Raw genomic sequence first — 141102 nt, 5'->3', positions numbered from 1 at the left:
TGGCCTTTTAAAGCACTTTTAGGCGATTCTGAGCTCAATTTGGGATCATTTTCTATTTTGGCCTTTTCTGGCCTTCAGAAGCACTTTTCGGCGATTCTGAGCTCTATTTGGGATCATTTTCTATTTTGGCCTTTTCTGGCCTTCAGAAGCACTTTTAGGCGATTCTGAGCTCAATTTGGGATCATTTTCTATTTTGGCCTTTTCTGGCCTTCAGAAGCACTTTTAGGCGATTCTGAGCTCAATTTGGGATCATTTTCTATTTTGGCCTTTTCTGGCCTTTTAAAGCACTTTTAGGCGATTCTGAGCTCAATTTGGGATCATTTTCTATTTTGGCCTTTTCTGGCCTTCAGAAGCACTTTTCGGCGATTCTGAGCTCTATTTGGGATCATTTTCTATTTTGGCCTTTTCTGGCCTTTAGAAGCACTTTTAGGCGATTCTGAGCTCAATTTGGGATCATTTTCTATTTTGGATTTTTCTGGCCTTTAGAAGCACTTTTAGGCGATTCTGAGCTCAATTTGGGATCATTTTCTATTTTGGCCTTTTCTGGCCTTCAGAAGCACTTTTCGGCGATTCTGAGCTCTATTTGGGATCATTTTCTATTTTGGCCTTTTCTGGCCTTTAGAAGCACTTTTAGGCGATTCTGAGCTCAATTTGGGATCATTTTCTATTTTGGCCTTTTCTGGCCTTCAGAAGCACTTTTAGGCGATTCTGAGCTCAATTTGGGATCATTTTCTATTTTGGCCTTTTCTGGCCTTTTAAAGCACTTTTAGGCGATTCTGAGCTCAATTTGGGATCATTTTCTATTTTGGCCTTTTCTGGCCTTCAGAAGCACTTTTCGGCGATTCTGAGCTCTATTTGGGATCATTTTCTATTTTGGCCTTTTCTGGCCTTTAGAAGCACTTTTAGGCGATTCTGAGCTCAATTTGGGATCATTTTCTATTTTGGATTTTTCTGGCCTTTAGAAGCACTTTTAGGCGATTCTGAGCTCAATTTGGGATCATTTTCTATTTTGGCCTTTTCTGGCCTTCAGAAGCACTTTTCGGCGATTCTGAGCTCTATTTGGGATCATTTACTATTTTGGCCTTTTCTGGCCTTTAGAAGCACTTTTAGGCGATTCTGAGCTCAATTTGGGATCATTTTCTATTTTGGCCTTTTCTGGCCTTCAGAAGCACTTTTCGGCGATTCTGAGCTCTATTTGGGATCATTTACTATTTTGGCCTTTTCTGGCCTTTAGAAGCACTTTTAGGCGATTCTGAGCTCAATTTGGGATCATTTTCTATTTTGGCCTTTTCTGGCCTTCAGAAGCACTTTAAGGCGATTCTGAGCTCAATTTGGGATCATTTTCTATTTTGGCCTTTTCTGGCCTTCAGAAGCACTTTAAGGCGATTCTGAGCTCAATTTGGGATCATTTTCTATTTTGGCCTTTTCTGGCCTTTAGAAGCACTTTTAGGCGATTCTGAGCTCAATTTGGGATCATTTTATATTTTGGCTTTTTCTGGCCTTTAGAAGCACTTTTAGGCGATTCTGAGCTCAATTTGGGATCATTTTCTATTATGGCCTTTTCTGGCCTTTAGAAGCACTTTTAGGCGATTCTGAGCTCAATTTGGGATCATTTTCTATTTTGGCTTTTTCTGGCCTTTAGAAGCACTTTTAGGCGATTCTGAGCTCAATTTGAGATCATTTTCTATTTTGGCTTTTTCTGGCCTTTAGAAGCACTTTTTGGCGATTCTGAGCTCAATTTGGGATCATTTTCTATTTTGGCTTTTTCTGGCCTTTAGAAGCACTTTTCGGCGATTCTGAGCTCAATTTGGGATCATTTTCTATTTTGGCCTTTTCTGGCCTTCAGAAGCACTTTAAGGCGATTCTGAGCTCAATTTGGGATCATTTTCTATTTTGGCCTTTTCGATTCTGTGCTCTATTTGGGATCATTTACTATTTTGGCCTTTTCTGGCCTTTAGAAGCACTTTTAGGCGATTCTGAGCTCAATTTGGGATCATTTTCTATTTTGGCCTTTTCTGGCCTTCAGAAGCACTTTTCGGCGATTCTGAGCTCAATTTGGGATCATTTACTATTTTGGCCTTTTCTGGCCTTTAGAAGCACTTTTAGGCGATTCTGAGCTCAATTTGGGATCATTTTCTATTTTGGCCTTTTCTGGCCTTCAGAAGCACTTTAAGGCGATTCTGAGCTCAATTTGGGATCATTTTCTATTTTGGCCTTTTCTGGCCTTCAGAAGCACTTTAAGGCGATTCTGAGATCATTTACTATTTTGGCCTTTTCTGGCCTTTAGAAGCACTTTTAGGCGATTCTGAGCTCAATTTGGGATCATTTTCTATTTTGGCCTTTTCTGGCCTTCAGAAGCACTTTAAGGCGATTCTGAGCTCAATTTGGGATCATTTTCTATTTTGGCCTTTTCTGGCCTTCAGAAGCACTTTAAGGCGATTCTGAGCTCAATTTGGGATCATTTTCTATTTTGGCCTTTTCTGGCCTTTAGAAGCACTTTTAGGCGATTCTGAGCTCAATTTGGGATCATTTTATATTTTGGCTTTTTCTGGCCTTTAGAAGCACTTTTAGGCGATTCTGAGCTCAATTTGGGATCATTTTCTATTTTGGCCTTTTCTGGCCTTTAGAAGCACTTTTAGGCGATTCTGAGCTCAATTTGGGATCATTTTCTATTTTGGCTTTTTCTGGCCTTTAGAAGCACTTTTAGGCGATTCTGAGCTCAATTTGAGATCATTTTCTATTTTGGCTTTTTCTGGCCTTTAGAAGCACTTTTTGGCGATTCTGAGCTCAATTTGGGATCATTTTCTATTTTGGCTTTTTCTGGCCTTTAGAAGCACTTTTCGGCGATTCTGAGCTCAATTTGGGATCATTTTCTATTTTGGCCTTTTCTGGCCTTCAGAAGCACTTTAAGGCGATTCTGAGCTCAATTTGGGATCATTTTCTATTTTGGCCTTTTCTGGCCTTCAGAAGCACTTTTCGACGATTCTGAGCTCTATTTGGGATCATTTTCTATTTTGGCTTTTTCTGGCCTTTAGAAGCACTTTTAGGCGATTCTGAGCTCAATTTGGGATTATTTTCTATTTTGGCCTTTTCTGGCCTTTAGAAGCACTTTTAGGCGATTCTGAGCTCAATTTGGGATCATTTTCTATTATGGCCTTTTCTAGCCTTTAGAAGCACTTTTAGGCGATTCTGAGCTCAATTTGGGATCATTTTCTATTTTGGCCTTTTCTGGCCTTCAGAAGCACTTTTAGGCGATTCTGAGCTCAATTTGGGATCATTTTCTATTTTGGCCTTTTCTGGCCTTCAGAAGCACTTTTCGACGATTCTGAGCTCAATTTGGGATCATTTAATATTTTGGCTTTTTCTGGCCTTTAGAAGCACTTTTAGGCGATTCTGAGCTCAATTTGGGATCATTTTCTGTTTTGGCCTTTTCTGGCCTTCAGAAGCACTTTTCGGCGATTCTGAGCTCTATTTGGGATCATTTTCTATTTTGGCCTTTTCTGGCCTTTAGAAGCACTTTTAGGCGATTCTGAGCTCAATTTGGGATCATTTTCTATTTTGGATTTTTCTGGCCTTTAGAAGCACTTTTAGGCGATTCTGAGCTCAATTTGGGATCATTTTCTATTTTGGCCTTTTCTGGCCTTCAGAAGCACTTTTCGGCGATTCTGTGCTCTATTTGGGATCATTTACTATTTTGGCCTTTTCTGGCCTTTAGAAGCACTTTTAGGCGATTCTGAGCTCAATTTGGGATCATTTTCTATTTTGGCCTTTTCTGGCCTTCAGAAGCACTTTTCGGCGATTCTGAGCTCTATTTGGGATCATTTACTATTTTGGCCTTTTCTGGCCTTTAGAAGCACTTTTAGGCGATTCTGAGCTCAATTTGGGATCATTTTCTATTTTGGCCTTTTCTGGCCTTCAGAAGCACTTTAAGGCGATTCTGAGCTCAATTTGGGATCATTTTCTATTTTGGCCTTTTCTGGCCTTCAGAAGCACTTTAAGGCGATTCTGAGCTCAATTTGGGATCATTTTCTATTTTGGCCTTTTCTGGCCTTTAGAAGCACTTTTAGGCGATTCTGAGCTCAATTTGGGATCATTTTATATTTTGGCTTTTTCTGGCCTTTAGAAGCACTTTTAGGCGATTCTGAGCTCAATTTGGGATCATTTTCTATTTTGGCCTTTTCTGGCCTTTAGAAGCACTTTTAGGCGATTCTGAGCTCAATTTGGGATCATTTTCTATTTTGGCTTTTTCTGGCCTTTAGAAGCACTTTTAGGCGATTCTGAGCTCAATTTGAGATCATTTTCTATTTTGGCTTTTTCTGGCCTTTAGAAGCACTTTTTGGCGATTCTGAGCTCAATTTGGGATCATTTTCTATTTTGGCTTTTTCTGGCCTTTAGAAGCACTTTTCGGCGATTCTGAGCTCAATTTGGGATCATTTTCTATTTTGGCCTTTTCTGGCCTTCAGAAGCACTTTAAGGCGATTCTGAGCTCAATTTGGGATCATTTTCTATTTTGGCCTTTTCTGGCCTTCAGAAGCACTTTTCGACGATTCTGAGCTCTATTTGGGATCATTTTCTATTTTGGCTTTTTCTGGCCTTTAGAAGCACTTTTAGGCGATTCTGAGCTCAATTTGGGATTATTTTCTATTTTGGCCTTTTCTGGCCTTTAGAAGCACTTTTAGGCGATTCTGAGCTCAATTTGGGATCATTTTCTATTATGGCCTTTTCTAGCCTTTAGAAGCACTTTTAGGCGATTCTGAGCTCAATTTGGGATCATTTTCTATTTTGGCCTTTTCTGGCCTTCAGAAGCACTTTTAGGCGATTCTGAGCTCAATTTGGGATCATTTTCTATTTTGGCCTTTTCTGGCCTTCAGAAGCACTTTTCGACGATTCTGAGCTCAATTTGGGATCATTTAATATTTTGGCTTTTTCTGGCCTTTAGAAGCACTTTTAGGCGATTCTGAGCTCAATTTGGGATCATTTTCTATTTTGGCCTTTTCTGGCCTTTAGAAGCACTTTTAGGCGATTCTGAGCTCAATTTGGGATCATTTTCTATTTTGGCTTTTTCTGGCCTTTAGAAGCACTTTAAGGCGATTCTGAGCTCAATTTGAGATCATTTTCTATTTTGGCCTTTTCTGGCCTTCAGAAGCACTTTAAGGCGATTCTGAGCTCAATTTGGGATCATTTTCTATTTTGGCCTTTTCTGGCCTTCAGAAGCACTTTAAGGCGATTCTGAGCTCAATTTGGGATCATTTTCTATTTTGGCCTTTTCTGGCCTTCAGAAGCACTTTAAGGCGATTCTGAGCTCAATTTGGGATCATTTTCTATTTTGGCCTTTTCTGGCCTTCAGAAGCACTTTTCGACGATTCTGAGCTCTATTTGGGATCATTTACTATTTTGGCTTTTTCTGGCCTTTAGAAGCACTTTTAGGCGATTCTGAGCTCAATTTGGGATCATTTTATATTTTGGCCTTTTCTGGCCTTTAGCAGCACTTTTAGGCGATTCTGAGCTCAATTTGGGATCATTTTCTATTTTGGCCTTTTCTGGCCTTTAGAAGCACTCTTAGGCGATTCTGAGCTCAATTTGGGATCATTTTCTATTTTGGCCTTTTCTGGCCTTCAGAAGCACTTTAAGGCGATTCTGAGCTCAATTTGGGATCATTTTCTATTTTGGCCTTTTCTGGCCTTCAGAAGCACTTTAAGGCGATTCTGAGCTCAATTTGGGATCATTTTCTATTTTGGCCTTTTCTGGCCTTTAAAAGCACTTCTAGGCGATTCTGAGCTCAATTTGGGATCATTTTCTGTTTTGGCCTTTTCTGGCCTTCAGAAGCACTTTTCGGCGATTCTGAGCTCTATTTGGGATCATTTACTATTTTGGCCTTTTCTGGCCTTTAGAAGCACTTTTAGGCGATTCTGAGCTCAATTTGGGATCATTTTCTATTTTGGCCTTTTCTGGCCTTTAGAAGCACTTTTAGGCGATTCTGAGCTCAATTTGGGATCATTTTCTATTTTGGCCTTTTCTGGCCTTCAGAAGCACTTTTCGGCGATTCTGAGCTCTATTTGGGATCATTTACTATTTTGGCCTTTTCTGGCCTTTAGAAGCACTTTAAGGCGATTCTGAGCTCAATTTGGGATCATTTTCTATTTTGGCTTTTTCTGGCCTTTAGAAGCCTTTTTAGGCGATTCTGAGCTCAATTTGGGATCATTTTCTATTTTGGCCTTTTCTGGCCTTTAGAAGCACTTTTCGGCGATTCTGAGCTCAATTTGGGATCATTTTCTATTTTGGCCTTTTCTGGCCTTTAGAAGCACTTTTAGGCGATTCTGAGCTCAATTTGGGATCATTTTCTATTTTGGCCTTTTCTGGCCTTTAGAAGCACTTTTAGGCGATTCTGAGCTCAATTTGGGATCATTTTCTATTTTGGCTTTTTCTGGCCTTTAGAAGCACTTTTAGGCGATTCTGAGCTCAATTTGAGATCATTTTCTTTTTGGCTTTTTCTGGCCTTTAGAAGCACTTTTTGGCGATTCTGAGCTCAATTTGGGATCATTTTCTATTTTGGCTTTTTCTGGCCTTTAGAAGCACTTTTCGGCGATTCTGAGCTCAATTTGGGATCATTTTCTATTTTGGCCTTTTCTGGCCTTTAGAAGCACTTTTAGGCGATTCTGAGCTCAATTTGGGATCATTTTCTATTTTGGCTTTTTCTGGCCTTTAGAAGCACTTTTAGGCGATTCTGAGCTCAATTTGGGATCATTTTCTATTTTGGCCTTTTCTGGCCTTTAGAAGCACTTTTTGGCGATTCTGAGCTCAATTTGGGATCATTTTCTATTTTGGCTTTTTCTGGCCTTTAGAAGCACTTTTCGGCGATTCTGAGCTCAATTTGGGATCATTTTCTATTTTGGCCTTTTCTGGCCTTTAGAAGCACTTTTCGGCGATTCTGAGCTCAATTTGGGATCATTTTCTATTTTGGCTTTTTCTGGCCTTTAGAAGCCTTTTTAGGCGATTCTGAGCTCAATTTGGGATCATTTTCTATTTTGGCCTTTTCTGGCCTTTAGAAGCACTTTTCGGCGATTCTGAGCTCAATTTGGGATCATTTTCTATTTTGGCCTTTTCTGGCCTTTAGAAGCACTTTTAGGCGATTCTGAGCTCAATTTGGGATCATTTTCTATTTTGGCTTTTTCTGGCCTTTAGAAGCACTTTTAGGCGATTCTGAGCTCAATTTGGGATCATTTTCTATTTTGGCCTTTAGAAGCACTTTTTGGCGATTCTGAGCTCAATTTGGGATCATTTTCTATTTTGGCTTTTTCTGGCCTTTAGAAGCACTTTTCGGCGATTCTGAGCTCAATTTGGGATCATTTTCTATTTTGGCCTTTTCTGGCCTTTAGAAGCACTTTTAGGCGATTCTGAGCTCAATTTGGGATCATTTTCTATTTTGGCCTTTTCTGGCCTTTAGCAGCACTTTTAGGCGATTCTGAGCTCAATTTTGGATCATTTTCTATTTTGGCCTTTTCTGGCCTTCAGAAGCATTTTTAGGTGATTCTGAGCTCAATTTGAGATCATTTTCTATTTTGGCCTTTTCTGGCCTTTAGAAGCACTTTTAGGCGATTCTGAGCTCAATTTGGGATCTTTTTATATTCTTAGCTCAATTTGAGATCATTTTCTATTTTGGCCTTTTCTGGCCTTTAGAAGCACTTTTTGGCGATTCTGAGCTCAATTTGGGATCATTTTCTATTTTGGCTTTTTCTGGCCTTTAGAAGCACTTTTCGGCGATTCTGAGCTCAATTTGGGATCATTTTCTATTTTGGCCTTTTCTGGCCTTTAGCAGCACTTTTAGGCGATTCTGAGCTCAATTTGGGATCATTTTCTATTTTGGCCTTTTCTGGCCTTCAGAAGCATTTTTAGGTGATTCTGAGCTCAATTTGAGATCATTTTCTATTTTGGCCTTTTCTGGCCTTTAGAAGCACTTTTAGGCGATTCTGAGCTCAATTTGGGATCTTTTAATATTCTTAGCTCAATTTGAGATCGTTTTCTATTTTGGCCTTTTCTGGCCTTTAGAAGCACTTTTAGGCGATTCTGAGCTCAATTTGGGATCATTTTCTATTATGGCCTTTTCTGGCCTTTAGAAGCACTTTTAGGCGATTCTGAGCTCAATTTGGGATCATTTACTATTTTGGCTTTTTCTGGCCTTTAGAAGCACTTTGAGGCGATTCTGAGCTCAATTTGGCCTTTAGAAGCACTTTTTGGCGATTCTGAGCTCAATTTGGGATCATTTTCTATTTTGGCTTTTTCTGGCCTTTAGAAGCACTTTTCGGCGATTCTGAGCTCAATTTGGGATCATTTTCTATTTTGGCCTTTTCTGGCCTTTAGAAGCACTTTTAGGCGATTCTGAGCTCAATTTGGGATCATTTTCTATTTTGGCTTGTTCTGGCCTTTAGAAGCACTTTTAGGCGATTCTGAGCTCAATTTGGGATCATTTTCTATTTGGATTTTTCTGGCCTTTAGAAGCACTTTTTGGCGATTCTGAGCTCAATTTGGGATCATTTTCTATTTTGGCTTTTTCTGGCCTTTAGAAGCACTTTTCGGCGATTCTGAGCTCAATTTGGGATCATTTTCTATTTTGGCCTTTTCTGGCCTTTAGAAGCACTTTTAGGCGATTCTGAGCTCAATTTGGGATCATTTTCTATTTTGGCCTTTTCTGGCCTTTAGAAGCACTTTTTGGCGATTCTGAGCTCAATTTGGGATCATTTTCTATTTTGGCTTTTTCTGGCCTTTAGAAGCACTTTTCGGCGATTCTGAGCTCAATTTGGGATCATTTTCTATTTTGGCCTTTTCTGGCCTTTAGCAGCACTTTTAGGCGATTCTGAGCTCAATTTGGGATCATTTTCTATTTTGGCCTTTTCTGGCCTTCAGAAGCATTTTTAGGTGATTCTGAGCTCAATTTGAGATCATTTTCTATTTTGGCCTTTTCTGGCCTTTAGAAGCACTTTTAGGCGATTCTGAGCTCAATTTGGGATCTTTTAATATTCTTAGCTCAATTTGAGATCGTTTTCTATTTTGGCCTTTTCTGGCCTTTAGAAGCACTTTTAGGCGATTCTGAGCTCAATTTGGGATCATTCTCTATTTTGGACTTTTCTGGCCTTTAGAAGCACTTAATGGGCGATTCTGAGCTCAATTTGGGATCATTTACTATTTTGGCTTTTTCTGGCCTTTAGAAGCACTTTTCGGCGATTCTGAGCTCAATTTGGGATCATTTTCTATTTTGGCTTTTTCTGGCCTTTAGAAGCAGTTTTAGGCGATTCTGAGCTCAATTTGGGATCATTTTCTATTTTGGCCTTTTCTGGCCTTTAGAAGCACTTTTGGCGATTCTGAGCTCAATTTGGGATCATTTTCTATTTTGGCTTTTTCTGGCCTTTAGAAGCACTTTTCGGCGATTCTGAGCTCAATTTGGGATCATTTTCTATTTTGGCCTTTTCTGGCCTTCAGAAGCATTTTTAGGTGATTCTGAGCTCAATTTGAGATCATTTTCTATTTTGGCCTTTTCTGGCCTTTAGAAGCACTTTTAGGCGATTCTGAGCTCAATTTGGGATCATTTTATATTCTTAGCTCAATTTGAGATCGTTTTCTATTTTGGCCTTTTCTGGCCTTTAGAAGCACTTTTAGGCGATTCTGAGCTCAATTTGGGATCATTTTCTATTATGGCCTTTTCTGGCCTTTAGAAGCACTTTTAGGCGATTCTGAGCTCAATTTGGGATCATTTACTATTTTGGCTTTTTCTGGCCTTTAGAAGCACTTTTAGGCGATTCTGAGCTCAATTTGGGATCATTTTCTTTTTGGCTTTTTCTGGCCTTTAGAAGCACTTTTAGGCGATTCTGAGCTCAATTTGGGATCATTTTCTATTTTGGCCTTTTCTGGCCTTTAGCAGCACTTTTAGGCGATTCTGAGCTCAATTTGGGGTCATTTTCTATTTTGGCCTTTTCTGGCCTTTAGCAGCACTTTTAGGCGATTCTGAGCTCAATTTGGGATCATTTTCTATTTTGGCCTTTTCTGGCCTTTAGAAGCACTTTTAGGCGATTCTGAGCTCAATTTGGGATCATTTTCTATTTTGGCCTTTTCTGGCCTTCAGAAGCACTTTAAGGCGATTCTGAGCTCAATTTGGGATCATTTTCTATTTTGGCCTTTTCTGGCCTTCAGAAGCACTTTTCGGCGATTCTGAGCTCAATTTGGGATCATTTTCTATTTTGGCCTTTTCTGGCCTTCAGAAGCACTTTTCGACGATTCTGAGCTCTATTTGGGATCATTTACTATTTTGGCCTTATCTGGAAGCACTTTTAGGCGATTCTGAGCTCAATTTGGGATCATTTTCTATTATGGCCTTTTCTGGCCTTTAGAAGCACTTTTAGGCGATTCTGAGCTCAATTTGGGATCATTTTCTATTTTGGCCTTTTCTGGCCTTCAGAAGCACTTTTAGGCGATTCTGAGCTCAATTTGGGATCATTTTCTATTTTGGCCTTTTCTGGCCTTTAGAAGCACTTTTAGGCGATTCTGAGCTCAATTTGGGATCATTTTCTATTTTGGCCTTTTCTGGCCTTCAGAAGCACTTTAAGGCGATTCTGAGCTCAATTTGGGATCATTTACTATTTTGGCCTTTTCTGGCCTTCAGAAGCACTTTTAGGCGATTCTGAGCTCAATTTGGGATCATTTTCTATTTTGGCCTTTTCTGGCCTTCAGAAGCACTTTTAGGCGATTCTGAGCTCAATTTGGGATCATTTTCTATTTAGGCCTTTTCCGGCCTTTAGAAGCACTTTCAGGCGATTCTGAGCTCAATTTGGGATCATTTTCTATTTAGGCCTTTTCCGGCCTTTAGAAGCACTTTTAGGCGATTCTGAGCTCAATTTGGGATCATTTTCTATTGTGGCCTTTTCTGGCCTTTAGAAGCACTCTTAGGCGATTCTGAGCTCAATTTGGGATCATTTTCTATTTTGGCTTTTTCTGGCCTTTAGAGGCACTTTTAGGCGATTCTGAGCTCAATTTGGGATCATTTTCTATTTAGGCCTTTTCCGGCCTTTAGAAGCACTTTTAGGCGATTCTGAGCTCAATTTGGGATCATTTACTATTTTGGCCTTTTCTGGCCTTTAGAAGCACTTTTAGGCGATTCTGAGCTCAATTTGGGATCATTTTCTATTTTGGCTTTTTCTGGCCTTTAGAAGCACTTTTTGGCGATTCTGAGCTCAATTTGGGATCATTTTCTATTTTGGCCTTTTCTGGCCTTTAGACGCATTTTTCGACGATTCGGAGCTCAATTTGAGATCATTTTCTATTTTGGCCTTTTCTGGCCTTTAGAAGCACTTTTCGACGATTCTGAGCTCGATTTGGGATCATTTTCTATTTTGGCCTTTTCTGGCCTTTAGCAGCACTTTTCTGCGATTCTGAGCTCAATTTGGGATCATTTTCTATTTTGGCCTCTTCTGGCCTTTAGAAGCACTTTTCGACGATTCTGAGCTCAATTTGGGATCATTTTCTATTTTGACCTTTAGAAGCACGTTTCGGCGATTCTGAGCTCAATTTGGGATCATTTTCTATTTTGGCCTTTTCTGGCCTTTAGAAGCACTTTTCTGCGATTCTGAGCTCAATTTGGGATCATTTTCTATTTTGGCCTCTTCTAGCCTTTGGAAGCACTTTGAAGCGATTCTGAGATCAATTTGGGATCATTTTCTATTTTGGCCCTTTCTGGCCTTTAGAAGTACTTTTAGGCGATTCTGAGCTCAATTTGGAATCATTTTCTATTTTTGCCTTTAGAAGCACGTTTCGGCGATTCTGAGCTCAATTTGGGAACATTTTCTATTTTGGCCTTTTCTGGCCTTTAGAAGCACTTTAAGGCGATTCTGAGCTCAATTTGGGATCATTTTCTGTTTTGGCCTTTTCTGGCCTTTCGAAGCACTTTTCGGCGATTCTGAGCTCAATTTGGGATCATTTTCTATTTTGGCCTTTTCTGGCCTTTAGAAGCACTTTTCGACGATTCTGAGCTCAATTTGGGATCATTTTCTATTCTGGTCTTTAGAAACACTTTTTGGCATGTGCACGGCAATTTTAAACGGACAAAGAAAATATTAGAATAGGAGGAGGAATTGATAATGATTACCGTGGTCCTCGAAAACGAACCTTGAAAAAGGAACGATGGGTTTGGCTTCACGAGACATGGCTAAAAGGAGAAACTGAGGGTAAATTTTATACGCTATACAAGAAGCTGGTGATTGACGCGGAACCATTCTAGCAATACTTCCAGATGTCGGAAGCCTGCTTCGATTTTCTGGTTAAGAAGATCAGTCCCCGTATAATAAAGCAGAATACTAACTTCCGGGAGGCTGTAACATTGAGGTTTTTGGCTACTGGCGATGCTCAAAAGACGATCTCGTTTAGCTACCGTTTAGGAGGAAGCACCGTGCACTATCCACGAGGCGTGCCGTGCCATTGTCGACATATTGATGCCAGAATTTATGGCGACACCCACCAAAGAAAAATGGCTGAAATTTGCGGATGATTTTATTACTAAGTGGAATTTCTACAACTGCGTGTCCGCTATAGATGGGAAGCACCTCACCATCCAGAATCCACCAAAAAGCGGGAGCTAGTACTACAACTATAAGAAAACTTGTTCTGTTGTACTACTTGCCATGGTCGATGCCCAAGGTAATTTCCTAGCTGTTGATGTGGGAAGCTATGGAAAGGAGAACGATGGTGGTATTTTTGCGAGCTCCAATATGGGCACAAGGTTCCGAAATGAAACTTTTTCTATACCTGAGGATTCACACTTGCCCGGAAATAAACAATCTGCACCATTTGTCGTCATCAGTGATGAGGCATTCCCATTCAAAATGTATCTCATGCAACCATCTCCGGGTCAAAACATTGATGACGCCAAACGTATTTACAACTACCTATGTTTGGAGTAATGTAGACTACATTTTTGATGTCTGTGTTAGGGAAATGAGCCAACCGTTTGAAAGCCAAAAGAGGATATTCAATCTTGAAACTTTCACCACGTTTAAATTTAAAAAAAAAGGTGAGGTGATAATCTAGAAATACAAAATATGAAAAGTTAGTGAAGAAAGACGGAATCGACGGAATTAAAAAATTCTTTTTCGATTAATTGGTAAATACGGATTGTCTTATTCAAGGAAACAATCAAGCAGAGATATGTTTAGTAGCAAACCACCAGCGGTGCTTCACAGTCCTTCAAAAAAATCGCTCCTGGCTAGGGGGTCATTAAATAAAACTTCAAACGATTGCAATAACTAAACGAAGTGTAAGAATCGTCATCAGCATCAGCATTTTATTTCAAATATTATAAACTTACGCAGTAAAATATTTACTCAACCTACGGCAATATGGTTCTGTTTGAACAGTATACTATAGTGTATGTGTGAGATGCTTCTTACTTAACTCGCTACAGTACTAAAGTAACAATTACAATACGAGGAAAAAAAATCAAAGACAAAACGCTTAACGACAGAGGAACTGTTGATTGCTTATGTTATACGCTCGGTACGATTATAAAGCTAATATAAAATGGTGATAGATAAATTTAAAAGCTACTCAACTGTGAAGCATACTATTGTGAGGTTACAGGATACAATCAAAATGGCAAACGTATGTTTTTTTTATTGATCCGCTAACAATAACACCTTTTTCGATCATGGTTGGGTTTAATCTAGAAGAGCGCGCGCGCGCAAGAGAGAGAGAACTAGAGCGTGTCACGGAGTCAAGAATGAAAGAGAAGTCTTATGAGCGCGGTTTGATCGTCTTGGAAGCCGGCGGTGGAATCTTGCTGAATCCAGCGGCGTCGAACACTGGGAGCAGCTCACGGACACGCCCTGGTATGCTACCGTCAATCATACGGCTGAAAGAGTAATGGTTTTATTACTTTTAGCACGCACAATTAGCGGGAGTCTTGTACCTTCCTTTCTTGGTGGCAATTTTGGCAGCCTGGGCCGGAAGCGTTGGCTCAGTTGGGAAGAATGTTGCGCCGTAAAAATCGAGACCATTCTGGAGCAGATGATGATACTCATCGATAGAGGCCAGCGTAATCCGGATGGGCGGTGGCGGAGATTCACGCTGCAAACCCACGTCTTGTTCGTCAATCGGTTTCGCCGTTGACAGTTTAGGTAGCTGGGGTTTCGGTGTGGCCGTACCTGCAGAGAGATCATACACTTCGAAAAAGTTTCAGTTTCGAACCGGCGAAGAAGTACTTCACTCACCCGATGGCATCTGTTCGGATTCCTGCGAGTTCTGGTTGGATGATTTCTGGTAATGCACCACTAGACGGACAACTTCCACCACCGAATTGAATCGGTACAGCGAGTGGCGGATGTCGTCCACAGGTACGTCCTCCGGAACGTCGAATACGTAGAGCATGAAAGTTTTCTGGGGTCTACAAGGAATGGCGACCTTTTTGTAAAATCGGGCCCCGGTTACCTTGTGGAAGCCCTTCTTGAAGACGGCCTGGTAGTCCTCTGGATTAGAAAATTTGAACAGTATTCCAGTGGCCGTTTTCGTTAGACTAAAGCAACCTTTGAAGTTCATCTTTTCGCAAATCAGAGCCGCTCGATCCATCGAGAGCTCGTGCGATGGTGTCAGCAGGAAGGCACCCTTGGCCAGGAAGTTTTCACTGTCCGACACCTCCGAGTCATCGTCGTCGGTTTGGTTGGCCCGTTTGTCGTTCCACAGCACATCGGAGAGCTTCGGACTGCGTCCGGACTTTGAGCTTTCCTGCATTAGATTGCTGGAGCTGCGTTGTCGCCGATATTCGGTCAAATTTTTCTCCTGCTCTACATCCGAAGCGTTTCCGATGTACGACATGATGCGTGGTGTGCAATTCCTTTCGCAGTGTTACACGAGATCAAAAGTACAGGCGTTGTCCTCACACTAAACTACCGGTTTTTTGTTCGTCTTCCTACTTGCTGCACATGTCACTGCATTTCTTCACTGTTTCGCAGACTACGCAGTAGTCCTTGGTCTTCTTATAATTTCACTTAACACACACACGCGCACACGCGTCGTACGTTCGATTAGCGAACTACCGATCCGGTTTCCGTTGCACACGGTAATGAACATTCCGATGGCATCGGTGATACTTTTATAGCCTACCGGTAATTCTGTTCGAGACAGTTTGTCGCGATTCAGTGATTCGCCAAACCCATCTTAATCGATGGCATTCGCCACCCGTCGTCGTTGTCACCGTCATCATCGTCGTCGCCAATTCATCGTTATTATCGATTATGATGGGCAGGCATGGAAAATTGGAGTAAAATTTTGGACTCTTTTCCACAATAAGTTAAATAGCACAGTTTTCATTTGAGGATTCTTGTTGTAAGTCCAACTAAAATGAATTACATTTTTACCATTGTATGAACTAAGATTTTTTTTTACTTTATAGTAAATTAATCAGATTAATTAAACCTGAAATCGACGAGTTAAAGGTTTCAACAGAACCAATTTGATAACTAGTTTCGCATAATGTAAGACAACAGTATTCAGTAAAGAAAAGAACAAAATCGCTTAAACTGCGCTATGTTGTACATGGTAGGGTGTCCCAAAAAAATCGATGTTGGAAAAGTCGAGGTGCTTAGCCTTAAATTGAAAGGAAATGTTAGTTATAGCATTTTTGTAGAACATTTCGACTTTCTAAAAAATTGTTTCCAGGTTACCCAAACGTGATTTATGAAAAATGACTTTTCTAAGCTACAAATCTACTCTTTTGCACTGTTTTCAATTCTGTTCGATTCCTACATTTTTCCATATATTTTTTTTATTTTTGTGGGGTTGTTTTTGAATATTTTGCATGGTTCAGCATTGCATCCAGTTATGTTTTTAGAAAGTCGTATTGTTCTACAAAAATGCTATAAATAACATTATCTCTCAATTTAGGGCTGAGCACCTTGACTTTTTGAACATCGATTTCTTTTTGGACAGCCTAGTGACCATTTATGCCCAGATAAAAATTAGGATGCTTGTTTCGTATCGTGAAATAATTTTTCGTTCAGTTTTGATTTCTATTTTCTTTTTCTATTCGCATTTAATATCGTTGTTTTTTTTTATCTTTCGTCGATCTTTGAAATCGATGCTTTCTTTTCACTCAGTTCTTGCTTTAGTAAAATTTATTTTAGTTCAGTGTTAAATTTGTTGTTTATATCTTTATTTTTTCCGTCAATTCCCTCTGTTGTTTTTTTTCTCTGACAAATCTTTGGCCCCCTTTTTCTTCTTTTTCTTGTTACTTTCATTTCCTTGCCATTTTTTTCAATTCTTCATAAAATAATTTTTTTCTCCTGCGGTCTTTCAATCGGACCGATTAGAAAAATGAGCTATTGGACCGATTGAAGAATGAGTTACTAGTAGACCGGATCGATAGACGATTGAACGAAAGGATTATGTGTTGGCCATGACGGCCTGTGCGCACCTTTCATAAGAAAAATAGGTCGTAAAACAAAAATATGACATGGCAAAAGAATGACAAGTTTGTCAAACGACATCAAGACTAGAAGGGGGACGATAATCATTTTCCATGCGATCAATTAAATAATCATTTGTAGTTTTATCTCTTACTATCTATTATATTCACTTAGTCAATACTTAGTCAAGTGAAGTTTGGTGAAGGAACTTCTCCTTCACCAAACTTCACTTGACTAAGTATTGACTAAGTGAATATAATAGATCTTAGATTTACAATTAACAAGTAAGCTTAAATCTAAATTAAAATCTAAAACTGCAATCTTAAGAGCAATTATAAAATTAGGTTACACGCAAAACTTTTCCTTATTACTCTAGAAGCAATAGCGCAAAATTGCCTTTTGGGTAACAAACCTATTACTTTAAAGGCAATAAAATTCTACCCCAGTCAAGTAACAACACATACTGACATAAATTTAGCACGTGTTACGGGAGTACGACTATCTAATAATGGTCGTTTCAACCACATGCAAGATTTTTCCTGTCGAAAACTGCTTACTTTCCATCTCAAGCAAAAAAAATCACACACCGTCGCATATGTTGCACATGTTACAAGTTTCTTCAATCTCCAATTCATCCGGTGTGCGTGTATTAGTTCGCATACGGAGTAGAGAAAAAATATGACAAGAGCTGCCAGCATTTCCCCGTCATAGAGTATGCAAACGTTGATGATTTCAAAGACTTGAAATGCGTCTTTAAATGACATCACGATCTGTAAACTGCGTTAGAGAAAAACAAAAACATTCGCTTTCCTGCAAGATATCTAAAACACATACTCATTGGTTCATGGAAACTCATTTGCACCTGTTTGAAAATACATTACTCGTGCCTATCCAGACAATATTCGCAACTTCGGCAACTCTGGTCAGACAGTATTACATATTTCCATTTCATGTAAACACTGGGGGACGAAACGAAAGTGTTTCTAATTAGACATTTGAGGTTGACGGGTGAGATTCCCATTATGTGTGGATGAAGGGAAGCAAAAATGAATCTGATCGTTGCATCAATACAAATGCAGCGAGTGTAGTCTTGCTAACACATGCATTGCGGTGGGTGCTTGGCTGTATGTTCTCCTCCAGAAACACATACAAGCGTGTGGCCGTCATAATTTTTATTACTTTTTGTTTGTTACTATTTTTGTATAATGCGCAGTCATAAGACACAATAAGTAATAAAAAATTGCCCTAAAGTAATAAAATGTTCCCCGTTTGCGTTGGGTGTAGCATCACATTCTCTCAGCCTTCTGCTTTGGCGTTAATTATTTTAGATAAAGCACCTTACAGTTGGTAAGTCCACATTTTAGATTGTGTTTAGTTCTTAAATTTAGCCTAAACTAAATCATTCTAGCAAATATTTCTGGAATCAATACGAGAGAAGACAAAACGTGAGTAATTAAGCATATAAGAGTTAACCTGCATAAAAGTAAATTGCTCTGTAATGTGATGATCCAACATATATATTTTAGGAAAATTAGTCGCATATAACCGGAGACAGCGTTTTATTCACTACCGGCTTGGAATATAATTTTGGAAGTTGCTCTTTTAACCATGGGCGCAACTAAGGAAAATTTCTAGGGGGGGCTAGTTTTCATGTATGTCATTTTAAAAAAGAGAAAAAAGAGTTTGAATATGCTTTTTTAATGACGTTAAAAATAGTATCGTAAAAGCAGAAAAAATCACTTCGGGATAGAATCTCCGAAGATGTACTGAATATCTTGAACACATCGTCAACGCCAAGCTCTTTCAGCAACAATGATTCGATATTGAGGAGAGCTAGATTTGGTAAACGGCTGGGCAGTGCTTTTTAACAGTTCACCCGTACTAGTTAGAATAAAATAGACCCCAGTGTGGTTCAAGGCTTAATGCCCTATTCCTACCTCCACGTGGTACTGACTGGGATACGAGTAACCAACGAAAAACCGGTGAACCGGTGGGGTAGTTGTTCTCCTTAGAGAGCAGGTTGTCTGCGCGCCTACCCCACAGGCTAGGGGCGGCTCAAACAGCGACCGATCCGGACCGGACGGTTGAACTATGAAATGCGGTGTCTCGCCAGCTACATCCATGGCGGCAGCTCCGTCGCAAGACTAGGCATCGCAGCCCTAGTAAGGCAGCATACTAAAATAAACATACTACGGAGAATCAAGAATTCAAAACGAACCGGAACAATCAGCAATGACTCAGCCGACGAAATAAGGACGACGATTAGAAGCTCAGTACATGTAACAGTAGATCGCTTAATGACCCGGATGTCGACCGGATTCTGCTGGATCAGCTAGAACCCCGCCACTTCGACATCGTTGCGCTCCAGGAGCTTTGCCTAAAAGGAGAGAAGGTACGGTGGATTTGTGGCCGCAAGGCACAGTACCACCAAAGCGGCAGGCAATCAGCGACAGGTTGTGTTTGTTGAGAATTAAAGGCCGGTTCCACAACTACACTATTCCCAATGTGCACTGCCCTCACGAAGGAAGACCTGATACAGGGAAAGAAGCGTTCTACGCACAGCTGGAGAAACTCTACGATAGCTGCTCGCGTAGAGATATCAAGATCGTCGTTGGGGACATGAACGGAAGGATAGACTTATATAAGCCGGTTATCAACCCGCACAGCCTGCTATGCACCAACTTCGCAGCTTCCCGCGGATTAGCAGTCCAAAGTCCCTTCTTACCTCGACCAACGTACAGCAAAACAAATTGACCACGTTCTCAACGACGGCCCGTTCTTCTCAGACATTACAAACGTACGCACCAATCACGGTGATGATCGGACATGATCACTTCGATACAAAAAACTACAAAACCCTGATAACCGGTAGTCCTCTAGTCCTTTTGATATTTTCGAACAGAAGGTGCCTATCGGCGAACAGAAGGTGACTATCTACGGTGGAGCACAAGCGGACGACGGATAATGGCTACAGCGCATGAACCATGAGCTACAAGCGCTGCTTGGAGAGAACCCCATTGCACACCTGGCGAAAGACATTAGGTTGCGGTGGGCCGGTCACATCGTAAGAATGCCGGACGACAACCATGTGAAATCACTTCTCTTCAGCAACCCTACCGGCACAAGAAATTAAGGGGCGCAGCGTGCATGATGGCTCGACCAGATCGAAAGAGACTTGCGAGTGACGTCTGGGGAACTGGTGAAACACAGCCCAAAACCGAGTAAACTGGCGACTACTTGATACAGCACGAGTTACTACAGCTCTCGTCTGACTGGTAAGGTGAGTAAGAGAGCAAGGGTTGAGAATCGATCCTGGGTGCAAAACTAGTTCTTAGCCAATGAATGACGACATCTCAATTTGTGTTGATTTTGATGCTCTGATAAGTAGTATGGAATGTATATATATTGAATACAATCATTCTCTGGGAAATTCTAGGGGGGGCTAAACACGTTCCAGGGGGGGCTTCAGCCCCCCCCGTAGTTGCGCCCATGCTTTTAACATTATGTATCATAATTGTATGATCGAAAGTATGATTGGATTTTTTTCTGTTACATACTTTCTAAATTTACTATCCCTTCAACAAAAGAGAAAAGCATGAGTTTTGGTTTTATTTTTATTCGTTGGAAAGCTGAGAAAATTTCGTAATCAATAGTGTTTCAAAAACGACGAATTAGAGAAAATAAGAAGCACTTAGAAAAGAACAAATGTGAAAGCCAATGTTTTTTGAGAAATGAACTGTAATTTTCTTCCTGAAACGTGTAATAAAAATTAAACATTGAAGTCTACAAGCAGCAGTTGCAATGGTGTGCGTAATACCAGAGGTAACTGTCACTTTTGTTTTGGTCATTATCGCCATTGTCTTTTTTCGCATTTGTGCTACTGTACGAAAAATTTGCCAATCTACTGAAAAATGACAAAATAACAAAATAAAATAAATAAAATTCAACCTGATGTTTGACACGCGAAGAACGATATCAAAGCAAACCGATTTTGACACATTTTTGTTTTGTTTTTTTGACACATACTTGTGAATGTGTTGTTGTCTTCAAAACTGCACTCTGTTTCTTGCGCGGACTGTCCGGGACAGAAAAAGGGTAGTCCGGAAAATGTAAAAAAAAAACAGTGATAGGACAAAGTGTAGTCCGCGGGGTAGCTACACCGCAAAAACGAAAACGACATAAATGAAGGCGCAGCTTATTGCTTTTGAAGTAAAATAGCAGCTATCACACTTCTTGTGCTAGACCTCATTAAAGGCAAACCGAAAACTGTAAAAAGTGAATAGAAGAAGACCTAGGCAAACAAAGAAGGATAACGATTGGAAATTCAGCACTTGAAATGTTAGGACTCTGCTCGAACTGGCACGCGCGGGCATCTTTGCCAGAGAGCTACAGAAGGTACTTTTGCCTTCTAGATAGCAGCCACACAAGGTGCGTTGGCCTGGAACCGGAGGACGTGGATTCCGGGCGGTTGATCCGACCGCGGGCACTTCTTTCAAGTACCACATCTACTATACTGACAGCGACAGAGCGGAACGGGACGTCGGTTTCGTGAGGATTAAGGATCTAGGGCAGATTCTTCAATTACAGCCTTATGTACGCGCCGACAAACTATAAAACCGATGACATAAAAGGGGAGTTCTATGAGAGTGCCCATAACACTACATAAAGATCGTCATCGGAGATATGAGGGCACAAGTCGGATGAGAGGAGTTCTTCCGTCCCGTTATTGGTGGGGAAAGTCTTCACTGTACCACCAACGACAACGGCTTGAGGTTGGTGAACTTCGCTGCGGGCAGGGGAATGGCCATCTGTAGCATCCATTTTGCCTGTCTGAACATTCGGAAGCAGACCTGCAGACACCCCAATGCACACTGTTTCCAAAGCTGCAAAAACGTGATCGAAACTATTTAGACCCAAAAACATTGATTTTAGAGCCGTAATATCTTCATTGTTTGTTTCATTATTCAATTTTTCTCCATGTTATAGAAGTTACAATTCCATGATTAATCCACTCAACAGTAAGAAACGAGTTTTTCTTTTCACATTTTGCAATATAAAAATCCACTTTGTTCAGCAAAGTTGTAGCAAATTTGAAAAGAAATAACTTTGTTGAAGTTATCATACTTCTATCTATTTATTTAAATGGACTTTTGTGGAGTTTTCTATAGATTGCTATTAAAAATCTTTTTTTTTTGCTGTTCAACTTTTTATAATTATTTTCTACAATTTTCGAATGTTCTACAAAATTGTTTGCTACAACGAAACAAACAATATCTCCAAAAAAAAATTATTTTTATCTCACGTATATATTTGGTTGTTGACGATTTTTACTAGAATAATGCGCTAATTTACACTAATTACTCTTAACTCAAAAAACAATGATTTTGGAGTAATAGTGTCTTGAGTAAAGTTGTTCTATTAATTATTCTCCATTTTGTAGAGGTCAGAATTTTGTGATTAATCTACCTAAAAGTGAGAAGTGAGTTTTATTTTTCTCGTTTTAGCATATAAAAATCCACTTTTCTGTGTGAAGTTTTAGCACATTTCTTAAGAAACAACTTTGTCGAAGAAAGGTCATTTAAATGAACTATTGTGAAGTTTTCTCTAGAATGCCCCTTAAAATCATTTTTTTGATATAACTTTTCATAGTGATTTTCTAAAATTTTCCAATGTTCTACAATGTTGTTAACTACAATAAAACACACAAGTTCACCGAAGAAAATTTATTTTTATCTCCCAAGTTTATTTAGTTAATAAAGATTTATATTAAAATAATGCACTTATTTATTTACAAATATCTGCACAGGGGACAGCGGGACACAATATAGGAAATATGGGAAAGGTTTAGTCTGCAGATATTTGCAGATTTTAAAGTAGTAAATTGTTAGTAAATTAGTGGATTGTATCAATAAAAATTGTCAAATACCGATGAAATATGAGAGATAAAAATAAACTTTCTTCGATGAAATTGTGTATTTTGTGCTAGTAAACAACAATGTAGAACATTGGAAAATTGTGGAAAATCACCACTAAATGTTATATTTAAAAAAATGATTTTTAGTGGCCATCTGTAGAAACCTCCACGACAGTCCATTTAAAAAGGCAGATAGAAGTATGATACCTTTAAGAAAGTTGTTTCTTATAAAATGTCAAAGATGACTAGAACAAGATACCTGACTCTTGCAGAATTCATCGGACATGATTGTCGCTGCGCGTGAGCAAAAGTCGAACTAATTTATACACTGTTAATTTGATGTAGACTTGACGTCAAAATCAACTGACGACAAGGCCACGACATGACTGCTGAAAGGTGAAATATTTTTTTTTAAATATCCATGTGAACGACTATACGGTGCTGCTATCTTAAAAATGATAATAATGTGTACAAATGTTTAGTTCTCAAACATGAAACTTTCCAGAAGAATCAAGTATCGGCGCATCAATTACGCTCAGAACTTCCTGATAACCACTATCAGCACACTCTACAGCCAAGTTTTCCACTCTTGCCGAGGTTAATAAAGTTAATAATTAACGATAAAGCGTCTACAAATATTTCCACCAAAAACCAAACGCGAAATTCCTAGGTTGATATGGCAATCATAATAATAACAATAAAACCGCTCTAGAAGCACTTGGAAATTGTCTCATATTCTATTGGGACATGGCATTACTTCTCTAAGAGCGACATCAAGTCATTGAGCTCAGCTACTAGAAACAATAAATTCAATTTAACTTATCATTGCTTAACAGCAACCAGATTAGCTAAAGTTTATTGTGCTACTTTACACAAACCGTAACATTTGCTTCATATTTATATGAATATGTACCGGGTTTGTATATTCTGTTCTTTTTAACAACAACTAAAAATGTGAGAAAATTATATGTTTATATATGACAAAATAGCGTTGACGAGAGTGTTGTACATAATTTATGTCCTCGCTACTTTCGGAAGTATCTTCTACACTACGTTAGATTACAATTTACCAGGGGCATTTTTTGTGATATATGAAGACACTCGAGAATTATGAACGCGACTCCCATGTTACCTAGCTTGCGACATATCGAAATTAAAGTTTTGGTAGAACGAGACCTGAAAATAAATATAACCCCTCAATATAAACTCCACTCTGACGAGCTGACCAAACTGCTACACCTTTTTCATATACAATCTTGAACAGCTCAACGATCGATGACGGACTATGCACGGTAAATCGGTTTTGCTACTAGTGTCAATTTTATAAGAATTTAAGTCATCAGATGGCAGCACTAACTATCGGAAAGTGGTCGTGTTCAAAATGTATGAAAAATCTGGAAGTTAGGTATCTTGTTCTAGTTATCTTTGAAAATCTGCAACAACTTTGCCGAACAATGTGAATTTGTATATGCAAAAAAGAAAAAAGTAAAATTCTCTTCTCACTGTTAAGTGAATTTATCACAAAATTGCAACTTCCATAAAATGGAGAATAATTAATGGATCAACTTTCCTGGAGGCAGTTTTTTGGGTAGAAATAATTTCGATCACGTTTTTGCCGCTTGGAAAACAGTGTGCAATAGAGAGAGACCTGCTACCAGACATGCTGGTCGCCGGCACTCTTCAGACGTCATAGATGTGCGGCCAAACATTGACATGGATCACTATCTCGTGGTAGACAAGATTCGCACCTGGCTGTCCAAAGTATTTAAATTGAGATCAGCGAGGAAGTCGTCTGGACATCCAGAGGTTATTAGCGGAAGGAGTTGCCTCAGAGTGTGGTGACCGACGAGGGACACGATAGTAGTGTCATCGTCCATCACCCCCGAGCGTGGTAGTCGTAGACTGCCGGCCACATCATCTTCTGCTTTCTTTCCGCAGCCATAACCTCCGCGGTCCGTTTGATACCCGGAGTGACAAAAACCGCCTTCTTCTGAAGACAGTTCTCCAAAACCGGCCGATTTGTTTTTAGTAGTCTTCCTGCTGCCTTCCGCTCCGTGTTAAAAATGAACTTTCTGTACTATCTGTATGTGTAATGACAAGGAGGGGAACCTGATTACCGATAAATCGCAGGTGGTCAGGCGTTGGAAGTAACATTTTGAAGTGATTTTGAACGGTGAGGAAGGTAGAAGAGTCGTCGAGGGGAACAGGATAGAAATTGGGGAGGACGGACAAGCTGTGGATTCACCAACATTGGACGAGGTGAAGAATGCTTGCAAAGAGCTAAGGAACGGCAAAGCCGCTGGGAAGGACTGCTTACCGGTCGAACTTTTCAAAGTTCACTCGTTCCCAACTCGCTGTGTAGTGCAATTCACCAGATTATCCTAAGGGTATTGTCTGACGAACAACTACCTACGGACTGGTTGAAAGGACTCATATTTTCTATCTACAAGAGAAGACATCGACTTGACTGTAGTAATTGTTTCAGCGACTGAGACTGTGCAGGAAGCCTTTGTTTGAGAATATTCGCTTACTTTACTTTACTTTGTTGGCTAACGGACCGTTCACCGGTCTAGGGCCGAACGAATTAGAGATGTCCAGCTTCTTCTGTCTTGGGCAGCCGGTCTCCAGTCTCCTCGTACATCAGCAGGTCGTGCATCTTCTTCCACCGCGTGCGAGGCCTACCACGGAGTCGACGGACTTTTCCTGGTTTCTACCGAAGATAGTTTTGGCGGCTCTCTCGTCAGACATTCTGGCTACATGTCCAGCCAACTGAAGCCTACCCCGCACTATATCAGCATGTTTGTATACCTGGTACAACTCGTGGTTCATGCGTCTGCGCAACACTCCATCTTCCAATTTACCGCCGAGTATCGATCGCAGAACTTTACGCTCAAAAACCCCGAGCACTCGTCGATCAGCATCCTTCAGAGTCCATGCTTCATGTACGTGGAGGGCCACCGGGAATATCAGCGTCCTATACAGCGCTAGTTTTGTGCGTGTTTGCAAACTACGGTACCTTAGCTGGTTACGTAGTCCGTAGAAGGCCCTGTTCGCAGCTGCAACTCGTCGTTTCACATGTCACAAGCGTAGCAAGATAAACGAATTCGTCAACTACTTCAAATCGTTCTCCATCTATCTCCACCTCATCACCAACACCACGGGAACTCTCACACTCCCTGTCGGCTACCATGTACTTCGTTTTGGCAGGATTAATAACAAGTCCCAATCTCGCTGCTTCCCTCTTAAAAGGACGAAGGCCTCCTCCACGGCCCTACGGTTTTTTTTTTCATCTATAGTTTATTTGACACGGCACAAATACAATTCAATGTTTAACGGCGCCAATTATATCTGGTAGCTTACTTTCTAAAGTATCTTAATAACTAAAAGCAAATTTTTTATCCTCGCTACCGACTACGAGCTGAAACTAAATCTAACTTAAAGCTAGAATATTTTGCATTAAAAGCACAGGTTTGCTGTTTGATGGTTTTCATTGCCATAGGTAAGCAGCATATTAAATTTAATCGTGCAGGTCTGATTGCTGTTTTCGGATCCGGGGTCTTAACGTGTTCTTGTCGTTTGGTTGGATGTAGGCGGAAGGGGATAGGACTAAACTGGGGCGTGGATGGATTTCAGGAAAACGTATATAAGGGACATGTAGGATAGGTCACGGCTCGCCAAGACATCACGAACAGGAACAGCCGACTGCCTACCTTCGGCCTGCAGGGAAGCTATTAATCTAGACCTGGCGCCACGGTGTACAGGGCATGACCAAACAACGTGCTCTATGTCGTGATAACCTTCACCACAGGCACAGATACCACTCTCCCCGAGCCCAACACGACGGAGATGCGCGTCAAATCTATAGTGATTGGACATAAGCCGGGACATCACGCAAATGAAATCCCGACCTACATCCAACCCCTTGAACCACGGGTTCGTCGATACCTTGGGGATTATGGAATGTAACCACCTTCCCAGTTCCCCCTTGGTCCAAGAATTTTGCCAACTGATGATCGTATTCTGACGTACAAATGCGAAAAATTCATTAAAGGCAATTGGTCTTACATAAATATCACCGTTTGTTGCGCCCACCTTAGCCAAAGAGTCCGCTTTCTCATTACCCGGTATCGAGCAGTGAGAAGGGACCCACGCTAAGATAATCTGAGTAGATTTTTCGGATAAAGCACTCAGATGTTCCCGTATTTTCCCCAGGAAATACGGAGAGTGCTTAACATCTTTCATCGATCGGAGAGCCTCAATTGAACTGAGACTGTCCGTAAAGATGAAATCCTATCTCAGTCTCAGAGATGAAATACTATCTCAGTCTTCTCCGGAGAGAATTCGATACCTAGCTTTAAAGCCCAAGCAGACAAATTGTCCAAGGTATCTTGCAATGGTCCTTGCAAATCGGCAGCTTTGGCTCCTGTAACAGAGATTACACTGTCGTCTGCAAGTTGTCTTATCGTGCATGAGTTTGCCAGACATTCGTCGATGTCATTTACATAAAAGTTGTAAAGGAGGGGGCTTAAACATGAGCCCTGGGGAAGACCCATGTAGCTAATGCGAAAAGTTGCCAAATCGCCGTGCGTAAAATGCATGTGCTTTTCGGACAACAAATTGTGCAAAAAATTGTTCAGAATTGGAGTAAATCCTTGTCGGTGAAGTTTACCCGAAAGAATGTCAATAGAAACGGAATCAAAAGCCCCCTTAATGTCCAAGAACGCAGACGCCATTTGTTCTTTGCGAGCATACGCCAGCTGAATATCTGTTGAAAGCAACGCAAGACAATCATTCGTCCCTTTGGCGCCGCGGAAGCCAAATTGAGTATCTGATAGTAGACCATTTGATTCGACCCAATGGTCTAAACGACGGAGTATCTTTTTTTCCATCAATTTCCGGATACAGGATAGCATTGCAATCGGCCTATAAGAGTTGTGATCAGAAGCTGGTTTCCCTGGTTTTCCAATCCTGCGGTACAATGTTTTGCTCCAGGAACTTATTGAACAAGTTCAACAAGCGCCTCTTGGCATTGCCGGGTAGATTCTTCAACAAGTTGAATTTGATTCTATCTAACCCAGGCGCGTTATTGTTACAGGACAGGAGGGCAACTGAAAATTCTGCCATCGTAAAAGGTGATTCTATCGCGTCGTGGCCCGGAGACGCATCGCGAACAATGTTTTGCTCAGGAACAGAGTCCGGACATACTTTCCTGGCAAAATCAAATATCCACCGACTTGAAGACTCCTCGCTTTCGTTGACCGTTACGTGATTCCGCATTCTTCGGGCTGTGTTCCAAAGAGTGCTCATCGATGTCTCCCTCGACGTCTCGTTCACGAACCGACGCCAATATCCGCGTTTCTTTGCTTTAGCCAAACTTTTAAGCTTGGTATTAAGCTCCGAATACCGTAAATAGTCGCCAGGTATACCTCCCTTCTGGTAGGCCTTAAACGCGTCGGATCTTTGCGTGTAGACATCGGAGCACTCTTGGTCCCACCACGGAGTGGGAGGCCGTTCTTTGATCGTTACGCCGGGATATTTCTTCGTTTGGGCTTGCAACGCGGCGTCGAGAATCAAGCCCGCGAGGAGGTTGTATTCTTCAAGTGGTGGATGATGTTGAATCGACTCGACCGCTTTTGAAATCATTTCCTCGTATAACTTCCAATCGACATTCCGTGTGAGGTCATACGGAATGTCAATTGGTCGCATGCGAGTCGACCCGTTATTAATTGAAATAAGAATAGGCAAATGGTCGCTACCGTGAGGATCGAGGATTACCTTCCATGTGCAATCCAACCGTAGCGACGTCGAACATAAGGATAGATCCAAAGCGCTTGGGCGCGCTGGAGGTTTCGGGATACGTGTCATTTCGCCGTTGTTTAAAATAGTCATGTCGAAGTCATCGCAAAGGTTATAGATTAAAGAGGAGCGGTTATCATTGTAAGGGGAACCCCAAGCCACGCCATGAGAGTTGAAGTCTCCCAAAATCAAACGTGGCGAGGGAAGATGTTCTATTAAATCAAAGAGCAGCCGTTGCCCAACCTGTGCTCTGGGAGGAATATATATTGAGGCAATACAAAGCTCTTTACCTTGTATTGTCATTTGACATGCGACAACTTCGATGCCTGGAATCGAGGGGAGGTTAATACGATAGAAAGAATAGCACTTTTTAATCCCTCAAAGTACTCCTCCATATGGGGTGTCTCGATCAAGGCGAATAATATTAAAATCATGGAAGTTGAGATCAATATTTGAAGTAAGCCAAGTTTCACAAAGGGAAAATGCATCGCATTTGTTTTTATTTATCAAAACTTTAAACGAATCAATTTTTGGTAAAATACTTCTACAATTCCACTGTAAGACAGAGATAGAATCCTTCATATACGCAGTTGAATTAGGCATCGAAGGATACAATCGCTGCAAGGAGGGGCCATTGGGCAGTCAACTGCTTCAAAAATGATCTAACTGTTGGGAGGAATGCTGTAAGAAAAATTTTAATTGGATCGGGTATATTGAAATTTTCAAAAATCCAGTCCACAATGTCAGAAAATTTCACTAATCCAGAGTTTGTTTCATCAACTGGATGTGCAAAAGGAACAACTGGGGTTTTAGATGTTCCTGGCAGTGCTGGGAACTCCTTCTGGGACTTTAAATTTGCAAGCCCAGGAGGAGTTTGCTTCGGTTTTTCCGCAGCACTGTTTGGTTTGTTCGTACTTTTCATTACACTTTGGGAAATCTTAGGACCTTTACGGGGAAGTTTAGGAGAAGAAACATTTTTCCTCTTCCTAGACTCCCCAGGATTGGCATAAGATGTTCCCGCTGATGAATCGTCAGAATCGGTTTCATCGGAGGGCAACAGATCAAAAGGGTTCGATGTTATGGTAGAAGTGGTCACGGTCTTCTTCAGCATCTCAGCGTAAGAACGCTTTGAACGCTCCTTAAGTGACCGCTTGATTTTATCTCTGCGCTGCATGTACACCGGGCATGTGGAGAGCTCATGCTGGTTTTCCCCACAGTGAATACATTTTTCAGCATTAACACTGCAAGAATCTTCCGCATGAGTCTCCCCACACTTGCTACATCGTGCCTTATTGCAGCAGTAGGCGGCTGTGTGGCCTAGCTGCTTGCAATTGGTGCAATTCATAACACGGGGTACATACAATCGCACAGGCAGACGAACCCGGTCTATCGAGACGTGGCTAGGGAGTGCAGATCCGGCAAACGTAACGCGAAACGAGTCTGACGGAGTGTAAACTTTTTTACCGCCGACGAGAGACATGGACCGCAATTGCTTACAATCCAAAATCTTCGCCTGTGTTTCGGTATTTTTGAAGCAACCGGTTGCGCTTTTTAGGATACACTCGACAGACAGACTCGAATCGGTTATGACACCGTCGATCTCCACGTCTCGTGCGGGTATGTAAACGCGATACTCGCGTGTGAAGAGCTCAGAGCAAGCGATAGCATTGGCCTGTGCCAGATCACTGACCACGACACGGAGCTTGTTAGGTCGGACCTTGGAAATTTCGGTCACGGCCTTGTACCCCTTCGTCAGGTCTTTAGAAATTTGCAGTATGTTTAATCGCTTTGAATTCACTCCTGCCTTTGGACGAAAATAAACGGTATAGCTGCCCTGTTGAGATCCGTCCGGGTAAAGCCTGGGGCGAGGGGGGACTGGATAATGAACAGGGGAGGGGGTAACAGAAGGGTCAGGGTCAGGGGGGTTCGGGGATGGTGGCACGGGAGGCGAGGGATCTATATCCATCGCGCTAAATGTAGCGCACTAGCGCTGACAAGAACACGTACCTCTTTACTTCTTCCTTCCAGCAGTGGTTGTCCGATCGTTCGAAGCTGCACCCAAAGCAGCCAGCAGCACCAGTACAGCAGCACCAATACAGTCACCAGCAGTGAGCCGGGTGTAAGATCACTCAGCACAGCGACACGGACTCGACTGTCAACTGATGGCCTTGAATAATACACTCTTTTGTTTGGCTATTCGTACACACGGACCGGATTGTAATAGAACGACCACTTTGCACGTCCGTTTTTGTCGAGTGTTCGACGCGGAATGGGCCCTACGGTTGATACCGATGATATCGATGTCGTCCGCAAAACCAAGAAGCATGTGAGATTTCGTACCGTTTCTTTCCACGTTTGTTCTTCGTACTGCACCTTCAAGAGCGATGTTGAACAGTAAGTTAGAGAGCGCATCCCCCTGCTTCAGGCCATCTAACGCTATGAACGCGGCTGATGTCTCACCAGCTATCCGCACGCATGATTTCGATCCCTCCGCCGTCATACGACTCAGCTTAACTAGTTTCGTCGGAAAACCGTGTTCCAGCATGATCTGCCACAGCTCGTTTCTTTCCACTGAGTCGTATGCCACCTTGAAGTCCACAAACAGATGGTGAGTCGGTAAGTTGTACTCCCAGAACTTATCGAGGATCTGTCGCAGGGTGAAGATTTGATCCGTCGTATTTGCCAACAAAGGATTCCGTTAACGATCTCAATCTGAAGGACATGACCACCTCTCTCGCAGTCGTTTCGATGGCGTCGTGGATTCTGCTCCACAGCCCATTTATGTCTTCCACTCCTTCCTTCTGCTGTTCTGCGATCCGTTAATCTAGCTCTCTGGTGTATTCTGCTGCCACGCCATCAGCTTTCAACCGCTGAATGTCTCTGTGCGAGATTTCAGCACGTTCGACAACCGTGCGCGGATCTTACAAACGACGAGATAATGGTCAGAGTCAATGTTTGGTCCCCGAAAAGACCTAACATCAGTAACATTCGAAAAGCGCCGACCGTCAATCAGTACGTGATCGATCTGGGAGCAGGCTTCTTCATTTGGATGCCTCCAGGTGTGTTTCCGAATATTCAAACGTGGAAAATAGGAGCTACATATGGCCATTCCTATGGCCACGGCAGTTTATCAGCCTCAGGCCGTTTTCATTGGTGGACGAGTGGATGCTATGCCTTCCAATGACCGGGTGGAAGAATTCCTCCCTGCCACCCAGTGCGTTTGCGTCTCCGATGACGGCTTTTACGTCGTGTTTTGGGCACTCGTCATAGATTCGATCAAGCTTGTCATAGAACTCATCTTTGACTTCATCGGATTTGTCGTTTGTCGGTGCGTAGGTGTTGATTAAACTGTAGTTGAAGAATTTGCTCTTAATCCTCAACACGCATATACGGTCACCTACGGGCCTCCACCGGATGACTCTTGTTTGCTGATTTCCCAGCACTACGAAACCGGCGACCCGTTCCGCTGCTTTGCCGCCACTGTAGTAGATGTGGTACTTGAAAGAAATGTGTGCAATAGGGTCTACCGCACGGAGTTCCCTTTCCCAGGAATTTGTCCACCGAACCTCCTGAACCGCTGCGATTTCGACTCCCTGCCGCAATAGTTCTCGAGCAAGCAAGCCAGCCCGCGCCGGTTCATTGAGACGTTCGGAGATGCGTGAGAATACTTGTGACAACGAAGTGAGCCGCGGGGTGAAGAGACGGATTGTGACAGTGAATGGGGCTTATTACGGATCGCGTAGCCAGCTAAGGTCCCATAGCCTACAAATCCATACGAAATTTGCACTCTACAATAATCCTCCCGTTGGCGCTCTACTGACATGAATCTACGGACATGATCGAAGAGCGTTTGGGGTCTTCACTAGAGTACAAGGTGTGACGAGGGCGCATTAACCACTGTACTCACTAGTAGAGAGCCGGAGAGAGGCCGACGACTTCGAGGTAGACCTCGCACGTGCTGAATGTGTGCTGTCGACGAGGATGCCAGAGCAGCGGGTGTAAGGGGCGACTAGAAAAGAGCGCCCCAAGACCGAGTTTTGTGGTGGCGTATTCTGGACTCGGCGTAGGATCTCAATGATCTGTCACCATAAAATTCGAATCCCGCAAAGGACTTCGGCAAGGTGAGAGATCTCTTGCCTGCTGTTCAATATTGCACTAGAAGGTGTTATGCGACGAGTGCGACAGGGTCCGCTTAGATAGTAATGTGACAATCGCGGCGGTGAGCTCGCGGTGGTCGACGGATTCGTCTACCTTGTCTCACTGATAACCTCGGACAACAATACCAATCGTGACATCCGAAGACATATTATCTACGGAAGTTATACACGAGCTTCACAAGCATCTGCGGTCGTACAGATTCTTTACTTAGAAAATAGCGAAAACTAATACTTGAAACTGGGGGCCAGCACGATTCAAACGGGAACTACCAGATTCTGTAATTATTTGTCATTAAACAAATTCAATTTAGGCTAGATTAGCTGCAGTCCTACATGTAATTTCACACCATTGAAAAACGAAATTGTTTCAAAAATTGTTAAAACATAGCACAGATTGAAACACGCTTTTACTCGAAGGAACAAATAACACTGTATTTCTAATGAACTTATAATAGAATGGAATACGAACAAAGTATATCAACGGAAATGTATTTTATCTTCTTCATGTTGGTATAGCCCGAACATTCTGGAATCGCCGCTACTTCACTGTATATCAGGGGTGTGTCAATGCCCGTTGTTCATTTCATCACTCCTCCTCAACGAGCATCGTTACATCTCACCTCCGAATTCAGGCCCAATCTACCACACAATTGATACAACTTCATGACACCAAGTGGTTTGGTCATGATATCTGCTACATTTTCTTCTGATGGACAGTATTTTAGTTGTATTTCACCTTTTTCATACAGATCTTTAACGAAAAAACGCCTGGTCTCAATATGTTTCGATCTTCTAGAGCACCGCTCTGCACTCACAGAACTGATACACCCTTGGTTGTCCTCGTTTATCACTGTTGCTTCTTCTGGTTTCTCACCAAAATCACATAAAAGCTGACGTAACCACGCTACCTCCTGACAAGCCTCACTAAGAGATATATATTCTGCCTCCATCGAAGATAAAGAAACACAGTTTTGTTTACGACTACACCACGAAATCAATCCATCTCCATAGAAAAATGCAAATCCACTGGTAGACTTACGTGTCGCTGTATCACCCGCCCAGTCAGCATCTACATAACCAAGTAGGCGGGCATTTTTTCCACCGAATGACAGCTTCCAGTTTCGAGTGGTGTACAAAAACTTTAGTACTCGTTTAGCTGCTGACCAGTCCGCTTCTGTTGGATTCGAAACCTTCTGCCCAAGAATAGACATACATATAGAAATGTCCGAACGACCGTTTACAGCAACATATAGAAGCGCACCCACGATACTCCTGTATTTGCCGTCATCTTCAAGTAGTTTACTTTTTCCGGGTTCCTTGTAATATCCAATATCCATCGGAGTTTTGACCGGTTTCGAATCTAGAAGTCCATACCTTTCCATCAGACAAGTAATGTATCCTTGTAAGCTAATTGAGTAAACTCCTTTGTCACAACCGATTTCTATTTCCAGAAAGCTCTTCAAATCACCAAGCTCGGTGATTTCGAAATTCTTTTTCAGTACGCAGTGTACATCAACAATTAAGGAATCATCTTCAGCAGCAACTGAAATGTCATCGACGTATATCACTACATAGGCCGACTTAGCACCGTGCATCTTACTGTATAAACACGGATCAGCTTCACCTTGTTGAAACCCAGCATCAAGAAGCACTTTGTGCAGTCGTTGATTCCAACAACGAGCTGACTGCTTCAAGCCGTATATACTTTTCCGTAATCGACAAACAAAATTTTCTCTACCTGCGACAACAAAACCTGGTGGCTGTCTCATATAAATCTCTTCATTCAAGCTACCAAAAAGATATGCTGTTTTGACATCGAAATGTTTCAATAACATGCCCTTGCGGCTTGCAACAGCAAGAAGGACTCGTAGGGTGGTATGCCGTACCACAGGAGAATATGATTCATTGTAATCTAAACCAAACCGTTGAGTATAGCCTTGCGCCACAAGCCTAGCTTTGTATCTAACAATCTTTCCCTCAGAATTGCGCTTGAGTTTATAGACCCATTTACAGCCTATAACCTTCCGGTTCGGCGGAGGTTTTACTAATTCCCACGTACCGTTGACTTTATGCGACTCAATTTCATCTTCCATTGCAGATGTCCAATCCTCTTTATCAGACCTGTTTTGCACTTCCTGAAGACAAGTAGGCTCGGCTTCAATGCTTTCCATTATACGTACCTCCTCGGAAAAGCGTTTTGGGGGTACACCTTTGTTATGGCGCGACGATCTTCGTGGAAATCCGATGAACAACTCCTCCTCGCTTGATGTATCATCGTAGTATGAAGATTCCTCCTGCTCTGGTACAAGCTGCTCTACCGATTTATCTGAATTCATCGAAACTACGCCAGATTCATCTTTTTCAGGCTCGAACTCTACTTCCGAAAAACTCGGATCCATATGTTGCTTTGGAACTATTTCTTGAGAAGTATCGTTCTCACAAAATTTAGCATCTCTACTCACCACAATTGTATTTTTAGCAGTATTAAGAAAACGATATCCTTTCCGATTTTCATCGTAGCCGACGAATATCATCTTAACTGCTCTCATATCGCATTTTTGTCGCTTTTCTTTCGGAATATGAACGAATGCCTCACTACCAAAAATATGAAGATTTTTGAAACAAGGTCGCTTACCTATCCATATTTCGTATGGTATTTTACTCGTTGATGCCGTTGGTAGGCGATTTTGTAAAAAATTCGCAGTCATTATCGCTTCACCCCAATATCGTTTATTTATTCTAGCCTCTGCAAGCAAACACCGCATCATTTCCGTTAAACTGCGATTTTTGCGTTCAGCTATTCCATTTTGCTGGGGACTATAAGGAACTGTCTGTTGCAAAATGATACCATTTTTCCGTAGAAACTGCTGCAGCGAATTTCCAGAATATTCGCCTCCGCCATCAGCACGAATAATTTTTGGTTTCTTCCCAAACTGATTTCGAACTAACTCCACATACTCTACGATCTTCTTCTCGGCCTCGCTTTTGTGTCTCAATAAGTAAAGCATTGTATAACGGGAATAATCATCAATCATTGACATAACATATCTGTTACCTCTTGGAGTGGGTACCTCCATTGGCCCACACAAATCCGTATGAACCAAATTCAGTATTGCTTTACTTTTCGTTTCAGATGGTGTAAACGGCATCCTAGTCATTTTTGATTCCAAACAGATTTGGCACACTGATCGTATTCCGCAGTCTACAACATGAATATCACTAGCCAACTCTCACGCACAACTCGTTCGATAGCACTTGGGTCCCCATGACCAAGTTTTCGATGCCATTCATGTTGGCAGTTCGGCTTATGCTGAGAATTAGCTAATAGAGCAACCTGGTACTCTTCCAGGTGATAGAGTCCGCCACTCCGTACACCAATGGCTATTATCCTGCTATTCTTTGTCACCTTACAACCCGTCTTATCGAATGTGACAACACAGCCCTCATCAGCTATTTTGCTAACAGAGAGCAAATTTCCACTCAAATTCGGAACATGCAAAACACCTTTAGCCGTAATATTACTTGGTTTTCCATCAGCATCGATGGCTACCAGTCGCACGATTCCGGATCCACAAGAATCAACATTACTGCCATCAGCCAATTTTATGCTTACAGTCCCTGAACTTAACGATTCAAGTTTCGAATTGTCTCCGCACATCCGAGTCAAAACACCATGACACTTCACCGCAAACTTTATTAGCATTAACTGTAAAGCATATTTCTTCTTCCTCCTCTTTTACAACTTTTACCTTCTCTTCTCTTTGATTCCGATCATACATAAGTTTTCGACAATCTCTTCGAAAGTGTCCTTCTTTCTTACAATAGTGACACGTTTTTCTTGACATTTCTGCATTTTTTCTCTCGAAATTCACTTTCAACGCTTGGTCACAACTAACCACACCTTCTTCACGACGTCGCCATTAATCCAATAACTTTCCTTTTACATACTCAAGATCCAATTCGTTATCCTTCCGGCTCTCCAAAGCGACAATCAATACATCATACGACGGCGGTAAACTAGATAACAAAATTGCCGCTTGCCAGAAGTCATTCAGTGAATCCCCCATGCCGTCTAGCCGCTGTGAAAGCTCTACCACTTTAGCAATATGATCGGGCATACTACCTCCCTCAGCCAACCTGAGGAGCTGTCGCAGCGTGTGTATTTTATTCACTAAAGAACTTCGATGATGGTAGCTTCTCAAAGCTGCCCACATCTCCGCTGCAGTTGCTGCCCTCATGACATGTGCTAGTTGACTATTTTCTAAAGACAACTCAACAATTGCCCGAGCCTTTGCCAACCACGAAGCATCTGGTTGTTCTGGTTTTCGGCAAGATATCATTTCAAATAACTCCTCTTCAATTAATATCAACTCCATGCGGAACTTCCATGTTGCATAATTGGCGTCCCCCAATCTTTCCACAACAAACTTTGCATCCGCCATGTTGATTTCTTCTCGAAATAATATCACACTAGTCTGAGCAAAAATAGTTTTTTTATACAATGTTATTTATATTGTAAACAACAATTTAATAAAAAACACGACCTTATCTGGCTGGGCACATAACCTGTTAAAACATAGCACAGATTGAAACACGCTTTTACTCGAAGGAACAAATAACACTGTATTTCTAATGAACTTATAATAGAATGGAATACGAACAAAGTATATCAACGGAAATGTATTTTATCTTCTTCATGTTGGTATAGCCCGAACATTCTGGAATCGCCGCTGCTTCACTGTATATCAGGGGTGTGTCAATGCCCGTTGTTCATTTCATCAAAAATAACTCATTTTATCACTGTTTGCAACGGTTGGCGACTAGCAGAAAAATAATAACTACTTTAGTGAAATGATTTTGGGGCGCTAAAAAGTGCCATTGGTTCGTCACGATAGTAACACCCGGCATTTTTCTTAATTGCTCGTCACTGCGGATTTCCTTGCTATCACGGCAGCATATTCAGTACTTAAGAAGGTGGATACTCCAGCACCAACCAATCGCAATCTTACGCATTTTGGAAGACAAGTCACATATTCAATTTCCCAATAGACTGCTACAAGAATGAAGGGAATCCGTTGAAAAATGTCTGAGTTTCAAGTGTTTAAAAGGGGACGGGTTTCGTGACGCTCACAATGTTTTCGGTTTTAGGTCACCCTATTGCATCGCAACTGCGTGTAATACAGCCTCGCAAGTTTTCATTCCTCGCGTGTACGACTACAAAGTATAGTAAAGCATTAATCAACCCGAAACCTTCGGTCGGGATGCATGAGTTGAACGTAAGAGTCCAAAACGACGTGAAATATCATACTGCGTACAGCAGAATGTGTATCGATAACACTGTGCTTCTACCAGGGCCGGCATCTGTTACGCTCCAGCGCACAGCGACATCCATATGACAACCGGTTGAAGGTAGAATTGAAAGAAGAAGGAAAAAAGATCAAACCAGAACAAACGAAACTCCGTTGAACCGGAACTGATCTTTCCGATGTAGGCAGCATATTACATATCTATTAGTATTATTCTTGCTCACGTCGGAGAATTCAATTTTCTCGCGCTTCAATTTTCTACACTGCTTGATCGTGTTTTACCATATCAGGTCAAAGATGGTTCCTTTTCAGATGTATTCTATTCGTTACTACTGTAGTCGTAAACTTTTATTGCTTGATCTATTGGTAACAGTACTATAGCCACTAGCAGATTTCCTCCTGGGTTAATCGCTTCGTTAGTTTCAGTTCCGGCAATAGTTTCTTTCTGCTGATCGTAGCTTTTCCCCGCATAAACCTCCGTAGCGGTTCCGGCACAGTAACGGTGTAGTTCTGATTTTGGAAGTTTTCCAGCAGAGCAATCAGCATCCGGGGAATGGCACAAGCCGTTCCGTTTACTGTTTGCGCGTAGCGCAATTCACCACCAGCGCTTGATCGGAAACGGATGCCTACGAAGGAACAAACTTATATTTTAGATTTTAGACTCTCATCACTTCAAGTACACTTACCCAATCGCCTTGCCTGATAATCGGTGCAATCGCTACAACTGGAGATTTCCCCGTACATCTGCCGACCTGGCATCCACGCCTCAATATCATACTTGCGGTAAGCTGGGGCACCTAGCTCACAAGCAGGCATATCCAGCAGTTGAAAGTGCAACCCGAGTTCGTCGAACAACCCCACCTCGATATTACGAAATTCCTCCAGCATCTCACCGGACTGATCCGGGTGACAAACGGCAAACATTTCCACCTTCGTAAACTGATGCACCCGATATATGCCTTTCTCTTCCTGCAAACCGGAAGTCTCCGCCCGAAAGCAACGGCTGACGGCGGTCAACTTCAGGGGTAACTCTGCTTCGGCTGTTTCTGTGCCAGCGAAATAACCGGCTAATGCCATTTCTGAAGTTCCCGACAAGCACAGCGTTGCACCCGGATAGTTTAGTTTGTAAACCTGGTTCCGTTCCCCATGGGTGTTCATGCCACAGCTTTCGATTATTCGTGCTGGTAAAATATCCGGCACGCTTATAAGCTTAAACCCGTTTGCGAGCAATTTCGCAACGGCATACTGAATAAGTGCCTGCTCTAGTTCGGCCAGCTCCGCTGTCAGGTAGTACGATTTGTGACCGGTAAAATTACTCAACTTTTCCGTTCGGAAAATGTTCATCTTCTTGGCTATTTCGGCAAACTCGAAAATTTTTGCCCCACCAAAGGTGGGTTTCTCGTTATAGTACCGAACTAGTTTGGGTTCGGTGCCATAGTGCAACACTTCCGGGTGGGTTCGGTTTGGAATGTTTCGCAGCTCCGCCTGCAGTTGCGTGGTTAGCCGGTTTCGCTCCGTTTCATTGCCGGCTGGAAGCGTTTGAAGTTGGGTGTTTAGCTCGTGGACTAGCTGGATGTTACCGACGCCTTTCCGGTGTTCGATGTTGTGCTGAATTTCCGCTATGTTCGTCGGGTTTAGAAGATAATCGGTATCGTAGGTTGGTTGGCGGAGATTAAACTTGTGATGAACGAATCTCGCCCATGACGTTCTGAACTGTTTAAATTTCACTAAACTAAGGCAGTTTTTTGGTGTGAACATTCTGAGATAATTTTTCTTTTATGTCTGCGTTAAAAGTTTACGCACAACATGGGAACGAAATCTTAAAATTATTCTAAGAACATGTTTCGCGTAACGCGCGAATGTAATCTTGCGTAAATATGTAAACAAAGCAGTGACTGCCAGCGCGATGTTTTTCTTTCATTCAACAGTGTTTTCGTCGCAAGCAAGGAGTCGATGTTTGAGCATCACGATTTGGGGGCTTGGACTCTGACATCGAAAAATTTTCTACCGTTCACGTTTATTGGGTTTCGTTCTCTCTATTGTACATTTTTAGGGTTTCGTGGAGAAAAAATTCAAATCACTTTAAAATTGAACAATTATTCCTAGACGTTGAATCTACCTATTCTCCAATTTATTTGAGTCGATTTTCTAGAAATCCCGGCCACCGCTATTAACAGGAACAAGAGTGAATGAAGAATTCTGTATTTTTTTTTTCAAAAATCCGTAATATTCATATTTTCAGCATTGCAATTGTTTATTGACTATATTCTTTTCGAGTAGGGTAATATCAACAATGTTTAATTTAATTTTTTTAAGGTTTCGCGGGGAGAAATTCTAAATCACTTTAAAATTAAACATATGTAATATTCTTCATACAGTTCAGAATCGATATTTTATTCCACGACCGCCATTAACAACAACAAGGAATAACGCAGAATTTTAAATTTCGCAATAGTCCGTAATATTTCCATTTCTGGGATTAAAGTTGTTTAATCGATATATTCTATTCTAGTAGGGTAATGTCACCAATGTTCTATTTTTGTTATTTGTTGAATTTCACATCATCTGACACATAGGTAGTCTTAATGATAAACTAAATCTAGGATGTACACGTAATAAAAATCCCTTTTGGAGAATATTTATGCTTGTCGACTACGGAGAAGTTGCTTGAACATATTTACCGACATGTTAAAGTCAAATGAGGCTGCAACGGTGTTGAAGCTTGCTGACATAAAGCGAATGGGATCATGTTGTCCATATGATGCATTACGCTGGGGTAGAGAAAGAAAATTTCTTCGTCTTAATGATCATTCTGGAGCATATAAATCTAATAACTGTAAAATTCTTGGGGCGTCAATCTCACCAGCAAGAATTTTGAATACGAAGGTAGCCTGTGCATCCAAACGTCTTTTATGCAGTGTTCCCATGCCTAAAAGTCGGCAACGATCAGAATACTCCGGTAGCTGCTGCGGATCTTGCCATGGTAGAAAACGTAGGGCGTAACGTACGAACTTCCGTTGCACCGCTTCAATTTTTGTTACCCAATTTGCGTTGAATGGACACCACACTACGGAATTCGTTTCAAGAACAGAACGGACCAGGGAGATGTACAGTGATCGAAGGCACAACGAATCGCGGAATTCCGATGCTATCTTAAAGATAAATCCAAGTTGTCGATTCGCCTTTGCAATAATCTCGTTTTAGTGCGCCCTGAATGATAGCGTTGCGTCTAAAGTAACACCCAAGTCTCGAACCTGATTAACTTTCGTTAATGTTTGGTCAAACAAGGTGTAGCTGAACGTTATAGGATCATTTTTTCTATGGAAAGAGATTACGCAACATTTCTGGACACTAATTGTTAGCAGGTTGTTGGTACACCACTTATAAAAATGTTGATAAGCCGCTGGAGTTCATGACAGTCAGCGATACTTCGTTTAATCCGCATCAATTTGACATCGTCCGCAAAAAACATTCGGCTTGGCATTAATAAGGATGCGTCATTTATGAACAGTGCAAAGAGCAGTGGTCCTAAATTACTGCCCTGCGGAACGCCGGATAGATTCAAAAAGTGTAGAATGTTGTGATTCGATTTTAACGTACAGCGTTCGATTTACCAAATAGGATCTTAGCCATTGTACGAGGGCAGAAGCAACTCCTAATTTTTCCAACTTGGCGAGCAGGCATGGTCAACGCGATCGAACGCAGCTTTTAAATCTGTATAAACTACGTCGATTTGGGCACCTTCAGTCATGTTTTGTATGCATTATGCGTAATAGAGATTAGTGGCTTTTCACCTTCGCACACTAGTAAACGTGGAAACCCATGTAAGATTGCTTTTGTTTCCTCTAAACTGTAGATCAACGCATCTTGTTGTGACTTTTTATCACTTCTTACCATTTAATTATATTCAGCAGCTTCTCCCGATTCCTGGTTGAAACTTCTTGAGGAGAAGTTGTTATTAATTTTGCGCCAAAGTCGATCTTCCGACCGATATCGTACTTTGCAATTGGCTTTTCTTTTGAAGGAGAACACTTTGTTGCACTGGAAAAAAAACACTATTCGAAAAATCTTTTACTATCCCTTTAGATGCCAGACTTTTCATTGAAATTAGACAAAATTTATTTATTTTCCTTCTGGCTTTAACGAGTCCTTCCATTAAACACATTATAAATCTTGTTTATTCTCCTATTAAGTCCTAACGTTAGAAAGCGAAAGTTAACTTCTAATGCGCCTTGGTCCCATGGGAGTGGCTTATCCTAAAGTTCTAACTAAACAAAACTCTTAAAATACACACTCTACGCGTGAGACCGTTTTCACGTTCCTTATCATAACTCTATTCTAGAGGTCTCGCGCGGATCTAGCATGCTCCTAGTCAGCTCGATCGTGTCTTATGGCCTCTTGCTGTGCGATCTTATATTTTTCTCTCGCTTCTAAGCGACACTAAATTATTCAATTGTAAAAATATCGCTTTCGGAGCGACACTGGTCAGGAATGAAAAGTTTATTCAGAACCTAGGGGTAAGACACTCTTGATATGTTGCGAAATTGTCGCACCCCTCTATCTATATCATAGCCAGAGCTGCGATTAATCCAAGCAACATGCTGACTATGACGAGAGAGAAAATATCATCGCACTCGTTTCTTTCTCTCATGAATAGCCAGCAACCATCACAGTAAGCGTGGAGATCCGACAAGTGATTCAATATCTTGTCTCTTTTGTTGCCATTTTCGGGTTCTCATTGTCAATCGTCGTGAATATACAGAGTTCACTCGGAAATGTCACTGCAATGCAAATCAAGGTGATTTTTGGAATATCAAAAATCGTTTCAGTAGCGTGATTATGTCAGTGCCAGCTTGAAGTTTGTTGCTATCAGGATTTTTTAAATTTGATCTGCTTTGCGGTCCGTGACGATCCCAACTCAAGATATGGCCACCAATGAACTGGGTTTATAATTTCAAACAGGTCCGCATTTTTACATTTTTCAATGATAGGCATGGTAGGATTTTAAGCACTTCTAAGCACTGCTTTGATCATCGTTACCATGTTACTGAAATATATTCCGGCCATATATCCGAAACCAGTCGATTAACTCCGGCCATCCTCTTCGTTGAAAGAAAATATGAATGAAAACTAGGAGAAAAGCAAAACCGTTCCGAACCGAAATTGAACAGTTTCAAAGTTGAACCGTGCCAAAATTTAACAGGATCTGTATATAAATATACATACCCATACGTATTTTAAAGTTTTCTGTTTTGCCACCCGCGATTTATTTTTTGCCGCGAACTAACACTATGGGTATTCATGTCGAGCTCGTAAACAAATACCCAGCCGTAAAAATACTCACCTCCATTGACGAGTAATGGAAGATACACAGTTTACGGCTGGGTATTCGTATACGAGCTCGATGTGAAGACCCCTACTGTCTTTAGTTTAACCTACAACAAGCACAATATTCAAGAATCAAATTAATAAACTCATGCTGTCAAAAAACAAATAAAAATGCAATATTATTTTTCAGATATGAGATCATTTGGAAAATATTAATAGATTTCTTTCTATAACAATTGGTGTTATGAAAAAGCACCAAACTAAAATACGATCAGTTACAAAACGAAGTAATAGTTGTTTATTGACAATGCTTTTAGTCGGCGTGCAGTCGAACCGAACCAAGCTTCTAAAAACATTTACCGCCGCAATTGCTGTGTACAAGCTGTTACAGAGAATTTTTGTTATAATATCGTTATCAAATGCTCAAACGATTTCGTTACTTCATAATAGATAGATTATTACTTCTCATATCCACTGGGTGTCAATAACTCAATCTGAGAAAACGGCGCTTAATTCGGTTTGATCGCACGCCGACTATATATCAATATCATACATATCAATTGAAGAAAAATCATTGATTTTATGTTTGCTATCCTCATAACATCATGCTGTCAAAATGAACTTGATATTTCTGCTGGTTCAATCTCAGTACAGCCATACCCGAATGATCGAGAAAGATAGCAAGAAAAAAATGAGAGTGAGAGTTGACGCTAAGAGAATCATTATAACATCGCAAACTCTTTTGTAATGAACCATGCATCGTAGTTGGCTGATTCTTGTGTTGCATCATTTTGGCGTAATGTCAGTAGTATGATATTGACTTTTCGCAGCTCTGATCATAGCCCATTGCCATTACATCAAACATTACATTATCGTTGGAGGATGTCAATTGACAGATAAACGATAAATATCAAAATATATCAACCAATATCGTGTAATATTAGCGAAATATTTTTCATGAAAATAAAGGTGCGTGGCCCCTAGTTCAGAACTGGGATTGGAGCCTCTAGTATCTGTAAGCACCTCCCCATAGAGCATCACAAATGCATTGTTAAGCTTTTAAATACAAATTGTGCTAAAATTATTAATCAGTTGAAGGTAAATTATCAAATTCGTTAAAATTATTCGCTTAACACTACATTTTTAAAAATATACCTAACTACTAGGGAAAACAAGTGTAACAGTACGGCAGTTTGATTGACAGTGAGAATCGAGGTTAAATTTATGCACATGGATTTTCTTACCAATTAACTTAATATTTAGATAGCGAGCAAGTTGTGAAACTCACAACACTCATTGAAGGTGCAGCTTATTGCTTTTAAAGTGAAACAGCAGCTAAACTAAAAGAGTTAGATTTTTGGTCTTAAAGAACAACTTGTAGAGTAGACTTTAATGTTTAATTTGGTTAACAACAAAACTCTTGTTTATAACACATTTAAAAGCGGAAATTGCTGTTTAGTTCCTGAAAAACATTTGATTTCACATTTGTTTCTTTCTAAGTGCATCCTATTCTCTCTAATTCGAGGTTTATAACACACTAATGAATACGAAATTTCTCAGTCAAAGAAACCGACAGAATTGAGCTAGCTATTATACTTCTTGTGCTAGACCTCGTTAAAAGCAAACATGACCGAAAACTGAAAAAGTAAATAACTTTGCAGTAGTTGAATTTAGGGTGCTAGAGCACTCTTACGTAGGCTGACTAGTTTTTTTCGGGATAAAAACGGGACACGTGATAAATTGATTTTTCAAAATTTTCTTTATGCAAAGCATGCAAACAATTATTTATTGCTTTGATAAACTCACCTGATCCTGAAGAGTGTGAATCGAGATTTTAACTAACAATTATCATGGTCTCAACTTTAATCGTGACTTTTTCACCAGTTTACGTCTGGTCAGCCTACTCATACGGGATTTTAATTGAGCTTCCTAACACCTTGTATAATAAGTGTTTATTTGAATAGACCATTTTACGAACTGACAGGTCTGATATTGATGATGCTTTTACGTGCGTTATGTCAGCGGTTTTAGAAACGTCACGTAAAATGGTCTATATTTCTAGAGAAACATTCCAAAAGGTCCTATCCAGAGTTGCCAATAAAATTTTTGATTTAACTGGAATAAGGCTGAAAAAAAAAACTGGAAAAAACTGGATCCCAAATAAATTTGAAAAAAGCAAAAAATGATTGTGAGAGAGCTTTTATGTTATGGGGATTGAATCCAGTGTCAGTTTTGGATACAGAAACTAAAGAGATAACTCTTCGCAAAAATTACTCATTTTAATCAAAACTGTTTTGTTTTGAGCTTACATTTTGTTAAATATATGGACTGAACAATTTCCTCTAACAGCAGCAAAACTTAAAATTACGCAGTCAATCTATCTCAAAATTAAAACAATAAAGCTCTCCATTTAGTTTTATATTTCACAAAAGTATTACGCAACATTTCCTTCCGTTACATCAGTGAAGTTGAAATTTCAATTATTTCTGATTTCAGTATCTTTTGGTATCTAATTCCTCCAATAATTTTTTAACTGCTGCGCAACAGAAAATAAATAGAAGATTTTTTTTATGGTCTGGTAAAATCTATTTGTTTGGTTTTATCTCAATCATGTCATGCCGTCTTTTATTTGACCGTGTTTCGTGCGAGAAGATAGTATACTGAAAATGCTGTTAAGAATTGTCATAATAATTTATCAATCTACAAAATTTTCGTTTAAAAATATTTTCGAAAACCAATCGGAGCTTGAATAAATGAAAAACTGGATAAAACTGGCAAATATCTGAAAAAACTGGAAGATTTTGGGAAAAAACTGTTTGACTGGATCACTTGAAAAAAAATCACAGGAAGGTTGTATGCAAAGCCACGACCGCAAGGTTGAAGTAGAATACTTTTACAAGAAAGACAACCCGGCTGCTTGCGTGTCAGTCATTTTTTCTAGTCAATAAACGGTATACCGTGGTGAAATGCACAGCTGTTTTAAAGGCGAAGTAGAGCTATACATTTCAACACATTTCGGCTTTCCGAATCGCATCGCGCTGTTATTTGCGTTCTGCATAACCGTAGCCAAACACTAAGCGACGCAAACACGTAATAATAGTCAGAGTATGCATGTAGATGAAGATAATTAACTTTGGATTATAGCGCAAAACGAGAAAATATTAACTCTTCGAATATTCATTTGTGTTCTTCAAATTTCAGTTGTTTAATTTAATATCCGATGAAATGTCTGTTTATTATCTGATGAAGCTCTTATATAGGCCAAATGATGCATTCCCAATTTACTAGGTTCATAACTCTGCCGACCGTGCTTGGGAAAGCAGTCGTATAACGACCAATCAGAGGTCGAATTTTGTGTTTTGACAAGGCTTAAGAATTTTCAATAGTACAATAGTTCGAATAACAAAATTGCAATTTCATGCATTTGGTAGGAATCTTAGAAGATTTTCTAATCGATTGCTGCAAAAAAAACGTGAGAAATCCATCGAAAACTAACCGATTTATTAGCATTCTAAATTGGACATATTTCTCAATTTTTTCAGTTTTAGATTTTCATTTCACATCCCTATGTAGCCGAACTTCCTGAAAGTAGTATTCTATTTCAAAGGCATTTTGCGGTTCAAAATCGTTTGCTAATTACAACCTTTGAGCTGCCCTAACATTGGGGGAATTAAGATACACGGACAACATGCACTGTGGAAGCTATTTCACATTTAGTAAATTAGACGGGTGCGACAGATTTAATTTGCTAGAATGCAACACAGAATGCTTGTTTGCGTTGACAAAAATTATTAACTTTCAATGACTTGTTTATTTGCCTTGAAAAAGGCATTTTGATTTCCGAAATTAAATTTTCTGATGGCAATCTTCATGCTGCCCCAACACGGGGGGAATAATGGCTGTCTGGCGACACACGATGAGAAAAACCGCGCTGCTCCTGAGACGTGGTGACCAACCACAGGGCTAGTGCTGCTGCTAAGGAGGGACGACTGCTGTTGTCGCTGTCTAGAACTATTATGAGCGGCTCCGGCTGAAACAGGCTCTTATATAGGCCAAAAAGCATGTTTTCAATTGCAAGGTATATGATCCTGTCGACCGTGCTTGGGAAGCAAGCATATTACGACCAATCAGAGGTCGAATTTTTCGTTTTGAAAAGGTTTGACTATTTTCAATAGTACAATAGTGTGAATAATAAAATTACAATTATCTTATTTTGGGAAAAATCTTAGAAGATTTTTCAATCTATTGCTGCAAGAACGAAGGAAATCCATCGAATACTAACCGATTTATTAGCATTTGAAATTGGACATATTTTTCACTTTTTTCGGTTTTAGATTTTCATTTCACATCCCTATGTAGCCGAACTTCCTGAGAGAAGTATTCTACTTCAAAAACTGGAAGAATCCAGTTAAAACTGGAACATTGGCAACCCTGGTCCTATCTGCTTTTATCGATTTTTCAAACGACCACTTGCATTCAATCACCACAACTTATTAAACACCTTCAATGACACGTTATTTGCTGAAGTTGATAGCGGAGGGATCACTCTAGCCTTTTAAACGAAAACCACGCTTGGGATTGTTACCAAAGCTGAACCATTACCAAAATGAAAAGGCGCTCCGGAGAACGATGAAAGTAGATAGGACCTTTTGAATGGTTATCTAGATTTGTCCAGCTACTAAAACCATAGCATTGCAAACAAAACAGCGATTTATTTATATTTTACTCAGTGAGTTGCACTAACACATTCGTCTTTATAGCTTCTATTTATTATTCGTGTTGACGGTGTTGTTGATATTTTTTTGGTTTTTGCATGCGAAAAAGAAGGAAGGAAATATTTTTGCTTTTGTCATCACGCACATTTTGACAATTACATATGAGTGTTCACGTAGGTGCGAACAGTCTTCAAAATCTCTTTCAACGCGAATAACCCGAATTCATTCCTTCAAAAACTCATGATCAACTTTACCTGTTCACGCCAACCCTGACGCTGCACCGTTTTCTTTTCGACCAGCTTGAACCAAATCCCCTTCACTAGCTGGCTGTCAGTTTGCCACCGTTCGTCCGTCCCGTCCGTCCGTTCGTTCGTTCGCCATCCAGAAAGAAGAACGAAGAAAAAAGTAAGCGAGTGAGGAGAGCAATCAAAAAACTGTGCTGAAAGTGAGAAAAAAAGGTGTCCGTTCGGAATTGAATTGTGCAAATTTCCTGCTGAAACGAGTGTGTCCATCGTCGCCAACACAGTGACCGCTTCCGGAAGGCTCTACACGAATGAAGAAGCGTAAAGCACGCACGGCCGCCTAGTGATCGTGAGACGACGAACAGTGACGACTATTCCTGCCTGCCTTCATCACAGTCTGTCTGCTGCAGCACCTTCTCCACCCGTCTGCTTAGTGGATTATGGCCTTAGCAGCCAGAAAGACACCAACGAAAATTTGTAAGTACAAGTAAACCCGGGGGGGAGGAAGAAAAAAGTGGCGAAAAACTTTTCCCCATTGGAAGCTGCTTCGGAACTATCGCGGGTGGTGGTTCCCAATCGGCTTCAGCGGTCTGCATTGGTCCTGAAAATGGTCATTCTGGACACAGCTGAGATCAAGGTTTTAGACTGCTGCTGCTGCTCTACGCATAACACGGCCTTTCCCCCCGTTACCACTCGTTGTTTCTTCTTCCGATCACTTCACCCCTGTTGCTGCTGCTTGTGTCGTTTTAGTCTGTTTTGGCTTCCGATATCGGTGCAACATTTAGACGACGACTTCGAGTGTCGTCGTTGTCGTAGTCTTCTGCGCAAATTCATGCTAATCTCTTGTAAGGTATAGTCGGAAGGGTGGTGTATTGGGTGCTGTTTTCAAGTGTAGAAAGATACTTGTTTTGTTTGTGATTGAGCGGTAAAATTCAACCTTTACAGCGCAGGTATTGCTCGTTTTGTGTTTAATGATACAATTACGTGCTCTGAAACGATTAACCTAATTGCATTTTTAGAAGTTGAGGGAATAGAATTCAATTTTTGATAGCTAGGCATATTGTCGGGGTGTCACAATGTGTTACTTGAGTGTTTTCCCTTGACTTAGTTACCGGTTAGTGGGTGCGTATATTATCAGGAGGCTGTCTACTGTAAAAGTGAAGTATTCAGCTATGACAAATTGGTTTTGCTTCTTGTACATTTTAGCTATCCAATGACATAGCTATTAGTATTTGAAATTTATCCCTTCCTCGGTCGGTACGAACTAGCTTTGGTTACCTATCAATCTGGGTTGTTTTGTGTTGTATGGAAAAAATATTTTAAGTGGTTCTGAAATCTCAAGGATGTACCACAAGGAAGCAATCTTAAACCACTGCATTTGTGCAGTGTGCGTTCAATCTCGAAAAGCGAGTACAGAAGTGGAAAAGTAGAAGTGGTCAGACCAAGTGGAGCAAGATCTTGGAAGTGTGGGACTATCAAGAAACAAGGTAACAAGCTGCTATGGACCGAGGACGTGAAAAAGTGATCAAAATATGACCACGTGGTTTAGGGACGGTCCCTTATCGGGTTATCAGGTTCCCTCTCCTGTCACGCTTGATCTGTTTCGATTTCCATTGTATAACGAAACCGACGCCTCGCTAGCATTTGTTTCCGCTACTTTAGTAGATGTGGTATTTGAAACTCGTTTCGGTGTATCATCGACCACTTGTAACTCACATTGATTCGTCTTCGGACTTCCACCTTCGCATTTCGCAGCTCTCTGGCTAAAATGATGTTCCAAACACCGAGTTTCCAATCATTGTCCCTTTCCGTTCACCTGGATCAATCCTAGCCGCCGTCTTGGATATAGCTGGTGAGACACCGCATTCCATAGCTCAGCCGGCCGTTCCGCATCAGACACAATTGAACCCTTCTCAGCCACAATCGACTCCTACCGGTATTGGAACCCTACCTTCACCTAGGTTACTTGTATCCTAGTTAGTGTTTTCGCTGGTAGCGACAATTTTCAATCAATTTAGGGTACAGTTTTTAATCAATTTACTCATTGATTCAAAAATGTAGGGTAATCGCTCCATTATTCATCTCAACAGCTTGGTGCACCTATATTAATCTTATTTCTCTTATTTGTCCAATTTACCGTCAAATTTCTACAAATTTATGAAAGTAAATCTATTTGCTTTTCGATTTTCTCAAGTGGCTGAAAGTTTTACGTTGAAAATATGGTAAAATTTGACGATAAATTGATCAAAAAGGCGTGATGAGATGAATATAGGTACTGAGATGAATATAGGAGCAGCTACCCTAGGTGCTCCGCAAATATTTTGGTTTGAAAAAGTGCTCCGCCGAGCAAAAGTCCTGGGAACCCTTACTCTATGGCCGCCTTTTGTAATCTGCCACTGGACAACTCTAACTTGCTACGAAGTAATGACCGCAATATGTTAAACTCAATGAAACTAAGTGCTTCATCAGTGTCCTTAGAGTGTTTGTTTTGTGCGAATATGCTCCTCGTTAGCCAAGCAATTTTTCACGTAAATGTTAAAAATAAAAACAATTTCATCAGAAGAAATGCCTAATAACAATGCCAAAAATGATTATTATGTCAACAAATCTAGAAAACTCCAAAAATTAAAAACAAAAACTTAAAAACGCCAAGAAAAGTGGATAAAAAAACAAATGATAAAAATTTCTTAAAAAAAATGGCAAAAATTAAAAAAACGTCAAAGGCAAAAAATGTCAGAAAATGACAGCATCATAGTTAAAAATGTTACAAGCGTCAAAAAAAAGTGAAAAATTCTTCGAATGTGAAGAATGTCAGGAATGTCAGAATGTTAAAAAATAAAACAATAAAAAATGTCAAACTGTGATAAAATGTTGTCGAAACATTTCTAAAAAATAAAAGTAATAAAAATGGTTAATAAATGCCCAAAATCCTAAAAATGTATTTTTTTTAAATATATGGCATTTTTCCGAATAAATATTGGAATTGTTAACATTTTTTGCCTCGGTAACTGTCAAAAAAATTAAGAAAGGTTGTTTGAGGAACGTAACAGTTCGAAGGATTTTTGGGGACCAAATGCACCGAAATTTCCTCGCACGGTACATGGAATGCAACCGCCTGCTTCGAACAGTGCACACGCTACACCTCTGGCCTTAGTGTGAGATCATCGTTGCATGCTTGTGCCCAGTCAACGGTTATTCCAGCTAAATCATCGCTTGAAGACGTTTCCACTACAATCGACTTGACGGATTATACTGACGACCAATCTGTACTTTCTGGATCCTGCCCGGGACGCACCGAATTATGCAACTTGGAAGCCCCCGATCCGCTCAACACAGTCGCGCCACTGCAGCCTGCGCTCATCAGTCGTCCCGGTCCTGTGTTTGAGTATGGAGAAGGGGTCTTCCAGCTTGCTAGTGTTGGCAAGTATTCTACTGTATATAACAATTCAACACCTGATATCCCCGCACCTTCTAGACATTCACCGACAAATCATTCCGACATCGTGACTAATCCTGGCCTACGGATATTCTACCAGAACGTTCGCGGTCTCCGGACAAAAATAGATGACTTTTTTGTGGCCGTTACCGATTGTGAGTACGACATAGTTGTATTGACTGAAACGTGGCTAGACGATCAGATTCATTCAGTACAGCTTTTTGGCAGCGCTTTCACCGTGTATCGATGCGATCGCAATCAGAGCAATAGTTCTAAGACGCGTGGTGGAGGAGTTTTGATTGCTGTGTCTAACCGTTTTAGTAGCTATTCTGACCCCGCTCCCGTTTGTAATACTCTCGAACAGTTGTGGGTATTAGTTACAATGCCGCTTTACAAAATCAGTGTCGGCGTTATCTATTTGCCTCCTGATCGCAGAGCCGATGTCACTGCTATTGAAAATCATGTCCAATCCATCGGATCTGTTTTGTCTCGTTTGAACCGGGACGATCCCGCATTGCTATTTGGTGACTACAACCAGTCTGGTTTGATTTGGAGTTGTAGAAATGATAATATGCCAGTTATCGACTATATCCAGTCGCAGATCTCAGCTGGGAGCTCAGCCTTGTTAGATGGTTTCAGCCTAAACCATCTGTCTCAATTAAACAACGTGACTAATAGTAATGACCGTCTCCTTGATTTGGCCCTGACTAACAATGAAACATTGTGTGCACTTTCTGAGGCAGATGAGCCGCTAGTACCTCTAGACTTCAACCACCCTGCGCTGGCAATCACGGTCCAGCAATTAGTGCCCGTTGAATTTGAGAATTGTCCAACCGAACAAAATTTAGATTTTCGCAGAACTGACTTCGACCATTTGAGCTATTTAATTTCTCAAATCGACTGGCAATTTTTGGAAAGTGGAACCTCCCTCGATGATGCAATTGGGTATTTTAATGACACCATCAAGACTACACTTGTTCAGTGTGTTCCTGTTCGCCGGCCAGCACCTAAGCCTCCATGGTCTAACACTCGCTTGCGTCAACTGAAACGACAGCGGTCTTTGGCGCTACGCAAATATTGCAGAACACGTAACCCGTTAACGAAACAAACATTCAATCATGCTAGTAACTCCTATCGGATTTATAATCGCTACCTGTACAAACGGTATGCTCTTCGGATGCAGAGTTGTGTCAGACGAAACCCCCGACGTTTTTGGTTGTTTGTTAACAGCAAAAGGAAAGAAGAAGGTCTACCGAAGAACATGTTTTTGAACAATCGTCAAGGAAACACGACATTCGAAAAGTGTGCTTTATTTGCTCAACATTTTCAGCAGATCTTCCGCTGCTCTACTGCTACAACTACAGAAATAGATTCAGCTTCAGATGGTATCCCCAGAGACGTCATTGACTTCAGCTCATTCACGGTTACCGACCGCCAAGTGGAAGCTGCAATCGACAAAATGAATTCCTCTTTCGCTCCTGGGCCTGATGGCATTCCATCTTGCGTCCTGAAAAAATGTAAAGCTGTTTTCGTACGCCCACTATGCTTGCTATTTAACTTGTCGCTTCGACGATGTGTTTTTCCAACCAGTTGGAAAACATCGACCATGTTTCCGGTGCACAAAAAAGGTGACAAACGCAACGTGCAGAATTACAGAGGCATAACCTCTCTTTGCGCTTGTTCAAAAGTATTTGAAATCGTTTTTTATGATGCACTTTTCGCTAGTTGTAAACACTATATCTCGATCGATCAGCATGGTTTTTATCCAAAACGCTCCACCGCTACTAACCTCGTTCAATTCACTGCAACGTGCCTGCAGAATATGACTGAAGGAGCCCAAATTGACGCGGTTTATACTGATTTGAAAGCTGCATTTGACTGCGTCGACCATGGTATCCTGCTCGCTAAGATGGAGAAACTTGGAATGGCCCCCGCTCTGGTACAATGATTGAGGTCCTATTTGGTAAATCGTACACTCTACGTGAAGATTGGATCGCAACATTCTGCTCATTTTTCAAATATATCAGGCGTTCCGCAGGGCAGTAATTTAGGACCACTGCTCTTTGCCTTGTACATAAATGATGTATCGTTAGTGTTGCCAGAAAATTGCCGAATGTTTTTTGCAGACGATGTAAAGTTGTTCAAGACAATAAGAAATACTTCAGACTGTCTCGAACTTCAGCGACTAGTCGACGTTTTTTTAAAGTGGTGCTCCATTAACCTGTTGACAGTTAGTATCCTGAAATGCTGTGTGATTTCGTTCCATAGGAAAAATGTTCCGGAAATGTTCAGCTATACTATGCTTGGTCAAACTCTGACAAGGGTTAACCAGGTCCGAGATTTGGGTGTTACGTTGGATTCAGCCCTGTCCTTCAGGCCACACTATAATGAGATCATAGCAAAGGCGAACCGACAACTCGGTTTTATTTTCAAGGTAGCCTCGGATTTTCATGATCCACTGTGCCTCCGATCATTATTCTACTCTCTGGTGCGATCTGTCCTTGAAACAAACTCCGTAGTGTGGTGTCCATTCAACGCAAACTGGATTGCAAGAATTGAATCCGTGCAAAGGAAATTTGTACGGTACGCTTTACGTTTTCTTCCGTGGCGAGACCCGCAGCAGCTACCGGCGTACTCGGATCGCTGCCAGCTTTTGGGCATGGAAACACTGCAGCAAAGACGTTTCGATACACAGGCTGTGTTTGTCTTCAAAATTTTAACCGGTGAAATCGACGCCCCGAAAATTCTGCAGCAGTTAAATTTGTATGCTCCGGAAAGGTCTTTAAGGCGGAGAAACTTTCTATCGCTACCGCATCGCACTGCATCATATGGGCAACACGACCCCGTTCGTTTCATGTCAGCTAGCTTCAACGTCGTAGCAGATTCATTCGATTTTAACATCTCAGTAACCACATTCAAACAAATTCTTCGTAGACGACAGGTTTAATTGTTTTTGAAGCGTGTTTCAATTGTTTTTAAAGTGTTTCTTATCGTTTGTAAATATTAATTAGCATTTAGTTAGTAATATATATTATCATTAAGACCACCAATGTGTCAGATGATTTAACAATAAATAACAACAAATAACAACAACAAATTATTAAAACTGAAAAAAAAGAAAAGTGTCATAATGCGGAGAATATTAAAACTCATCAATACAGGCAAAAATGTTAAATATTACAAATAATGTGAAATATGTCTAAATGTCAAAGCAATGTAAATGTAAAAACTGTACGATTATGTCAAACAATGTGAAAAAGAATGTCGAAAAATTCCAATAATGTCAAAAATGAAAAACAGGAAGGTCAAAAAAAATGGCAAGAATGTGAAAAATATTGAGTTGAAACATCTAAAATTTAAACAAAAAAATAAGCTTAAAGAATTTTTTTTGTATGCTTGAAAGGCATTGGGCAAAAATGCCAGTGCAACAAGTATGGTCAAGTCTTTCGTAGCTGGCCCTGTTTGCTGTACACAGCTTACAAGGTGCTTGAAGTTGAGCTCGTTGGTTGCAAACATGTGCCCCAATTTGGTATTACATGGTTGATGAAACGATTGACCAGGATTAGTACTCCATACCTGATAAAAAGTTAAGAGGCAACCTGCCTGTGATCGCATAATTGTAACATTTGACATTTTATGAATTTTGTGCTTTTCATTGGAAAATGCTCAGAATAGTATGTACTTTTCACATCTGGAAAAATATGCTTATGTTTGTTTGAATAAAGTCGTAAAAAATACCAAGTTGTTTAGTCACATAGCGTAAATAACCGCATAATTGTCACACTACTTAACTTTTCCAACTTTTTTGTCAAAAAAGTTTCCATCCAAATCCACATCTGCATCTTTTGGAACTCGGAAGTTATTCTGGTCCGGTAACCAACCACCGGTGATCCGTTTCTGATGTTCAGCTCATGCTTGCTGAATACATGAAAAACTTTTTTTTCCCTGTGATATATTCCAAAAGTAGCTTGAAAGTGACGGCATAAATGTATCATTGCAAAAATTTCAACCAATTTGACTTCAAAAGTAATATTCAATGTATACATAGTGTAAAGTAGTGCTTTCTTCATGATACTAAGTTTATTTAAAGTGTCTATTTGCAAGAATATATCAGGAACAATGCATTTAAGGTCAAAATATAAAAGTGCGATTTGCTCGAACAACCAATTTTGCAAATGTTACAAATATGCGATTATGGGCAGCAACTTCCAATAAAAATTTAACCTCGATGAAGCAAGAGACCCGCAAATGCGCTGAGCTCTCAGCTTCAGCGTTGTAGAAGCGGCAAATGTCGATTGGGACTAAACCGATTTTTTTTAAATGAAAAAAAGGACAATTTCTAGTTCACTACGAGTTGAACTAAGTAGCTTTTTGGAATCCGCAGGGTTGGGGTATACTGTTCAGCTTGTCTGCAACCCTGCGCATACTGCCATTGAGAGGCTTTTTCTAGCTTTTCCCATGTACTTAGTTCACCTTAAATGACGGATGTGAAAGTACCCAGAAACGGTTCGGGTTCAATGAATTGATGTCCTTGTCTTGCTAGGCTATCAGCATATCCATTTCTCTCGATTCGCAGTAACTTGGTACATAAAATAGCATAACTGTGTTGAGGCACGAAAATTCCCTGAGTGTTAAACTTGCACTGCAAACCCAGATTGCTGAAGTCGCCTTCTTAAAGACATAGTTCAGTTGAGCAGTCTAATTCAGCTTTTTATCCAAAATGATCCCAAGGTATTTTGTAACATTGCTGAAACTCAGCCTTACCCCGTTCAGTAGCGAAGGAGTAATTGAATGCGTCCTTCACTTGGTAAAGGGTATGAACCGTTAAAGTGGGGTTAATGTTCAGTCCTTCTTCTGGACACCACTGAGAAGTGGTGTTAAGAGCCGTTTCGTACGAATAGAAAGAATTGCATGAACAATTAGAACTACGTCTTCAATATAACCAATGACTTCGTAGCCAAGCTGCGCCAGCTTCTTGAGAAAAACGTTTACCACTACTGATCATAACAGAGGCGAGAGAACTCCTCCCTGAGGACACCATTTCACTGCCTCTACTGGGACAGACGAAACTCCCAATGCAGCCGCGTAAATTGGTGCAAAGGACGTATTTTCGAAAGCTCCCTCAATATCAAGAAGAGCGCAGATCGCTGTCTCCTTGTGTTTTAGTGATTTTCCGACCTTCGTCACTAAGCGGTGTAGCAGCTGTTCAACGTTAGTTGACAGTTTCGTTCCATCTAGGGCACATCTCGACAGACTGTCCGTTTTGTTAACGGACAGTTTGAAGTGAAAGCTTCCATGATCCTGTACTGCAGGTCACTTGCTGCGATGTTCAACTCAACTGGAGCTCGAATATTTTTGTAACAGGATGTTCTTGAGCTGACCAAAGGTTTTAAAAATTTTGGAAGCAGGTTATCGAACGTCTTCGCTGGTGGCTTTCTGCAATAATCTTATGCAATTTTAAAAATAATAAAATCGTCAATAATGCAGAAATGTCAAAAAAATGTGAAAAATATTGTTCAGAAATGGCCTAAGATTTTTTTTTTAAGTTAAAAAATGTCCAAAAACGTAGTTGTTTGGAAGTGCCAAAAAAACTCCAAACATATGGTCGGTGTTAAGTCAGACCGGACCAAGTCGCAAAATTGGAAAAAACGAGTTAATGATAGCATTGAACCAAGATTTACTTAAGCTACATCACATAACAACCAGAGTTGATTTATCTCTCCAATAACAAAACTTGTGGCATATTTTTTTCTGAATGATCAAAGGAAAGCAATCATAGTGTGCAGTCAGAACGAGCCAAGTTTTAGGTTATTGGCAACTACAACCCAGTCACATGTTGGTAAAAATCAACAAATAGACGAATATTCAAGCGTTTTTATTGGATTTCTATTTATTAGAGGATACTTTCTTCATCATTCATCGGAACCATGTATGTTTTACACACAGCAATGTACTTGAATGTCATTTTTTGACGAATTTTGCTATCGCTACGCTGACCATTTATCACGCTTTAAAGTATTCAGACAGAGTGGACCATGTGCCAAGCAGAAGAAAGTTGTAATTACCGGAATTATTTGCATTGGTTTGACGTCAGTATAAGTTGATTTCAAAGCTGCCAGGTACCTTATAAAAAAGTTCCAGAGCCCGTTAGCCAAACGAGTATACTTTACCAGTACCACTATGATTGAACATATAACTAGAAAATGTTAGTTTTTAGTGTGAATAACACAAAAATTTTCATTTTTAAAAACAATTTCCGATTATAATAGTGATTCTGATCTCAAGAATAACGATTCTACCAAGGAATCATATCCTAAAAAGGTTGATGAAAATGATAATAAAGTTAGAGAGGATGATTGCGAGAACATTCATTGAGTTTGTTCAATTACATTTTATATAACTTGTATTATTTTCGGTGCTGAAGAAGCGAAAAATAAAATTTAAAAAACTTTTTAACTGTTCGATTGATTGGCTATAAAATTTTTTTCAATTGATCAGTCACAATGAACCAACTCATTACATATCATTCTTTTGTTCAGTCAGAGTGGACCAACTTAACCTAGTCAGTTATGTTACCGGTCATTGTCGAATTCATAACGCTGTTTTTCTTAATTGTCACTTTACATGATACAGTCAAAGAGTAACTCTAGCTCATAATACCAAAATTACGGGGAAATCTGGAAATCTTCAAAATTCACAGAGTAGTAAACTTTAAACCCGTTTTTCTGGAAATAACCAAAATGTCACTTGGTCCGGTCTGACTTAACACCGACCATATATGAAGTAAACAATTTCAAAAAAAAAATGCCATTTCTTTTCATTAAAATTGCGAAAAAAACCGAAAATTTTTCAATGCGACTAACACCTAAAAAAGACAAAAATGTTGATGTCAAAAAAATTCAATGGTTACTACCAGGTCGGACTCGATTATCCGGAACATCAAAAAAAAATCGATCCGGATAGTCGAGTTTTCCGGATAATCGAATCACACAAAAATCAGTGCGCCTTGAACTGTCCGTTTTTTCGGTTGCTTGTGGACTGGTCTTTGCCTATAGCTTCAAAGTTTGTGTTTTGTCAGTGTGTCTTTTAAAGACTACCTGTGTCTTTTAAAGACTACCTGACTACCTCTCAGGAAGTTCGGCTACATAGGGATGTGAAATGAAAATCTAAAACCGAAAAAAGTGAAAAATATGTCCAATTTCAAATGCTAATAAATCGGTTAGTATTCGATGGATTTCCTCCGTTCTTGCAGCAATAGATTGGAAAATCTTCTTAGATTCTTCCCGAAATAAGATAATTGTAATTTTATTACTCACACTATTGTACTATTGAAAATAGTCAAGCCTTGTCAAAACGAAAAATTCGACCTCTGATTGGTCGTTATATGCTTGCTTCCCAAGCACGGTCGACAGGATCATATACCTTGCGATTGAAAACATGCTATTTGGCCTATATAAGAGCCTGTTTCAGCCGGAGCCGCTCATAATAGTTCTAGACAGCGACAACAGCAGTCGTCCTTCCTTAGCAGCAGCTTTAGCCCTGTGGTTGGTCACCACGTCTCAGGGAGAAGCGCGGTTTTTCTCAACGTGTGTCGCCAGACAGCCATTATTCCCCCCGTGTTGGGGCAGCATGAAGATTGCCATCAGGAAATCCAATTTTGGAAATCATAATGCCTTTTTCAAGGCAAATAAACAAGTCATTGAAAGTTAATAATTTTTGTCAACGCAAGCAAGCATTCTGTGTTGCATCCTAGCAATTTAAATCTGTCGCACCCGTCGAATTTACTGAATGTAAAATAGCTTCCACAGTGCATGTTGTCCGTGTATCTTAATTCCCCCAATGTTAGGGCAGCTCAAAGGTTGTAATTAGCAACCGATTTTGAACCGCAAAATGCTTTTTTCAAGGCAAATAAAATAATTGAAGGTTAATAATTTTCTGGCATCAACACAAGCAGACATTCTGTGCAGGATGCAATCAAATTCTGTTGTAGTTGTCTAATTTTTACTTTTACTTTATTTAGTAAACCCCCCACTGTAGGGGCAGCGCAAAGGCTGCGATCAGCATGACCAACTTTGAATAACAAACGGTTAACGTTTATTCACTAAAAATTCATCCAATTCAAAACAGGTTTTTGTCTGAGTACAATAATTTGCACAAAAAGACATTAAAAATTTTACCGCATTATCAGACGCGTTTCTCCAGTCATGCCTCGTGAACGTGAAGGTTCCCTATCACAGACATAGATTTCGTGCTCCAGCACGTTACAACACGTGGAAATTGTCTTTTTACTAATGCAACATTTCTTGGAAGTGTTTTATTATTCTCGGGTAAGAGACTACGAGTGCATTTACTGCATTTATTGAGAAATCCATCGGAAGTGTATTCAGTGCTATGTCTAAATATATGAACGCCAAATACAAGCGTGATGCTCGGAAACGCGCGAAGGACCAGCATGGGGGAAGTGCATCGAAGAAACCAAGTACCAGTACGGAGGTCAATGTAAAAGCAGCCCGAGGTAACACGTGTCCAACCTCTGGTTGGGACGCTGGAAAAAGGCCTTCTACTAGAGGTAGGAGAAATCGAACCATTTATTTATTCCTTATGCTCTCATGTCTAATTTACCTTGGATATAATACTGCGAAAATGATGAAATTTATATATTGTCGTGCATGCAATATAAGCATAACTTTTGAACTCTCCTAAGGGATGTAATAAAAGGCAAAATAATTCTAACTTTTAATTCTCATTATTTTCGTTGCATAAACAAAGATTTATAAAAGGTACAACAGTTTACTGAAACAAAAGGTCTGAACTGCGCCTAAAAGGTTCCGCACATGATATGCCATAAGTCCTCATCTAAATGTCATATCTGCAAAACAGAGCACGAAAAGTTCTGATTGCATTTTGAAGTAGAATACTTCTCTCAGGAAGTTCGGCTACATAGGGATGTGAAATGAAAATCTAAAACTGAAAAAAGTGAGAAATATGTCCAATTTCAAATGCTAATGAATCGGTTAGTTTTCGATGGATTTCCTTCGTTTTTGCAGCAATCGATGAGAATATCTTCTAAGATTCCTACCAGATGCATGAAAGTGCAATTTTATTATTCGAACTATTGTACTATTGAAAATCCTTAAGCCTTGTCAAAACACAAAATTCAACCTCTGATTGGTCGTTATACGATTGCTTTCCCATGCACGGTCGGCAGAGTTATGGACCTAGTGAATTGGGAATGCATCATTTGGCCTATATAAGAGCCTTCATCAGATAATAAACAGACATTTCATCGGATATTAAATTGAACAACAGAAATTTGAAAAACAAAAATGAATATTTGAAGAGTTAATATTTTCTCGTTTTGCGCTATAATCCAAAGTTATAATCTGCGCTATAATCCAAAGTTATACTATAGAGTACATACTCTGACTATTATTACGTGTTACGTGCGTCGCTTAGTGTTTGGCTACGGTTATGCAGAACGCAAATAACGGCGCGATGCGATTCGGCAAGACGAAATGTGTTGAAATGTATAGCTCTACTTCGCCTTAAAAAGAGCTGTACATTTCACCACGGTCAGGCGAATCGCATCGCGCCGTCATTCGGGTTCTGCATAACCGTAGCCTTTGTTCCGTTTCCGTTTAATGATGTCGTATTAAATGTGAATATAACAATTCGGCAGCACTTCAACTTCTCATTTGCACAAAATTTAAAAATATTCAATGATATATGTATCAAACATAAAGAAATTACAATACTGCCAATGAACGATCAACGTTTATTTACTAGAAAAAATGACTGACACGCAAGCAGCCGAGTTCTCTTTCTTGTAAAAGTATTCTACTTCAACCTTGCGGTCGTGGCTTTGCATACAACCTTTCTGTGATTTTTCACATCAGTCTTTCTCAAGACTACCTACTTTTGAATTTAACATTTCGTATCACCTGAAATGGCAGGACGAAAAAAGAAACCACGCATCGCTGCGGGGAGGAAAAGAGAGGCATCTCTTTCTGACACTTCGAGTGTCTGTAGTGACAATCCTTTTGATATTTTGCCTGAGCAAGAAGCTGGTGAAATGGAAGTTATGAGTAATGAAACTATACAAAATGTCAATTCTTTAAAAAAGGAAAAAGTTCCACCTATTGTGGTAACTATTTCTTCTGAATTCAATAAGGAACTTTCAACGTTTGTTTCTGACGTTAAAGTTACCTATCAAATTGGTCGTAGAGGCGAATGCCGCTTATTAGCCGACTCTATAAAGGGTCGTTATCGTCTTATTCAGTATTTAACTGAAAAGGTGTGTAATTTTTTTACATATGACACGAAGAGCGCCAAGCCGTTCAAGGTCGTATTGAAAGGTCTTACCAACGATCAAACCGTTGATGAGATCAAACTTACTTTAACAGAATTACTTGGCATAGCCCCTACCCAAGTAATTCTGATGAAACAAAAATCACGAGGCGATAACAGTCAGAGAACTGGAATTTCCCTTGTTAATTATTTAATTAATTTTAACCGCAATGAGGTTAACAACTTAAATTTTTTTGAAAAAGCACATGCTTTGTATAATGGGAAATTTATAGGAAGTATGGCGGAGGTGAAAAGCATATCACCCAATGCCGTACTTGCCAACGTTATGGCCATGATTCCAAATTCTGTAACATGGACCAAAAATGTCTTAATTGTGGAGACTCTTTTCACAAAAAGGACACATGTCCTGTGAAAGAGAGTAAAAATTTTCGCTGTGCGAATTGTAACGGCAACCATATGTCAAATTTTTATCAATGCCCAGTCCGTTTAGCAATTGTTAAGGCAAGGCAAGGTAAACAAAATTCAATTTCTCAATTAAAACCAACTTCAAAACAAAATTCTCTAAGCGTACCAGTGACGCATAGTTTACCTACTCCTTTGCATACCCGTTTAACTTATGCACAGGTTACAGGTAGTTCGAACATTATACCGCCTAGTGTTGGTAGTTCGAAAATGACCGTTAATATGGGTAAGCAAAACACGCTAGAAAATAATTGGACACCTATTACTCCAGCTAATATTGCTGCCGAAAATATTTTTTCTAATGTCAACTGCTTGGGGCCTATTACGGCAGGTAAACCTCCTTTTTTGCAACAGGCAATGTTCGCTCTTATGAACGCCATGTTGCAGGCAAAATCAATGTTTGAAGCCATTCAAATAGGCACAAATTTTACTATTAAAATTGTTTCTAATTTAAAATTTAGCAATGATTTTAAATGAAACAATTAAAATATTAAATTGGAATGCTCGCTCATTGAAGGCCAATGAGAATGAGCTTTTCAATTTTTTAACAGTAACTAATGTGCATATTGCAATTATTACTGAAACATTTTTGAAACCTAACATAAAATTAAAATATGATCCCAATTACGTGGTTCATAGATATGATAGGATTCAGGGTTCCGGCAGTGGAGTTACAATTGTTATTCATCGCCGAATCAAACATCATGCTCTTTTTCCATCTTGAGACGAAAGTTATTGAAACTTTGGGAATTGAAGTTCAAACTGAACTTGGGATTTTATTTATTGCCGCAGCATATTTACCATTTCAATGCACACGCGAGCTCAAAAATTATTTTAAAGGTGATTTACAAAAACTCACCAGAAATCGTTCGAAATTTTTCATAATCGGCGATTTTAACGCTAAACATCGTTCATGGAATAATTCTCAAAGTAATTCCAATGGCAAAATTTTATTCAATGATTGTTCTTCAGGATACTATTCTATTTTGTCTCCGAATAGTCTTACATGCTTTTCTTCTGTAAGAAACCCTTCAACAATTGATTTGGTGCTAACAGATCAAAGTCATGTATGTAGTGATTTGATCACACATGCTGACTTTGATTCTGACCATCTTCCAATAACTTTTTCTTTATCACATGAATCAGTTTTAAACCCTATGAGCTCTGTTTTTAATTATAACAAGGCTAATTGGGAAAGATACAAAACTCATATTGAGAGAAATTTCAATAATGAGCTTGATTTGCAAAACGAAGTGAATATTGATTCCGCTTTGGAAGCATTAAAATGTGCAATTGTTGATGCCAGGAATTATTCTGTTCCAAAGGCTCAAGTGAAATTTGATTCACCAATAATTGACGAAAATCTTCAACTTCTAATTCGTTTGAAAAATGTCCGCAGACGTCAATATCAACGTTCTCGTGACCCTGTTTTTAAAACTATTTATAAAGATTTACAGAAAGAGATTAAACATAGATTTACTCTTCTGAGAAATCAAAATTTTGAGACTAAAGTTGAAAAATTGAAACCATATTCAAAACCATTTTGGAAGCTGTCGAAGATTCTTAAGAAACCTTCAAAGCCTATTCCAGTTTTAAAAGATGGTGAACGTTTTCTTGTATCCAATGAACAAAAGGCTCAAAGACTTGCTCAGCAGTTTGAGAGTGTTCATAACTGAAATTTGAATTTTGTGAGTCCAATTGAAAATGAAGTCACACGTCAATTTGATTCAATTTCTTCCCAGAATTTTTTACCTGCAGAAATAATTGAAACTAACTTGAATGAGATTAAATCAATTATTAAAAATTTCAAAAATATGAAAGCACCTGGTGACGATGGAATCTTTAATATACTAATCAAACATCTCCCTGAGAGCACAATGGAATTTTTAGTGAAAATTTTCAATTGATGCTTCAAAATTGCATATTTTCCCAAATTATGGAAAAATGCAAAAATTACTCCCATTTTAAAACCGGATAAGAACCCAGCTAAAGTTACAAGTTATCGACCAATCAGTTTGCTTTCTTCAATAAGTAAACTGTTTGAGAGAATTATTCTTAACAGAATGATGTCACACATCAACGAAAATTCAATTTTTGCAAATGAACAGTTTGGATTCCGCCATGGGCATTCCACAACTCATCAATCGCTCAGAGTTACTAATATGATACGAGCTAACAAATCTGAAGGTTATTCCACTGGAGCTGCTCTTTTAGACATAGAAAAAGCATTCGACAGTGTTTGGCATGAAGGTTTGATTGCGAAATTGCAAACTTTTAATTTTCCAATTTTCCTGATCAAAATTTTGAAAAATTATCTTCCTGATCGAACTCTGCAGGTTGTCTATCAGAATTCAAAATCTGATAGATTTCCTGTCAGAGCAGGTGTGCCTCAAGGTTCTGTCTTGGGCCCAATCCTGTATAACATATTCACTTCAGATCTTCCTGATTTGCCTCCAGGATGCACAAAGTCATTGTTCTGCGATGACACAAGCATTTCCGTAAAAGGAAAAAGCCTTCGTGTCATATGCAGTCGATTGCAGAAAAGTTTAGATATTTTTTCTTCCTACTTGCAAAAGAGGAAAATCTCTCCCAATGCTTCTAAAACTCATATGATAATTTTTCCGCATAAGCCTAGGGCTTCTTTCCTCAAGCCAAACAATAATCACGTTGTCAAGATGAATGGGGTTATTTTAAGTTAAAATCTTGGAAAGCAAAAAAAAAAACAAAATAAATTGGACATTGATTATTTTCACTTAATTCGAACATGTCCCAAACATGCCGTAAGTGACTTAAATGATAACAAATATGCCAGAAGGGATGGCAAAGACAAAATTTCGGAATAAAAATTGAAAACGGACATCAAAAAAATAAAATTCCGGATAATCGAGTCTAAAATTCCGGATAACCGAATTCCGGATAATCGAGTTTCCGGTTAATCGAGTCTCCGGATAATCGAGTCCGACCTGTATAAGTTAATAATTTAAGCATACCATAAACACCATGCAAAAAATTTAAAAATGTCGGAAATTCCACGAAAAAAAAAGTTTTAAATTTTATAAAAGGTCAAAAAGTGTCAAAAATGTTGAAAAACGTCAGAAGTAATAAAAATGTCAGAAATGTATAGAAATAAAAACAATAAAAATGTCAGAAAACCAATAATGTCTAAAATGCCAAGAATACCAAAGAAGAATGTTGAAAGTGCCAAATAAAATTATATCTAGGACCGATTTTCGGGCTTTTGGAATCATACCGATACCGGAAATACATATATTGGTTGGCAGTTGAACGTTTTGAGCTGTTTTCCAGTAATCGAAAGTAGCCATCTTTGATTCGAATTTGGCAACTGGAGTTGATTGTCGGCCTCTAAACATTAATTGTGTCTATTCCTTGGGGATACATATTTGGTAATTTTGAGTTCTTTTGTAAAGGCAGATCAAAATGACGCATCACTCAAATTGGTTCTTGATGCGTAGCTTAATCAACTAATTTACAGCCTTTAGGCATCACACCAATTCGATACTGATGGTGACCATAAATTGCTATTCATTAAACTGGCCAATGATATTTGGAGTAGCTCTAAAGAGGACCAACAGTTTACCTGTGCACTAAAGAGTACGGGTATTCAAATGAGAATATAGCAAGATCATCCAATTAGGCTCAGAAAAAGTTCTAATTGATAGTTCTTCTCTTCACTGAATACAATAAACATAAGAATCAGGCCTCTTGCTCTGACAAAATATTGCAAGGGGGTAATCCTTCTAGTCACCAATCCGATGTGAGTAAATCGTTAGCATCTTAACTCTAACAACCTGCAATCTTCGCGATCGTGCTATCTACAAGGACGCTAATCCAAAAACTATCCCAACTTCTTAATAACGCCACGATACACACAAAGATCATAGCGTGGCTGTGTGTACAACTTGTCCACGAGCGGATCAACAATCAACGCGACAAGGTTGCGTACCAAATTAGGCGGTGTGGTGTCATAAAATTCCCAGTGATCAGCCGGTTTCGGAAGAGCCATACCGCGCGCGGTGTCATGCGACAATTAATAAATGAAACAAAAAAAAAACCTCCCCCGTTTCGTCGGGTGTTGTTTTGCTTGTCTTTTGTTTAACAAGCTGTAGTACAGTCGGCTCACCTCGATTTGAATGTGCATCACTCAATCAACAAACGCCGTTTGGTGCTTCGAAGAGAAGGCAGAGAAGTTTTACGCAATCGAAGCGGTAAAACGACTATGCCATAATAGCTTACGACGAGAATAGATTGTGTGTGCAATCTCTAAACGAGAGTCTGTCTGTTGATCTATTTCAGATGATATTCAGGCGCACAGCAACAAAGTAACATGCTTGGACATTGGCGAAACCGGGCGGGTCCTGGTTACCGGTGGACAGGATCGAAATGTCAACCTGTGGACGTTCGGCCACAGGGAGTGCTTTATGGTAAGTTTCCTCTTTCATAGCTGAAAAAGATAAATTATACGAATTAGTTTTTTTTTAGTCCCTTACTGGCCATAACGCTCCAATCGATTGTGTTAAGTTTGCCTGTTCGGATGATCATGTTTACTCAGCGGACGATACGGGGGTGGTAAAACGATGGGATCTGCACTCCGGTACGGAGTACACAACATTCTACGGACACATGAAAACAGTCCGGACGCTGGATTTTCACCCGTACAGCGAGTATGTGGTTTCCGGCAGTCACGATACTTCGATACGGCTATGGGATGTCCGACAGAGCGTGTGCATTAAGCGCTATCGGGGACACATTTCCCATGTAAACTCAGTCAAGTTCTCGCCGGATGGGCTGTGGATTGCTTCAGCTGGTACTGAAGGAAGCGTCATAATTTGGGACATTCGAATGAGTAAACAGTTTATGGAGTTTTCCGAAGGAGAGTCGCCGGCGATGTGTGTTCAATATCACCCGTCCGATCTGCTGATGGCTGCCGGACGAAACGACGGAAGCGTCGATTTGTATGACTTGGAAAAGAAACAGTTGATTTCCCGGGCGGACAAAACACACTCGAAGGGACACACGGTGAAGTGTATTGCATTTGACGAAGGAGGCTCGTGCCTGTTCGTGGGTACGCCGGCTGGAATTTCTGTGATCGGATGGGAACCGGACCAAGAGTATGACCATGTGGATTCGACGTGGACGTTCCTAGGGGACATGATGACGGCTGGACAGAAGCTTATTTGTGGAACGTACGAGACTAGGAATGTTTCGATACATGTGTTGAATCTGAGTCAGGTCAAGCCTTTCTACAATCCACAGAACCAGCCATTCAATCACCATCAAAGCTCACGGAAAAGCTTCAGTCGAGGAAGCGGGAAGGTGCGACTATCGATCGGAGATCGAAGCTTTTCCGGAGAAGGCCACGATGACAATAAAAATGGTGGTATGTCACCTAATCTTAGTATCGAAATGATTGACGAGGAAGAACCCGCGCTAGCACAGGAGCCGCAGAAAGGATTCGATTTTAGTCATCGAAACGGAAACGGAACGAACAATTTTAACTCCTACTCTTCACCAATCGCTTCCGTTGGACCGTCATCAGTTTTGGTAACCCAGCCTTCTTCCAGTCCTCTCACAAACAGCAACTATCTGGTCAAAGAAGAAATGAAAATGTTTAACATGAGCACTTCTACCGGCTACTCGTGCGATCTGGACTACTACCCTGTCAAAAACAATCCTTCCGATGCGGAAAAAGAAGACTTTCCCGTCAAAAGCGCTCAACCACCAGATTATGCCCCGAAGCTTACCAGCCTCAGTACAACCAGTTCCACCAGCACGACCTCTCTGATAAAATCGAGCCTTGTGAGACAAAAAACGGAACCAAGCAGTAGCACCACCACAACGCAGCAAAGACGTCCCTCGCAACCAAGCGTGGGGCTGGCAAGAAATGTGACCACCAGCAACCTAACCAGACGAATATCGACCTCCAGAAGCACCCTCGAGTTGAACAAACTCGCCCAGGAAGAGCATGTAATCTACAAAAAGCCCATCAGCCGAGGCAGTTCGCCGATCCGCAACAACACCGCGCTGAGTAGTAAAATCCGCAAGAGCGAAAGCTCCGCACAAATAGGTAGCCACAAGAACGGCACCAATCGGTACAGCAGTGCCTCAAACCACAATGCCAACGTGAAGGTGGAGATAGTTACGAAGCCCGTCCGGTCGAAAACCTCGCTAGACTTGCGCCAGCGCAACAATAACTCCGAGATGCACAGCACCAGCGCAACGATGAGTCGGGCCGGAATAATCCATCACAACACATCCGCCGTCGGCGGTCACAGCTTAACCCACATCGGCATCTCCGATAGTGGCGGTTTGGACCGGGACTCACTGATGATGCCGCCACCGCCACCCGCATCGATAATCCCCGTTGCCACCCATTCGCTTCCGCAGCACCATTCGTACGCACCGATTATTCGATTGTCGCACGATGGTATTGCGACTTTCACCGATGGCCGCGGGATGGGTTCGAACGAGGAGTACGAGATTCAACTGTTGATGAACGAACACGACAGCATCTTCCAAGCTCTCTCCAACCGGACGGCACTGCTGTCCGCCATACGGAAGTACACTCAGTCCGGCGATGTCACAATGGCCCTTCAGGTGGCTGTTAGGATGAATGATCAGCATCTGCTGGTTGATTTGCTCGGAGCTATTCTGGAGAAATCGTAAGTTTTAGTCCGTTTGGAGAGGTTAACAATGTTCGTTTGATTGACAGTTTTTTTTTCTCTCTCGATAGCGCACAATTTACGTTGGACATGTGCGTTCTGCTGTTGCCGAAAATCTATGAGCTGCTGCAGAGTGAATACAAGTTGTAAGTACCCCGTTTTATTCGATTATTAAAAAGCAGGAGGAGGGACGGAAGCTCGTATGCAAAGTTCATCTTAAGCTAATTATCTTGTCATTGGTTTCGGCACTGCTGCGTGATCAGATGAGAGGATTTAAATGTTTAGTTTTCATAACCTAGTTAAAACGAGCACAAAAGGGGTGCTATCTTTTACGTAACAGTTGTTTGTTCAGCTGGAAAAGTGTTTTGCGCAGTGCTTGGTGGTGCTTATTACAATATGATTCTTACTCAAGCACCGTTTAAAAGACAATTTTGATTCATTTGATTGCACCTTTTTTGAGCATTGCACTGTAAAATTTGGCAGTTATTATTCGTGGGTTCTCAATTCACTTTTTTAGTAACTGAGTTGACCTCGGAATGCTAACTTGTTCATGTTCATACAAAAGCTCCTACAACGAGTCAGCTGTTCAAATTTTTTAAATCTACGTTTTGTGGAATAATTTTGGCTGAGCACAAACTGAATTGAATTGATCTGAAACAAACGAAGCTAAACTGAATCTGAACTGAAACTTAAGTGGATTCTGATTTAGTAAAATCAATCTAAACTCAAATAGAATCGCAAATGTTTTCAAAATGAGTTGAGACTGAATTATGTATAATGAAACGAACTTATCTAGGATTGAACTGCAAGTAAACTTAATCTGAAGGGCATTTTTGTGCGATAGCACAGGCTCGAATAGAATGTCTCATTTTTTTTCCAAAAAAAAAAAAAAAATAGAAATGTAGTTGGTATTGACTGTAGAATAAAAATTGAATTAAAAAAAACATGATTACTTCTTGAGGAACTTGACTTTCCCGATTGCCTAGGACCTGGTTGAAAAACTTATAACCCATAAACTCTACATCTAAGAATCAACGTTAATTTATAAGTTTATCGTGGAATATTCTCATCAATATGCCAAAATGTCAATAGCATTTTTATAGTAACTCAGTTAAACTTGCCTACATCTACTTTTAACAAAGATTAAATCGAAGAAATTAGAGACACTGGTTTGAAATTGAACCTAAAATGACCTGAGATTGAACCGAAACTAAACTTGATCTAGCTTTAATTCATCAGAAACCGAACTGCATTCAAACTAAACTGATACTGAATTTCAACAGTAACAAACCTAAAACTAATTTTAACTGAAACGAAATTTAACGAAAACCAAACTGCTTTGAATTTTACAGATGCACAGGATTTTTCCTCTTTTGTCACTCAACACTAGTGAAAGGATGCATTCTTTTTTCGATCTAGAGTCGGAAAAGGAGAGGATTTAAATTAACTGGGATGTCATAACCAGAGGCGACGCGTGACCAAGTGGGCCACCTGTTCAATCGACATTTGCAACATTAAAACAACAGTATTTCGATAACAGATTTTAAAAGTTTTATTTATCAACATTTTTTTATATAACAAAGGAATCCTTCGGTTTACTTTTAACGCAAACTTGTCGATAATATCGTCGTAAAATAAAGGCGTCAGCATCATCTCATGGAGTAAATCTTTCTCCACAGCCATCATCATAATACCAAATAATCGATTCTGGCCCGATTTAGACCGCAAATAATTTTTGATCCGTCGGAGAACCGAAAACGTTCGTTCGACGGACGCCGTCAGTATCATTCTGGCCAGCCGAAGCGTTTCGGAGAAAGTTTGATGCAGGTTTTGTCCAAGGATAAACGAAATTGAATACAATATATTTTTGCCTCTGAACTCTTCGCGCGAGTAAAGAACGGTCAGCTCATTATACAGCTTCGCTTCATCGAATTTAGAATGGTACGAAATAAGCATTTTCAAATTCTTTGTAGGGAATGTGACATTGAATTCGGCAAATTTTTCGTGATTCAACAAAATGATGAATTTGTATTCATCTAGTTCTTTGAATCGTTTAGACATTTCGTCAATAATTTTGTCAATGATAAAGTCATATATGGGACGATAATTGACTCCGTTGCTATCAGTGACCGTTTCGCCAGAAACATCAATTGCATCATTAAGCGTTCTGTAGAAATGATGCTCTGCTTTGAGCTCTTCGATAGAAGCGAGGCAAGCCTTGACGTTACGTAAACATTCTACTACGTCCAATTCTTTTGTTTGCAAAATTTGATACAGAACATCTGTATGTGCAAAAATATTAGCAAAAAGTTTGAGCAAGAATACGGTATTGAATTCAAGCATGAATGCGTGAAGACCTCTGGCTGTAGTACAAGTTTCAGCATCAAAGACACTGTCGCCAAGATAAATCTCACCTAAACATTCATTAATCGCTGCATAATTCGAATCAATTATTTTGATCATACGCGAATTATACGACCATTTGGTCTTGCAAACATTTGGTATGTGGGTCTCCATAAATTGCTTTAATGTCTCGCTGCGTTTAGGTGACTGCGAGAAAAATGCCGCGAGTAATGAGATCGTGTTGAAAAACCTTGCTGATTTCTTGTTATTTGTGCACGAGTGAAGTAGCACCAAATTAAGCACATGTGCGCGGCAGTGGATATATCCAGCTTTTGGAAACCGTTGCTTCACCAATGTTTGCACTCCAGATTTGTCCCCGGACATTACAGCAGCTCCATCATAGCTCTGAGCTACAACTTTGTCACCATCAAGACCAAAATACGCTGCTATTTCATCAACGTGTCCGGCCAACGCAGCGGCGGTTTTGTCACTGCTAACGTCTGCCAATCTAACGAGCCTTTCAACTGGTGTTCCTAAAATTTTAATGAACAAAAAAATGTTTGAGCCTCGTTGAATTAAAAAAAAAAAACAACTATTTGTTAACATATTTGCAAAATATATTTTATGAATATTTCTTACCATCGGGCCGTAAGTAGCGCAGAGTACAAGATAGTTGCGATAACCGAGCCGAATCTGTTGATTCATCCATCATAATGGACACGAACTCAGCATCAAGAACTTCTCTTTTAATTGTTTGAAGCATGTAGCTTTCAATGCATTCTATAAGCTCGTTCTGAATTCCTCCCGACGTTCCGCTGAAAACTTTATTATTTATAAAGTCCTGGAATGCTGGATCCCTGGCAGCGATCAACGTGCAGAGGTCTTTATAATTTCCTCTGTTCGTGGAATCGGAACATTCATAATGTCCGCGAAAGGCGAGACCGTGAGTGCCAAGGAAACAGGTGATCTCAATTAAAGTTCGCATACCCTTCCGGTTTTTCGTTACTTCTTCGTTATGCTTATTGCGGGCGATCTGCCGGCTATGGTCAAGTGCTTCGTCTATCCTCATTTGCCCGAACATCGATGAGGCAAGTGAATTGTTTATGTGATCTTTAGAGCTCGAATGCGTTTTAATTGACGCAGAAAGGTGATTCAGATCACTATATCCTTCCTTGCTCCAAACATTTTTTTCATTGGCGCTACGGAAAAGCAAACATGGCCAGCAGAAAAGTTCATTTAATTTCACCGATCCACACAGCCATTGCTGGTCATACGATGACACATTAAAGTTGCGGGACATAATTTTCCCCTTCAACTTATACGTGGATTTTAATTGTTCCATAGGTGGACGAGGAACCGGATGTCCAATAACTTTAATTTTTTCTTCCATGGTTCTGGCGGCAAACGGGCGCTTTAGCATTTGCTCAATAATGCAATGATCCATAACGTTGTCCATCTGGAAATCCACGCAAACAATCTCCAGTAGGTATATGGTAGTTTGTGATGATTAATTGAAATATATCTCGCGTAATTTTTCAAAGCGACCTATCTAACATTGAGAGACTCTCTTTGTTTACTTTCTCTTCAAATCAATAATTATGTTATTTTTTCCATATTTCATAACACTCAATGCATAGTAAGCAAGACAGTATTACTATCTCTCGATTAAGGGGAAGAAAGCTTAGAAAATATATATAATGACGACGTAATTAACGAAACAAAGTGAGAGAGGAGAGAATCTGTCATTGTTACTTAGGTCCCTTTGAAAAATTACGCGAGATATGATGAAGTAATTAAGGGCTATTCCCACTGCTTCCGTTCCGGGACCAGGCCGGGACCGGGCTCGTCCGGGACTTTTCATGCATTCACACTGCGCCGTGCTTGAACCGTGCCTGCGCTGCGCTCTGGTTGAGAAATGTTGATGTGTGTATGTGAAAGAACGTCTTTCTCTTTTTTTCATACCGCAGCTCACTCCGCGCGGAATATGTCACTACAACATACACGCATCCACCCGAGTGCCTTCCGTGCACTCTCCGGCCAACACAAAGTATCGTCGGCAACGATAGTTTTTCTCCCGCACTGCGGCAGCACGACGGCAACTCAACGCTGTCCCGGTCTGGGCACGGCGCGTCGGTGTGAATGCGTTCATAAGAACGCATGCAATCAATCTCAAACGAGCCCGGACGACACGCGGAACAGCCACGGCCCGGTCCCGGAACGGAAGCAGTGGGAATAGCCCTTTAAGCTTTACTCACCACGTATCGTTCCTTAAACGAGATCGAAATTTCACACAAGAAAGCAACAGAAATTTGAAAGATGGAGCAATGGTAGTCTTAGCCGTCACAAACAAATCAAAAGCAACCGTAACGTGAGCAGTCAAACATGTACTGTACCATTCTAGTTACCATACTATGGTTCAAGTTATTGAATGAACAACATCGAGAAAAATGGCTTGAATCGAAACCACACATCAACGAAAAAACACCACTACATCTACAATAACCATGAATGAATTTGTTCGATTTTTCATTTGTATCGCACTCAGCGCTGCGCGACACTTTTTTTCTCACGTGAAGAATAATGTCATCAATGAGGAAATACATGAAAACCCTTCGCTGCACTCTCGGCTTTGCATCGACCTGACGCTCGCTTGAGCGTTGAGAGCTGTGTACTCTCGCGGCCTCTCTCAAATTTCGATGAACGAACATCAAAGAATGGTGGGCGTGGGGGTCGGCGTCGGCGGTATCGTTTCCATCGGCTTGGTTCAACATAATTTTTGAACCGCAAATGTCATTTTTACGCAAGGCTGCGCATTAGTAGTGGTGCACGCTTTATGTACATAACTGGCTGCGTACGCTATAGTACTTGAAAATGCAGAGAAGTGTTTGAATGAATGCTAGTTCAGATAAATGATTTGAACAAACGGTAGTCATTACTGCTTATCTCGTTGTGTTGTGTTGTATTACGGGTGAGCTGTGTTGCGGGTGGGTTGAGTAGTGTAGAGTGAGTTTAGCCAGGTTATATTCTTCACGGTGGAGAAATAAATAGAAATTGAAATCGGTGGAAATAAATTGAAAATCAAAAAAATGTTCGAATGTTCGAAATAACATTAAGGTTACAAGAAAACTTAATGATGTCAGATCCATGCTACGAATGAGAAATAATTCGAGTAATTGTTCTGAAATTGTCTATTTGTCCTATGCAGGTTGAACAGGTGGACGAGACGCCTCTGGTCATAACCAAATTACGAGAATAACTCGCGCTTGGGTTCACTAAATAAGATACACTACCACAATACACCGCCGTGAGTGTAGATTTTTTTCACTGAGAATTGCAACACTCAGTTTTAACAATACAGCATCTTTCAAAAAGTTTAGCATCACCTAGAATAAGTAGATATCGCCGTGTTTGCGAAGACCTAGAAAGTTGCGGTCTTCAGCAAACTTGTTCAAAAGGTCAAGAGCTTCTGGTTGGTAAACAGTTCAGTGAGGAGTTTCACCACAACGAGACTCTACTGAAATTAATCAATAACTTATCCAGCGATACTTACGTTTCAGAGAGTTACGGTCCTCGGCCAGTACCACAAAAAATCCATGACCTTCTAAACTAATTTTCTGCAGACCAAGGATATAAATTATCACTCGCGGGCAGAGCCGGATTTACGATTGTGGGGGCCCGAGGCCCAGTTTTAAGTGGGGGGCCCGAAATAAAACAAAACCGTTTTTTATCGTACGCGTTAAAAACATTTATTTGTTATTGAAAAGTTATCCAAAATTTGCTAGAATTTTTTCTTACGAGTTTTTTTTCTTGCAAAGAACTTACTGTTTAAATAACAGTGCAACATTTTTTTTGCCTTGGCTTCTATGTATGATTTTTTGATGAAATTTCCCCGAGTTTGACCATGTTTCAACTTAAGGGGTAACAATGGCGCTATTTTGAACTTCTGAGAAATCAGAAATTTTCGATGTTTTTTCGACGCTATTTTGTTTCAAAGCCAAATATCAAAATTCTAGTTCTAATTCTAATGAAGAATGCTTAGATAGATACCTTAGAAATGCATAAAATATCGAGACCTGATGTGACCTCGAAAAAATTTTTTTTCTATAAAATCGATTGTCTGGGACTTAGAAATTTTTTAGCTGGAAAACTGGGGGCCACTAGGAGGAATGTTTCGATAAAAGTAAAGTAAGTAAACTTTTGTCTTTCGATCGCAAGGTTCTAAAAGTGGCAAGGAGAGGAGAAAAATTGTGAAAATTCAAACAGCTCTAACTAAATGCTGGTGTGAATTTTAACTTAATTAAGCATTTCAGAGATTAGAAAAAGACAAATACAGAGGTCATATAAAATGTTATTCTCTATTTTCTGGGAAATACTCTCTCTAGCCTCTTAATAATCGATGATAATATAAAAATAAATAAACGGCTCAATTATCTGGTTCTTCTTAAAACTGGATTTAAATCAAACTGAAACTGATCCAGTAAAATTAAGCTTAACTTTGTTTGATTCTGAGTTTAGTTAATAGTAAACCGAACGAAAACTTATTCTAAACGCTGGAGCTAAACTGAAACTAAAAAAAAAGCGAACGAAAATTAATTTGAAATCCCGCTGAGTGGAAACTAAACTTAATTTGAACTAAACAAAATTTCCAGTCTGTCAGATCCAGATCTGAGATTGAATTCTGACTGATCTGAACCTTAACTAGAACCGAACTAAAACTAAACTGACTCTAATCAGAAACCGAACTAAAGCTGATCTACAAGCATTCCGTAAATTTGAAACTTTGAAACTGGAATAAAATTGAAGTGAAATCGACCTGAAACTACTAAAACTAACTCCAAACTACTATTTCAGTTAAGTCCAGTTCAAAAGCAGTTGAAAATCGAAACTGACCTGCACTTGAAACGTAATTGATACTGAAGTTGACTTCATTCTAAACTAAACTGAATTGAGTCTGAATAAAATTTAGCTCCAACTTAACAGAAATTAAGCTAAAACTAGACAGATGCTATTCAGGTTCTGGCCAAAAATGCGATCCTCTCCCCGCAAAAGAGTGTCAAATGAACTTCACCTCGGAGCTCACTTCCTTCGTGGACTAAGTAAAATACAGTAAGGCCTTTTTTCACACGAGGGATGCGTTTCAAATTTGTATGGGATCGCGTAAAAAAGACCGTTTTAAAGTGTTTGAACCTCGTTTGAATATGATAGCGGTCAATCTAAAGACCGAAATTCAACATTTTAAATTTTCAGTATTTACACCAAAAGTTGTGATTTTTTTTGAAAACGGATAAAGGATCACCGTTGGCCTAAAACGGAAAATGTGAATGAAATGAGGTCAATATCTTGAACCGTTTTTGAGTAATTAAGAAAAGCAACCCGCGTAAAAATTTTTTTTTGCAATGAGTATTGTTATAACAGAACGGTATCGCGTTGCTCGGAAATATATATATTTTACAAAATGTTTTGGTTTGGTTTGACGTAAAATAATAAATTTCATAAGGTTTAAGTAACAATCATGCTAGCGTACTGCGATTATCAAACTTGCGCTTCTTTGGATTTAAGGCTTTGGTTACAATTTCGAACACACTTCATCACGGTCGAACTCAAAACTCTGAAGAAACTTTTATACAATGGCAAATTGAAATAAAAACAGACTCGGAAAGTTAGTTTGTAAAATTTGCACATTCAGTATTCCTGATGTTTCTACAAATTTCATTTGAGTCATGCATGTGTTACAGCAAGAAGATAGTTACACGCTATTAGAAAACGTCGCATGTGCGTGTTCTCTGTTTCGAGTGTAGTATTCGTTTCTCCCTCCCGGCCCGTACCCAACGGGTTTGGGTCTGGTTTCGGATAACGCCATAAAATATTTAACGGGTTCGGGTTGGGTACGGGTAATTTAAATACCAAGGCTTCGGGTTCGGGTCGGGTAAGAGTTTGAAAAATTCTAAACTGGTCGGGTGCGGGTAATTCGATTTTCGTGCATTATGAGTATTTAATTATTAACTTTTCAAGCCTAGGTGTTTTAGCATAGTCTTGGTCTGGGAGAGAGAAGCGGATACGAAGCTGTGGGAGTGTCAAATGAACCAGAATGAGCTGTCAACTTGAACCAAGAGAAAAAAAGCATCTTTTAGTAGCAGGTAGTATAATAACTTGGTAATATCGCCTTACTTGAAAAAATATTCAACGCAAGCATTTTTTGTATTCAGTGTGGTTACACAAAATATTTTGGTTTATTTTTACGTAAAATAACAAATTTCATAAACTTTTAGAGATAACCCTGCCAGCGTATTTCGATTATAGAACATGCGCTTCCTGGATTTTAAATTTGAGGAATTGCTTAACCAACTTCTATTTTATGTAGCAACAATTTTGTAGTTGCACCGGTAACGTCATCAGTGATTCCTGTAAAAGAATGATTGCATTTTTCTTGACTGTGAACTTATTCGAAAAATTCTTATCATGATAATATCCATACAAGCAATGAAATTAACAATATTTTCTGAAACATAATATTTTTGTTTTTTGGTAACCTACGAGTTTTAAAAGTTTGCCGATTTTTTTAAAGGCATTTTTGTTGTTTAAACGTGTAAGCAATATTTGCAAATAAACACTTTTCGTAATACCTCCTACGTAAATATTACTCGGGTATCAAAAAAATGTCGTTTGGAACAATTTCGAACTATACACTTCATCACGGTTGAATGTTAATTTTCGTTTCACAAAATAGTGAGGTATAGAGTTGTAAAATTGTTGCAAGTCTGCGTAAATATATATAAACTTAAAAATCTGCAGAAACTGACTCCAAAAATCTGTGTTTCACAGACAAATTTGCACATTTAGTGTTCCTGATGTTACTAAAAACTTAGTTCGAGTCATGCTCGGGTTACAGCAGGAAGATAGTTACCCGCTATCAAAAGACGACGAATGTCATCTGTTTCAATCAATTTTCAGTGTAGTATTCGTTTCTCCTCTCAGGTCTCAGGTGACTGTTACCAGTGACCTGTGTACAGAAATATCTGTATTATACCGAATTATAGATTCCAGGTTGCTACGATGTGCCCATAAAACTTGTCGTTTTGTTAAACTCTACCAAACATGCATTTTCACCGTTTTCCGTGTTGTTCTAGTAGGGTAAATTAACATGTGAAAACTCGAGTGATTTTTAGAAAACTTCCATCGGGAAACATCTTGTCCAGCCAGGTTTATAGAATTAAGGGGTTATAGGTTAATTTGCCCTATTAGGTTAATTTACCCTATTCTGTTTATTGTTTCTATCTGGTTCATTTTAAAGTTATTATTAATATTTCAAAAAAATCTAACACGAAAAATGGAACCTAAATTCTCCATACACATCTATAAATAGATGTTTTGCTGCGTGATAAAAATGGTCAATTTTTTCAACATCAGACGAGCGGACGATCTCAGTGACAGATGTTACGCTGGATTCTAAAAGAACCGATATATCGCCTGGAACTCTGGGTTTATTAACATTCTTTCACATGAACACTCGGTTCTAGCCTAACTCAGGTCATCATTCGAGAAACCACATATAACCGACTTCTGGTTCGGGTCGGGTACGGGTTTGAAAATTCTCGATGAGTCGGGTACGGGTCGGAAACGGATAACAAATTATCCATACCCGACCATCTCTACTCCCGACCGAGCGCACGCAGCGATGTAGGCACTTTTCCCTCGGTCTTTCTCTTCAGCATCCTTTGGAGCTTCTTATCGCTCAGGCTCGTCGGCCGTTTGGAACCGGGTTTTCTTTCGATGCATTGATTCTTGTCCAATAGTGCCAAGGTATTGTAGATGCCGAAGTGGGAGTATCCGGCGTCCACAAAGTGTCGCACGATATTCGTTTTTTTTTTTACGCGGCGGGGTACCATTCTTCAAACGCGCACACTTCTAAATGAAGAAGTTTCACGGTTAAATTTTTTCTGCTGACTCATAGGTTACTATGATTGAAGCTGCATGGGTCGTTTCGTTAATGCGTGCAAATGTAAACCCATGAAAAATCGATAATTTTTTCGATGCAAACGTTAAAGCTCAACAGTTTTGTCTCCTCGAAAAAAGTCTCCATCCAAAATCCAAAATTTTAATCGGACTTCTGGTGAAGCTTCACTTAGTAGTGAAAGTCGCCTTTTTTATCAATGAAAAAATGCACAAGAGTAACTCTTGAAGTTTTCGAAATCGAGATTTTGTATGATAGCAAATCGCTTCGAAATGCATGAAATCTGTAACTTTATAAACTCTCGCTTAACGATATCCATTGAAATTTCAAGTTTTGAACATAGAAAACATTTACATTTTTTTGGTTTTGTCCGATAATTCCGTGTGGGTAAGTACCCACAGGGATACTACCCACATCAACCGCCGGCCCTGAAACCAAGTATTCGTTGTTCAATAAGCTTTTCAAATAGTTTAGACAAAGATGGAAGTTTTGAAATTGACCTGTAGTTACTTATGTTGTTTTTGACCGTTTTTAAAAATAGACACGACTTGTGCATGTATTTAGCAAGTAGGAGAGGGTACTTCAATTAATCGATTGATTAAAGTTGGTAATGTTAATTCGCATGTTATTTTTTATTATTCTAGTCGAAATACCGTCAGCTCTTGCTGCAAAGGACCTTTTAAGACTAGGAACATAATTACCTATTTCAGTTCCCGTGGCAGATAGCATAACTAGGAGTTTTGAGTAGACGTATTAACATGAGATTCTGTGCATCATTGTTGAACATCTTCAACAAATTTTTGACTAGCTCGCATGGTAAAGTGTTGCAAATACCTACCTCATTTTTAGTGGAGTGCCACCAACAATCAATCTCGAAATACTTTTATGATAGTCGCTCGTACTTTTGTGGAAAACAATTTCATTCAGTACTCCACACCTTTCTGATGTTGCAGCGATTACGTGCTATCAAGTTCTGGTAATATTTTTTTCTTTCTTTTGTTCGATCAATCGCGTTACATAATTTTTTTATCTCTTGTATTTAAGTTATATTGTTATAGTCATATTTGACTATGCTTTTTTCTATAATACATGGTGAGCGGTTTGCATCTAAACTAAATAACAGTGATTTGTGATCAGTAAAACTAAGATAATCTTAGCAAAAGTAATGGCAGAACAAGTTTGTGAATACATGTATCTATGATCGTACTCGATAAACCGTTTCTGTGAGTAATGCTTTCGTGGTCGACTTTGTTAAAGTAAAGTTAATCCATTAGACTCTACTATTGATTGATAACTTAGAGAGGTTGTATTAGAAAGTTTATATTGAAATTTCCTGCGCACTATTATTTGTGCAATATTTTCAAGAAAGAAGTCCAGAAAAATCCACACAGTCTCTTAGACAGGCATGTGGGAACCTATAGATTGCTGCTATTCGCATTTTTGGCTCATTCAAAGATATAACTTTCAAATTGCCGTCTAAAAACTCTTCATTCTTTTTATTACATCGTACTGTACAGACTGATGAACGGATACACTGGCTCGACTACCTGTTGAACTAAAATTCAACTGAAACTATACGAAACCTAACCTGAAGTTGGGTTTTAAAATTAAAATTGAGATGAAACTGAACTGAAACTGAATTGAAAATAAATTAAGACTGAACTAAAACTCAATTGATCCTGAATATCCAGTCAAACTGAAATGTAGTTTGATGAATTCTGAACTGAAATTAATTATGAACTGAACAAAAATTTAGGAAGAACAGTTTCGAGTTGCTTTGATTGGAATGAAACTTTGCACATGCACTTTGTTCAGTAAAGTGAATATTATTCAAGAATTTTGTGTCATTCAGTAAGACCAACCCTTTTTGGCGTCGCGACCATTTTTGATGAGTACCACCATGAGCGGCCCCTCAAAAGAATTCCAGAAACAAGTTTTGTAATGCGAGATTTTTGTTAATTAGACGTGAAAAATAATGAGAAAAGATAACACTGGTCGACAAAATGAAAAAAATGTGCATTTCAAAAGCTCAAACCAGAAAAAATAAAAGATTATAGCTATTCAACCATTCCTTTGAATTTTAGTGCCCCTAACCATTACCAAAACACGTCAACTTAAGGTATGTTAAGACTATCTGATTTTTTCATCTGATTCGAGTTGATTGCTCGAAAATATATCGAATGCAATGTTGGTTTACGTTTACACCTTTTCGATATTGTGATTCGACATGCCGTTCGATATGTCGAATGGGATAGTAAAGTTTCTATTTTTCATTCGACTCCAAGAACATAGCAACCTTTGACTTCTTTTTCAGTTTTTTGTTTTGGCTCTCGATAATAAACATCATTTTCGTTTTTTGTGTGCTGGCAAATATTAAATGGAGAAACGAATTCATTTGACATTTATTTGGCAGTTCTTCCTATCGATTTGTGCAAGCAGTGTGAACACCGCCATACAAATAAGTTCGACAAAGTATGTTGAACGATAAATCGAGCAGACTTTCGATTTCTGCAGTGGTCAAAATCTGACCGATATGTCTAATAGTCTAAACGTACCCTTAGTGTCGTATAGAAATTGCTCGCCGAGTTCGTCGCTTCAATGTTATGTTTACGAGAAAGGGATAGTTCACAGGAATGGTTTAATAGCTATAATCTTCCATTTTTTTTCTAGGTTGAGCTTTTGAAGTGCACCTGTGTTGATCAGTGTATTCGAGGTCAAAGAATTTTTGTTACGGTGTTTTTGGACCTGAACGCGCTTTTATACAATTTCTATGCCCGTGTTACAACAGTGCTTTTTCGATTTCATAATCATTCGTTTTTATCTCTACTCGCCGAATTCACACTTAACGTAGTTTCAGTTTTAGAAAATACATTGTAAACATAATTCTTATAGGTGCCTTGTGTTCTCAATATATCATGAATTTCGATTGAATAGAAAAGAAAACGATTTTCAAGAATTTGCCAAATTTACGGTTTCACCAGAATCACGGTGAAATTTTTTTTAACCGTGATTGAAGCGAAAAAGTACTGTAACTCAGATAAGGATCCCATTGCTAATATACTTGGTGTCCCGCAAGGAAGTGTTTAGGGTCCTATTTTATTTGTATGTTTCACGGATGAAGCGAATTGTACGGTTTGGTGATATAAATTGATTTGATGTTCACACAATAGTTGTTCTTAACAACTGAGACACTAGGGTCGTAATGGTGTCATTTTCAAACCTCAAAGTTTCTCAATGAATGACTTACCATAAGAATACAATCTTTTGAGTGTTTTTCTCTAGAATTATACTGATTTCGTGAAAAAAAAACAAGTAAGCAACAACAAAATTTCCTCACTAGAGGCATCTCATTTTCCCAGCCTAAAAAAACCAGCGTCGCTAGCAGTCGCATCTACTTTTCCGGAACTAGTTTTCACGGTTGACTAACATGCAGGGCGCTCGTTCCGTTTGGGAGGCGATTTTTAATAACAGGTTTGTGTCTCCTTTACACATCTGATACAGTCGGCTATAAGACTTAATATATAGCACTGTCTGCGTTCCTATTTATTGCCCTCCTTTTAAATCTACTTTTCCCCTTCTTTTATGTGTAGTCAAGCGAAAATATAGGTAAATATAGCGTTTTTATTTGAAGGGCGTGGTTTACGTTATATTATAACGATTTATATAAAAGGAAATAAACAATTGGGGAGAACAGTGAAACTCATTCCAGCAGGAGCATGATTATGTAGAATAATGCTCTGAAGAGTGCGTAAAATTTCAATCGAGACTGCTTTTATGGGTTGTTGTTTGCACTCGGTTGGCGACTAACTGTCAAGGGTTTAATTCATTTCGGTGTTCAAACGCTACTACTGTAGGAAAATAGGTAGGGGGACACAGACAGTCATGGCGATCGCGGCTACTTTTGGGAACGGGAAGATGAGTGAAAAATTGGGGTTTCAGGTTTTTCTACTCTGTATGATATGGGATGAGGATGAGTGGTTTTTTGCTTTGAGTTATGATGGGTAGATTTAAATTTTCTAGGTTGAAGGCTTCTCTGTGGTTGAAAGTTGTTTATGAAAATAAATTTCTTTGCAAAAGTTATGTTTAATCATTTACATTTTAGCAGTGCATTATTTTGTGCACATTATTTTGTAGTAAATTTATAATTCATGAATCTTGAGCATCATGAAAATAAATTTTGTCTTTGAAATAATTTTCTCAATCATTCGACAAAAACTGGACTAAAACAAGTTTACAGACTAGGCGTAACTAATCACAGAAAATCAGGGTTGAGGAATTAGCAAACTTTTATTGATAAAATATCGTCGGTTTCGTGCAACACTGGCACAACTCAAAAAACATAGTTTCGAGAAAAACGCGTTTGAAAATTTGCGGCGAAAATTTATTTTTCGATTTTCAAGAAAACTTTGAAGTTTAAGATTATCAATCCTTATTTAACCTAAGTCTATTATGCACATATTATGAGCTCGTCGTCCAAGTTAAAACCTTATTTTTACTACCTTTATGGAGAAATTTCGATTTGTGCAGCAAAGGCACTTCTACTTATAACTCTGGAATTTTTGTGATTTTCGAAATGGGATTTCGTATGATGAAACTTAACAGTATTTGGCATCGTTTGCCATAAAAAACTCAAAAATGCAAAATTTTGAGTTGTGCCAGTGTTGCACGAAGCCGACGATATGTCGACCTTGAAAATTGTTAACACCGGACGATTAGTAATATATGAACAGAGAATTACAAATATTTTTTGTAAACTAAAGTTTTTAAAGTTTGCTTCATTCTTTCATGAATCTAACAGATCAACTAAAAAGTCCCCGGACTTCGGTCTGGCTTTTCTCTGATTATTAGAAACGATTCACGGCCAGGCCATTTTGTTTTACCTGATTTTAGAATGTCTTTTCCAGCATCTGGGATCAACTTCTTAGATTTTCAAACCTTATGGTAACATCAGCTGTAAGGCAAATTTTATTTGAAATCGATTGTTTAAGTTTTTTCAAATCATTTTTTTGAAAGTTATTTTTTTTGTAATAAATTCAATTAATGAATTTCAGTCTAGTTCTAAACTTCCATGTTTCATTTCCCGTCAACTTTGAACAGTTAATTTATTCTAGAGTTTCGCAACGCCTTTCACCGTGCATCGGAGAAAGAATGGAACCAAAAGTCCCGATGTAATTTCGTCGACATTTGATCCGTTTCGTTACGTTTTCGCACAGTAGCGAGATACAAACAAGCACTTTTACTGTTGATGCGATTATGATCTAGTTTGAATGCCTGTTTTTTTTTTTGCTGCTATATCCTCCATGTTTCAATCATCCTATTCCTGTTTTCCAATTTCCTTGTTCACAAACTGCCGATGATGAGTGTCAGTCAAAAATCGAAAATTCGAGCCGGGTGCGAAAGCTGCTTGTTTATATTGTTACGAATGATTAACAACAGTCGCCGTTCAAGGGTGTCCCTCTCTCGCCAGTACGGTACCATTCATGAATGGTTGAAGTGGAAACAACAGTCAGAGGAAGAAAAAAAGTTTACTCAATAGGATTTCCTTTTTTTTCTGCCGAATATAATTCCACTGGAAAAAACATATCTATTACATGGTACTTCAATAAGCTATCGGAGGGTTCCGAACTAGAAGTTGTTATTATTACCAACTCCCAGGGGGTTAGCAGAGGACCGTACTTTATTAGCATTTTCCCTGGGCGCCATTTTGAATACTTTAATCAAATCCGGTTTTCCCGTTTTCAGCCATTGTACGCGGGCCTGCGATACGCTGCGTGTGATTCTGACGACATTTCTGGACATGATTCGGGAAAACACGTACGGCGGTTGCACCCTGGGAGTGGACATCAGCCGGGAGGAACGCTACCGGAAGTGTGCGGAGTGCAAGAAGTGGCTGATCAGCATACGGAGCCTGCCGGAGAACGCCAAGATCGGTACCAACCTGCAGCAGCTGCAAAATATGATAGTCGACTTGTGAGGTGAGCGAGCCAACGGCTTTATTCTTTCTCTTTTTTTTCTCTAATTTTAACCTATCCTAGTATGATTGTTAGTTCGATTGTGTTTCGCTCCGCGGAAAAGAGTTCAGAACTCAGAAGACAGAAGAGTACGGGGCACGATTGAGTAGCAAAATGCTCGTGACTAAATAAAATTTACCGCTAACGCCACTAATTTATTGAACAAAGCCGCAAAAACATGAAATTGTGTAACTGCAAATTTTAAACTTTTTTTATTTGTTTTTATCTTAGAAGAGAAAAAACGTAATTATTTTAATCTTAAACTAACGCAAGCAAAGGGGCGAAAATACACATTTACTTCGATACAGATTATTAATAAGACTGAGCATTTTAATTGAGTATGCAAAACAAGGCGGAAAAATATCCTAACTGAGCAGTGGGATTTTATTTTCACTACACCTTAGGCACATAGCTGATGTTACAATTAAAACATGCGAATTTTTACTCCTAACAAACCCAATTCGGAAGAAAAGCTCAATCCCAAATATTAACGTCAGAATGGCACCGGATACTAAGCAAACGAAAGACAGAAAAAAATCAGGAAAAGGTGATTTACTTAGTACTTTAAAACAAAAAAAGAAGGCGATAAAACTAAAAAAATGTGATTAACGTTTGCTTACCCATTGCTTTAGCAATGCAGTAACTTTTTGTTGGGATCAGTCCCATTTTTTGAGTATATAAAAGTTAAACAAAAACAAAAAACCCACAATTGTAAATTAGTAATCGAACCATTTTTTTCTGTTTCTTCCAAACATTGTACATTTAAAATTAGTGTTCGTTGTTAAATCATCATCCGCATCGTCATCCTTCTCATACTAACTAGACGCAAGCGTCATTGAAAAGTAACTATGAAAAAAAAAAAGTATGAATAGCACAGATGATCTTTGGCAGTATAGCCGGTCCTCCTCCGTGTCCTGCCTGGCGAGGAGGACATAATTTCGATCTTTTTGTCCAGTATTAAAGTAACAGCAATCATCTTCATTTAAAGCGGAATGTGCAATCAATAGCTAGCTGTGTGGAATTTATTTGATGAATGTTCGTGAGATACATATTTTGTCAGTAAGAAAATGTGATTTTATTTTATTTGAAAGTTTTTATTTTTTAATTTCATTTTCAAGGAAAATTGGTGAAATTTAGTGTGACAGTCTTAAAATAGACAAAAGCTAGAAACCAATTTAAATTGGTGATACAGAATGAGTTTTTAAGAAAAACGGGGAGGGGTAAAATGTAGATAGAAAGAGATATTTAATGTTTGATGACACAAAAAACAGTTTGCAAGATAACGATAGAGAGAAAGACACAAAGAAAATGTTGATGTCTCAGAACTGATTCTTTTTTTTGTGAAGAAGTACATCTTACTCTAGTAACGAAACACTTGCATTTGAAATGCATAAAAACTGCATATCACTAGAGGAATTCCAAACCAAAATATCTTGATTAATAGTTGAAATATTCGCCAAACAAGTGACATAATAATAGGCATACTTTTTGTGCACAGTATTGAAGCTTGATTAACAGTACTACTGTGCATAGTGCAGCAAAATCACAAATTTAGTTCGTTGATAAATATAAATATGCTTTAACATATTCTTAATACAGCTCAAATGTTTGGAATCGCTTTACTAAATATTGCCGCACCCCCAAAATTGTCACCATCACCTGCAATGGGCAAATAGCTTCGTGTTTCCGATGACCTAGAAAGCTGCGACCTTGAACAAACTTGTTCAGGAGGTCAAAAACTTCTGGATGGTTGATGATTTAGTACGGAGCTTCACCGCTAAGTGACGCTAGAGTACATGCAACTGCATCGTATTTTGACCTTAACCTCTTAGAAAGCTGCGACCTCCAAAAAATTTATTTAGATAACCAAGGGTTTTTAGTTGCCCTTGTTTTGACTTTGACTTATATTTCTGTTTTTTAGCAAATTACAATCTTGAGCAAAATTCTTTAAAAGATCAAGGGCTTCTTTTTGATGGACAGTTTAGTGTGGAGTGCTATTATTACGTGGCGCCCTTCCTCGTATATCGATTTTACTTTATCCCGCGATTCTTATTCCCTAGAAAGTTGAGGTCTTCGTCCAATACTACCAGTGATGGAGTCACTAAATTATTTAAATTTAGTTCACTGAGATTTGAGCTACAACCCTCAAATAGGGTGTAAAAATAATTCAATAGAATGATGTCAATGGTATCGGGAGCCCTGAGTTGATTTCTAAGTAGTTAGATTCTCTAGATAAAATTTGTTTGTAACATTTAAAACTACACCGCACACGAGCAACACGTATGGGTCTTTGGAAATGAAACTGTTCTTAAACCAAAAGCTATTGGCCTCTATAAAAACTTTGCTCAAGACCGCAGTTTTTTAAGCTTAATTTCCAAAAAATTCCTAAGAATCTCCTTAGATTCCAGTACGACATATACACACAATTGGAGGGAATAAGTATAGCGAATAAAATGAAATTAAAAGTAGCTGCCAATATCTGCCTTTCCACAAGTTGTGTTCTCTTGAAAATTGTGTCATAAAATTGCAAAAACAGACATAACTCCTCCAAATTAAGAGATAGCGATACACTTTCTTCTGAAAAAATATGACAATTAATCTTATTTTGAAGTTTGTAGAACACTTTAATGTTGGCAAAACTAGGATAAGAGCGTTATCACCCAAAAACAAATTTTAAGTGGGTGCTTTACTTTTATACCTTATAACTTTGTCAGGTTAAAAAATAGAATTTTCCAATCTTCTACAAATTTGCTCGAAATAGCTAGTTCTACAACGTGCCGGAAGAAAGTTACCAAGTTCATCAAGAAATAAAAAAACTATTTTTTTTTATTTTGGTGTACACCCCCCTTAAACAAAAAAATTTATCACCCAAATGAAGTACTCATAAAACTGAGAAACTTTCTAGAAGACATCGAAACGCTCAAACCATGCGTTTCGTCACACACACCAATGTCCTACTATTTTTGGTTTTGTCCCACTGTGTAGCGTTGAAAAGCGAGCGTGAAGCAAAACCTTTCTCCTCCTTTCTGCTTGAGAACGAGACATATTCTACGCTTCTCAAGTCTTTTTCGCACACGCTTTCGAGAAACTCTTCATTCTTCATACACTCGTCGGAGTAGAAGCTAACGTGCACCGGAACGCAAAAACTCTTTTGTCTTGTTACTCGACGACTATAATAGAGTACGCGAGTTCTTGCTTGCGGGTTGAAGTACGCGACTTAAATTGCTCAATTAGGAGGAGTGATTGGAAAAATGTGTTCTAAAACAAAAATGCTTTTTTTCATTTCCCCGGTTTTGCTTGGTACATCAGCAGCCGAGAATGTGCCTACAATAGTCTAATGTAAAACCAGCCGAAGGAAACCGCTTCAGGAGTAGTGCGATACCCTACTCGAAATATTTTTTCATCCCTCCGCAACCATCGCAATGCATCTGGAAACAATTCTAGATAAACATTTCAAAAGGTCCTATCTGCTTTCATCATTTTTCGGGAGCGTCCTTTATTTTGGTAATGGTTCAGCTTCAGTAACTCTCCGAAGCGTGGTTTTCGTTCAGAACGTTAGAGGGATCCCTCCGCTATCAACTGGTGCAAATAACGTGTAATAAAAGGTGTTTAATAAGTTGTGGTGATCGAATGAAAGTGATCGATAAAAAAATCGATCAAAGCAGATAAGACCTTTTGAAATGATTCTCTAAAATTGTCTTCGGCTGGTCGTGCTCGCGACTAGGGGTGTGTAGACATCAGTGTGTGATTTCGGGAGCGAATGCGAGTTTGCGTTCATCCGAAAAAAATCGTGTGAATCAAAACTTATTGCCGAGCAAAAAAAAAAAAATGCGATAAAGAATGAGAAATAGCTAGAGTGATAATTACCCCAGTGTGTGATATCGAGAGCAAGGAAACCTCACTTGAGGTGTTGCATGCTGTTTATGAGCGAGATTAACAACACTGCTTTCCATCAGTTATCTTCCACTCGACAAATCTACAATCTCAAAGTTGAAAATCACACTCTACTACAGAGCCGACGTCACACTGTTTTCCCGAGTGGGTAGTAAGAAACAGGGAAGGTTCATGGGTGCCTTCTGGCAGTTAACTGGAACAATCGACATGGCGGGCGAAAACATGCGTTTAGGCATATTTTTGTGTTCTCTCTTCGTCCGATTTATCAATTTTTCCTCAGTTTAGCGACAAAACTGTTGGAGTAGATCCTACGCTTCAGTTTTGCCCAAAAACTCTTGATGGGGCGCAGCTAGGAGACACTCCATCGCCTTCAACAAATGCTCCGAGTAGTGGGCCGACGACAGATCTAGCCAATACACCGCGTTTCCGCCCTTTTGGCATTTCTTGATGAACGACGCAACTTCCGACAGGCACTTCTTACTATAAATTTCCCCGTTTACGGCCAGTCCGGAGCGAAAGAAGAGCCGCTTTGACTTTGAAATCCAGTAAAATACAAAGTGCCCCGCCAGTCGTTGCCATCCATGTTCGCCAGCTAATTTTCACAGTTTGATCGGTCTTCAGCATCTTTTGGAGCTTCTCATCGCTCACGGTCGTCGGGCTTTCTATCGATGCTTGATTGTTGTCCAATGGTGCCAAGATATTGTAGATGCCGAAACGGGCGTATCCCCGACGTCCCCGATATCCGTTTTTGACGTCGCGGGGTACCGTTCTTTGAACGCGCACACTTTTGAATGAAATAGTTTCACTGTTTTCGCTATCACGGATAGAGTTTGAGTCAATTTTTTTTCTACTGACTCATGGGTTATTATGATTGGGTTGTTTTGTTAGTGCGTGTAATGGTAAACCCATGCAAAGTCGGCATTTTTTTGCATTTGTTAATGCAAACGTTAAGGCTCAAGAGATTTGTCAACAAGTCTCCATCCAAACTTAATCGGACTTCTGGGAAGACTCCACTTACAGTTCCATTCAAAACCATCAAAAAATTACATTCTATTTCGTTTTGTCCTATAATTCCGTGTGGGTAAGTACCCACAGGGTGTTTTCCGAGTGGGTACTACTACCTATACTACCCACATCAACCGCCGGCCCTGCTCTACTACGCAAAATTTGATCAAACCCAAAGCATTGTACAGAATAAGGATGGTTCAGCAGGGCAATGAATAATTGTTTGTTAGTAAAAATTATAAAAAAAAAACATTCTTCCCGTGTGTCCCGTTTCCCCTTTGAGGAAATCTGCTCAGCCTATCAATAATGCGACGTATCTCAGATACAACCCTATACTTTTTCGATTTTGTTATTTTTTGTGATTTTATTCCTCTGAAGTAATATTTCAAAACGGCCTATTCACAACTCAGTAATTGCATGTTTTTCGGAGGACAGAAAAATTTAATCAACCGTAGACCTACGTTAAAGAAAATCACCCACCCTAACCGAAAAGTCCCAAAATCAAATATAACTACTGCCAAAGCAAAAGCAAAGCAAAGCCTTGATACTACATTCCGATTCGGAACTCGACCTTCTGTTTACTATACACAGACTTCGCAGTCAACTGTTTGCGGGGTTGCCGCTACGATGCTACTGACACTAACAGTCTCTCCCGAGCCGGGACTCGAACCCGCGACGATTGGCTTGTTAGTCCAGCATAGTTCCTCAAGACCAGCTGGAAGGTTCATCACTACTGCCTTCTAGCAGAAAACATCCGCAGGTTTTTGCTTTAATGTTCGAGCAACAAAGTAATGAAATTTCAGCCAAATTTTATAATCGGTTCAACGTAGGTCTACGGTTAAAAAATAAAGTGTTTGCTCATTCGTTTCGTTTTCCAGTTTTTATGAGTCAAATAAAAGTTTTTTATGTTTTGTTGGAAAGAGAATCTCTAAAGTTTGAAAAAAAACTTTTTCGAAAAATCTTCAAATTCGTCCCCTTCTTATACAGAACGATGCCAAATAATGATGTACCGTATGCCGGGGTAAGATTAGGCTAGTGGGGGTGAGATTGTGCCATAAAACCGCATTGTTTGTCAGCCATCTCATACTTAACAAAGAAAGACTAGTCTTCGGACCCGGAAGAGATAGCTGACAAGCCACGGGTTGGATGGCACAATCTCACCCTGGCTGACGGTATTATTACATATTTCCAATTGACTTCTATAGTTTTTTCTTCCAACATTCTCCATTATTTTATTAGATTGGCATGAAGATACTACGAATTTGAAATGTTGATTTTTCCAATACTTTTCAATGTTTTAATTCAATTATATGCAACTGTTTTTTTTTCAACTAAAGGTTAGTCACTTTTTGAATTATATCGTTTGTTAAAGTTACTAGCGAAAACATATGAAAAAAAAATGAAATGAAAAATTTCCTTCGAAGAAATTTAGAGAGGAAGTGAGCGCGGAAGAGAAAGTACAAATGAAATGTAGGGAGTGAGAGAGAGAGGTAGGATGTGCCTTTTTTTTCCTTGAAAAGACTTGGACTGAACCACCAAATTGTGGTTTCTATTAGAAATTGAAGAATAAGCAAAAGAGAGCGAGGTTTAATTATTTAAGGGTATAACGTAAACTAGAGATATTACCACAATATATCTAACTAATGGTTGCAGTGGTCATAGGCTCCTACAGAAAAAAAAAAACTAGAGATATAGGAGCGGGGGAGAATGAGAAAAGAGAGAGAAAACAAATGGCAGCGGCGGAGAGTGGATGAAGCCGAACTACAATATAACTGCAGAGAGAAAAGCTAGAGAGAGCAATAGATGTTTTAAAAATAGTTTCGAAGGGGATTTGGAGAAAAAGTCAAAGTTAGAGAGTAAGAGATAAAAAAGTGAAGGTTAGATTTTTTTACAAAAAAGTACACAAAGCTTGCTACAAACAAAATTATAACGAGAGAGTTTTCTAGAATGAAACGTCGATGAGATATAGAAGAGCGAGGGAACAATAACTCGTCCCGGACTGCTCTTTGTAGCTTGAAAGCGGACATCTTACATTATTTGACAGCGTTTTTTTTGTTGTTGTTTTTTTTTTCAAACTACACCCTGTTTTCGGGTGTAGTCCGGGACAGAAAAAATTTAGTTTTGAGTGCAAAAAAACTGCTACAGAGTGGAAGTGTAGTCCTGGTGTAGCTACACCGCAAAAATGAATTCAACGTCAGAGTAAAATTTTGAATAGGGAGACTAGAGTAATTTTATGCTGAAAAGGGAGAGAAAGGTTAGCGGTGAGTATGTATAAACGAAGTAAAAAGAATATTTTTATGCAAAAAAAAAAAAAAGATTTTCGAGTAAAAAAAAGGAGGAAAAGTGTGTTAATAGCTTAAGTAGAAAAAAAAACAGATTTAAAGTATCAGAAGAAATTTGGAAAAAAAGAACAAAAAAGGAAGAGAGAGATAGTTTGGAGATGCAGAAAGATAGAGAGTTTGTGTTAGATTTTGTTTTATTTATTTATTTTGTTTTTGAAACTCGGTTCAGATATTAATATTGAAAAACTCGAATCAAATGGTTTAACGAAAGCAATCGCGAGATATACTCATATTAAAGAATAGCGAGAGATAAAGAGAGAGAAAGTGGGCCTTGAAGAACACCTTCACCGTCACCGCCCTTCCGGCGAAGCATCCTTTCGAAGCCGGAACAAAAGCGTTCTATCAATCAATTGTTCGCAGTTCGTTGACCTCCTGTTCTTTTGCATCGAAAAAACTTTAAATCCCTAAGAAATCTTCGATTGAATGACATTGAGATAGATTCGTTGGAGCGCGTATTTAGGGTACAAATTGAGTTGAGTGCCTGTTTTTTGATAGTTTATACGCTATGCATATTTATTTGCAGTTTTAAAATATTTAATTATTTCAAACTTTTTGAACGATCGTGCTTTGGGTAAAAGATTTAAAAAATTGGAATATTTTTTTTATATTTCACAGCTTTTTAACCCTCTAGTGCCCAAATTAATTTTTAGACGGACTTCGAAAAGATCACTGTGATGCTATATAAACACTTTTTAAGTTCTTATTGAAGCTTTTTAGAGGTTCAACTGAAGACCGTCTGAAGGCGGCACTGGGCACTAGAGGGTTAAGCCAATTTAAATTTTTTTTCTAGTCTCTAATCCCGGTTTCTGAATTACTCATATCGGGTGGTTTCGAAATACCGTGTGAAGTTGATTCGCGGCCTCTGGGCATTATCCTGGTTCCAGTAACACCTATTTACATGGTGTCTGGCTGTTTTCCAAAAACTGGAAGTCGCCACTTTAGCTTTAAAAAAGGCAACTGAAATTGATTCCTGGATTTTGAGCGGAAATACCACTTTTTTTTTTTTTTTGAAAAATGTTTGGAACTGCTCGCAATAACCCGGAAAAATCTGCTTGAAGTCTGAAGAAAATCTATCCGTTCTCCCAAAAAAATTCGCTCGCGCAAGCAAACGTTGAGAAGGTTAGCGCAATTATAAAAACACCATCCCGGTTTCGATAACACTGGTCACCACAGGTGTTGTAAAGCTCAAATTGGAAAAAATGAAAGATTTATACTTTTCAACCATTCCTGTGAATTTTGATGCCCCTAGCTGTTAACATTTTTTCAGAGACTTGAATAAGTTTTCTCGTAAACATAACGTTGAAGCGACAACCCAGCGAGCAATTACCATGCAACGCTTTGACATACGATTACGCATTTCTTCACTGGTTACAGGCACCAAATTGCACAGGAATGGCTAAAAAACTATAATCTTTTTTTATACTGAGCTGGGACAGCATTTTTGCCCTTTCATCGACCAGTGTAATACTCATAATGAATGGAATTTGCCCATAGTAGGCTGTTAACCAGGTATCGGAGCCGCTATCTTGGATTTGAAAAGGGTATCTGCCGCTGATCCTAAACTTTTGGGTATTATCTCGTTCACAGGAATACTCACATTGGATGGTATTCAACATGTGAGATTTGACCTTGTTGGTGAATTGAAAATTTAGTAATCAGTTAGCTACCGTATGAGACTTTTCATTAATAAATTATTTTTTCTCACGAGTTACTTTTGGAAAAGGCATATTTTGTTCTGAAAACTTTCAAGGTGAATCTGTGTCTGCCAGAAACCGCGTTACTATTTCCGAGTCTTTTGTCTCTGAAAATTAGAGAAAGTTCTAGGGATAGAGAAACATTTTGTATCAAAAAAAACCCTTTTTCTCTAATGGTTTAGTTATTTCGCAGTTAACTAAATCAGAAAAAAAGAATTTAAGAAATTTAATAAAATGTTCAGATTGACTCTCTTCAATATAAAACTTGAATGAAGATATATAGACAGAAGGAGAGAGATTTTCAGGGGCAGGAAAAGGATAAAGCTGGAAAAGAATAAGACCACTGAGGAGGAATAGAGAAAATCAGATGAGAGAATGCAAGAGAGAGAATTTTCTAATGCAAAAGATGGGCTAAGTTAGGGAAGAACCCAACTCCTAAGAAAGAAATTTTAAAAAGAGAGGTTTGGAGACATTTTACGGGGAAAAAGTCGTTGAGAGATAAAGAGAAGAGAGAGATTAGACACAAAAAGAGAAGGGAGATGCGAGAGAAACTAGAGTGAGTTAAAGAAGATAGGTGTTTTGAATTCAGAAAGGTTTTGCTAAGAAGAAGAGATAATTTTTTGAAAGAGTGAGAAGTTTTGAAGAAATAGAGAGAGAAGTAAGGAGAAATCAGCTAGAGAGAGATTTTGGAGAGAGAGAGATTTTAGAGAGAGAGAGAGAGAAAGATTTTAGAGAGAGAGAGAGAGAGAAAGATTTTAGAGAGAGAGAGAGAGAGAGAGAGAGAGAGAGAGAGAGAAAGATTTTAGAGAGATAGAGATTTTAAAGACAGAGAAAGAGAGAGAGAGGAGAAAAGAAAATGATTTCGTGTGTAAGACAGATAGTTTTTTTTAGAGAAGGCAAATCGAAGGCAAAAATTAATTAGAGAAGAATATTTTGGCAAGCAATATATTTCGGAAACATGTATAGACATTTAAAAGATCCCTATTTGGTATAATTCTACTTAACATTGCTCTTTGAAAACTATCATTTTTATAATGAAATTATTGGTATGTATTTTGTTTCTTCAAGTTTTTTTATTGAAGATTACATTTTCTTGCTAACATTTAGTTTGTTTCTACCGAACTCTACTTGCGAACTTTCGTTAAAAACTCAATAATGTTTATTTCAAAGCACATCAACACCTTCAATATTAGCTAGCTATTGATTGTGTCCCCTCTGTTCAAATTCACTAACCAATGTCAATAACAAGCCCCCAAAGCAAACATGAATCGTACAAAACTAATAAGTTAAATAATCCCGAAGCAGTATACAGTGTTGAAGTAAATTTCACACTTAAAAAACCGACAAATGCAAATCAATTTTTTTTAGATTGAAAAACCATTTTAACACACTGCGTAACATTTTAGTTGGAGGCAGCAATGTTTTTCGTTGATACAACAAAGTTTGTTAACGGTAGCATGCCTTTAGTCCATTCCGCCATCCGCCTGAAACAGCAGCAAGAAAGATCACATGACAGTATACTAACTAAACCATGTAAAAAGTAGGTAATAAAAGAATCATCACATGACTAACTTTTTTTAGAGCGAGAAATTCAACTACAATAAAAAGAAAAATAATGTGACAATATTGGCTGAAACTAATTGGCAAACAAACACTGTAAATAATTGCATTAAACCTCACCTACTAACAAGCAAATTCATCAATCTTACACTACGGCGCAAGCGAAGCAAGAAGTGATCTTTACTCCAAAACAAAACTAAAACTAATAAAATATAATTATTAAATGCGACATAACACATAAACGAATAAAAGTGCCTTCAAACTAATGTTTCTCCATTATTGGTGAGAAAAGCAGAAAATAAAACCACACATACACACACACACACCGCAACAGATTAGTAGGTTAAATGAAACAATATAATCAAGTAAACTAATGAAAGACAAGCGAAAATCTAGTGAGATTCGAGCGAACACTGAGATACAGTCCCCCCAGAAACAGAGACACAGCAATCAAGCAACAAACTAATCGCATTTTAACAGCGGCTAAACAAAGTACTAAGAAAAAGAAGAAAAATTAAAATTAAAGAAAAAGATTCCTAACATTATTTGACTTAGCGCGCGGAAGGGTTAACATTTTTTTATGTGTCGATTACTTTGTATAGAGAACAAGAAAGAGCGATTCGCTATTGTACACAAACACACACTAAAACTCACTCAAAAGATTATTAAAACTTTGAAGAAGGAAAAACAAAGACTGATGACCGACTATCCGAACTGCTCCATGCTCCGCGTCGAGTTGGGGGTCACCGGCAGCAGGAAGAAGTTCTTCCTAGCTGTTTGATTTTTTTTTTTTTCAAAACAAATCTCTAGAAGATCCACCCTCACTGAGCATCGATCGGTCGGTGTAATGTTTAGGTGCAGCGGACTTAAGCTTTAAGTTTTATTGGCCTCTCCTTCAAAGGTTCCGCCAGCAGCGATGGTAGAAGTGAAACAAAAATATTTTTATTGTAAAGGCAAAATACGATGCCCTGCTGGCAATAAAACAGACGACGGAGGAGAATGTTTGTACGATCATCATCATCAGCCAGCACGGAGCGTAAAACGACTGCAATAATTCCTAATCCGACTGTCCTTTTTCCCCCTCCGGGGTTCTAAACTTTCCTCGCACCCCGAAGGTTTATTGTTCGCAGGCTAGAGGCAGCAACGCAGGCGCGCAGACACGACGACCCGCGTCAAATTGTAAAATAAATCTCATTGTCGAAGAATTTTAATTTACGAAGCAAACTACAGTTTCTCAGATTCGACAACAACAAGGTAGCAGATTTCTTGTGACGAAGGAAGGAGCTTCCGAAGGTAGCTGAAAATGTGATATATTGCGCAAGCAGGGTGCGCGGACAAAAGTTACAAAATGACACCATCCTTCATCATAACTTCTTTCCTCGATGGGCTCTCTCAAGTAATTGTCGGAATGAAGGCTACGTTAGATTAATGGGTCGATTTTCGAGAGTTCTATTCAAAATATTTTCTATTCAAGACTATTTATAGCGAGGCGGGAACACGAGCTATTGACTTTCGGTGTTGAAAGCTATCTGAAAAAAATCACAAGAAGGTTGTATGCAAAGCCACGACCGCAAGGTTGAAGTAGAATACTTTTACAAGAAAGATAACCCGGCTGCTTGCGTGTCAGTCATTTTTTCTAGTAAATAAACGTTGACCGTTCATTGGCAGTATTGTAATTTCTTTTTGTTTGATATTTTGAATGAAGTTCATTGAATATTTTTAAATTTTGTGCAAATGAGAAGTTGAAGTGCTGCCGAATCGTAATATGCACATTTAATACGACATCATTAAACGGGAACGGAACAAAGGCTACGGTTATGCAGAACGCGAATGCCGGCGCGATGCGATTCGCCTTACCGTGGTGAAATGTACAGCTCTTTTTAAGGCGAAGTAGAGCTATACATTTCAACAGATTTCGTCTTGCCGAATCGCACCGCGCCGTTATTTGCTTTCTGCATGACCGTAGCCAAACACTAAGCGACGCAAACACGTAATAATAGTCAGAGTATGCATGTAGATGAAGATAATTAACTTTGGATTATAGCGCAAAACGAGAAAATATTAACTCTTCAAATATTCATTTGTGTTCTTCAAATTTCAGTTGTTCAATTAAATATCCGATGAAATGTCTGTTTATTATCTGATAAGCTCTTATATAGGCCAAATGATGCATTCCCAATTTACTAGGTCCATAACTCTGCCGACCGTGCTTGGGAAAGCGCGGTATAACGACCAATCAGAGGTCGAATTTTGTGTTTTGACAAGGCTTAAGAATTTTCAATAGTACAATAGTTCGAATGATAAAATTGCAATTTTATGCATTTGGTAGGAATCTTAGAAGATTTTCTAATCGATTGCTGCAAAAACGAAGGAAGTCCATCGAAAACTAACCGATTTATTAGCATTTGAAATTGGACATATTTCTCACTATTTTCAGTTTAAGATTTTCATTTCACATCCCTATGTAGCCGAACTTCCTGAGAGAAGTATTCTACTTCAAAATTGACTAGTAAGATGTTTCATAGAATCAAAACTGTCATTATTCGAAATCAAAAATGATGTTCACGGTATATGTAGTACAGCACACTTGTAGGTATTTACATCAATTAAACAACTAAGACAAAAAAACCCCGAAAAAAAACTACACACGTGTTACTGAAGTTCTCTCACATTGTAACGTCAATCAAACAGCAGCATCGGCGATGATCGCGTGGCCCACTCTCACAGAGTCACAGCATGCCATGAGAGAAAGACACGCACGCGGGTGGGTGACATCGGCGCTTTTCAGTTCGAAGTTACCCAGGCAACAACGGTTTTGTTTACCCTTTGCAGCTTTTGTTTGGTTATGCTCCATCAAGATTTCGATTCTTTTGTTCGTTTTTTTGTTCTCCTACACACGAGCGCGCGTGTGTCGCGCTGTTTTAGTGATGATTGAGATAATTATGCTAAGCAGTTTGATCTTCGGTGTTTTTTTTTATCGTCTTGTTGTTGAACCTGTTAATTGATTGACTGTGTTGTGTTCAGTGCAAACTGTAGGACGGGTGTGAATGGGAGCTATTAAATGAATAAATCCCGAATCCAGTTAGCGAAGAGATGATCATGCCAAGATTATCGCGTTGTGACTCGTGGCTCTTCTTTTTGATTGAGAGGTAAGTTTTTAATGTTTTAAAACTTATTCGATATTATTTGCTCTAACGAATAAAAACCATCTGGGATCCAACTGATATCCTTCATTCCCGTCCTCTAAGGGTTTTTCTATATTATTATTAGTAGTAGATATAAAGCCTATCATAAAAATTATTGCTTACTAGGTAGCAACACTCTATTGAAATCGTAACCCTGGCGGTTCCTTTCAATTCTACGACTTCATTTATATGAGGGGTTGATTGTTTGCTAGAACAAATTCCAAGGATCCAGCGAAAATTACCGGTTCAATAAAAGCAATGGCCGTTGTGTTGCAGTTCGACCCAAGCCGATAGATGTTACAAATTGCACCAAAAGCAATAAACCTTCCGTAGGCTGTTTGTGATGAAGTCGGGTAGAAAAGTGCAGAGGCTAATTGGTGGCATATTTCAGTTCTTTTTCCTGACAGAAAACGACGTTGTAAGTAAGCCTGCGCAGTTCCAACGCGCGCTGACGTTTGTTGTTTTGTTGTACATATTCCGAAAACGGTAGATAACACATGTTCGCTTTTGTTCTTCCCGCTGCGTTGGCGGCGCGTTCCGACTGCTGGAAGACCCCCCGCTCGGGGTCTACAGAAGACCTCCTTGCGTGACCGGAAACAAACGATTTATGCTTTGTACACGGTCGGTGGCGCACAGCAACAACAACGGTCGGAACGAGGGAGGAACTATTTAACACGCGGCGGCACACAGGCTGACTGTCAGTGGAAGGCTCTAATCAAAAATCAATTTTTCGACAGAGGGGAACAACCTCGGGCTGAGAAAATTGACCGTTCCCATAATGTCCTGAATCAACAGAAAACGTGATTATCACTGATGATACGCATCATGATCACGGGTACCGGTCTGACGAAACATCAAAGCAATAACGGCTTGTTTTCGCTGGAAGAAGATTTCCATCTAAATTAGCTGAAAATTGAAGCCTAATGAAGGCATCGCGATGTTGATCGTGCGAGAGGCCAATGGATGCTGAAAGGAAAACGATTTCCCAGTAAGGAAAGAATAATTCAGATTTTTTTGATGAGGATATGCAATGGATTCGTGAATGAGTGAATAATGTTTATTGAATTAGAAAAAAGTCAATGACAGTAGCAGATGAGCTCGTAGCTTCGAAGTTACAGAGTCCGTTTTGACGTGCGATTGGTCATGTTTATTCTCAGGCTCCCCCCCGTCCACCTACTAGTAGCAGTGTTTTTATATATATTCATGTAGAGGGAAGGGTAATAGTATCAAAATTGGCAACTTACAATTGTAACAATGTCATTTCCTAATCGACCGTAAGGACGTAGCCGGCGTCGTCATCGATCTATACAAAGCGGAAGTTATTCGCCATCTTACGGAGGTTCTTTGTGCAAATTTACTGGCTTAGATCCATCACGGAGGAGCAAATAGCTTTATTATAATTAAAACGATAATTATAATTAAAAAAGCAGTATCAGCAGTAACTTGTGTGTTTTTTTTTTGTTCGGAAATAAACGATTACCTATCAAAAGTTGTTGTCAACCTTATGAAATCAACAAACTTCATTTCAAATTGTTGAGAAACAACGCAACCGCTGACTTTTCACTGACTGACGATAACTATTAAATTCACGAAAAGGCTTTAGAATAACTCATTCCTATTGAAGCTCTCGTCCGAGCAAGACGTATTTTAAACTAATTAATAAAACTAAATTGTTCTTGAGTTCCCGCCTCATCTTTACTCTTTGTCGGACCTCAACGGTTATGGGCGACACACGCAGAGAAACTGCGGCTCAAAGAATTCCGCAATTTGCTGGCACCAGCTACGATACCTGGCAGTTCCGCGTCAAGATGTTTCTACAAGCTGCGAAGGTTTGGAATGTTAGCACGAACGATCCACCGACGGCTGAAGCGGACAAAGTAAAATTCGAAGAAGCGAATTGTAAAGCCAAGTCATTCCTGGTGAGTTTTATTGCGGACGAGTATCTCGGATGTGTCCGCGACAAAGATACTGCGAAGCAAATGTGGAAAAGTTTGGAGGACACTTTCGCGAAGAAATCGACGGAACGTCAATCGCTGATCCGGAAGCAATTCGCGAGGCTGCATCTGAGGGAAGGAGGTTCCATGCGTGCGCATCTACTGGAGTTCGAAGACCTAATACGACGGCCGGTTCAAAGCTGGAGGAGAGTGATGTTTGTTCATCGCTCAGTCTCACGCTACCAGAATCATACGATCCGTTGGTTACGGCCCTTGAAAATTTGCCAGAAGAGGAACTTACCTATGACGTAATAAAGACGCGATTAATTGACGAGAAATCAAAACGAAACGAGCGGTACCAGAAAGGCCGATTGCGTTCGTTGGAGAAAATCAAAAGAAGGTTTTCAAGAAATTGAATGGGAAATGTCATTTCTGCGGAAAACGAGGCCATCCAAAGAATGATTGCAAGAAGAACAGAGGTAACGCCAATTTAGCAACGGACCAAAAGTCGGTGGTGTTTATGGCGGACTGCAATGGTACCAAGCGGGACAGACCATCTCGTTAACACCAAGTAGTTCTTTGCATCCCTGAGCGAATTGAAGCAACCAGTAAGGATCAATGTCGCAAAGGATGGACAATCAATTACGGCAAACCAAAAGGGAGGCCAAAGTCGTGTTGTTTGTTCCGGATCTGAGAGACAACCTCATGTCAGTCAAGAAGTTGCCAAAGGCAGGCGTTGAAGTCGTGTTTGGAAGCAAAATGGTCACGATAAGGAAGAACGGATCTGTAATTGCCACTGCTCCCCTGCGAGGTAATCTGTATGAGTTGGAAATGAAGGTTGATCAACGTCAAGTAAATTTGTGCAATTCGGATTCAACCAACTTGTGGCATCGCCGACTCGGTCATCTTAGCGAAAGCGGCATGAAAGCAATGGAGGTAAATGTGAAAAATCTTGATTTCTGTGATGCTTGCACTCAGGGGAAACTGTGCCAGGATCCATTCAATGGCACACGCGAGAGTGCCAGTCGCATGTTGGAGCGCATCCATTCAGATGACTGCGGACCAATCGAGCCACGTACCTGGGACGGTTACCGCTACTTTGTATCCTTCATCGACGACCATTCTCACTTTGCGGTGGTTTTTCTGATCAGACGGAAATCGGAGGTGTTCTCGAAATTCCAGGAATTCTGCAGCGTTGGGTATGCGTATCTCCAAGCTGACGGTGGATCAAGGCCGGGAATATTGTTCCGGAAACCAGAACCGCTTTTACAAAGCAAAGGGCATTCAAATAGAGCCAACCGTTGCATACTCCCTCCAGCAAAACGGTGTTGCGGAAAGGTTCAACCGGACACATATCTCCGAAATGTAAACCCAGGCAAGTATGCAGACTTTCTGAGCGCTTCGTACCCTGAATCGTTTACTGTTTCTAGACCTCCTCGCCTACAACAACCGAGCCTTTTTTCCTCCTGTCTGACACCCGGACATGATTTTGCCGCCAGCACTGTCGAAGCCGTTGCCGTCCCCAACGCAGCTGAGGAACTCCAGCCAGCGACCCGCAGTCGCTCCTGTCCTACCGTAACGCTCACCGCCGATGCTTCATCCGAACTAAAAATATACTACCAGAATACCAACGGCCTCAGGACAAAAATTGATCAACTGTTTCTATCATCCACTGAGTTAGACTACGACGTGTACGTGTTCACGGAGACTAATTTGGACGATCGCATTCAATCTTGTCAGCTCTTCAACCACGATTTTTGCGTTTATCGTGTTGATCGTTGTGCCTCAACAGTCAGCGTCAATCGGGCGGAGGCGTGCTCATAGCCGTAAAGCGGTTATACGCGTCATCTGTTGTCCAGCTCACGGCTGCCGATAACATTGAGCATCTATGGGTAAAAATCGCCATTGAGCCACTGCCACTTTTCATTGGTGTTCTGTATTTGCCACCAGATAAAAGCCGAGACATTAACTTTGTGATGCTTCATATTGATGCTGTCTCTGAAATCAGCAGAAAGTTTAGCGATATAGGAAAACTCGTCTTGCTGGGTGACTTTAACCAACCGCGCCTAGCCTGGAAGAGATCTGGTAGCGGGTATGCCTTTGTTGATCCTGTACAGTCACAAATTTCCTTGGCCAGCCAATCCTTTCTCGATAACATGGCGTTCCTCAGACTACGGCAGCATAATTTAATACGAAACAACTTAGACCGTGTTTTAGATCTCGTATTCTCCAGCGACTCCGTTATAAAGGATGGCGCCGTCTCTTTAGCTGTTGAGGAAGTTGTACCAATTGATCCTTATCACCCACCTCTTTGCTTCACTGTTCTTTGTGAGCCTACTGTTTCTTTCCACCAAGATATCGATCTAACTGAACGTGACTTTCGTCGTGGCGACTACGACACTCTAAACGAATTGCTGTCCGAGGATGATTGGTCTGAGGTGATTCAAAATTCTGACGTTGACTGCGCTGTTTCAATCGTACTATTCAGAATTGCATCGTTCAAGCTGTACCGCTAAAAAGGCCGCCGAAAAACCCTGTATGGTCCAACAAGCACCTTCGCATCCTGCGTCGACGGCGCTCCAACTTGCTGAAACAGTATTGCCAGCATAGAAGCTTGTATGCGAAGCGACAATTTGACGAGGCGAGTCGAACCTACCGTGGTTATAACCGTTTCCTATACAAAAGGTACGTGAGGCGAAGAGAGGAGGATCTCCGGCGAAACCCTAAACGTTTTTGGAGCTTTGTAAACTCGAAGCGTAAAGAGAATGGTCTTCCTATTCTGATGCACCTAGGGAATGTTAATGCCGCTTCTACGGAAACCAAATGTGCTCTTTTTTCTCAACAATTTGCTAGCTTGTTTGAAAACCGGGTGCCCACTGCGGAGGAAATAGACATCGCTGTCAGTCTAGTACCAAGAGACGTGATAGATTTCGACGTATTTAATATTAACGCTACGATGGTTGGAGCTGCATTACAGAAACTGAAGCAGTCCTATAAGCCAGGCCCCGATGGTATTCCCTCTTGCATCTTCAAAAAGCGCAGCGCTTCTCTGACTGCTCCCCTCCAGGCGATTTTCAATAGATCACTTCAACATCAAGTATTCCCATCGGAATGGAAGATTTCCCATATGCTGCCGGTGCACAAGAAAGGCGAAAAGTCCGACATCGCTAATTATCGTGGCATAACCTTTTTATCAGCTGGATCAAAATGCTTCGAGATCTTCATGAAAGATATGCTATTCAGCTCTTGTAGGAGTTATATCAGCATTGCTCAACATGGATTCTACCCTAAACGCTCCGTGGACACTAATCTGTGCGAGTTCACATCATTTTGTATCGGTGCAATGGATGGTGGAGCTCAGGTTGATGCAGTATACACCGACATCAAAGCCGCATTTGACACCGTTAATCACGATATCCTTCTTGCAGTATCGTTTTGGAATGTCCGACAATATTTGCAGCTGGCTTCGCTCATACCTGAGCAACAGACAGCTCTTCATAAAAATTGGATCAACAGTATCTGAAAGCTTGACCCCCTCCTCTGGCGTGCCTCAAGGAAGCAATCTGGGTCCACTGCTGTTTGTGATATTTTTTAACGACGTGACGATACTTCTTGCGAATGGTGGAGTACTAATCTACGCTGACGATTTGAAAATCTACCTGATCATACGAAAAGAAGCTGATTGCAGAGAACTCCAGAAGCTACTGGATAAATTCGTTCATTGGTGCAAGTCAAACTTCCTGGTAGTGAGTGTGGCAAAGTGTTACGTGATTTCATATCGACGACTTAAAGGACCTATCCTATACAACTATGTCATCGGTGATCAGATACTCGAACGGGTTGACGAATTCAGGGATCTTGGAGTATTGCTTGACTACCAACTCACATTCAAGCTGCATTATTCCGCGATAATCCAAAAAGCCAATCGTCAACTAGGTTTTGTTCTGAAAATGGCAAGCGACTTTATTGACCCCATCTGCTTACGTGCCCTCTATTGTTCCCTAGTTCGTTCGATACTCGAGTTCGCATCGGTCGTCTGGTCACCTTATGAAGTTGTGTGGAAATCCAGAATCGAATCTGTTCAGCATAAATTTGTCCGTCGTGCGCTAAGAAGACTTCCATGGCGCAATCCCAACGACCTGCCCCCTTACGAACATCGATGTGCCCTATTGGGTATAGAGCCACTGGAGTCCCGTCGAAATATAAACCAAGCTGTGTTTGGCGCTAAAATACTGCGCGGAGAAATCGATAGTGCCTGCTTGCTGGAGCGCATGAGAATTTATGCTCCCGCACGTGTACTGCGTCCACGGCAACTTATTTTGCCAGAACCGAGGAACACCGTATACGGTGATAACGATCCAGTCAACACAATACGGAGACGTTTTCAAGAAGGCTATCACGTTTTCGACTTTAATGTTTCTTGTGTCAGTTTTAGACAACGCTTGCGAACTGTATTTTTAACTTTAGACTAGTTTTAAAACCATTCATTAAGACCACGATGTCAGATAAAATTTAAATCAATAAATAAATAAATAAATAAACAATAGATCTACCATTCTGGTCGCAGTGAGGAAGTCCATACAGAAAAAAAGCCGGAGGACGCTCCGCTCCAATAAAATTCGCCGCCGCACGAAGGTGACCATCTACAAAACATTGATCAGACCGGTAGTCTTCTAAGGCCACGAAACCTGGACCATGCTCGTGGAGAACCAACACGCCCTTGCTGAGTACCATCTGTAGTGTAGTGCAGATGGAAGATCGATCATGGCGGAGGCACATGAACCACGAGTTGCATTAGCTACTGGGAGAACCACTCATCGTTCGAAAGACGAAAATCGGGAGACTACAGTGGGCTGGGCATGTCCTAAGAATGTCAAACGACAACCAGGTGAAAATGGTTCTTGATAACGACCCGACTGGAACGAGGCGACGCATCGCGACGGGGCGCGCAGCGAGCAAGGTGGCGCGATCAAGTGAAAGAGGCAAGGCCTCCGCAGACGACATGGCTATCGATCTGCAGACATGGACCAAATTGAATGGAGACGACTTCTTCGAGCAGCAAGGGACACTACGGCCTGGAGCGGACTGGTAAAGTAAGTATGATCATCAACGTGACTTTCTTCAGTCCAGTACTGATCACGACCTGGCGAGTAGACGATGGCTACACCAATAGCGACCAGCAGTCGGTTCGCTATAGTGTTGATCAGAACGTGAGGAGGCAAGCGGCGGGTAGAGCCAACACTCCAACCGAGGTATTTGAGGAGACAATAAAAAAAGAGCTCGAGGGAGCGGTTGACTCCACCCGAGTGCTGACCAATTAGTGCTCATACTATCGTGGACGTGTGACGCCACCATGCCTAGAAATGGAAAGTCACCGGTTTACTGGTGGACTGACGTGATAGCGGACCTTCGTAGTGCGTGCCTACGTGCAAGACGGAGGTTGTGTTGGCACCTGCAGAGAGATCACCAACGATGCTAGAGCTTATCATCGAGAGATTTTTTCACGCCACGCGCCGAATCCTTTTACTCTGACAGTCCAATCTCACGTCCGACGTTCCAGTATCTCAAACACAGACCAGCGATGTCGGACATCCAATCCGGCGACGACAGCCATGTCGAGGCTGAGGAGGGGGCAAGGGTTATGAACTTACTGTGATCGCCAACTTCTTGAAGGTGAGCAAGGCATCGAGACTGAATGGAATGTGTGACCTTCGGGCTAAAACCTGAAAAGTGACCCTTGGGCTGAGCCAGGTATTGATAAAGGCTGCGCAACCGCCAGGGGATCCATCGGCATACAGAACCATCTATCAGCTGGACACGGCCGGCAAAGTGCTTGAAAGGATTATCCTCAACAGACGTTCATGCGTTCACCATGACATGAAGAATGCATTAAATAGCGCCAGCTCGGACTCCATGGCACTCGCGCTTAGGAGTATACACATTTCGGTGTCGCTGTACAAAATTTTTACTTCCGGAATCGAGTACTAGTTTAGAACACGGTGGAGGGTCAGAAGTGCATCCCAAACCACAGAAGCACCGCAAGATTCCATCCTTGGCCCGGTGTTGTGGAATTTCATGTACGACGGAGTGTTGGACCTAAAGTTCCCTGTAGAAGTTGTGATCGTTGGCTTTGCGGGCGACATAACGCTGGAAGTCTACGGCGAGTCGATCGGGGAGGTCGAGTTGAAGGCCGCGCACTGCATACGCTAGGTTGAAGCCTGTTAGATGACCATAAGACGGAGGTCACGGTTATGAATAACCGTTAATCAGAGTAACAGGTGGGAAGCTCTTAGAAGTTATGGTTGACGACAAGCTTACGTTTAAGAGCCACGTCAACTATGTCTGTAAAAGAACCTCAACGGCTTTTGCAACACTGTCTCGAATGATGTCGAATAGCTCAGCGATGTACGGCAGCAAGCGGAATCTTCTTGCCAGCATGGTTTCGTCTATGCTTAATTATACTTATGGTAAGGTTAGGTTCGGTGTGATCAAAAGCGCTGAGTACTAACAGGGATCGTGGTAAACATGAGAGTACATACAGTTAAGTATTATGTTGGGAAGTGGCTCTTTGTCCGTTAAACAGCCTCTTCACTCTTAATCCTCATAGCTAACCACCTGGAGACTGGCAGTTAGCTACCACTAAGATGCTGGTGGTTGACCCTCTACACACGTAGCTCCAGGACTATCTGAGAAGCATTGTCCGGGTCTTTACACATTTTCCGAACTAAGTTGGCTACACCCTTTACCAAGATATGTGCAGGACCTTGGATACATTTGAGCTAGAAATCGGGCATACTTTGCCCTTCGCAAAACACTTCGGGCTGATGTGTCTTGAGGATGCTGGACGACAGTTCTCTTCAATGATTCAAACGACAGCCAAAACAGAGGGGCCCAACTTGCTAGATGGCTCGAACAGATTCAAGCGGACCCGCAGGTGTCGAGTGAATTGTCGACGAGTAGCTGAATACCGAGTGAAAGGGAAGAAAATTCCTGATGCATCAAGAGTCACCACGGTTCTAGGTTTCACGTTCTAAAAATGCGACCGTGGAAAAAAGTGGTCAGGTATCGAACATTTGCTGTCTGGATGCAATGCAATATTCAGCTGTTAATTTATTGGAAGGAGTAATATCTGAAAATACTAAAAGCAAACGATCCAAATTAATGAGACTGAATTAATATGAGAATACTGCACCATTCAAGACATCCCGATTGTGGAATTACTCATACTAGGTGGTATTTGGTCGCTTGTTGCTGTTTTCTAACATCGGATGTCGGCACATCATTTCGAGTCCAGAAATACTCAAATTGTGTGGTATTCGGCCATTTTAGCCCGTTTTCTAGAAACCGGTAGTTACCGTCTTAGGCTTTGAAATGACGTTTGTAATTAATTTCAGAACATTCTTCCTAATCCAGATATACCCATATTGTGTGATGTTCGGGCATTACCCAAGCAGCACACATTGTTGCAATGAAGCAAATGCAACTCTCAATTCAGCATTCAAAGATTGTAATAATTTGCATCCGTTACTTTTATTCTACTTGGAAATAACCGAAAAAGCGCAAGAGATGGAGCCTATATGCAACTAACAGTGCTATGTGAAATCATTATCTGCATGGATAGCCGCTGCAGTATAGAAAGAAAAGAGAGGAGAAATAAAATTTAGTTTGTTTACCTTTACTCTCATTACTCTTCGGTGATGGTGTCGCGAAGTTTCATATAACTACAAATATATCGAATTTATTTTCTACTTACGCTTCTGATAGGTATGTAATTCTAGCTGCGATTCAAAATTTACCGTGCAAAAAAAGTTTTTTATTCGTAATTATTCACGCGCCTTTCCTAAAGTGTTGTAAAAGAAATTTCATGATTCAAACTCGCCAAATTATAAACAATGTTTTGGGAAACGATAGTTCAAAAAACCTTGCTCAGTGGATATGCAGTGTTAATCATGCGAAATATGAAATCACAAAACCATATTTCCAACAATAATCATTTATCATTTATCATTATCATTTTCTTATATTAAAGATGGCTGTTTACTGTGTGGTAATTTTAGCAAATATATGGTTTAACAAGATGTTGCTATATATTTTCATCACTAGTTTGCTTTCGTTAGAAGAAAACAATTTTGAAACAACAACATGCAACATTATGTGACATTATCGTTATTTAAAAGCATTATGAAATATGCAGTTGGAAATAGATTGCAGAAAACTATTGAGTAATTTCTAGTGTTCAGTTACGAGAATGATACACGTGAATAACAAAATGTTGCTCAATTCTTTTAAATTTCTTTAGAGTAACCGGAAAAGTTTCTTGCACCGTTAAAAAAGTTTTAAAATAACAAATATTGAGTAGTATCATTTGAAATCATGTTGCAAGTGCTGCTTGGGTACAAACCATACTGAATGGTATTTGGCCTTGCTTTTAGCTCTGATTGGCCGATCTGTTCGCTCAAAACAAGGCTCCATATTTTTCAATAGTGCTATAGTTTGCATCATAAAATCATATTTGTTTGCATTTTGGTGGGTGTTTTAATCTGCTGCGAGCACTAAGGAAGCCTGTTGAAAACTGGCTGAGTTATTAGCATTTCAAATTGGCCAATTTTCGTGACGCTGTCGATGTTTTCGGTACTTCAATTTTGACCTCTATCCTAGAATATTGCCGTAAGACGTAGTCCTACGTCAGAAACCGGGTTTTCTAAGACAATTTAAAAATGTTTGAGCAATCTTTGTTTTTTAAACAATTGTGCTACACCTATATTCACGATGTTATGAACTGCGAGATTTCTAGGAACATTTATAGTGTTATAAGAAATATTTGCAGCAGGTCCACTTTGCACTTTGATTTAGACTTTATTAACTTCTGGTGGTTGGATGGTATTTGGGCCCGTTTTTCTAGAACTCCCTGAAATTTATTTCGCTAGGAGTCTATATCATGAGGTTTTTGCAGAATTTCAACTCGTTAGCGATTTATGTACTTTGTATGTTTGGCAATCCAGTTTTCTTGAATTGGAAGGTTTCTAAATCAATCTTTCCTCAGATATTTCTCATAAACTATGCGGTTATTTTGTCCTGCGATTGAGTTAAATCGCGTTCCAGTTTACTCTCATAATGGGCAAACACTTTGTACACGCTACTATAATTGAGCCCTGTATGATTATTTAAAGTTAATTTAATTGAGTTGCATTTGACATGGCCAACTACGTCCTTGATGATCACCAGAAGTTGCACACCGAAGTTTCTACACCCAAACATCATACACTAGTCGACAAGAGCAAAAAAAAATTACCCTAGAGCTCGAACTGGAAAAAATGGAAGGTTATAGCTTCTTAACAGTTGCTGTGAATTTTTGTGCGTCAAAAGGCCGCATAGTAATTCGTCACTTCTACGTTTGCTTGCGGGGAAGCTTCAAATAAGTATCTGATGATTTTACGCAATTCCGACTTTTTTTTTGTAAGATTTGGACCACTGCGACCATTATTTTGATCTTTTGTGGTAAATTCCGACTTGGTTTAGAGTATCAAAATTTACATAAACGTTTTTTTTTTCTTCATCTATAATTTATTTGACACGGCACAAATACAATTCAATGTTTAACGGCGCCAATTATATCTGGTAGCTTAGTCCCTCAAGTATCCTAATAACTAAAAGCAAATTTTTTATCCTCGCTGCCGACTACGAGTACATAAACGTTTAAAAAGCTATAATCTTTCATTTTTCTCCAAATTGAACTCTGGGACAAGTTTTTTATCGCTTTCATTGATCAGGTGTCAACACAGGTTTGCCCCAGAGCTCAACTTTGCTTTACAATCCAGAGAGAACCAGCTTACACCCTGAGCTGCATGCTGTTTACTTCCGGAACAATAAAACTACTGAAATTATCTCTGGCGTTTGAAATTTTTATCATCGTGCTACTACCGTTGCTATAGTCCGTCGTCCAGAACACACGATGCTTTTCTTCAAACCATCGGAATTTTGGTCAATGGTCACAAAAACACAAATTTCTTCTGTAAAAAATGACGTAAAGCGTTCATAATCTCAGATTACTTTGATCACCCGATAGCACCATTCAGTGCATTCAGTGGATTAAGCGAGAACTTGCATCCTATCCGGATGCAGTCTTTCGAGATGCGCTATAGCATCAGCGAATTTAATAAAAGCTCATTAAAAGCAAATAAATTACCAAACCTTGCGCATTGTCAGGTTCACCCCTTCACCTATCCTTTACAGGCGGAAACGAACCGTATCGGAATCGCTGCCGGAAAAAAAAGGGAACGAACGAGCCCATCCGCACCATGTCCGTTTCGAAAGGAACCAATAAACAAGACCGTGCATGTGACTGCTTTCAACCCTCTGGCCAGGATAGTGAATCCCTACGAATTCGATTCTCGCTTCTAAGTTTTTAAGGGAACCATCGAACAACACTAACTTCACTGTCTGTAGGTACACTGCCTACTACGAAGGGGGTTGGAAAAACATGTGTTGGAAATTTCAAGCCACTTTGATTCCGTCGTCACTTTTTTCTTTCAAATATAATGAAAAATGAAAGGATAAAAAAAAGCAGAAATTAATTACATTCAAAGCGTAGGTTGAGTTCTGGTTCGGGAATATGAAAAACCTTCGTCAGGTTCGATTAGTTATGCACATTTGTAGACAACAAAACGAGTTCACGTTTAACCTGACCACGTGGCATCAGATCTGCCAGAGAGAGTGTGGAACACTTGTTAGGCGCTCGAAACCCTCGACCCGACCTGCACTTGTTCCCCTGTTGATGACGTCGGCGGAAAGTAACATCTGATGCAAATAGATGTTCCGAAAGGGAACGAAAAAAATGCCAGCGTGAGAAATCGACCTGTTGTCCGGATGGTTTAATGCTTTTTTCAAACAAATCAACTTGGTGGAATTTTGGCTGCTACAGCTATTGTGCATTAAGGGATTTATATTTGTCAGTTGTATTTTCTGAAGCTAGATAATCCAACCTGATTGAGAGCAATTAAGCAGCGATGTATTAATAAACACCCTCGGAGTCAATGGAGCCATCAACTACGATGAAGCGGCACGATCTTTTTGTGTACTCCCGCTAACAGCAACATACATGAGAAAAATGAGAACTTAAACAAGCGTAAACAACTGTTGTCCTCATCATTCCTGAAGACGAAAGGAGTTTTGAACTAAGCCGAACCAAGAGCTGAAAGCTAATTCCCTAAATCGCTTGTAATAATGCGCGCCGCGCGCCTGATGTGAGGCTAGAGAGGATCGTGTCAAATGTTAAACAAGATCATTTCGAAACAGAACGATGATTTATGTATGATGTTGCCTTTTATAGTATGTTCTTCATGTCGAACGAACGGACTTCGGAAAATACACAGATAGAACGTTCCATCACGCTGTTATAACCCGAGCAACTGTGCCGCGAAGAGTTTGTTGTAGAAACGTTTAAAATTTTTATAGCATTCTCGTCTCTGTAATGTCTAGCAGCACTGTTTACGATGTTTTAATATATTTTCATCTACTTTTCTTTTCGTCTGCAACGAGGGGCAACACATCTACACAATCGGTCGTCGATGTGCGCCGCACCGTTGGTGGCCATCGGTGCCTTTCGAGCTACCCTTTTTTGCCTAATAACTTTTTAATCAAACGAAATCAGAATGCACTGCGGGAAAACATTACCGTTTTTTTTACGTCAAACGGTGCTGAACCCTGCTGGTAGACTTCCTTGTTCTCGTGCGATCGGCAGGAGATTCCATCCGGTCCTATAATTATGATTGTAACGATTTTGTGTTCAATTCCGGAATCGAAATTGAGGTGTACGCCTTCGCCGTGCTGCGATGAGTTCTACCCCCAGGGCCATATGAGTGTAACCGATGGACCCGCAAACTGGCCATATCTTTCGTTCTCTTCGGGGGATGGGTCGAAACGTGCTGACCATCCGGGCGGTGGTTTCTGTAAAAATGACCAATACCTGAGCGTTTACTGAGGCTAATTTTATTGAATCGTTTTTTGTTATGCTCCTGAACTAATTTCGGTTGAGATATTTGGGTTTTAAATATTTGATGGTTTTGAGACTTCAGAATTCGATAAAAGTAGTTGACTAATTTTTACAATTTTCGACTATCTCAAGTTTTTCGAAATTTGCAAATTAATTACTGGCTTCTAAAATGACTCCCAACTCGTTCTAAACTAGATTATTTTAATGTTAATTAGGTATGTCAAGCTTGATTTTTTTTAGAGTGTTTCATTTATTTTTTACTAGCGTGGTTCCAATCACAATAAAAATTTAATTTGATGTGGTTTAGTAGAAAAAATGCTTAAAGTTATTAGCCAATTTGACATCTTATACTTGATGTATAAAGATGGAACAACTAATTTCCGTAAAAGTGGTGGCAACTACGAAAACCATGAAATTTCATGATATTTGAAGGAAAACAGAAACCTAACCTCTCAACTATCCGTTACACGAACTGTAATATTTCGTACAGAACTCTTTGTAATTTCCCATTTCAAAAATATTGCTAGTTATGGCACGAGTAATGCAATGTTAATGACATAAGTTTTCTATTATGATTGCTTTTTCCTATTAAATCACAATAAAATTTCATTTTAACTGGTTCTGGAACCACGCTAGTGCAAAACAAATGAACTATCATAATGTAAATCAAGTTTAAGATACCTAATGAATATTGAAACAATTTACATGTGGTTTCGAAAGAGCTGAGTACAGAAACGTCTCGTAAAATGGTCTATTGAGCCTTCGGTTGCCTAGAAAACTGAAGAAGTCCCAGAAGGTCGATTTTCTGAGATTTTTTTTTTTCTGAGATAACAGGGGTGACATTGTGCATTTCGTTTTGAGTAACTCGAACAAAACTAAATGTTTCGCCGACTTGGATCATTATACAGCCGCTTCATCTCCTCCAACGATCGCTTCGAGTAGTGGGCTGACGTCCAGAACACTGCTTCTTCGTCCTTATGGTATCTTATGGATGAACGACGCAACTTCCCGTTCACGGCCAGTCCGAAGCGAAAGAAGAGGGCGTTGACCTCCCCTTCTCGCTTATTGTCAACTACAGCAGCACCTTCTTGGGGAACTTGGTGTGTGAAATAAACTTTTTCACTGCTTGGTCACTTGCACCGACCTTCCGACCAAGTGCAGGCAGCGATGTGGCCACTTTTTCCTCGGTCTTCCTCTTCAGCATCCTTAGGAGTTTCTTGTTGCTCAGGGCCGCTGGCCGTCCAGAACCGGGCTTTCTTTCGATGCTCTGATTGTTGTCCAGAAGTGCCAAGATGTTGTAGATGACGGAACGGGTGTATCCGGTGTTCACAAATGTCCCTTAAGCTGGAAGTACAAAGTCAGCAGAACAAAGAGTTAATAGCATGAAAATTTAGTGCTCATTCGATGCTCATTTAATGCCATATCGCCGAAATTAATGCTTCATCATTTCTTTGAAAAATTCTCTTGTTTGCTAGCTTAAGAAAATAGCTAGCAGACAATATACCAAAATAGCATTTTTAGTCACAAAACAGTTCTATAAAGGTCAGAAACATTTAATGCTCTTGAAAAACCTGATTTTCATGATAATTTTATTGACTTTGTATCAGTGGCGTCGGGTCCACCTGTGCAACATGTGCACTGCACAGGTACCCTATTCCCTAATATTCGAGCATATGCAATTATCGAAATATTATAAACTGTTAAAGCAAGTAAGCATACTAGCAAAACCCTTCAATTTGAAGCATCAATCACTTTGGTTTGATTTTCTCATTTCGTTTTTGGAAAAAGAACTTGAATAAATGTTTGGTGCACATGTAACGAAATCAGCCACGCGACGCCTCTGCTTTGTGTAAATTTTTCAAAAATATGAAAATATGAACATGAATAGCTTCAATTTTTTCAAATATTTTCCTCTGAAAACAATCAGAATCTATTTGATACGATTAGATACTAATTAAATGCTTTCATATGCGAGCAGTTTCAATAATTTAGGTGCATTTTTCATTAAATATAATTTTTTTTCAAAAATATTGTTCTGCTAGCTTAAGAAAAAAGTTAGCAGAACATTGGCCAGAAACAGCATTTTCAAACAATAAACTGTTGTAGAACGGTCATAATAATTTAATGCTCATTAAATGCTCTTGAAAAAACCTGGTTTTCATGATAATTTTATTGGTTTTTTCTAAATTTTCGAAAATATAAAAATATTATTTCCATCCTGATTTTCGATTTTTATTTTTATCAATTCTTTAGTTCTGAAAAAGTCGGAAGGATCGTTTATTTTACGATTTGTTTGTTTCGATCTTTTGAAAAATTATTTTCCAGCGTGCAGGACATTTTTTTATGAAATTTTGAGTGATTGTCAGGTATCGTGTACCATTTCCAATGTCTTACCGGTTTTTGAATAGTTGCGTGCGTTTATGACATCATCATCTGTTAAAAAATCTTCGTGTCATATGCAGTCGATTGCATAAAAGTTTAGACATTTTTTCTTCCTACTTGTAAAAGTGGAAAATCCCTCCCAATGCTTCTAAAACTCAAATGGTAATTTTTCCTCATGAAACTAGGGCTTCTTTCCTCAAGCCAAACAATAATCACGTTGTCAAGATGAATGGGGTTATTTTAAGTTGGTCTAACAAGGTTTAGTACTTGGGACTAATTTGCGATAAAAAACTTATTTTTTAAAGAGCACATTGAGAGTATACAAACCAAGTGCATCAAATATACGAGATGTTTATATCCTCTCATTAACAAAAATTCTAAACTTTGTTTAAAGAACAAGCTCTTGATTTACAAACAAAAATTTAGACCAGCAATGCTTTATGCTGTACCGATCTGGTCTAGTTACCGTTCAACAAGGAAGAAAACGCTTAAAAGGATTCAGAATAAAATTCTGTAAATGATTTTGAAGCGTCCTTCTTGGTTTGGTACACTCGAATTACAAAGATTTACTGGTGTTGAAACATAAGAAGCAATGTCAAATAAAATTATTTACAATTTTCGACAAAAATCGTTGCAATCCTCAATTGCTACGATGAGCTCACTTCATAGTCAATAAGTTTGTAATTAAGTTAGTTGTAAATTTATATCCTTTATTTGACAAGTAGATTTAAATCCCTACGAATGACATGTGCTTATTGAGAAAGCAAACAAATCTCAATAATTAAAATTACACTTTTTTAATTTAATTTTAATTTTAATTTAATTTGATTTTTTAGGTTTTTGAAACTGCTCGCATATGGAAGCATTTAATTGGTATCCAATTGTATCAAAAGGATTCTGATTGTTTTCAGAGGAAAATGTTTGAAAAAATTAAAGCTATTCATATATTATCATATTTTTGAAAAAATTATACAAAATCAATAAAATTATCATGAAAATCAGGTTTTTTCAAGAGAATTTAATGAGCATTAAATTGTTATGATTATTCTACAACAGTTTATTGCTTGAAAATGCTGTTTCTGGCTAATGATCTGCTAACTTTTTTCTTAAGCTAGCAGAACAATATTTTTGAAAAAAAAAATATATTTAATGAAAAATGCACCTAAGTTATTGAAACTTTTCGCATATGGAAGCATTCAATTGGTATTTAATCGTATCAAAAGGGTTCTGATTGTTTTCAGAGGAAAATGTTTGAAAAAATTAAAGCTATTCATGTATTATTATATATTTGAAAAATTTATACAAAGTCAATAAAATTATCATGAAAATCAGGTTTTTTCAAGAGCATTACATGAGCATTAAATGTTTCTGACCTTTATATAACTGTTTTGAGACTAAAAATGCTTTTTTCGTACATTGTCTGCTAGCTATTTTCTTAAGCTAGCAAACAAGAGCATTTTTCAAAGAAATGATGGAGCATTAAATTAGGCGATATGGCATTAAATGAGCATCGAATGAGCACTAAATTTTCATGCTATTAACTCTTTGTTCTGCTGACTTTGTACTTCCAGCTTAAGAGACATTGTTCACAAAGTGCTGCACGATGTCCGTTTTCGACGCAGCGGAGTACCGCTCACGGTTTCACTTTTTTCAATGTTTTCGCCATCACGGTTGAAGTTCGAAATCAACTGATAGAGCTGTCAAATTTTTTTCTGACTCATGAGTTGCTGTGATTGACGCTACATGGGTAGTTTCGTCAGTGCGTGTAAAGCTGAACTCATGCAAAATCGACCCTTTTTGCCTTTCTCCTAGAAAGGTATAGCAATCACTGAAAAAACCAAAGGTATAAAAGTGCTCCAAAAAGTCGAATCTCGTATATCAATCGACTTAGTTCGACGAGCTGAGCATTTTCTGTATGTGTGTGAGTGTGTATGTGTGTGTGTGTATGTGTGTGTGTGTGTGTGTGTATGTGTGTGTGTATGTATGTAACGGTCTCCCAATCTCACTCGATTTTCTCAGAGAAGGCTAGACCGATTTTCATGAAACTAATTGCAAATGAAAGGTCTGGTTGCCCCATAAGACCCTATTGAATTTTATTGTAATCGAATTTTCAGTTTCGAGGTTATGTATCAAAATGTGAAAATAACAAAACTTCATTATTTCAGAAACTACAGAACCGATTTGAACAAAATTCTCAAAACCCCCAAATAACAAATTTTATGATGATTGAACATGTAGTTCGAAGGGTATGAAAAGAAACGTGTGCAAAAAACTTCACTTTTTCATTTTTTCCGGGTTTGACCTTCGGAGGCACTTGTGTTTATCGGTGTAATCGGACTTTTATTTTAACCATTATGTGTTAAATTGTAAAAATATTGAAAGTCTATTCTCTCAAAGATTACACGACTTATTTAAAGAAAACAGGTGTCAAACGAACAGGTTGTTCCTCAAACTTACAAAGAATTAAAACCCAAAGGCTGTTTAAAACTAGCTGCTTTGACCAAAGTTCGAAATTAGGTGTCATTATGATAGAAAAACTATTTATTAAGTACAAATATTACGTCAAATTTCAAATACTATGCTCCAATTATTCCTTCAAATACAACATCAATATTCTTAAATCCAAAGATTGGATTATATTAGACAATTGAAGGATGTTTTCTAGAAACCACATTGCGTAATGTTTGTCTCTTTCAGACTGGTTTCCAGAAACCGGAAGCTACTGGCCTCAGGGTATCATACCGCTACCACAAATCGTATTGGATAATATTTGTCACTTTAGGCTGTTGATCGGAAACTGTCGCCATCTTCGCCATAGAAATACCCAGATTAGGCAGTTCGGCAATTTTATGATGGATTTTATGATTTTATGATCATCAGGCTACCAGAAGTGGTCATCTAGATCAAAAATGGGGTTTGAGGTCGAATTCTGGCCACTGAGTCCATATTCATTGGTATTTGCCCATTCATTGGATGCCCCTCAGAAACGATCAGTAATACCAACTGCGTTAAAGAATTTCATTTTCACTGATAAGATCATTCAAATTAATGTATAAGGAACAACATTTAATTATAAATTATTTGAAATCTACTGACTAAAGTTGACATAAACAATATAAATATTTAAACGCAGTATATGAGTACAAATCGATTATACCACGATCGAAAACAAAATCGCATCATATATTTGAAAGAATTTAATGTTATTTGCATGTATATGTGTTAATATATGTTCATATGTGTAAGAATGTTATATTTTAAATGTTCGGTATAGTTGTGCTGTTGGCTACCAAAAATTTGTTGTTTAGAATGAATAACAAATCCAGCAGAAATTATCAAGGTGTGTTTTCTAAGTGTTGGAGTAAATCTATTTCAACAAATAATAAGTTCGAATGAGAAAGGCTGGGTCTCACCGCTAGGTGGATTAATTTAGGTTTTAATGCAAAAGTTAAAGCGAAATGGTGCTGAAGCCATAAATGACCGACTTCAACAACTTTCGCTCCAATTCTGCGGGAAAACGGCGATATTTTGACGGACGAGCCAAAGAACTTGATGCTGAAACAAAGTAACACAATCGAATCTGTGCTTGGAATGAAGTAGCTTCCTGAAGAGGACTGGTTAATACACGGTTAATTAACGGGGAGATCTTCAAAGCATCGTCGATGACAAATCGAGAGATGTTAAAGGTTGTCATGAGTCTCTGGGGCTCATCTCACATTAACTAGTTCATGAAAAAGTGCTAATACAAGGATCCTGGGTATCAAAAACGGGATGGGACGAACCGATCAACGAGGGTCTGCATCAGAAGTGGCGTCAATGGATCAAATTCTTTTCGAAGCTGGGCTAGTTGAAGATCCACGCTGCTACTTCTCTCCGTTTCCGGATACTCCTGATGGTTTGCAAGTCCATACATTCGTGAACGCTAGCGAAAGTGCGTACTCGTGCACAATCCATTTCCGCTCAGTGCAAAACGGCAGTGCTCAATTGGTTCTAGTTGGAGCAAAAAGCAAGATTCTTTCTATCTCAAAAAAGTTTCTTTTGAAATAATTGTGTTCCATCCAACATTAACAGTCCATGAGAAAACTTTCTGCTCGACGGTCTGGATTTCTACAAAACAAGGCCTATCAGAATAAGGTTGAGGTTGTGTTCAAAATGGATGAATTACAAATAAGAAATATAAAACAAAACACTTCTCAAGTGGCGACCCTACTCGGGAAGATAAAAAAAGTAATACATTTTTGATTTTTTTTTTATATTCAGAGTAAAGTGAAGTTTTCGGGTATTTTGATGTTCCCAGCAGTCAACAGAGTAATACTCACTATATTTGCATCCACGACATGCAAAATACATTTTCAAATACACCTTAACCCTTAAATGCGCAATGTTATTTTAAAACAACACTACTAAAAACGTTTTAAAATATACGTATTTTGGTATTTCATTAGAACTGCTCTCTAGACTCTAACGAAGAAAACATAACAGCTGGAAGTACAGTGTTTGAATGTTTTGTTTTTATTTTTGCTGTCAAAATCACAGAAACGAAAAAAAAATCATGGTGAGATTTCCGACTGGTACTGACTGTCTTTGAAAATAAATTTTAAAATAAGGTTAGTGGTTAGTGAAAATGTCTGGATTATCAGTAATTATACTAACAAAAGGTCAATTTTTAGGTTACTGTTAACGAAAGTAATTGTTTAGACTTTGTTCTACGATAAAGTCACAGTGTTGTTTAAAAACAACATGGTAATATTTGCACATTAAAAAGTAAATCTCTCAATTTTTTTTATGCATATTGGTTAGTTTTTGAGCAGTAAACCTGTTAAACAAAAATTTTATGTATTTAGATGATTTTTTAATGTCGTGCGCTTTTAAGGGTTAATCAATGGGTGTATTTGGAGATGTATTTTGCATGTCGTGGATGTTGTTGATAGCTGGGAACGTGGATGCTCTTTCTGTAGGGGGAAGGGGGACAGTTTCGGACAGAGCTTAAAAAAACAAATGGTGCAATTTTCAACCAAACTAAAAATATAAGTAAGTTGGCAGCCCTTCCACCAACATCAACCATATAATTTGATAGCTCTTGGTTGTTTATTACTTACGAAAACAACACAGTGCCATTTTTTATTCATGTTTTCAACCGTTTGAGCTTGAAGTTGTTAGTGTTTCTCCAATTTCTTTGTGAACGATTCAAAAATTTAAGTACACCACCTTAGTTCGTAACTAATATGCAATGAAAAAACGTCATAACAACGGGGAAACAAAAAACAACAAATCTTATTTATTAGATAAAATTGAGATTTGTCTTCGGATGGTGGTGGGGCACATTCGGACACTTACCATATTTGTATTTGGTTGTTGTTTATTAACAAATATCGAATAAGACTGGTTCTCAGTCCTAAAAATGGTTCGAAACTACAAAAGGAAAACCGATAGAGCAAGCATCAGCGGAGATGAGCTGGGAAGAGTTTCTAACGGAACAATGTCTTTGAGGCACGCTTCTGATACCTGCGGAAAAGAATTCTACTTAAGTAGTAACGTGGTCTGTCGTCTGAAAAATCAAAGAAACGAAAGAACGGAAAATCAGAAAGCTTCTCGTCCATAAACTCAGATCAACAAGTATCGAACGTGGAAGATACATTTCTAGAGATATATTTGATCGAAAGTTCCCTATGGATTGACGTACCGTATACCAAGGCCATTGGAAAATTGTTTCTCAATGTTCTGGAACACTTAAATAAGGTTCCAGAAAGCAGCGTGAGTGAACCAATGTTGCTGTTGCTTGACAATCCCGAATGTCATAGTACTTTGAACCAATCAAATATTGCCGAGAAAATGGCATAGTTCTTGTATCCTTTCCCCCTCATAGCCAGCTTGCTCGATTTTTATTTTATGAAATAAATTTGAAATAAAAGGATGAGTTTCGAAGTTTGCAAAGCATCTGATCTCAGTCTCTGTTTATATGTAAGAAATAGTTGAAAAATACAAAATTTTCATTAATCTAGAAAAGTTTTTCAACACTGTTCGAAACTACCCCACGGGGCACATTCGGACAAAAATGCAATTTTGAAAAATTCAAATAAATCAATCGAACCTAGCACGCTTATATGATACTCTGATGTCCAAGCAACAGCCAGGATGAAAACAGATTTTTTTTTAAAGATAACAAAAAATATTAAAAATCATGGTAGAAAAAGTGTCCGAAACTGCCCCCCTCTCACCTACCTAACTGGCGGTAAATTTTCTCAGCATCTAATGAACCGATTTGGCTGAGTTTTTAAGCATGTAAAAATAGATTATTTAACTTATTAATAGCCGTTTTTGAAAATACCTTAATGAACACTAACACACTTTTCCTTGCTCTAAACATCCGAAAGGAAACACGAAAATTAATTATTTTTAGACCTTCCAGAGTAGTGTTCGACATCGGACCGGGTAGGGTCCAATAAAAGTCCGGTCCGAGGTCCGATCGGACCGGAACCTTCATAGTCCGATTTTTTCCCGGACCGGACCGGAACGAAGCCATCCGGACTTCGGAACGGACCGGGTAATGCTTTCCGGACCCCGGACATTTTCGGTGAAAAAAAAAATATTCAATTTAGGTCATAGAACGCAGCAAGTTTTTCATCCTTTTTGATTTACTTCGCTGCTTTTATTAAAAGTCAACCCATATGGCCTTGCTCGCCTTTTTAACCTGTAGTCAGCGAACCGAAGCAACCTTGAAAACCGAGCAAAAGCCGAGAATTCGAAAATGAATCGGGAAAACCGGGAAATTTATCATGTCCATTTTTAACATTATTTTTCATTTACACATGCTTGGGATGTTGTGTTAGTTCAACGCACTATACATTTTCTGCCATCTCACAAACACTGGAAGGCTCAAGGAACCATTTCGTTGGTCTCGAGGTAAGGTGCTGGAGTAACAAGCCAGTCGTCATTCGTTAGAATCTCGGCTAAGAGAGACGACCGTTAGTCAATAGGATCCTAGCGCTAGTCCCGCAATTGTTTTGTACACTAACAGTTGGCTGCGGTTGTTTTTCTCTAAATTGTCTCCCTTCTCCTTCGCACTGATTAGGGCTTCAACGGTAAGTGGCGATCAAACATCAAAACAACCACCACTTTACAGGCTCAACGTCTAATGTCATTTATGGCTGAGTTTGTTTCAAAGTTATGTACCGAATTCTTCACAATTGATGTAAAAATACTCTTTAAAAAGAAACAAGATTTGAATCTTGGGTTACAAATCGCCAACAAAAACCTACAAAGCCCAGGGAAGGTAAAAACTTCAAATTACTAAAAAATATTTTGAAGGCCAGAGAAGTCAAGAATGATTCCAATAAAATTTTATATGTTAACTTGAAATGAGCATGAGCATGAGCATGATTGACCGCCCGCGGTTGCTACTCCGTTATTGCAAGATCAGCAGTAATTACACAGAGAACCAATAGATGATGCTTGGGACCAACATGCATCCTCAATGTGTAAAAACTGGTGACCTTAATCTGTTTATTAGGCAATACCAGCGCCGGCCGCATCCGAATGCAGGAGTTTGTATAGGAATATGTTGACGTGATACTCGCTTTATGGAAGCCGAGAACACCTCTGCACTTCCACGAGAAATCACTGGGAAGTTGGAGGAAGGGCAAGGTATACAGCAGGGTTCGTTTTGGTAAACGATGCACTGATTTCGAGCGTCGGGTTCTTTAGAACAAGTGTCGCGCCATTACATCCGCCACGATAATCATAATGCGATTCGAACTGATTCAGTTTGACAATGTAACACCACAATAATAAATCGAACGCAAGGATACTGGATCTTTGACCGAATTGAACTTCAATTCAACTTCAAATGATTGAATTTCTCCTCGTAAGGTGATCCTCTTTATACCGAAAGCTATTGAGCGTTGGTGATCTATATGAAAATAAAACGGCCTCATGAAAGGTATAAACGCGGAGTTTCTAGGGGTTCGGTCAACCGGATATTTTCTATCTAACAGATCGACTAACGACGTCTCTCGTATTCACTTCGTCTGCTCTAAAAAGAAAGCAACCCCGCGAAAAACACACCTGAAAAACGGAATATAAAAATGTTGCGCGCTTATTACGGAAACGAACTATGAGTATCTTTCTTGCCAAACACCGCGATCCTCTGCGTACGACGCGCGTTAAGTAGCCTTTGCCACTTGTAGCAACCAGCTATTTGTCAATCCCGAGTACACGTCAGCTGACGTGATTCTTTGGAAGCTATACATCGCGTTTTCGTTAGTCACGATATTTATCGACCGAACGAAATTTTCGGCTAAATGGTCACTGTGAGGCATGAACAAGTATCTGGGTATACCCCGCGAAATCACTTCATTTCGAAAACTTTCATATGAGCAAAACTCTCTCGAGCCGGAAACGCGGTTCACACCGAAGCATTACGCACGACCGCTAATTTCCCTTCTGCCGACGCAGACGCTCGGGGACACGACATTTCGATGCGAATGTTACCTATTAAATAGAAAAATTGGCAAAGTTTCATGCATACAAAGCCTTAATTATTCAAAAACGCAGATATCCAAATTGGCCAGTATATTGAGTTTATTAACAAAATGCCGAACTAGTCAAAATTGGAACACAGTATATCTGCCCAGAAGCATGAAAAATCGAAAAAGTGAAACATACACACTCAAAGCTGCGGAAAGTCAATATCATACTACTGACATTACGCCAAAATGATGCAACACCAGAATCAGCCAACTACGATGCATGGTTCATTACAAAAGAGTTTACGATGTTTCGATGATTCTGTTAGCGTCAACTCTCACTCTCATTTTTTTTCTTGATACCTTTCTCCATCTTTCGGGTATGGCTGTACTGAGATTGAACCAGCAGAAATATCTAGTTCATTTTGACAGCATGATGTTATTAGGATAGCAAACATAAAATCAATGATTTTTCTTCAATTGATATGTATGATATTGATATATGGTCGGCGTGCGATCAGACTGAACTAAGCGCCGTTTTCTCAGATTGAGTTATTGACACCCAGTGGATATGAGTAGTAATAATCTATCTATTATGAAGTAACGAAATCGTTTGAGCATTTGATAACAATATTATAACAAAAATTCTCTGTAGCAGCTTGCCTACACAGCAATCGCGGCGGTAAATGTCTTTCGACGCTTGGTTCGGTTTGGCTGCACGCCGACTAAAAGCATTGTCAATAAACAACTATTAAGGCTCGAATACACACACGGCGTAATGACGCCTTCTCCATACAAATTATAAGGCGTAAACGCGCCTTCCGTTGGGACGCCTTTCAAGCAGAACATTCTAGCTTTGTCTTCTAGTGAAGAAAGTAGTCGTTCGCCGCCTTCAGCTGCGTACTTGACTGCCTTCCGTGTAGACGCATCGTGCCTTCCACCCGGTCTTGTGTCGCCTTCTTTTGGCGAAGGCGCTGGCACGCCGTGATTCTAGAAGTGTGTTGCCTTATTTTTTCTTCCAACAAACATAAACAAACATGAATTAGGTGGCATGACGACAAGAAGGTTAGCGCACGGCGGAGTTCGAGACGGCGTGATTGCTCCTTCCGTGTAGACGAGTGGAAGGTGGCAGGTGCTAGAAGGCACATTAAAAGGTTTGAAGAAGGTACTGACAATTTTCTCCAGGAAGGCGTTGTCACGCCGTGTGTGTATTCGGGCCTTTACTTCGTTTTGTAATTGAGCGTATTTAAGTTTGGTACATTTTGAATCTGTATGATCATTCATTTTTATTCTCAGTAGAGAATATGCTTTTTAACACCAATTGTAATAAACACAACACCAATTGTAATAAACAAATTCTATTAATTTTTATCAAATGATCTCATATCTGAAAAATAATATTCCATTTTTAGTTGCTCTTTGAGTTTATGAATTTGACTCTTGAATATTGTGCTTATTGTAGCTTAAACCAAAAACAGTGTTAGTTCGCGGCAAAAAATGAATCGCGGGTGGCAAAACAGAAAATGCTGTTCATTAACCTACGGCCGGGCGAATCGGTTCGCGCCGCTTTTCGCGTTTAGCCTGGCAGAGGCCTAATGCGCACGGCCAACACAATAGAAAGGTGTTTTCACATTGAAAATTAGACTCGGCTTTACTGGAGTAAGTGTTGGCAAATGCATCTACCGCTCATACCGCCGCTATCGTACGAAAGCGCGTCGTTTCATGTGGGGAATAATATCAACAACGAAAAATGACGCGCGTCTAAGCACACCCGAACTGTTTCGCCGTGCTTCCATTTACTTCCTTATAATATCCGCCTCATGGAAGTACCGGCTGCACCTACCGCTGAGGCTGTTACCATACTGCTACTGGTACCCAAAACTATTAACTCTTCAAATTGAGTGTTTTATTTGTCCTCAAAGGAACAATTGTTCATTCTTCTGAACAAAATGATCCAACTTTTCCATTAGAGGAAGTGCCGGTTGATGTACGGCAAAAATCTCGCCCGATCGCTCGCGTTGGCGTTCGTTCTCAGGCAGAGGCCTGAGACGTGGTGACCAACCACAGGGCAAGTGATTTGTTTAATTTGAAGGCAGCCACAGGCGCAACCCGGACGGTCCATCCAGCTCACCTTCCGACTAATGAATGTAGCTAGTTTTCCCAGAAACACTCTTTTATAGTCGAAGGGTGTTACGAAAAAGGCCACGCCTTTCAGTTCAGTTGTTCCATGCCCTAATGTTCTTCAGACAAATTATTCCACAATTCGCATTTGACTTTTGTATCCAGCGAATAAACACCGATGGTGCTCTTGCTCTCACACACGCAACGGTTTTAACTCGTATCTTATTGCGGTTTGTAACATCAAGCGTGTTTCATCACGTTGCAACTTGGCAGCTGGGAGACGACAAAATTCTGTTGATGCTAATTGATTGAATCGACTTCATATTAGCTCTGTATAGTCGAACTAACTGTCTTTGTGAATGCGGTCTCACAGGGCAGTTTTTTTTCAAAGTCGGTTATGCTGATCGCAGCCTTTGCGCTGCCCCTACAGTGGGGGGTTTACTAAATAAAGTAAAAATTAGACAACCACAACAGAATTTGATTGCATCCCGCATGCCAGATGCCAGAAAATTATTAACCTTCAATTATTCGTTTATTTGCCTTGAAAAAGGCATTTTGCGGTTCAAAATCGGTTGCTGATCGCAACCTTTGAGCTGCCCTAACAGTGGGGGAATTAAGATATACGGACAACATGCACTGTGGAAGCTATTTCACATTCAGTGAATTAGCCGGGCGCGACAGATTTAAATTGCTAGGATCCAACACAGAATGCTTGCTTGCGTTGTTAAAAATTATTAATTTTCAATGACTTGTTTATTTGCCTTGAAAAAGGCATTTTGATTTCCAAAATTGGATTTCCTGATAGCAATCTTCATGCTGCCCCAACACGGGGCATGGCAGTCTGACGACACGCGCTGAGAAAAACCGCGCTGCTCCTGAGATGTGGTGACCAACCACAGGGCTAGTGCTGCTGCTAAGGAAGGACAACTGCTGTTGTCGCTGTCTAGAACTATTCTGAGCGGCTTCGGCTGACACAGGCTCTTATATAGGCCAAATAGCATGTTTTCAATTGCAAGGTATATGATTCTGTCGACCGTGCTTGGAAAGCAATCATATAACGACCAATCAGAGGTCGAATTTTTTCGTTTTGACAAGGCTTGACTATTTTCAATAGTACAATAGTGTGGATAATAAAATTACAATTATCTTATTTTGGGAAGATTCTCCAATCTATTGCTGCAAGAACGAAGGATATCCATCGAATACTAACGGACTTATTAGCATTTGAAATTGGACATATTTTTCACTTTTTTCGGTTTTAGATTTTCATTTCACATCCCTATGTAGCCGAACTTCCTGAGAGAAGTATTCTACTTCAAAAAATCCTGATAGCAACAAACTTCAAGCTGGCACTGAAATAATCACGCTACTGAACCGATTTTTGATGTTCCAAAAATCACCTAGATTTGCATTGCAGTGATATTTCCGAGTAAACTCTGTACATTCACGACGGTTGACAATGGAAACCCGAAAATGGCAACAAAAGAGACAAGATATTGATTCACTTGTCGGATCTCCACGCTTACTGTGATGGTTACTGGCTATTCATTAGAGATAAAAACGACTGCGATGATATTTTCTCTCTCGTCATAGTCAACATTTTGCTTGGATTAATCGCAGCTCTGTACACACTTAGTTATACAGTCGTGCATTCATGTAATCCCTATTTACAAAACTTTGAAATAGTCACTCAAAAATCAACAATTGTTCAAAAGCTAGGAAAATCCTGAAGTGACACTTGATGAAATACCAACAAAATTATGTGAAAGTTTAAGTATTAAAATCTTGAAAATATTAGAAAAGATTCTATAAAACTAGCTTATACTTGCTATTTCCCGGAAGATGTAAAAAATCTACTCAAGTTTCGAAAAAGAATCACTCAACCACTGAGCGGAATTATAAAATAATTGTTTTTTGTAAGTATAAACACAATGCACTTATCTTATACATCGAGTCAGCATTCAGCGCACAAAGCATTCCGTTACTTTTTTTTCACCACTCGCACATAAACAATCACACCGTTTCCTTGGTGATTGTGAGCATTTTCGAGGGAGCGCTCCGCCACCGGATGAAATGGCTGCTTCCAGAAATCATCATATATTTCTACTGGATCATGTCTGGCACAATGTACACTAATCTTCACACATTTATGATTGCAGCTTTTATTTCAAACTGCATAACATTATTCATAACTACGCTTTTTCTCTGCAGATGGACGGTCCGAAAACAGTGATAAACGAAAAAGATCCACGCACAACAACGAATAAAATGGGGATTGTAATTCTCTTCAAGTTCTTAGGCACTTAAGCACGAGAAACCGCAAAAAAATGCGAATTGACAGTAAAAAATCACAAGCGAAATCTTTCTAAAATTTTATATGTTAACTTGAAATAGGCAAAAACTAAACTACGATAAAAAAATATTTTAAACCTGAAACAAGTAATACCTCCACCAACCACGCTGGATCTGGGTTCGAATCCCAACGCCATAGGTGTCGATGGTTGTGTGGTGACGTTATTCACTCACAATCAACCAAAACTGATCTAGATTCAATCCTCCGGCGATTTTCTGAGGCGACAAATCTCTGGGTTCTTCTATCGCATGGGAAAGTGAAGCCGTTGGCACCGGTCCGTTATTCAACGGATCATTAGTTAAGATTCTAGTTGAAGTCGCCTCCCTGGGTGTCGGTGATTGACATAATAGTGGCAGAAATAGACCATCAGAAAATAAGCAAAAATAAAAAAAATCTTAACCTAACCCATTTCCGGCGTATGATGCCATATGGCATTACCTGATTATCAAACTTTGATTTGAGTTCAACGTTTATACTTGAAAATTCACCCGAGGAAACTATTCAGCATCGTTAGAGAATAGATTGATGCTTTATATGCAGTACAGTTTATGTTAATTATGCATATAGTTGATTAGTAATAAGAGTTTAAAGTTCATTGTTTGAGATAAAAACTGATTTTTCTCCACCGGTAATCGGTTAAGCTTAAATCCGCTTGAGAAAATGTCTTGAAATCAGAAATTGATTTTAAAGAATTTGCGTTTCAAAAACCAGATGCAACGAAAATAATTTAAAATTCAATTCAAAGTTTATTGAATAGTATTCTAGAGGTTTAAAATGCAGAGCCTGTCTTTGTTTTTTCTCAAATTGCTTGCATACCCCCTAAAATCAGAAAAGACATATTTTTCAAATAAAAAAGGCAAAACTATAAGGGCCAAATTATTTTTGACGTAGGACTACGTCTAACCGCAGTATATCGAGATACATTCTGAGGAAACTAAAAACCAAGGTGTAACGTCGGAATGAAAGATTTCAAACGGTTATACTGATGTAACCACATGATAGATCACAATGATCAATATGTCGTTAAATTGATAAAATAATGGACAATTTTTCTTATTCTTCAGTTATCATTATCAATTCATTGTTAAACAGTGAAAATTTCATAGAAGTTTCAAAGTCGAATTTTCACGAACAATGTACCAATCACAAAAGAGCACGCCTAGCACAGACTTCATGAGTGGACACCAAGTGCCTGCTGTGTTATCCTGTATAGCAGTGGCAAAAAAAATTTTGACAGAATCTCCCCGTCCCAATAGGTCAACTAATGTTTGCTTTCATGAGCCTAAACTAATTTGATGTCTTGAAGGTGAAGCTTTTTCGGAAAGTTCGTAACCACCTCCACTATCAGACAGTCTTACGTTCTGCTGTAAGAATGTAATTTAAACTGATGTCTTGAAAGAAAACATGCTGGCACAGACAACAGTACTGCACTGAGCAATGTATGAACAGAGCGCTGGTCTGGTCACTCGTCGTCTATCAGTGCATAAGTACTCGATATTCTTTTGTGTGCAGCGAAGCCAAGTGAAGACTACATTGCCGCTGTCGACGCGCAGCTAGGCGTGTTTGGTTAATGTGTAGGTATCATTTTGCGATCTGGAACACAATCGAATTACCGTTTGAATTGTCATCTTCTTCTTCTTGTTTGGTATAGTAACAAATATCAGAACTCAATATGATTGTTCAGTTACCGCGAAAGACGCTGCGCCGCCGGGGACAACAAAATTCTATATGTGTCGTTAAAAGCAGATAGCAGGGTTTATAAATTTGGTGCATTGTACAAATAAAATGCGTTGTTTATTTTTAAGCTTTACACTCTGATTTGCTCAGAATTATTTAAATAACTAAATATAGCGTATTTAAAAAACAATAGAAAACTAAAGTGCTCCTCACAGATCTTTGAATAGATAGTTGAACGAGCTGTACTGGTGATTATAGGTAATGCTAGTTAAATGAATTTAGTTCAATATAACAATCCCGCGGTGGCGGTATATAGAAAAACCAAGTTCATTTCATCTTGATATTAGAGTTCCCACATTTGTATGTTATTTGTATTTCCCAATTAGATTTTTTTGATAATAGCAGCTTCAAAATATTACCTTACTTGTATCTGCTTATCATTCGAATCCTGTTTATTTTCAAAGATAATAGACAATTGACTGTTGAAACTGCAGGAAAAAAAAATTTTGTGACATCTTGCCGCTTTGTGGTCGGTGAGTGAGCTGTCTTTCACAAGACAAATAAATATAGAAAGAAGTTGAATTTCTACTAAATCGTACTCAATTTAGATCTGTATAGAAAGTATTCTTTTCGCGTATTGAGGAAAATTGACTGTATCAGAATGAAAGCTATTCATAAATGTTAAAGAGAATATTTTTTTCTTCTAAACTAGAGTGCTGCGAATAAATAATCGAAATACAGACCTTGTACGATTCTGGCAACACGCCAGAATTTTTGCTGTTGCCAAAATCGAACCATACCAAAAATTAACGGTTCTCTTTTCATGACTATTTTTCTACTATTTAAGTGGCCTATGACGACCTTAACAGTTGATATGGCCACCAATGAACTACTTTTAGTTCCAAGTCGTTTCAGGTATCGCTTGATGTGGCTGACGACCTAGATATTTAATATTACCACCCTAAAAATTAGAGGCATAGTACTGCTTTGATCATGATCAGGAACAGGAACCATTTTACCGATTCCGGGCATCCGCTTCGGCAACATAAAGAACCAAAATACTTTTCTTCTGGAGGATGTTAAGCTTAAATTGGTGAAAAAAGTTAAGAAAACTAAAAAATGTGATTAATGTGTGCCAAAATCGAACCGTGCCAGAAGTAAAACGAGTTCAAATCGAACAGAGCCTCAAAAGGACATATAAAACTATTGAAGTCCTACGTTAACTATGCGGTCGTGTCCTGAATACCACCCTCCTACTTTTTTTATATTGTCAAGACAATAACTGAGCCTCAAGAGATCCCTAAGAAAACGGAAAATATATTTTGAACGACAGAAATACACACAGTTGTTCATGATTCAGCTTACAATTGCCATGAAACATTTACAGAGACTATAAAAAGATAAAAGATACGTTCAAATGTTTCTAAAGTTCTCGATAAAAGTCAGCAATCAGATTTTAATTTAAAGCCAGAAATGCACCATAAATATGAAAAGAATTCAATGATATTATAAAAGTAATAAATTCAATTTTTTTAAATAGATTTTTGTTGAAAATTCTGAAATCTAGAACGCGGAATCAAAAAACACAAACCAATCTACTTATTTAGCTCAAAAAGGCAAAAATTGTTTCTAAGTAGCAATAAAGTAAATTGATTTAAATCTAGAATTTCAAATAGATTTTTGTTGAAAATTCTGAAATTTAGAACGCGGATTCAAAAAAAAAAAACAAAACAATCTTCTTATTTACCTCAAAAAGGCAAAAATTGTTTCTAATTAGCAATAAAATTGTATTGAAGCCTGAAAGAAACTAATAATATCAATTTAAAATCAATTTCAAAACTTAAGTGTGTGAACACTAGGAAATGGGTAATAATTAGGTTGAAAATGCAAAAATTTATTCTTTATATTTATATTTATTCTTAAACAAACTTAAAATTGCCAGAAACGGCTATCATTGCAGATTCAGGCAAGGCGAGAAACTATCTCGATTCGGGGTCAAAAAAATATGTTCTAATTATTTTAAAAACTTTGAAAAATAACTTGAATGTTTCGACTAAAAATGACTATGAACAAATTATCAGGAAGGTTGTTTTGCTTTCGTCTCGATTAGACGCAAATTGTTCATCTCCGTTTGAGTTTGCAAAATAACAATACACGAGTTATCGTACGGGTGTTTTTTTGTCGATTAGTTCTTGTGCTGCGCGATAACAATAGCCGGTAGTTTATCGGCAGAAACATCTTCTGCACACTGGTAGGGGCAGGCTACCCCGCCAGTGATCCGATACGCAGCTGATATATCAGCAAGAATAATTCTCCCGCACCGCTGTTACCCCGCTAGCAGCACGGACCACCATACGATCGAGCGAGTTTAAGTCAACTACAAGTGGCATCTACAAGGTCGCGTGTAGGATACGGCCACTGTGTCACAACACGAAGCTGGATCGTCATTGTTTGTTCTGCGGAGACGCTCGATTAATCCTACTATCAGCCGTGAGGTCGTGACTTAGACGTTCGGTGAAGTATTCACTTTAGAATTTTTATCATTATTATTAATAGTATTATTATTATTGTTATTATTATAATTATTATTACTATTATAATTATTATAATTATTATTATTATTATTATTATTATTATTATTATTATTATTATTATTATTATTATTATTATTATTATTATTATTATTATTATTATTATTATTATTATTATTATTATTATTATTATTATTATTATTATTATTATTATTATTATTATTATTATTATTATTATTATTACTATTGTTATTAGTATTAGTATTACTGCCTTTTTTTTTATTTTGATCCATTGTAGTTTGAAAAATTGTTTTTAAAATTTATTAGCAACTACTTGATCCCCCCCCCCCCCCACATTCGAATATTTATCGTTTGTGTGCGGTAGAGCGTAACGCTCCCGCAAAATGGACGACATGCAGGTGCAACTATTCCTGGATGTGGAAACAACTGGGGAAGAGATTGAGATCTCCCCCATCAATTCCCCTCTACCTTCCCCGCTACCTAGCCCCGTACCAAGGGTACCGGCAACACGGGTGAAAGCTTACCCAGATGCTTCGAAAGGTCCGTTCGTAGTTTACTTCAGGCCCATAAAGAAGCCTCTAAATATAATTCAAATCGGCAAGGACCTGACAAAACAGTTTTCGGACGTAACCGAAATTACAAAGGTTAGACCGAACAAACTGCGAGTTGTTGTGAGTAGCTTGAAGCAAGCAAACGCAATTGCTAGCTACGAGCTCTTCACGAGAGAGTACCGCGTGTACATCCCTGCCAAGGACGTGGAGATCGACGGTGTGGTTACCGAAGGAAGCCTCACGGTCGATGACATTTTGCGTCACGGGGTTGGCTGCTTCAAGAACCCCCTGATTCAAGATGTAAAGATACTGGATGTCAAGCAATTGCATTCGGTATCCATCGAAGAAGGGAAGAAGAAATTCTTCCCTTCGGATTCCTTCCGTGTAACATTCGCCGGATCCGCACTGCCGAACTACATCTCTTTGGACAGGGTTCGTCTGCCTGTACGCCTGTTCGTACCGCGGGTCATGCATTGCCAAAACTGCAAGCAGTTAGGTCATACAGCCACCTACTGCTGCAACAAGGCACGCTGCAGCAAGTGCGGAGGCAATCATGCTGAGACCGCTTGCAGTGAGGATACTGAAAAGTGTCTTTACTGCGAGGGTACTCGGCATGACCTTTCGGCGTGTCCCGCGTACAAACAGCGCGAGGAAAAAATAAAGCGTTCCCTCAAGGAACGATCAAAGCGCTCTTTCGCAGAAATGCTGAAGAGTGCTGAGCCACCCTCGACAGGAAACATCTTTTCCTTTTTGCCAACCGTTGAGGGTACATCTGACGATCCCGTCGAAGGGTGTTCTTATGCCATGCCAGAAGGATCTAGGAAGAGGAGAATGATCAACTCTCCTAATCTTTCTCGCAAAGGTCGCAAGATAACCCCTAGCGGAATGACCAATAAGCCAACACAAAAAGGAAGCGGTGAAGAAAAACCGAAGCAAGTACCTCCCGGTTTTAATTTTAAATCAAACCAGGAGTACCCACTGCTTCCTGGGGCACCAAAAACCCCTCGTGCACCCATTTCTCGATCAGAAGATAAAAAAGAAACAGGGTTCATAAAATTTTCTGATATTGTGGACTGGATATTTAAAACATTCAACATACCAGATCCCCTACAAAATATTCTTCTTGCCCTTCTTCCTACAGTGAAAACCTTTTTGATGCAACTAGCAGCAACTTGGCCCCTCATTTCAGCTATCATATCTTTCGATGACTAATACGGCGAAAGAGGTGAGGAATTTTATCACTGTATTACAGTGGAATTGCAGAAGTATCATCCCCAAATTCGATCTATTTTCTCATTTAATAAATACATACAATTGTGACGCATTTGCGCTCTGTGAAACCCTTCTCAATTCAAACGATCAACTCAATTTCCACGATTTTAACATTATTCGTCGAGATCGAGACTCACACGGTGGAGGGGTACTTTTAGGGATTAAAAAGTGCTATTCCTTCTTCCGAATCGACCTCCCCTCGATCTCGAATATTGAAGTCGTTGCCATTCAAACGAATATGAATGGAAAAGACCTATGCCTTGTTTCGTTATATATCCCTCCATCCGCGCGGATTGAACAGAAGCATCTCACTGATATAGCAGAGTTGCTTCCCGCGCCTTTTTTGATATTGGGAGATTTTAATTCTCACTGTTCGCTATGGGGGTCGCTGTACGACGACAACCGATCTTCTTTAATCTGTAACTTGATCGACGACTTCAATATGACAGTTTTGAATACTGGGGAAGCGACACGTGTACCTAATCCTCCAGCACGTGAAAGCGTGCTTGACCTATCCCTTTGCTCGACATCACTAGCGTTAGATTGCCGGTGGAAAGTAATCAACGATCCCCACGGTAGTGATCATCTTCCAATCGTTATATCAATTGCTAATGGTTCAACTCCCCCGAACCCAATCAATATTTCCTACGACCTTACACGTAATATTAATTGGAAGTGTTATGAGTCTATTATAGCGCAATCTATCGAGACTCACGAGGAACTTCCTCCGGAGGAAGAATACGCGTTCTTAGCTGGCTTGATAATCGACGCCGCGACTCAAGCTCAGACGAAACCGATACCCGGGGTAACGATTAGACAGCGCCCTCCCAACAAATGGTGGGACAAAGAGTGCTCTGAGCTGTACGCGCGAAGGTCCGCGGCGTATAAGGACTACCGGGAGTACGGCACTGTCAACCTGCTTCGAAAGTACGAGGCACTGGGCAGGCAGATGAAGAGCTTAGTAAAGGCGAAAAAACGCGGGTACTGGCGGCGGTTCGTAAACGCGTTGTCCAGGGAAACAGCGATGAGCACTCTTTGGGATACCGCCAGGCGCATGCGGAACCGTGACGTTTCGGATGAAAGCGAGGAGTATTCAGATCGCTGGATACTCGATTTTGCCAAAAAGGTCTGTCCAGACTCTGTACCGGAACAGAAAACCTTTCGCGACGCGTTATTAGTAACTACGGAAGAGCCCCCATTTTCGATGTTGGAATTTTCAATGGCTCTCCTGTCGTGCAACAATAAGGCTCCAGGGTTAGATAGAATAAAATTCAACCTGTTGAAGAATCTACCCGACTCTGCAAAAAGACGCTTGTTGAATTTGTTCAACAAGTTTCTTGAGCTAAATATTAATCCGCATGACTGGAGGGAGGTAAAAGTCATTGCTATTCGGAAACCAGGGAAAGCTGCCTCTGATCACAATTCATATAGGCCGATTGCGATGCTCTCTTGCCTCCGGAAATTAATGGAGAAAATGATCCTCTTACGGTTAGACAAATGGGTCGAAACAAACGGGTTACTTTCAGATACTCAATTTGGCTTTCGCCGGGGCAAAGGGACGAACGATTGCCTAGCGTTGCTTTCTACTGAAATTCAACTAGCCTTTGCTCGAAAAGAGCAAATGGCTTCTGCGTTCATGGATATTAAGGGGGCTTTTGACTCTGTCTCTGTAGAAGTTTTAAGCGCGAAACTTCATTCGCAGGGACTTTCACCAAATTTGAATAACTTTTTGCTCAATTTGTTGTCAGAAAAGCATATGTATTTCTCACATGGCGATTCGACAACTTCCCGAATTAGTTACATGGGCCTCCCCCAGGGCTCATGTTTAAGTCCTCTCTTATATAATTTTTACGTCAATGACATCGATGAATGTCTTGCAAATTCATGCACGCTAAGGCAACTTGCAGACGATAGCGTTGTATCCATTACTGGTGGCAAGGCTAGCGATCTGCAAGGACCATTGCAAGATACCTTAGACAATTTGTCTGAATGGGCTCTTAAGCTGGGTATCGAATTCTCTCCGGAGAAAACTGAGCTGGTCGTTTTTTCTAGGAAGCATAACCCAGCTCAGCTGCAGCTCCTACTAACGGGTAAAACGATCTCTCAGGTTTTAGTCGCTAAATATCTCGGGGTCTGGTTCGACTCTAAATGCACCTGGGCTTGTCATATTAGGTATCTGACACGAAAATGCCAACAGAGGATTAATTTTCTTCGTACGATTACCGGAACTTGGTGGGGTGCTCACCCAGGAGACCACCCAGGAGACCTTCAAAACAACGATATTGTCAGTTCTTGAGTACGGCTGTTTCTGCTTTCGCTCCGCCGCGAACACGCACATTATAAAATTAGAGAGAATACAATATCGTTGTTTGCGTATTGCCTTGGGTTGCATGCAGTCGACCCATACGATGAGTCTCGAAGTGTTAGCGGGTATTCTTCCGTTGAAACATCGTTTTTGGAATCTCTCTTACCGGTTGCTAATTCGATGCACAGTTATGAACCCATTAGTAATTGAAAATTTCGAGAGGTTGGTCGACCTTCAATCTCAATCCAGATTTATGATTTTATATTTTGACTATATGGCTCAAGATATTAATCCTTCTTCATACGATTCCTCCAATGTCGCACTTTTAGCTACTTCTAATAATGCTATATTCTTCGACACCACCATGAAACAAGACATTTCTGGTATCCCGGATCAATTGCGACCCCAAGAGATCCCTAAGATTTTTTCCAATAAGTTTAAACATGTTAGTTATGATAAAAGGTTTTTCACTGACGGATCTAATCTAGATGAGTCCACTGGCTTCGGTGTTTTCCACGAAACGTTTATTGCCTCCTACAAACTCAATGCTCCTGCTTCCGTGTACGTCGCAGAACTTGCTGCTATTCAGTACTCTCTTGGAATCATCGAAACCCTACCCATAGACCATTACTTCATCTTCACAGATAGTCTCAGTGCCATTGAGGCTCTGCGATCAATGAAGCCTGTGAAGCACACCCCGTATTTCCTGGGGAAAATACGGCGGTTTTTAAGTGCTTTAACAGATAAAAATTACCGGGTTACCTTAGCGTGGGTCCCTTCTCATTGCTCGATTCCGGGTAACGAAAAGGCTGACTCTTTAGCTAAGGTGGGTGCTATTGACGGCGATATTTATGAAAGACCAATTGCTTATGATGAATTTTATAGCATTTTGCGTCAGAGAACACTCAACAGTTGGCAATCATCATGGAACTCAGATGAACTGGGACGGTGGCTACATTCCATTTTTCCTAAGGTATCGACGAAAGCATGGTTCAAGGGGTTGGATGTAGGTCGGGACTTCATTCGCGTGATGTCCAGACTTATGTCCAATCACTACACGTGAAACACGCATCTCTTTCGTATAGGGCTTGTAGACAGTAATCACTGCGTTTGTGGCGATGGCTACCATGACATCGAGCATGTTGTTTGGTCGTGTACCGAATACTGTGGTGTTAGGTCTGAGCTTATAGATTCCCTTCGGGCCCGAGGAAAACAACCGAACGTACTCGTTAGAGACATTCTGGGAAGCGGTGATCTCCAGTACATGACACAGCTATACGTGTTCATAAAACACGCTGGTATTAAAATATGAAACTCTTCTATCTATTTGTTAGATTACCATTCCCGCTACCCGCTGAAAGAAGATGATACACTAAGCTGGAGACACTCAAACGAAGACTCGGCATTTTTATGTTCACGCAGACACCTCAGTCCAAACTGCTCAAATAGAACATCACTGCTTAGCCATGTACAAATAAATAAATCGTATAACTCAATATAGTTAAAATCAAAATTGTAACTCCCCTCCTCTCACCTTAAATCCCCACTAGCTCGTAGTCGGTCGCGAGAATAAAGAAAAGGCCTCCCTCTTTTCCCTGCTAATTTAGAATTTAAAAAAAATGTACTTGGCTCAGTTAAACATAAATTGTATCGTGCCGTGTCAAATAAACTATTTAAAAAAAAAAAGTTATCAGGAAACAAGAAAAAAAATATGAAAAAAAATTAAAGTCAATTCAATAAAAAAATTTAAAGTCAATTCAATTTAAAATTAGGTTTTAAAAGCGAAAATGAACTCAGAATTGGGAATTAAGCTAAAAAAATTGCTAAATTTTAGTCTGACGAGAAATCAGAAGAAGAAACTCTAGAAAGATTCCAAATTGAATTTAAAAAAATCCACAATCATATTTGAAATTCAATTTAGAATTAGTGGAAAATGAATTTTTATGTTTTATTTTTAGATAAGCACTAACAGAATAAGGCCAAAATCCGGAACAAAGCTTAAAAACAAATAATGAAATTTCACAAGGCTTGAAATGATAGAAAATGATTCCAAAGATTTGTCGTTTCCGAAGCTCAACAGCAGCCAAAACAACTTTGAATTAAATTCCAAGTTTGTAAAAATATATATTAAAGGTTTGAAAAAAAGCAAAAACCAGTCCTACAAAACGCAGAAAATCTCAACCAGAGAGTGCAGAAAGTTACAAATATTGCTTTAGTTAAACAGTTTAATTAAACCAGTAATTACTTACGTAAGTCTAAAATGACAGAAAATTGTTCCAAAAAACGGTTCAAAATAAATAGAAAATTTATGTGAAAATATTCTGAAACATGAAGCACAAATTGATTCTAAATTACATCCTGATTTCAGCTTAGTGAAATAATGAAAATCTCAGCCATGAAAAGTCGAAAAATCAACAGCAAATACATGTTGGCCGAAAAAGTTAACCCTTTTTCAAGTTTTGAAATGAAATAATGATATTAAAAACAAGATTCTCTCACAAAATTATTTTGTCAATAAATAAACGTGGTTGAACTTATATTTTTTCATGCGTTTCAAAACCGGAAAAAACATCAATTTCTAACCGGGAAAAAAGACCGGGAATTTGAAATTGCAAATCTCCTGGCCACCCTGTTAATTGAATGCCATCGGCTAAATTGGTGGAAAGTGAGTTACAATATACATAATTTTTGTTTCATTTATGGTGTAGTTTATTTTCTTTTCATCATTCCGGACAATTCTGAAAGATTTCCGAACCTGTCGTTAATGGCAAGAGACGTCCTGTGTGTTTCTGCATCGAGTGTTCCACTCGAAAACAAATTTTCTTCGGGACGGGTCCTCGTCACATCACGTATAAACAGACTAAGTAGGAAAAGAATCCGGCAGCTACTTTTACTTAAATATTGGCTTAAATAAATGTTCCAAAACTGGGAAAATTGTAGAACCAGCCTTTTTTGTTACTACACTCCAAATTTTTCAATTAGAAAAAAAAATATATTAAAATAATAGAAAAACAAATTGCAAAACTAAGTTTGTATTGTATTGATTTAGTCAAACATTTTTCAACATGCATAAATAATATTTTTTTCACTCTTGCATGCATAAATAATATTTTGTTCCCGGACTTCGGACCGGACTCCGGACCGGAACCGGAACGAAGTCAATCGGACCGGAACGAGCTAGTTCCGATTTTTTACCGGACCGGACCGGACCGGAACGCAGACCCAACGTTTTCGTCCCGATGTCGAACACTATTCCAGAGTAGGGCCTTCCCCTTAAATTATTTGAATCGAAATAAACATTTTCAATTTGTTTACATTTGGCACCTTAGTTATTTTGCACGTATTGCTCGATTGAAAATTAAGACCCTAAGCTATTTCAGGCCAAAACAAATAAACCTAAATTGCCGAACACAGTGTTTTGATAAACTAAGAACTTTCTAGAAACATGACCCAGGAAACCTGGGTTTGGACAGTTGGACAGCTTACATACAGCCGCAGCCCCAAAGATATAACATGGTAATGTTAATATTTGTTTGAGATTAAGGCACATTTAAAAGATACGTGGTTGTCGTCATAAACTGAGAAGTGCAGCAACGCGGGCCGGATATCAGCTGGTTCACATTGAATAAATTGTCATTGTACATGATTTTGCGCAAGAAATCGAGGAGAAACTGTCTACATATTCGATATCAGCAGGCAAAAATTCCACTCTGTCTAGCCGCGCTTCTCACTGAACATTCGAAGAAAAAAACATACACCGAACGAAACTTGCAAAAATTACCGAATAAACGGATGAATAAATTACCGAAACAGCGTGACGGAGGACACAGGCTAATCCCGGTGCTTGCGCACATCATTGCCTGCACTGATTGATCTACACAGGAGAAAGAACGAAAAATCCATGACCTGCTTGGTTCGAGGCAAAACAAAGCAAGCGAAATCGGATTATTACTATACTTTTTTTTGTTTGTTTCTGCCGAAAAAAATAGCAACCGAAACGGCTACTCGAATAGCAGCATCCAATCTTGATTGGTGCGAGCGACCCTGAACATGTGCGCGCAGGCGGCAAGGATGAAACGTCGATCCGGTCGTGTTAAGTAGGATGTTTTACAAACGGACTTTTCTCTCGCTATGCGAGAGCAAACAAAAAGCGCAGTGTCGGGTTTAGGTTCGAGTTTTTTTCTGCAAGTACCTGAGAAGATTTTTAAAACTTTATGCAAATGTAGTTCAGTAAACCTATCCACTTGCATAGCGTGTAATTCCAATACATGTAATGCTTTCAATTAACTCATGTGAATAGGTGGATTTCAGGACAAAGACCAATCGTTAGTTCTGGCTGAAGGACCTGAATGGGTTCGGTTTTCTTATTTCGAACGAAATCTTTTGTTCGGAAGAGCATCAGCACTCACAAACTGGATTATCGATTCCGCTCATGTGCAATTTGCTTTAGATTATTCTCGTAATCTTTTCAATAGACAACTTGCTTTTTTCTTCAGCCTCGGGCTATGTTTTTTCAAGCAATGAATTATTCAAAGACCGCACAGAGAAGAGTAATTTTATAACATCAAGCGATCCGATTACGTCAAAATATTTATAGAGAAAATAGAACACGACACCTCTTAGAGACTGAACAAAAATAAATTAGGGGACTGGTTCCGAATTTACGAGAAGAAGTTGGAGAGCATATCGCATAAGCCACCACTGGAGACATCTGTTGAGAATGCGGCGCACTC

General features: G+C 39.5%; 3 protein-coding genes across 4 annotated transcripts; 1 reads left to right on the top strand and 2 right to left on the bottom strand.

The window, feature by feature from the left end:
• Positions 1 to 13307: 13307 nt before the first annotated feature.
• On the bottom strand, positions 13308 to 15331 carry LOC129730544 (uncharacterized). The gene is made up of 3 exons (XM_055689943.1): positions 14247 to 15331; positions 13946 to 14180; positions 13308 to 13888 (listed from the first exon to the last, which is right to left on the bottom strand). Exons 1-3 carry the CDS (start codon positions 14845 to 14847, stop codon positions 13771 to 13773), a joined length of 954 nt encoding a protein of 317 aa, XP_055545918.1. The 5' UTR covers positions 14848 to 15331; the 3' UTR covers positions 13308 to 13770.
• Positions 15332 to 37910: 22579 nt separating this feature from the next.
• On the bottom strand, positions 37911 to 39465 carry LOC129728672 (serine--tRNA ligase, mitochondrial). Its single transcript, XM_055687126.1, has 2 exons — positions 38296 to 39465; positions 37911 to 38235 (listed from the first exon to the last, which is right to left on the bottom strand). Exons 1-2 carry the CDS (start codon positions 39365 to 39367, stop codon positions 37994 to 37996), a joined length of 1314 nt encoding a protein of 437 aa, XP_055543101.1. The 5' UTR covers positions 39368 to 39465; the 3' UTR covers positions 37911 to 37993.
• An 8535-nt stretch (positions 39466 to 48000) lies between these two features.
• LOC129719685 (katanin p80 WD40 repeat-containing subunit B1) lies at positions 48001 to 95922 on the top strand. 2 transcript variants are annotated; one of them, XM_055671084.1, is made up of 6 exons: positions 48001 to 48371; positions 66415 to 66542; positions 66601 to 68780; positions 68852 to 68926; positions 84817 to 85049; positions 85110 to 95922. In XM_055671084.1, the coding sequence occupies exons 1-5, from the start codon at positions 48335 to 48337 to the stop codon at positions 85046 to 85048; spliced, it is 2652 nt and encodes an 883-aa protein (XP_055527059.1). In that variant the 5' UTR covers positions 48001 to 48334; the 3' UTR covers position 85049; positions 85110 to 95922. The 2 variants fall into 2 exon arrangements, with proteins under 2 accessions (XP_055527059.1, XP_055527052.1); XM_055671077.1 differs by having other exon boundaries at positions 84817 to 95922.
• The last annotated feature ends 45180 nt before the right edge of the window (positions 95923 to 141102 follow it).

The sequence above is a fragment of the Wyeomyia smithii genome, chromosome 1 (assembly GCF_029784165.1).
Source record: "Wyeomyia smithii strain HCP4-BCI-WySm-NY-G18 chromosome 1, ASM2978416v1, whole genome shotgun sequence".
Lineage (NCBI taxonomy): Eukaryota > Metazoa > Arthropoda > Insecta > Diptera > Culicidae > Wyeomyia > Wyeomyia smithii.
The sequence above is the reverse complement of the archived record's forward strand: the minus strand, read 5'-3'. Positions and strand labels throughout refer to the sequence as shown.

Excerpts from the sequence above, each read along its gene's own strand:
- LOC129730544 (XM_055689943.1), bottom strand. The coding sequence starts at position 14,847 with ATGTCGTACATCGGAAACGCTTCGGATGTAGAGCAGGAGAAAAATTTG. Across the intron at positions 14,181-14,246 it reads ATCCGAACAGATGCCATCGG|GTACGGCCACACCGAAACCC; the intron begins GTGAGTGAAGTA and ends ATCTCTCTGCAG. Across the intron at positions 13,889-13,945 it reads ATTGCCACCAAGAAAGGAAG|CCGTATGATTGACGGTAGCA; the intron begins GTACAAGACTCC and ends TTACTCTTTCAG.
- LOC129728672 (XM_055687126.1), bottom strand. The coding sequence starts at position 39,367 with ATGTTCACACCAAAAAACTGCCTTAGTTTAGTGAAATTTAAACAGTTC. Across the intron at positions 38,236-38,295 it reads TTATCAGGCAAGGCGATTGG|GCATCCGTTTCCGATCAAGC; the intron begins GTAAGTGTACTT and ends GTTCCTTCGTAG.
- LOC129719685 (XM_055671084.1), top strand. The coding sequence starts at position 48,335 with ATGGCCTTAGCAGCCAGAAAGACACCAACGAAAATTT. Across the intron at positions 48,372-66,414 it reads AAAGACACCAACGAAAATTT|ATGATATTCAGGCGCACAGC; the intron begins GTAAGTACAAGT and ends GATCTATTTCAG. Across the intron at positions 68,781-68,851 it reads GGAGCTATTCTGGAGAAATC|CGCACAATTTACGTTGGACA; the intron begins GTAAGTTTTAGT and ends CTCTCTCGATAG.